General features: G+C 38.8%; 7 protein-coding genes across 11 annotated transcripts; 4 read left to right on the forward strand and 3 right to left on the reverse strand.

Moving 5' to 3' along the window:
* Window positions 1-2841: 2841 nt before the first annotated feature.
* Window positions 2842-19310, forward strand: LOC117303046 (guanylate-binding protein 5-like). The gene is made up of 21 exons (XM_033787098.1): window positions 2842-3034; window positions 5026-5180; window positions 5809-5976; window positions 6193-6253; window positions 6604-6752; window positions 7232-7318; window positions 7603-7797; window positions 8049-8142; window positions 8775-8854; window positions 9727-9864; window positions 11493-11551; window positions 11787-11916; window positions 12143-12307; window positions 12810-12900; window positions 13507-13673; window positions 14130-14204; window positions 14816-14901; window positions 15885-15933; window positions 17015-17128; window positions 17663-17746; window positions 18260-19310. The coding sequence occupies exons 1-21, from the start codon at window positions 2875-2877 to the stop codon at window positions 18446-18448; spliced, it is 2496 nt and encodes an 831-aa protein (XP_033642989.1). The 5' UTR covers window positions 2842-2874; the 3' UTR covers window positions 18449-19310.
* Window positions 19311-20933: 1623 nt separating this feature from the next.
* LOC117303349 (ral guanine nucleotide dissociation stimulator-like) lies at window positions 20934-62038 on the forward strand. 2 transcript variants are annotated; one of them, XM_033787517.1, is made up of 17 exons: window positions 20934-21109; window positions 32592-32699; window positions 35660-35856; window positions 37422-37472; window positions 41056-41234; window positions 44945-45078; window positions 45713-45931; window positions 50334-50437; window positions 51786-51870; window positions 53604-53717; window positions 55454-55573; window positions 56533-56654; window positions 57346-57435; window positions 57990-58245; window positions 58508-58654; window positions 59948-60062; window positions 60525-62038. In XM_033787517.1, the coding sequence occupies exons 1-17, from the start codon at window positions 21083-21085 to the stop codon at window positions 60689-60691; spliced, it is 2235 nt and encodes a 744-aa protein (XP_033643408.1). In that variant the 5' UTR covers window positions 20934-21082; the 3' UTR covers window positions 60692-62038. The 2 variants fall into 2 exon arrangements, with proteins under 2 accessions (XP_033643408.1, XP_033643406.1); XM_033787515.1 differs by lacking the exon at window positions 20934-21109 and adding an exon at window positions 27754-28276.
* A 4274-nt stretch (window positions 62039-66312) lies between these two features.
* Window positions 66313-70225, reverse strand: LOC117302969 (inosine triphosphate pyrophosphatase-like). The gene is made up of 8 exons (XM_033786972.1): window positions 70053-70225; window positions 69587-69638; window positions 69405-69469; window positions 69177-69250; window positions 68657-68688; window positions 67914-68029; window positions 67469-67545; window positions 66313-66973 (listed from the first exon to the last, which is right to left on the reverse strand). Exons 1-8 carry the CDS (start codon window positions 70200-70202, stop codon window positions 66883-66885), a joined length of 657 nt encoding a protein of 218 aa, XP_033642863.1. The 5' UTR covers window positions 70203-70225; the 3' UTR covers window positions 66313-66882.
* A 352-nt stretch (window positions 70226-70577) lies between these two features.
* Window positions 70578-81610, forward strand: LOC117302970 (eEF1A lysine and N-terminal methyltransferase-like). 3 transcript variants are annotated; one of them, XM_033786973.1, is made up of 13 exons: window positions 70578-70657; window positions 72157-72306; window positions 73076-73304; window positions 73956-74164; window positions 74826-74958; window positions 75342-75463; window positions 76225-76368; window positions 77366-77552; window positions 78078-78255; window positions 78901-79121; window positions 80035-80164; window positions 80438-80575; window positions 81210-81610. In XM_033786973.1, exons 2-13 carry the CDS (start codon window positions 72212-72214, stop codon window positions 81596-81598), a joined length of 2175 nt encoding a protein of 724 aa, XP_033642864.1. In that variant the 5' UTR covers window positions 70578-70657; window positions 72157-72211; the 3' UTR covers window positions 81599-81610. The 3 variants fall into 3 exon arrangements, with proteins under 3 accessions (XP_033642864.1, XP_033642866.1, XP_033642865.1); XM_033786975.1 differs by having other exon boundaries at window positions 70602-70657; window positions 72161-72306; XM_033786974.1 differs by lacking the exon at window positions 70578-70657 and adding an exon at window positions 70666-70765.
* Window positions 81611-82514: 904 nt separating this feature from the next.
* On the reverse strand, window positions 82515-85150 carry LOC117302971. Its single transcript, XM_033786977.1, has 5 exons — window positions 84592-85150; window positions 84272-84341; window positions 83829-83891; window positions 83415-83570; window positions 82515-82579 (listed from the first exon to the last, which is right to left on the reverse strand). The coding sequence occupies exons 1-5, from the start codon at window positions 84769-84771 to the stop codon at window positions 82515-82517; spliced, it is 534 nt and encodes a 177-aa protein (XP_033642868.1). The 5' UTR covers window positions 84772-85150.
* A 6595-nt stretch (window positions 85151-91745) lies between these two features.
* Window positions 91746-105354, reverse strand: LOC117303182 (surfeit locus protein 1-like). Of its 2 annotated transcripts, XM_033787312.1 has the most exons (9): window positions 105272-105354; window positions 99713-99801; window positions 98073-98359; window positions 96774-96959; window positions 95563-95635; window positions 95221-95268; window positions 94991-95105; window positions 94289-94370; window positions 91746-92552 (listed from the first exon to the last, which is right to left on the reverse strand). In XM_033787312.1, the coding sequence occupies exons 2-9, from the start codon at window positions 99794-99796 to the stop codon at window positions 92468-92470; spliced, it is 960 nt and encodes a 319-aa protein (XP_033643203.1). In that variant the 5' UTR covers window positions 99797-99801; window positions 105272-105354; the 3' UTR covers window positions 91746-92467. The 2 variants fall into 2 exon arrangements, with proteins under 2 accessions (XP_033643203.1, XP_033643202.1); XM_033787311.1 differs by lacking the exon at window positions 105272-105354 and having other exon boundaries at window positions 99713-99877.
* LOC117303181 (protein FAM221A-like) lies at window positions 99979-107408 on the forward strand. Its single transcript, XM_033787310.1, has 6 exons — window positions 99979-100153; window positions 104300-104482; window positions 105233-105423; window positions 105841-106050; window positions 106655-106851; window positions 107236-107408. Exons 1-6 carry the CDS (start codon window positions 100077-100079, stop codon window positions 107383-107385), a joined length of 1008 nt encoding a protein of 335 aa, XP_033643201.1. The 5' UTR covers window positions 99979-100076; the 3' UTR covers window positions 107386-107408.
* The last annotated feature ends 2640 nt before the right edge of the window (window positions 107409-110048 follow it).

A 110048-nucleotide genomic window follows, 5' to 3' on the forward strand; every position in this document is an offset into this window, starting at 1 on the left:
TTATCGTGTACGTACACGACGTAAGTTTCGTGTACGTACACGATGTAAGTTATCGTGTATGTATATGATACTCCAAACATATCTTGTACGTACACAATAAGTTTGAGTTTATTATGTACGTGATGTAGTTTTTATCGTGAAGGATGAAACTTATTGTATACGTACATGATATTTTGTCGTGTATGTACGGAAAACTTATCGTGTACGTACACGATAGGCTATCTTGTACGGTAAGTTATTTAACACCAGTGTTTATGTTTAGTCTAAAAGGTTGGACTGTCTTTAGTTGGTGAATCAGGTGTGATTATCTATGCTTGTGGTGTGTGTCATAAACATCAAATGAAATCGTCTTCTATCACAATTCACACTGCTCGATACATTTCTGTAGATAATACAATAAGGTCAGATTTATGAGCTAAATCAAACTTTGGCATTATCTCTCTTATGGACAAACTGTTTATACGTACCGTAAGGCACTCATCAGCAGAAGGACGAGTGTCTTCATCATCATTTCTGCTGATGAGTGCCGCATGGTACGAAACAGTCTGCCCAGAGCCAAATTTCATAGAGCTGCTAAGCACAACAATTTGCTTAGCATGAAATTTCTGCCTCGATAAAAACAGGATAAGGGCCTACCAACCAAGTTTCCACATGATTTTCAGGATGAGCAAACAACAGCTGAATACCAGTAACAAGAAGTATGCAACATCAAATGGAAATTTGATTGGTAATCCTGTTTTTATCAAGGAAGAAATTTCATGCTGAGCAAATTGTTGTGCTTAGCAGCTCTATGAAATTGGGCCCCTCAGGATGAGCAAACAACAGCTGAATACCAGTAACAAGAAGTATGCAACATCAAATGGAAATTTGATTGGTAATCCTGTTTTTATCAAGGAAGAAATTTCATGCTGAGCAAATTGTTGTGCTTAGCAGCTCTATGAAATTGGGCCCCTTGAGAGAGATATGCCAAAGTTTGATTAGCTCTTATTCTGAATTTAATTTTATTGTATAAACGCCTAAATTATAATGATGTATTTTTAATCCTCTTGTGGTGTGGCTTCTTTGTTGTTTTTGTCTATTGCATTTGCGGAAACAATAGACAGTAATTTGTAATCCTTAAGGTGTGCCATCCACTGGACACCATTAGTAATTACTCAAAATAATTATTGACATCAAACCTTACTTGGTACCGAGTAATGGGGAGCTGTTGATGGTATAAAACATTGTGAGAAACAGCTCTCTCTGAAGTAACATAGTTTTCGAGAAAGAAGTAATTTTCCACGAATTTAATTTTGTATAATTATGGGATACTGTGCCTTTTAGGGGACAATATCAGGACAATAATGAACAATATCAACAATGATTTATTTCTTGACGAGGCCAAGGACATGCAAACCACTTGAATCGTTATGCCATTGTTAGTTGTTTAATTTCTTGGAACAATAAGATATTGTGGTTTTTTTCGGGACAAATTTAAGGACAGTCAGGACAAGAATACATACCAACCAATGATAGTTTTCTTGAAGAAGCCTCGTACGTGTAAACTGTCCGTTTCTACAGATAGTTTGTGTGGTAAAATGTTGACACCAGTGTGTCCGACCTACTCCCTTCTTTCAGATTGTTTGAGCGTGAAGCCAGTGTTCTCGCTCACACTCTCTCGATTTGCTGAGATGTAGAACAAGGAGCAATTTCATCAGCTTTATTCCACGTCTGCATATCTTGAACTCCTTGACTGTCCTAGACAATCTGGACTGTTTTAGAGGAATGTAAATTCATACCTTCAGCTCCCCTATGTCATTTTTCACGTTAAGTAGTTTGTCTTCTTGTAGCCCCCTTACCAAAAGTGGCCTCTAGCTTTGTTTTGAGGCGAACTTCCAAAACATTTTATTTTTAATAGAAAAAAAGTCAATACCGAGTTCTTGACGTTTGTTGACCGGTTGACTCCGATAAGTCTTGTGGGAAAAAAAACTTTAAATCTGGCTCAATGAGGTAAACTCAATGGTTCTAGTTGCCTTTCCTCCAAAATACTCCATGCGAGAGTTTTGACTGGAGGTGGCGGAGGGTGCATGGATCCTGGACTATAAGAATTCCTTCTTCCATGGACTAAGGAAGTACGAAATTTGCACTGTAAATGTTGTTGAACAGCATTGAGTAATGGTTGACAGCTAGAGGTTGTTCCAAGACTTAAAGGCACTTAACACGTTTGGTAATTGTCAAAGACCAGTATTCTCACTTGGTGTATCCCAACATATGCATAAAATTGGACTCAATTGGTAATTGAAGTTGCAAGAAAATGGTGAAAGAAAAACACCCTTGTTGTACAAAATAGTGTGCTTTCAGATATGAATAAAAGGAGGGAGTCGTTTCTCACAATGTTTTATACTAATTACTATCAACAGCTCTCCGTTGCTCGTTACCAAGTAAGGTTTTATGCTAATATATATTTTTGAGTAATTACCAAACGTGTACTGTGCCTTTAAGGGGGGGGGGGTTGCCATAAACTTGTAAGTTGGTGGCAGGAATTTCAAATTGGTTTGTTGAGACTTGCAAGGTTCTACTACATGGGGAGTGTCAAGGTGAACAGAATGATGACCTTTATAATTGTTGGGGAACTCTTTCTGGGTATCAGGTCATGATAAAATACCACATAGATACAAGTCCAGCACGCATAGATATAAGTCCAAAACTATTGGTCTTATTATTGTCTCACCGTCCTTGCTCCATTGTCTCCTCGAAGACTAATGAGCCACGCCCATTGCGGGGAGGGGAATCCCCGAAACCCGTAGCCCAACAATGGTGGCGCCCCGTTTTGTAGGATCGAAAGTGTGTCACATAAAAAGCCGGTGCCCTATGTGTGTGCGATGAAGGTAAAAGATGAAGTCAACTTTGCAGTCGTCCGGTTTGATGCCACTGTTTGTTCATATGTCTATAATCTTAGCTGGGAGTGTCATGGTGGCTTCAACAGTTGTATCAAGCCAGACTGATCAGCAATGTCACAAAAAGGTGGATAGTCCACCACAAGCCGATCCCAAAGGTTGGAACTTTTTTGGATTTCATTTTTGAGTAGGCCGACACTGGTGAGTCGTGTGCAGGCATGGAATAACGCGCAGGCCACGGAGGGCCGTGACCTCCGTTGTCCCTGGTGTTTGCCTTGGTGCCCTTCAAAAGTTTCCCATTGACTTTAAGATTTTCTAATGGAAGTGCCCTTTGCAAAATGAAAATGGTCTTGCCCTAACATGGTCAAAGATGCAATTCTAGGCCTGCTCTTGCATTGCTTGCATGCTTTTGTTGGTAAACATGGTGATAGGCCCTAAAAGCTTAAAAACTTATTATTACTAATAGACCTTATGCATTGACGTCATCCAGCCGCCATCTTTGAGGTCAAACGGTGAAGAAACAATCGAAACGCACATAGATTGGCCAATGAACAACCTCCTTTTGACCTCAATGCGGGGGCGCCGTACTGAAATGACGTCGTGTGCATAAGGTCTATCAGATTATAAAACGAAATAAAATAATAACTAAACAAAACTTTCAAAAAGAAGGTATATTTCTTATTCTTGAATTATTAAATGTATTTAGGTTTGTATACCGTTGGCATGGTTGGTATTGTATTAGTACCGATCATGCGTTGTCGGTTTTAAGGACTTCTCTTGTGTACATTTTACCTTGTATTATAAATATTGCTGCGCATAATTTTTAATCCATGCTAGATACATATTTTTCTACCTGATATTCTTAATTAATTAGTATTTGTATCTATCTGTTTGGTGTTAAATAATTTTAAGCGTTTTTGTCTGTACTGTTTGAATCAAGGCCAGTTTTAATTTCCCCAGTGTGGGATAATAAAGTTCTTATCTTATCTTATCTTATCTTATGCTGTAGAGTGTTGGTTGTACGTATTGTGTCAATGTGTCGCGTCACATTCACATGTCAGACAGAGTGTCAGTGTCAGTGACACTGTCACCATGGTCAGTGCATTATCAAGCTTTCTGTCATCTGTCTGTCACGTCACTCAGTGTCACAAGTGACCAAGACTGCCTCCAATATTTTTCTTGACAGCCACCCTCCAGTCAGCCCAGAAAAGTTTCCATATCCTGCCACCACTTTCTTATAAATTTCTTACGAAATAAAAAAGTATTTACTCAAATGAAATATTCCTTTTTGTAAAAATGAGTGAAAAGTGGTGGCAGGAAAGTTTTCCATCAGCTCTTTCAGTCGGTAAAACTGAATGACCATGACTTGTGTCGATTTCCCCGCTGCGTTTGTCTTCTCTTGATTGTGTCTTAGTAGCGGAGTCATGGTTGGCCTCATCTTCTCAACTCTTCAAGAGGTTGTTGGTTCATATCCCGCTCTAGTCAATTTTTCTTTGTTCAACTTCAAATCATTTTAAAAAATACCCAGTCAAATTCCCTTGTGGTTCATTATTTGACACAAGTATTGTTTGTACAGTGTCAATAGTTCAATGAAGAAATTCTAAAATGTTAAAGGAGAAGCCATTCCCCCAAAATTTGGTATGTTGCCCAAAATTCTAAAGAAAAAAATCAAAACAATTTATTTTAGCATACAGGTAAGAAGAGATCATAATGAAGAAAAACTGGGTAGTTGTGGCTAAAAGGGAAGGTTTGCGTTTCGTAATCACTTTTAAAATTAATGGCAATACAAACTATTGGTTAGAAGTCATACCAGCTTTCGATATTATTTTTGAGAAACACTTCACATCAAAGTAATGTGGTTCGTGTAAAAAAATATCTGTTTTTTTATGCCCCAAAATTTGAGTTTGAGGAGCGTTACTGCAGTAATGCTTCTCAGTTTGTGTTCCTATTAGGGATTATTCTTTCTGTATGGTCAAATTCGCTCCTCATTTTCTTCTATCTCAAAAAGCGACCACCATTTGAAATAAAAATATAAAATGTTACACTACATAAAATCTACATTTATATATTTATATAGGATGAAAACAATCAAGTGGTTCTAAAAACCAAGGTATACTTTGTCTTTAAAATAATTCTCCTTAAATTCCAGCACCCTGTGACTCAACATCTGCTCCCATCCATCGACAGGAAACGAGGAGTTCCGACCCTCCAAGATCAATGCCTTCTCTGACAGATGAACCTCTACAGTTGGTTAGACCAGATCCTTCTCACAAGAAGATACAACTTGTGGAAGAGAGTGTCAAGGTAGGAAATATAAACTTAGGAATATGTGTAATATTTTGATTTAAAAAAATTGTTCTTTGAGTATGAAGACCAATTTAGGAAAAATATATGAAAGCTCATTTAAAAAATTTGGTCACCAAAACTCAGAAACTATACGTTCTTTTTAATGAATGGGTGTGTAGGCCTATACATTAAATTACTTGTGTCATTAAACTTTATGGATGAGCAATAAATCTGTCCAGGGAACTCAGCAGCCCTACTGGTTTGTTCATGATTCAACTAAAGATTTCGTCCACTGTTTAGAAAAGGAATTACATGGGGATAACAGGTGTGAGTTGGTAAAGACAAAACGGATATATTATTCTGGTCTCTTTCTTTAATGTGCTTTTTTGCCTCAAGTGTACTACTAAAAAGATTTTTGGGCCTATTTTATGTCCATGGCTCACTGCTTTTGATCAAACTTTGCACTTTGTAAAGCTGTTTAGTTCAGTATTTAAGCAGCAACTTGTAAGTGGCCCAGATTTTTCAGATTTTTCAGTACAAGCAGAACGAGTGGGATTCGAACCCACACTCTTAACAATAAAACCAGATATTGAAGATTTGCCGTTTTTACCAATTTCTCAATGTTTTTTGTTATTACTTACTGAAGACATTGCTGAGGTTGACCAACCCAGTAGCAGTGGTTGCGGTAGTTGGAAAGTATCACTCGGGAAAATCTTTTCTTCTGAATCAACTCATGGGCAAAGAGGGCAGCTACGGATTCACCGTCGGGCCGAGCTTACGGCCCCAGACTATGGGAATCTGGATGTGGGGTAGGGTGAGTTATTATTTTATTATTAAGTGTCCACTGCCTTTAAAGGGAATGTAAACATTAATTAATCACTCTTGAAATGAATGACAATTTAAACTATTGGTTAGAAGCATGCAGAAGCTTTGGCTAGTATAAGGCACTTTAAAAATCATTTCACTTAAAAAAAAACAAGAAATAAGATTTTGTTTTGTTTATTCCTTGTGACGTTTATCTTTTCTTCAGCCAACAACAATGATGCTAGCATCGGGTCAAGAGGTCTCAGTTATTTTTCTTGATACAGAAGGTTAGTTAATGCAAGGTTCTCACCTAATTTGTCTTTAAAAGATCTGTGAACATTTGGGATTAATGGGTCTAAGCAAGAAAATAGGGGACTACAATGAAAGGAAAAAAACTTGTTGAACAAACTTTTGTGCTTTCAGATGGCAATTAAAAGTATACAGTCTTTTAATATTTGAGTGAGAAATTACCTTTTTCTCATAAACTACGTTACTTCAGAGGGAGCAGTTGCTCACAATGTTCTATAACATCAACAGCTCTCCATTGCTCCATAGCCCTTGGGTTATACTAGTCTGAACTCTTTGTGAAAACCCCCTGGTCTTTTTTTACAGTATTTTCCCTCTTTTGACTTGTCAGGCTTTGCAGCCAACAATGTGTCGGAAATTTACGACGCTAAGGTCTTCGCAGTGGCTTCCCTTCTGAGCTCCTTTCTCATCTATAACTCGGTCAAAGTGATCGATCAAGCTGACTTGGACTACCTTGAGCTGCTCTCAAGAAGAACACAGGTTTGCAAAACATTCTCACAGGCCTGGGTCAAATTTTATAAAGCTGTTAAGCAGAAAATACTGCTTAACATATTTCTTTGCTATAAAGTAAAAAAAGACGGGGGCACCAGTTTCAACTTTGTAAACTTGAGGACCTGTGGCTGGTAAACAGTTTCTGTCAAGCAAGATTTTATTGTGCTTAGCAAGTTTGAAAGTATAAAAAATGAACGTGTAAGCTGATGTAATACGATTGGGCTTTAACAAAAAATATCATATTTTTTGTGGAAATTTAAAAGCGGTACAGTTTATGAAGAATATTTTTCTCATACAAGAATCATGTATAAAACTCGTTCTTAATAAATCACCCACCTTGTCTAAGTAATCTATCCTGCTCTCAATAAATAAAGCCTTAAATGAGTCTGACATTAAATAAATATTGAAAGTTTAATTTGTTTTGTTCAAATACATTGTTCTTACGCTTGATGATGGTTATTTTTCAGCTGTTTGCTCTGAAATCGCAACTTTCCAGAGCTAAATGGGCACAAGATTTCAATCATGACCTGCTGAGCTTTCCGCCACTGTTATGGGTAAGTTTAAAAGTTCAGTTTTAGGGCAAAATTTGGCATGTTAGTCTCAAAAAGTTTCTGTATTTAAAAACAATGCGCAGTAAGTTCGTTAATCATTTAAAAAACGCAAGACATCCAGACTTGTTTGGTCTTGAGTTTACTTGGTCCAACACAAAAATTACTGGCCTCGGAGAGCCTTGGTATCAGACATTGATCTTTTCATGAGCCAAACCTGATGTAAAGTTCACCGAAAATTCGCAGTTGAAAGCGCCCTCACGGGAATAAAAATACGTTTATTGTCGTAGGTAGTTCAGGATTTTGTTCAGATCACCGGAAACGACGAGCCGACGCCATCAGAATGGCTCCATGAGATGATGAAATCATCGGCCTGGGAGAACGAGAATCACCGTATCAGCTTGATGGATATCTTCCCAGAGGTGGAGTGCCACACCCTCTTCTTCCCAGCCACAAAGAAAGAAATCTTACAGGATTTATCGCTGGTAGGTGGTTATTAACTTGTTTATTTATCTATGTTGTATTTTAAAAAAAATAGTTTACGAAGACCAAAGGTACACCTTACCTTTATTAATGGTAATGTTTTTAGAGATGTTAATTCTAACCGAATTACCTTCAATGTTTACTTTAATGATGGGTATTTTATTTTGCTGTTTTCTAACACATTTTTCCTCTCTCAGCAAAAAGTTTGTATGTCTTCAAAAAAAACACTGTTTTTGTCTTCATTATTTTCTAGGCACGTGAAGAGGACCTCACAGCAGAATACAAAGTAGAGAGAAATCGTCTTATACACACCCTCCGGCAAGGAATTATCCCTAAAGAAAAAAATGGTACATGCATTTTTTTAAATTGTTCTGAATGATACTCATGCTTACCTCCTTTCGGACTGTGAAAGGGTTAACCCTGTTTCAGCCCTATGAGTAGGTGGCAACTTATCCTTAGTGGCAGTTTGATTTGGGTCGATAGCTTAAAATCAGATAAGTGTAGCCTTCACCTTGAAGTGGTGGTCTGGCCGTCTGTGGGCGATCTCTCATCTAATTTTCTTTTCTAAGCATGTTGGAATGGAGTCTTGAGACCCATTTTAAGAAAGTCCTTTTTAATTGTTTTATTGTGCAATTGAAACAGTGCTTGTGATTTTTGTTATGATCCAACTTTTCATACCGATAAAATTGTAACTTTATCGTCAGCCTAATATTCAAGGTGAGGTCTGCGATGTGTAAACCTTTTTTGAGTAGTTGTTGTCAACTCAATGTTTTAATAAGTATGCTCTGATCATCTTCTCCTCCTGAAGACGTTCAGAGCATACTGATCGAAACGTTAAATTGTCAACGTTCTTTTCAGAACCAACACCACTCAAAAAAGATTACACAAAGTGCTACTGCAAATCTCACCTGATTATATTCCCACCATGTAAATTTTCAAGTCCTGCCGAACTAATATTCGTATCATTATTGTCATCTAGGACGACCAATCACAGGTGCCGAGTTGGTCGCGCTTATTGATGTTTTAGTAACAGCAGCCAATGAGGGGTCTCTGTCCCAGGTAAGTTAAAGTAATCATTGATAGCAGTGTGTGAAATCTTCTAATTGTCTGCTTTGTATATAAGGCAGTGGACACTATTGGTAATTACGTAAAATAATTATTAGCATAAAACCTTACTTGGTAACGAGTAATGGGGAGAGGTTGATAGTATAAAACATTGTGAGAAACGGCTCCCTCTGAAGTAACGTAGTTTTCAAGAATAAAGTAATTTTCCACGAATTTGATTTCGAGACCTCAGATTTAGAATTTGAGGTCTCGAAATCAAGCATCTGAAAGCACACAACTTCCTGTGACAAGGGCGTTTTTTCTTTCATAATTATCTCACAACCTCGACGACCAATTGAGCTTAAATTTTCACAGGTTGGTTATTTTATGCATATTGTTGAGATACACTAAGTGAGAAGACTGGTCATTGACAAACACCAAAAGTGTCCAGTGTCTTTAACCCAAATATCTATACAAATATTTTAGTGAGAATGAACATTGCAGGCAAAGTTTTGGGAATTGTTCAATTGGTTTTATCCTATGTAAATGTAGCTAATATACAATAAAGGTAGTGCATTCTACTCTACCAGCCAGGCTCCTAGTGGATGATACCCATGGCTACATCCTTACGGACTGTGAAGGGAGTAACCCTGTTTCAGCCCCCGGAGTAGGTGGCAATACGCCCCTGGTGGCACTTGATTGGGGCCAATAGCCCACTCGGTTAAGTGTAGCCCTCACCTTAAAGTGGTCGTTCGACCTTGCAGTGTACGAAGTGGTGTAAGGCGATCTCTCAACAAAACAAAAATATTTTCACATATTTGTATCTGTGTACTCTATATCACTATCATCTCTCAACTGCCTGTTCCCCCCCCCCCCCCCAATTGTAGATTCCAAGTCGCTGGTCGGCCTTCATCCAAAGTATGGAGCAGTCTGCCGTTGGAGATTGTCTAAGATTTTATGAGACGGAGATGATGGTCTTGCACCAGCAGTATGACATGGGCCCTGTGGATGAACAAGAATTTGAGGTGCTTGATCTTTAGTACTTTTAACTATTCGATAGTCTTATTTTAGCAAGGAGATGGGTCATGTTGGGTGAACCAGAATTTGGGGTTCTTGATCTTTAGTACTTTTACATTTAGATATTAGTTGGTCTTGTTTTAGCAATTGGATGGGCCCTGTAGGGTGAACTGGAATTTGAGGTGCTTGATTTTTAGTACTTTTGCATTCGGGTATCAAATGGAGATATAAGAATGAGATGGGCCCTGTGGATGAACAATAATTTGAGGTGCCTTATCTTTAGTACTTTTACATTGGGGGAATCAGATGGTCTGCATCAGATTGAGATGGGCCCTGTGTATGAACAAGAGTTTGAGGTGCTTGATCTCTAGTACTTTTACATCTGGGGAATCAGATGGTCTGCATCAGATTGAGATGGGCCCTGTGTATGAACAAGAGTTTGAGGTGCTTGATCTTTAGTACATTTACATTCGGGTATCAGATGGTCTGCATCAGATTGAGATGGGGCCCTGTGTATGAACAAGAGTTTGAGGTGCTTGATCTCTAGTACTTTTACATCTGGGGAATCAGATGGTCTGCATCAGATTGAGATGGGCCCTGTGTATGAACAAGAGTTTGAGGTGCTTGATCTTTAGTGCGTTTACATTGGGGGAATCAAATGGTCTGCATCAGATTGAGATGGGCCCTGTGTATGAACAAGAGTTTGAGGTGCTTGATCTTTAGTACTTTTACATTGGGGGAATCAAATGGTCTGCATCAGATTGAGATGGGCCCTGTGTATGAACAAGAGTTTGAGGTGCTTGATCTTTAGTACTTTTACATTGGGGGAATCAAATGGTCTGCATCAGATTGAGATGGGCCCTGTGTATGAACAAGAGTTTGAGGTGCTTGATCTTTAGTACTTTTACATTGGGGGAATCAAATGGTCTGCATCAGATTGAGATGGGCCCTGTGTATGAACAAGAGTATGAGGTGCTTGATCTCTAGTACTTTTACATTGGGGGAATCAAATGGTCTGCATCAGATTGAGATGGGCCCTGTGTATGAACAAGAGTTTGAGGTGCTTGATCTTTAGTACTTTTACATTGGGGGAATCAAATGGTCTGCATCAGATTGAGATGGGCCCTGTGTATGAACGAGAGTTTGAGGTGCTTGATCTCTAGTACTTTTACATCTGGGGAATCAGATGGTCTGCATCAGATTGAGATGGGCCCTGTGTATGAACAAGAGTTTGAGGTGCTTGATCTTTAGTACTTTTACATCTGGGGAATCAGATGGTCTGCATCAGATTGAGATGGGCCCTGTGTATGAACAAGAGTTTGAGGTGCTTGATCTATAGTACTTTTACATCTGGGGAATCAGATGGTCTGCATCAGATTGAGATGGGCCCTGTGTATGAACAAGAGTTTGAGGTGCTTGATCTTTAGTACTTTTACATTTTGATAGAGCAAAGAGATGTCAGATGGGCTCTGTTGGGTGAACCAGAAATTTTAGGTACTTTATGACCTAAGTTTCAGATGGTCTTTAAAGCAGAATGGGATTGGCCTTGCGGAGGATGAACAGGAAGTTTGAGGTGCTTGATCTTTGGTCCTTTAACATTCGGGTACATGTTATCCACTTATTTATTGAAATGCAGAACTGGCACAACACTTCTATCAGCAAAAGTGACAAACTCCTCCAGCAGGTGTTGTTTGGGTGAGTTATAAGTAATTTTTTTTCATCATGGTGTCAGAGAGTTTTATATCATTTATCAGTTAAGTAATTTTTGAGTGAACTTAAGTTTTTGGAGTAGGCTGCTACGTGCCCCTAGTGGCAGTTGGCTTGGGTTGTTAGCCCGAATCAGTTAAGTGTAGCCCTTACCTTGAAGTGGCCATCCGGCCTTATGATAAAGCAATCTCATTTTTAAAGAAATTCTAAAATCTGTTTTTAGATTGGGGGACGTTGTTGACAAGGCATCTCAAGACTTGAAGAGCCAGATTCAGGAGAAACATCTTCGAGCCGTTGAGATGAACGAGAAGAAAATCAAGCTCCGATGCAGCGAGATCCAACACAGAGTTGAGGTGATCACAATTGTCATGAAAAATTATCACACATATCAAAACTTGTCAAAACTTGCACTTCCTACACCGATGTTTTTAAGCACTCAGTACTTAGAACATAAACTTTCTTCCATGTATATTTAGTGGAGTTTTAGATCATTTAAGCCTTTGATTTTATAAGAAGATGTTGTACTGTAGATGGACTATTTGACATCAAAGCCAAATGTTGCTTTTTATCTTGTATCAGCTTGAAGGAGAGAGTCGTCTGGGTGAGCTATCGTTGCCGATAAGAACATCTGAGCTACGAGACAACTACAAACGAGTCAAGTCTGCCTGCATTGACAGCTATTCACAAACACTCAACAGACTGAGGAGAAGTCTACCTTTTGTGAAGTTCCTGGACCAGTTGAAGGTGAGTAAAGACGTCATTGACGGTTTATCTTTCAAAAAAAGAAGTCGTGTTACAGCAATACGTGTGTGATATTTGCTTTATACTGTGGAGTGAACGCTCTAAGAAAAGAGTGCTGGATTTGAAACTGTGGGTTGAATTACAGGTGCTCTACCACCGAGCTATCTAGCAACTGGGGCCCAATTTCGTAGTGCAGCTTTAGCTGAAGATATTGCTTAATAACTTTCTACTTAGCAGAAATGAGCAGGAGACCATGTGACATGGTATGTTGGCTGGTAACCCTGTTCTTGTAAGCATAATTTGGTTGTGCTTAGCTACTTAAAAAATGGGCCCTGGTGTGTTGTGGCCGAGCCGTTTAGTGCATCAGACTCGAGTTCTAGTTGCTAAGTCGTCAGGTCATCAGGTTAGAATCCCAGTCAAGTGTCCTTGAACAAATCACTTAACTGGTAACCTCAGAAGAAGCCAGTATTTTTATTTTGTTATATTTTTTTCTCTGTATCTGCAGACATCTCTGGACAATATTTGTGACTCCTTCTTGCTAAGAAACTCCCAGCTTCTTGACACGGTCCTGGAACAAGCAATTCAAAAAGCTCTTGGTAAGCTTATTATGGTTTGAGCTGACAGTCATGACAGTTTCTTGGGTTTACTTGGCCATATGAATATCAAAATTGCAGATTGTATATCATATTCTGTTGTGCTTATAGCTCCTTTTTGCTGTTGAAGGCATGGACACTCCTGGTAATTGTCAAAGACTAGCCTTCACAGTTGGTGTATCTCAACATATGCATAAAACAACAAACCTGTGAAAATTTTAGCTCAATTAGTTGTCAAAGTTGCGAGATAATAATGAAAGAAAAAACACCCTTGTCACACGAAGTTGTGTGCTTTCAAATGCTTGATTTTGAGACCTCAAATTCTAAACCTGACGTCTCGAAACCAAATTCGTGGAAAACTACTTCTTTCTCGAAAACTACATCACTTCAGAGGGAGCCATTTCTCACAGTGTTTTCTACTATCAACCTCTCCCTATTACTCGTTACCAAGTAAGGTTTTATGCTAATAATTATTTTGAGTAATTACCAATAGTGTCCACTGCCTTTAAGCAGCTCTGTGAAATAGGGCCCAGATATATGGTTCATGTTGTTGTGTAAAGAATCACTGTGGATGATAATGAATTCACAGGTTATGGTATTTTTCTGCAGAGGAGTTCACAAGCGTAATGCATAACAACCATCAAGAGGCCCGGACCCCTAAGACTATGACACGGTTAACCCTTGATGCAAATGAGAGGGCAGTTGGCGTGTTCACCAAAGAAGCAAGGGTTGCTGCAGAGGAGCCGCCGTACAAAGCCCAGATGGCTTTAATGAAGGTACAGATTTTAAGATCATTCATGAAGGCAGCAAGGTTTGCTTAACTTTTAAAGTGACTAGCTAGTGGGATCAGGGCCCATTTTCTTTGCTTAGTTTGAGGAAAATCCAAAGTTGTTTCGGTCGTTAAAAACATCTGCCATGAGTCATTCAGGAACAATTTTGCGGTAAAAAATAATCATCACCTGATATGAAGTGGTTAAAGCCCTATTCATACTTCATGCGGATGCAATACAAATTTTGATGTCACCATTTTGCAAAGACCATTTCGGAATGACTATTCTCGGAAGAGTAGAGATGTGCTCAATTTCCTACCAAACATTCACAGCGAAAACAGCCCTTTGACGTCAAAATTCGCTTCGCATTCGCAGGAAGTATGAACCGGGCTTTAGTGTTTGTTGCTCTAACTTGCATTTCCGTTTAGAACCTCAGCAACATCTCTTTGGTATCATTTCTAGGCAGGTTTAGCTGAAGCTGAGCAGGACTTGAGGAAGAAAAACAACCAGCTGTTGAAAGTGAAATGTCAAAAAGAGGTAAACACATTATAGACCTTACGTCATTTGACGGACTGTGACTGTGGGGAACCACAAACAATGGAGCACTTGTGTGCTGCCCAGGGCCCATTGTCATAGAGCTGCTAAGCACACAAATTTGCTTAGCATGAAATCGATAAAACAGGAGCCTTCCTCGATAAAACAGGATTACCAACCATATTTCAACAAGATTTTCAGGATAAGCAAACAACAGCTGAATACCAGTAACAAGCAATATGCAACAAATGGAAATTTTGTTGGTAATCCTGTTTTTATCAAGGACAATATTTTAAGCTAAGCAAATTTGTGTGCTTAGCAGCTCTATGAAATTGGGCCCAGGTCGGCAATCACAAGACCTGTGCCCAATTCCATAAAGCTGTTTAGCAGAAAACATTCTGCTTGGCAAAATCATTTACCAAGATTCTCTGATGAAGATTCTGTGAGTGCATTCCAGGTATGAGGAGCAAAATGAGAAAAGGTGTAACTTAATGCAGACTTGAGAAGGGCACCAACCACAAGAGGGTGCAATTACAAAAACATTTAGAGGGATTTTTTTTTAACAAGATTGTCTTTATTTTATTATTATTATTTTTCTTCCCCCGCTTCTCCAGGTGAATGGGCTAGCGCAAACTATGAGGGATAACACTGACGGCACTCACCTACCCCTACCAGTAAATGATACAGATCTTGATCACAGGTATTGTCAAAAAGTAATAGATTTGAAAGCGTCTTTGGCAAAACTTTTCTGTGATGTTCGAAGCATTGCATCGATAAAGTTGGAAGTAACTATTTCTAGCAAAATTGTGAGTACAACCGTGTGTGAATATCATTTTGGAGGAATGTTTGCACTGAATGTTTGATGTTATCAAAAAAAGTAAGTGAAGTAAAATCTGTCCCAAGCCAATATTGCTCATCAGACCGGTGTTTACATCCGGTTTCCTCGGCTGAGAATATTTCTATTCCCCTGGACATGCCAGTTCATCGCAGCTCTCGCTGTTACCAATTTATACTCCTTGGTGGAGAGAAGCAATTATGATAAAGTGCCTTGCTTAAGGACACAGGTGTCACGACTGACCAGGCCAGGATTTGAACCCACATTTAGAACTTGAGTCCACTGCCCTTGACTGCTCGGCCATGGCTCCCAATTGTAAACAAAAGACAAGTATAATAATACCATCAAACATTTAAAGGCAGTGGACACTGTTGGTAACTACTCAAAATAATTATTATCATAAAACCTTTCTTGGTGACGAGTAATGTGGAGAGGTTGATGGTATAAAACAATGTGAGAAACGGCTCCCTCTGAAGTGGCGTAGTTTTTGAGAAAGAAGTAATTTTCCACGAACTTGATTTCAAGACCTCAAGTTTAGAATTTGAGATCTCGAAATCGAGCATCTGAAATCACACAACGTCGTGTGACAATGGAGTTTTTCTTTCATTATTATCTCGCAACTCTGAAGACGATCGATTGAGCTCAAATTTTCACACGTTGGGTATTTTTTACGTATATGTTGAGATACACCAAGTGAGAAGACTGGTTATTGACAATTACCAATAGTGTCCACTGTCTTTAAGTAGAGAGATCACTTTCTCTGTCAAGGAAAGATTATTTGACTCACCAGGCACACCAATTTAACTTTTATAAAATCTGAAAGTCTTTCGGTTGTCTTTTCTCCACAGACTTGCCCAGGAAGCTACAAGAGCGAAGTCATTGTTCAAAGAACTACTTGTAAGTCTTTGTTTTTCATTTATCAATACTACCACTAAATAATTTTTATAGTGCCTTATCAATCACAAATTCTAGAGAGCAGGCTCCTGAGACCGGACCTGGTGTTTCTGATCAGCCAGAGTGTGATGGGTTGGTAGTGGCAATGGGAGACTTTCTGGGACGATAGAGGGCAGCAGACTTACCGGGTAAATCCATTGTTCTCAGAATTAATGCGCATGTTCAGAACTACGGAAACAATGGAAATTTACCCGGTATGTCTGCTGCCACCTAGCGTTGGAAAGTCTCCTATTGTGTCCTTAAGCCATGTACTTTACCATCGTTCACTTTGTCCATCAGATGGGATATAAGTCGTAGGTACCATGTACTATGAGTGGTAAAAGATCTCTGAACACCTATCGTTAAAGAGTAGGGTTTAACCCTGTTGTTTCTGGCTCACATAGTAAGCACCCTTGTTTAAATATAAGGCATCGTTAGTTTGATTACCATAAATATATATTCAGTTTCGCTATTCCTATTGGTGGAGAGTGCGTCATGTGGGTGTGTATAAACCTTTGTTTATGACCAGTAAAAAGTGTTGAAACATTGGCGTGACACGCGAGCTTGCACCTGTGCTTATAAGACAGTTTCTTCATTCCTATTGGTCGAGAGCAGTGGCCAGGGCAGTTGTGCCACATCACATGATACTCGCGAGGCGCACATCGTTCCCTTATAAAGAATTGTTTACCCGATCGGGCCGAGGGCCTTACCTTTTCATAGCTGGAGGGGTGTTGTGTTGAAAGAAATCATTGAACAATTTTAAATTTTGCATTTATTTTACATTTTGACCAAAAGTGTTGATGTTTTTTTACCGAAAAGGTATATATGAATTGGAATCAAAGTGTGTTGAATCGGTTTTCAACTAGTGGTTTAAACCCGCCGAGGCCTGGTTCTTTATAATTTACCTCGACTTTGTCTCGGTAAAATTATCAAGAACCAGGCCTCGTTGGGATTAAACCACTAGTTGAAAACCTCTTCACCACACATTGATTCCCTTAATAATACTAATTTTACACCTGGCTGCAATAATGGATTATATTTCTAGGAGGACTATTCATCCATGCCATCTTATGAGGACTGTCTGAAAGATCTTCATCGGCTGATTCATTCAGTTTCTGGTCAGAGAAGGCAAGAGAATATGGAAGCATACTCCAGAGAGGTGAGTAAATATGGCTAGTTTACTATTATGATCGAGGGGAAACTGTCGACAAATATGGGTAGAGGAAAGTGCCTTCCCCCCCCCTCCTGCTCATCTGTTAGCCAGTGACTTAATATTCCCTCAATCTATCAATCATTTTGCTCGCAGGCGGGATCCCTGGCAGTGTCTCCAATCTTCCCTGTTCTTTATGCAGGCAGTTAACTCTGTTGTGGACTCAGCCTCAGCATAATTTAATTTCTTCAAGTTTTTAAGCCAACACTCAGAAAAGCTAACTTACTCACTGTACTAGCCAATAACCGTTGAGAGAAGACAAGGAAGGAAGTTGCAGTTTTAGATGTGAAAGACCAACCCCCGATAAATATTCCAGGAAAAACCCACGCAAGCAGGTAGTGACGATGAAAACCCAGTCCACATAGTGCCCTCTGCCTTATTCGAGCCAGGGTCATAGAGTTTGAAGGCGAGGAAAAATACCACTACGCCAACCCGACCTCCAATTATCAAAAGTTACTCCCTCTGTTTTACTCTCTGTTTTAGGTTGAGATACCTCTTCAGTCAGCCAAGAAAATCGCCCTCCTGTCAGCGGACAAGTACAACACAGAGTTTAGCCTTACAAATTTTGTAAGTGTTACACATGACCTCATTGTTTATTGTGTGCTCTAATTAACAGCTCTATTGTGTCTTTTTTGCCGTCGGAACCATCATCTTGAATCCAAGTCCCGGTCGTGACACTTGTGTCCCTGAGCAAGACACTTAACTATAGTTGCTTCTCTCCACCCAGGGGTAAATGGGTACCTGTGAGGGCAGAGATGGTTCTTGTGATTGGTTTAGCCGAGTAGCGCATATATTGCGCAAAGGCTGACATACTCCCCAGGGAGGTGAGATGGTTTAAGGAATGATTTAAGGCTCAGTGACCAGGGGTAATAATGTTGGAAGCGCTTTGAGACATCCCTCGGGCGTAAAAAGCGCTATATAAAATGGGTTATTATTACTGTTATTATTACTATTGATCAGATAAAGGTTGCTGTATTTTTTTTATTTATTATTTGATTCCAAAGTTCTCTGGACTGTATAAAATATATTAAAAAGTAGATTTCCTAGTTTTACGCTCATGTAATTTTGCTCTTCTTTCAGATTCGTGAAGTTTGCATGTTGAACCTCGACGAGGGGAAACCAAAACATTGGCCGATTGACCTCAAAGCCAACATCGTTGACCTTTTCATGAACTCTGACCCTGATATACGTCGGGTCATCAAAGATCGGCAGGGTCTCTGGTCGACACTCCTAGGTTTCTTACAATGGATTTGCTGGTTGTTTAGCTGAAACTAAAACTTTCCGAAAGCTACCTATGAAAACTTACACCGGGATGCAGTGACGTTGCCTGAAATCTTAGAAACACCCATGTTGAAAAAATTGTTGCTCGACAAGAAAGCCTGAGTTTATGTTACAGGAAAAGTGTTACATTGAAATAAATAATGTCAACAACATTGAAATAAACCTGCTTTAAGAAGTGCTGATAGTTTTGCTATAATCCTTTCATGAACCATTAGTTTCAGGGATAGATCGATCATATATGGACAAATTGTTTATTCAGGGTTTTTTTTTTACAGTTAATATAACTTTAATTTGATTGGCTTAAAATGTGGACTAATGGTCAATCAATATCTCAGCTTGCAAAACTAACATGGATATTATCCCCTTGCACCTTTGCCCCCCCCCCTCCACATTACACTCAGTTACTTGTTGATGCATGTGCCTGCCATTTTGGTAGTCAAATTTTTGCTGTAAAGTATTTGAAACCTGTTTATGCAGCATCGCGGGTGAATTGGCTGATCAGTGTAGGCCTACATTTTGTTATGCAAATGGCACCACTTTATTTTTCTACTTATTTTATGCTAAATTTCTGTAATTTTATTTTTTGCAGTTGTTAACATACCCGGTGTCCCTGGGAATTCCGTCCGCTGGAGATTTGTTCCCCCATATGGGAAATAAACATGGGCCGTAGGAGGATGATTAACAAGCAGGGTGCTCTCAGAGGTAGTTTGTACACAGTTTGCAATATGGGGGGGACACAGAATCTCCGGGGGACAGAATCTTCTGCCACAGCGGTACATGATTAATGTTTTGTAATATTAAGCCTTATTTTGTTATAAAAAAAAGAGCAATAGTTTTGCGATATAGAGAAGTACCTTGATTTTAATGTTGAGTTATTGTCTTTGTGTAACACAATTATTTTAGATACCTGCGATTTTCGTGGTGACCCCAAACTTGTTTAAAGCCATTGGACCCTTTCGGTTCAGAAAAAAAAAAAAAAGTTCACAGATTTACAAATAACTTACAGGGTTTACAGAAGGCAACGGTGAAAGACTTCTCTTGAAATATTATTCCATGAAATGCTTTACTTTTTGAGAAAACAGCAAAACAATATAAATTCTCGTTAACGAGAATTACGGATTTATTTTAAACACATGTCATGACACGGCTAAACGCGCGGAAACAAGGGTGGGATTTTCCGTTGTTTTCTCCTGACTCCGATGACCGATTGAGCCTAAATTTTCACAGGTTTGTTATTTGATATAGAAGTTGTGGTACACAAAGTGTGGGCCTTGGACAACACTGTTTACCGAAAGGGTCCAATGGCTTTAAAAACTGGACACATTGGTAATTTTCAAAGACCAGTCTTCTCAGTTGTGTGCTTTTTAAGATGGTTGATTTTGAGACCTCAAAATCTAATTCTGAGGTCTCTTAATCAAGTTCGTGGAAAATTACTTCTTTCTTGAAAACTATACATTTACTTCAGAGGGAGCCATTTCTCACAATATTTTATACTATCAACAGCTCTCCATTACTCGTGACCAAGTAAGTTTTTATGCCAATAATTATTTTGAGTAATTACCATGTGTCCACTGCCTTTAAAATGGAAAAAAAAAGTGGTAAAACAATAACAAACAAAAGTCCGTTCAACTAAAACGAATGCCGTTTCTTCCAGGAATGTTTAGGGTCGTGGTCAGCATCATCATATTATTGAATAGTTTCTGACTTAGAAATAACATAAAATTTCATAATAAAGTGTTTTATGTAATAAGAGAGTCTACTTGAAATTTCTGAACTTATTTAACTTTAAATAGCGCCCTCACGTGGTAAAAACAAAATCCGCGGGTGACACCCCCATTATTAGTTAGAACACCTTTATTCTCATAGTATAATTCAGAGCTGCAGACGTCAAGATGTTCGACGAAAGTGGTTGTTTATTGTGTAAAACTTTTCTAATTTTTTAACTTGTAGATCGCGCTACAGTGATCTACAACCTACGAACTGCATGTACAAACAAGCAGTAGCATTTGATTTGTTTTCCAGTATAGAAGTCAAGTATGTCAGAGGGGACGTGTAGAAATAATAGGTACTATGATATAGTATTGTTGGATATAAAAAAAAATCAAAAACTTTAAATGAACATGACACGTCACGGTCACTCTCATGCATGGCCGGTCACTCTAGTCTATGCTCTGGTGAAAGCGAAAATGGTGGTTGAAATTGCAGTTTGTGTAAAAACGATAGCTCCATGACATCTATTACTAGGCCAACAAACAAAACAGTGATGATATATCCCCTCTCGATCTAAAAATGGAATGCAACCAAATTCAAAGAATGTAATAGCAACCAAAAATCTAGCATGATCAGAACATGATCATGGAAAAATTCATCACATCACGAAGCGAGTGACCTATAACACGAACTACACGTTACAATGTAATCATCAGCAGAGTAAACATGCGGCAAGAGAAGAGCACGACGTACGACGCGAATATTCTGATAATGTTTGCTCTACACTTTTAGCTGTCCAACAACAACTGGTCGTCGTACTTGGACAGTATTTTGTTGCTTTCTGCATGCATGAATAAAAGCAAACTTTGTATGGACAACCAGCATGCTGGTGGCTGAAGTGAAAGGACCAAGATGACGAGTGTATTCGACTTTGAGCAGGTAATGAATTTATTCTATTGCGTTTTTTTGTATCAATATATAATTCAGAATGTGCATTTGACGCCCTCTCGATCTTCTGCCAATTAGAATAACTATTTTTCTTATCTAGTTTTAGTTATCTGAACCCTGCGATGGTCGGGGGAGGGGGGGGGGGGGGTATCGCAACTATCTTATACAATAAAAGACTAGAGCCACTGCTACTTATAGTTTCTAGAAGTAAGCCACTGCCTACTGACATGACTGAACTGAGCTGAGTGCCATTTTATTTAGCCGAAGTTGGACTTCTCTTGAAACTCGAAAGCATGTCGAGTCGAACCAGGTATAAAATAGGACCTACCCCTACTAAAGATAATTTTAGTAAAATTTTTGTTTGCATTTACTGTATTTTGTGTATTGATATTGTATTATTGGTAATATTTAGTAAACAAAAATAAGCTTTGTAACACTTGCGACGTGTGCAGTGTCAAAGTGTGGCACTGACGACGATAGTTGCGATAACGTAACCCTCCTCCCGACGGCCGCCGGGAGGAGGGTTACGTTATCGCAACTATGACGACGACGTCCTACCGTACCAGGGCTAGGTCTAGGTGTTTTTTTACTACGAAATTCTGTACTGGCAAGTGACAGCACATAAACGTTTCAAGAACGCTCGTCCTGCTTCAGAGCTGCAAAGAGAGACTACCACGGCTAGACATGAGGACGTATGCAATGCGTTGAGCCACATTTTTAATTCGAAGCTGGAAAAAAGTTTAACAGCATCAGCCCAAACAAATCTGATTACCTGTGAGATTATTGATATTATTAATTATTAAATATTATTATTATTTATTCAGCCAAGATTTCAACAAACAGTACAAGAAACAATATTACCGCAAAAATATAACATTATGAAACAACAAATGTAACCTAAGAAATCCTTGGAAAAATACGCGAAGACGGTTTTACAATAACGTATTTTGGAAGATATCGTCTGTGAAAAAAAAATATTTTTTTAACGATATTTCGATAATTTCAAAAACAACTATTACCGCAACTATGGCATGCCCTGGTATGGTTCTAATTTATATACAGCGGAACATCTCTTCCTTGCTCTATGGTATTATGTTATTAGTAAACACTTCTTGACTAGTTTTGTAAAGTTTAGCTAGTTTTGTGATGATTTAAGTAAAATTGTCTTTTCACCAGCACTCCAACTCAGTCAGACTCACACAAGTGACTTGTGAGTGTGACTCCAACTCGACCATAGTGACTCAGATACAACTCTGGAAATAGCTATGGGCAAAACCTGCACAAACGTACAGGATGTAAAGGGAGGAATAGGAACAGTTCATTTTGTAGACTAACTAGGTTGCGTCACAATACTCAAGGACATGTGTTGGACCCAGAGGTTTCAGTCTGCAGACATTGCAAAGCACTGTGGAATACGCATGAAGCAAGTTCTGGGGATTGTCCTTTCGTCCATTTGCGATAATCTGCATCATGGTATGTTTTTCACTCAAATCATAGAGTATGCTCAAATGCATCTAGTTGATCGACTAGTCAAAATAGTCTTATATATTTTGTGGAGCGGACGATATTTGTTACTTCTATATAATACCATCAAGATGTTTTACTTTATTTTCATTTTCTGTCACGTATGATTGCGTTTTGTTATTCTTCTACTTTAGTACCAAAATTAACTCGGATAACATAATAGTACTATTGTCTTAATGAACAAAACCCTCCGTTATCAATGAAAAACAACTCATTGATTGTGATGTACATGTAACTTAATACAAAATTGACTTCAGAGAACATTTGCTCTGCTGAGGCTATTTTGATCCAGTTGGACAAACAACGCAGGGTTCAGGGTTCGGCTGATGTGGGATCGACTTCCAATGACTATGGTCTTTCTTCTACCTCTATGGGTTAAGTCTAGTCTGAATCTGGTGACCCACCCATACTTGCTTCCTTGGGTGTGCTTGTTTTGGAGAATGTTTCTGTAGTCCAGTGGAAATATTTAGCCTAGATAAAAATTGTACTTTTTGATTTGGGTAAGTCTGTCTCTGTACATTGTCAATGTTCCACACAAACCAAACATAGTGTTCAACAATTGCCAATTCTCATAAAGGGTCGTTGGTTTTCTGATAATCTTTCCAATTGTTAACGACGCACATTGAAGGCCCTTTTTTGTCTTCGGAATTTTTTGACAAATGTTATATAGATCAATTTCAACAACAGAGGGCATCACAGACAGTTGACAGCGCAATAAATGCAAAACGAGGGGTACCCCCTCTTTCTTGTTATTACTTTAAGAGTAAGTAGTATTTTTGTCTTCTGTGCATGCGCAGCAAGTTTCTCCCACTTGTCTTGTTTCGAGTCATTCTAAATAGTGATAATATTCAATCAAACAAACTCATTGAGGATATTTTTAAATCATTTTGCTCAGAATTTCAGAATTTCCTTATATTTTGAGGATTTCCTCAAAATTTTCCATCAATTTGTTCATTTCCTTGAAAATTCCTTTTGAAAGTTAAAATTTCCTTTTAAAAATAACAGAGTGAGATTTGCGGTAACACCATGTGTTAATCTGCTATAGTGTTATAAATACATATAATCTCTGGTTTTGTAATTTTGAGGAAATTTCTTAGAAGTAGAAGCACCGACTCTCACCATATAGCTATAAAAAGGAACCATTCTAAGAAAGTATTTACTAAGAAAGTACAGTGTCCTTTCTCTGTGATAACACTATGATCTCAAAGGTGAACCCATGTCTTGCCTGTGGGTGGAAGCTGTGTACGACAGTACAACTGCAGTGCCAATAGTGCAGTACACAGGGGGATTGCAATGCCTGTTAATTGTGTTTTCCAAGATTTTACATGGGAATGAAAAACCCAGCTGTGACCTGGTGGTGTGCAGCGATGTATGGGGTGATTAAATTGAATCTTGAATACCCTGAAGTTTGGAAAGTAGGTCAGCCATTTGGGTTGTTTACAAACATTGTACCAATGTGTACCAGTGTACTTACAAACCACATGCAGTGTGGTTTTCTGAACAGTTTATGAAATGGCATGCCAGTAGGACCTCTCTGGTTGTGTTGACTTTAAAAAAACAACACTTGCTAAATAGCTGGTAAGTTCTTGTACTCAAAAATCTTGACTGGGTTGTAAAATAAAATTCAGAACATAAATTTTGAAGTGTGGAAATAAGTGGACCATGTAAACATGGACGAAGGAAAAATTTAAGACTGAACTTGGTTTCAAGTGAACATTGCAATGGGCCTAAGGAGAGTTGCTTAAAGGCAGTGGACACTATTGGTGATTACTCAAAATAATGATTAGCGTAAAACCTTTCTTGGTGACGAGTAATGGGGAGAGGTTGATGGTATAAAACATTGTGAGAAATGGCTCCCTCTGAAGTGCCATAGTTTTCGAGAAAGAAGTAATTTTCCACGAATTTGATTTCGAGACCTCAAGTTTAGAACTTGAGGTCTCGAAATCAACTATCTAAACGCACACATCTTCGGGTGACAAGGGTGTTTTTTCTTTCATTATTATCTCGCAAGTTCGATGACCGATTGAGCTCAAATGTTCACAGGTTTGTTATTTTATGCATATGTTGAGAGACACCAACTGTGAAGGCTAGTCTTTGACAATTACCAATAGTGTCCACTGCCTTTAATGAAGCAAATCTTTCCAATACTGAGTTGTGGTGTAGGTTTTGAGGCTTTGCATGGTGCAAATGTATATTGTTAGGTTTACAGTTAACACCATGTGTACATCTACTTTCCAGATTTTTGTCTTTGAGAACTTGTCTTGCTAATAGTTATATATTCGTATTTCGGATTTCGGGAGAATGTAATTAGTTCAACTCCCCATAGTTTAAAAGTGTTTTTTGTGCCTCAATCCTGACCCAAATTCAGACTTGTGTTTTCATTTTATGGGTCACTGAAGGTCCAAGGATTTTATGAACGTCTTAATTCCCAATCCCATATAAGAGTGGCTCAAGGTTCTTAGTTTAAAGACAGAACATCAAGACATCATAATCTGCCTTTTTCAGCCTCATTCTTCTTGTAAACTAATAATAATAGACTTACAGAGTAGTACGTAGTGCAGTGGTTTTTTGTATGGAGTCCACTTATTGATCTACTCTAAAGCATGCATTCTCTAGAAACATGACAATAGTTTGAAGGTCAGTCTATAACTAACGTGTGTTGAAATAGGCCTATAACAAACAATGACGACACAGTTCAATGGTGCATTGATAACATAAGTTCACGGATCCTCACATACTGTGATTATTGGTTGTCAATTATTTAGAACGCCAGGCGGACATAGCCATTTCTATGTTAGGGAGCACACAGGTAGTCTAATTTTGAAAGGATTCTGTTGAAGGAGAGAACCTTCAACATTTTGTTTTAAGGTAAGTCCTCCGTTTTGAAAGTTAGGCAAACTTTGGTAAATGACAAAGACTAGTATGCGCACTTTTTGCAACCCATAAAAATAACGAAGCTGTGAAAGCGAAAGTCAATCAGAGTTGGCAGAAAACATTTTTAAAAACTTGAATATTTTTAACCCTCATGCACAAACATTAACATAAAAAAAGTTAAAAACCCTATAACTGACATCTAACTGACATCAACAATATTTGGATGTTTTTTTTTTTCACCACGACCATTTTGGGTGATGTGTAAATCTTTGAACATTACAATTTTATGTACAAACTCCTTAGAAGTGGAAGTTAATTTTACAATTATGTTTGAAAGATTATAAAGTTGTTTTATATTTGTGGGGTTAGTATAGTTTACACTAGAGTTTAAAGAGCTCCCCCCCCCCCCCCCCGAATTGAAAAAGAAATAAAAACAAATATGGTTGTTTTCTTTGATCAAGGAAGAAAAACTTTCCATTTAGACACTGAACAAAAATCATCAATATTGTAAGTTAAAAGTTGGTTTGGTGTTGAACAAAGAAAATATTGTTATTAAAGCAGGTTTTGAACCAAAGATCTCCGGGCTAACGTGCCGATGCTCTACTGACAAAGTATCAAGCACTTTCAACCCCAAATGGTTTTTCATTGCAGATCATCATTCTTTCAACATTTGTTAGGAGAAGAAGTATTTGCTTGGTCTTTTGGGGCAAAAATCTGGCCGCGCAACTTTAATGATACAACTCGCAGCTCTTCTCAATGCAAGGGGCATGCACGTAGTTGTCATGGCTGCTGTGGGTTTATGGGAGGCATGTCTGTGCAGGGGAGGGGATCATGTTCTTGCAAGCACTATGGCAACCACTGAATGACTCCCCAGAGAGATTGAGAAAGCAGAATAATTATTTGTCACTGTTGCCGTGTTTTTGCCAACTCAAACTGAGCACATGAAGCCTGGGGAATTTCATGGCAGATGTAATAATTATTGTATCCGTGACGGAAGTAGGTCCAGAATCATTGTTTCTATATGAAATATGATGAAATCCAAATTCAGTGTCCAAAAGAATCATGAGGAAATCCAAGTATAAATGGAGACGAAAGAGCACATTCAAGTAACTGTTCAAAATTTGTAAATTCTCTGAATTTTTTGAGAGTTTGAAAAAGTGGAATAAATATTTCTCACTGATTGTATTGTTTCTGCCAACCCAAAAATGAGCAAATGAAGCCTATAGAGAAATTCCATTGCAGTTGTAATAATTATTGTAGCCGTGATGGAAATAGGTCCAGATTTTTTCCTTTTTTTTCACACGAATATGATGAAATCCAAATTTACTATGGGGATCTTACTTCGGCCCAAAAGAGATGAATAAATCCAAGTATCTGTGCAGACAGGGAATAAAAGTTATTGTCAAATTGTCAACTCTGTGAACTTTTTTGAAGAAAATGTTTTAAGCAGATTTTTACAATTCTGTGTACCTCTTTATATTAGTACATTTAGTATGATACCACTGTTTTAACTTTCATTCATTCAATTGCACCAAATGAGGCCAAATTTGGACAAGTTGGTTATTTTAAAATGCATGTTGGGGCACACCAAGAAGGGGCTACTGGACTTCGAAAGTATACCCTGCTTTTTAAGAGAGTACAATATACATAGGGTGAACATTTAATTCATGGCAAGATAGGTAAATGTACAATGTAGCCGGCATACTGCATGGAAATCTACCTGATGATGTACTTTCTTTTTGTAAAAACTTTGAGGATGATGATCTTGATCTTGATCTTGATGGAATAGCCTAATTGAACAGCTCCTTTCTAGGAACAGAACTCAACTTTGGATGACCAGGATTTGCCCATAGCTTTTTAGTGACTGGCCAACAATTAGTGGCGATATTTTGTGGAAGCAAATTTGATAGATGTATCACACATTATTTTTAAATTTCAACACTCTTCATTGTCTACTTGAATCAGGATGTCATTATCAATTGTACAGCGGTACATGGGGGATCTTGTCAAAACACTGGCTGAATTCTGAAGGGATATGGGTTTGGAATTATCTAGAGCTCGACTACAGGATATGGGAAATGAGTATTACACGTGACTCAATTGGAGGTTTCCTCATTGGGCAACGGGTTTCCATTATGCAGAGTGGTTAGTGACTTGAGTATAGGGTTGGGTAGGACTGCAACACTACCCTACATGTTTCATAGACTAGATATTCACAGTCATCGATTTAGGAAAGGTTTGGGCCGATCGGCAAGCGCAAGGTGTCATCGTTATTTTCTTGTGTTCGACCTCATGGATTTCATCACGTAGCTGTCGGTTCTGCTAGCTAATCGCTGAGCTCGTAGTCCCACTTATAGGATTTGGAGCTTGTGCAACCTGCTCAGCAGTCTATGAAAAGAAAACTACTGTGTGGAAACTTTGTTCCTGAATATATTTTGGGAAATTACAAACATGTAAATTGCTTTTCCTGTGAGTATACAGATGTCATTCTGCAGAAAGATTTTTACAATGAGTTGTGAGAATCACGAGCGGTGTTTTTGTTTTGGGTGTTTAGTCGCTCATTCGGATCTGGAAGTGACTATAAAAGGGAGCGGATTGTGGCGTGTCTGTTTTTTGGTGTATTGTGGAGAGTTCTCGGCCGAACTTTTTTCTGTGGAGTGTTGATTAGTGGATATGGGACAAAATCAGTGCAGCTTGGATTTAAATACTAGGGATTCCACATGCAGCACCCATGCGTTTAGGGCATCATGGTTAAACAAAGTAAGTATGGAGCATGGGTTTGATTGCTAATCAGGGGACAAAATTAATAAATGCTTATCTTTTTGATGTCAGTTAACATCATTCATGTGAAAATTTTATCGGATTTGTTAGTCACCTTTTGGTGAAAATGATGGGGAAACGTGTTTTTGTGAGGGATTTAGTGTTCATGATTCTAAAGATTTATTTTCCTCTGGAGATGGGTACCATTATGAACTAAACTAACCAGCAAGATTTTAGATTGAAACCAATTTGCTGTGTTTTTCTATTCAGTCTTACACTGACTGATACACTGTGTGTGATAAACCAATGCTTGTATGAGGGAGATTGGCTGTTGCCAGCTTGGCGCTTATATCCCCATGTAGGAGTTTGCCGAGTTCCCTTGATGGGAAGATCATCTAAACAAACTACACTGTGCACATTTTTACACAACCCTGCTTAATTCAGTTCCAGTCAAATAAAAGTTGTCTTGTGGATTTTTTGCACCAAATTTTTGAATTGAGGGGTTTGTTTTCGAGGGCAGTTGTGTGTGCCCCCCCCCCTCCTCTAAAAAGGGATACCCCCCCCCAAAAAAAAAAACACCCACTGACTCTAGATATCTCTCCTCCTACACTTTTCAGAGCCACTGTAGACCTCCACTGTGATTACCTTTGCACTTTGCAAAGTCTCAAGTTTATTTCGACATGAACTTGGCTACAGTAATCTATCTGAAATGGTAATAGAGTTAAAATAGGTGGCAGGATACTGGATTCATTAATAGCTGTCAGGCTTTATGGTGGATAGCATGAGTTACAAGCACATTTTACATTTTAATATTTTATATGTTGCTGTACAATAGGATTGTAAATTTCATGTATTTTTATATAATTGACGAATAAACCATTCAATTCAATTCAATTCAATTCAATTTTACATTGTACAATTGGAATAGAAACTGCTATTTAGTTTCCATCACTCTCGATCTCAAGTGAATAACCAAGTCTTTAACAACAGCTGAGTCAAGTTGTATATAATTAACTTTCAAAGTAGGATTTGAAACTTTAAAATGTGGAAATACGGTATGGAAAGGTTTGCGGGAACACCATGTCATGATAATCTCTTTTCAGAACACTACTCTTTTAAAGATTATCATTAAATGGTGTTACCGCAAACCTTTCTACATGTATAATTAACTTTGTTGGGGTGCAGTGTTTATAATTTATGTTAATATACTCTGAATCTGAAGTATATAATCGGCAAAGTACATGTATCCTAATGCAAACATCACACTAATTTTTTTGTAGAGAAGACAGAGAAGAAATTTAAGTTTTAGACGTGGGAGGAAAAACTCAACCAGGTACATGCAGGGACTGAAAAACCCGATCCACATGCAAGGCTCCGCTTCTGGCCCAAATTGGCACCACAGAGGTGAAAGGCAGGGACAGAAACCACTCAAAATAAACCCCAGAACCCACATCAATTGCCCTAGTGCCCTGTGCTTTTGCTGTGGCGCCCTTTGCAAAGTTCAAATACAATTTTAAGATTTTCCTTAGTGAGAAGTGCCCCTTACGAGAGGAACATTGCTGTGACCCATCAAGAATGAAATTCAAGGCCTAATAAGGCTACGGCAAGACCACAAACTACTTGTTTGATAACCTTGCGTGTTTGGGTACTCCATTTTATGACCTGAAAAAAAAACAATTGGGGGCAATCGCACTTACAAAAGGTAAATAAAGTAGCCTTATAGATATCAATCGATCATCAAGTTAAATACCAGTAGTAGTTGTGCACTGTACATTAATAGCATGTAGTTGAAGAGGTCATTAGATTAAGTATCTATTATTACACCACCATGGTGTTGACACTGACTTGATAAGCCGGTGTCCTAAGGTCCATTTTGAATTTGCTTTGTACAATAGTCCTCACGGAGTTTGACATTTTGCAGAACTTTTTTTTTAGGTCTGAGTTGTACTTCACTCTGACACAGTTTATTTCAGGGATTAGAAATGTTAGACTTTGTTCTGATTTCAGTAGTTACACACACAATGTGTCTATGGGTGAAACTCAAAGAATGTTTTTTAGCCCTACTTGAGTACAATATTTTATGATGTAATAACTTGTTATATCCATTTAATGTATGCGCACTTTATGTGTACCGGTAAAATGCATTTTACGTATGCAACCTATAGATGTTGTAGTACAAACGGATGCGCTGAGGGTCTGTCCTTAACCTTTTCATAGACTGTGGCCAGCAGGACCAGTCGGCCTTTCATTTCACTAGTCCACCAGCTTTTTCACTGGTCCATATAATATTGCATATTAAATTAAATATGGATGCGTTTCAGACTAAACTAGCCAGCCAAACCACTAGGAGTGCATTCTGATTGGTCCTCCGATATTTTGAATGCCATTTGGCCAGCGGATCACTGAAGAGACTGCTGGCACTTTGCCTTTAAAGACACTGGACACCTTTGGTAATTGTCAAAGACTAGTCTTAACAGTTGGTGTATATCAACATATGCATAACAAACCTATGAAAATTTGAACTCAATCGATCGTCGAAGTTGTGAGATATTAATGCATGAAAAAAACACCCTTGTCGCACCATGGTCACACGAAGTTGTGTGCTTTCAGATGGTTGATTTTGAGACCTCAAATTCTAAATCTGAGGTCTCAAAATCAAATTCGTGGAAAATTACTTCTTTCTCGAAAACTACGTCACTTCAGAGGGAGCTTTTTCTCACAATGTTTTATACTATCAACCTCTCCCCATTAGTCGTAATCAAGAAAGGTTTTATGATAGGCCTAAGTTATTTTGATTAATTACCAATAGTGTCCACTGCCTTTAAGGACACAACATGTAATTATCCATTCCTTTGGGTTTAAAAAGAAACAAGTACAAACAGTGGTAGCTCCTCTTCGATTACTTTCATCATAGGATATCCACCAAGGATACGAAATGAGTAAAATGTCAATCTACAGGCTTTAATCTTTCAACCCAACACCCCTACTCTATCTCATAACTGTTTACTGCCGCATTCAAGCTTGGCTGCTTCCATTGCCAAACAGCTCAGATGTTGAAATACAATCAAGTTTATGGGGTTGTATTCCCTTATCGGTAATTACAAGCTAGATGCAGGGGATATAAAAAAACTCCTCGCTTCTGTTTTGCATGGTGTAACACTACCCTGTTCTGAAATTAAAATTAGTTGGCATGACAGTACACAGCATTTCAAAGTAAGCTTGGGCGATATCACGATATTATCGAATATCGCGATATTAATTTGGAAACGATTTCGATATCGGATGGATTTGGTTTAAATCGAAATATCGATATATCGCGATATATCGCGATGTATTTGCTAGCTGAGACATCTTGCACCCCATAGGTTTGGAGTAAAACCAGAAGAATAGGTCATTAGAACACCTCTCTTAAGCTATGACTGTCTCTTCTACAACTTTCACTAGGAGTTTGAAGACTGACGATGTCAAATTTCATTAATCGCGATTATATCGAATATCGCGATATATTGTCGGCGATATATCGTGAATAAAATAAATCGATATCGCCCAAGCTTATTTCAAAGGTTGTAGCGCTTGTACCTAATTAGTGGAGCAAGAATAGGGAAAATATTTTGGGGAATCGCCTTTGAGTTTAGGTTTTATTTTTTCATTTTGATTCTGGTCTCGAAAAATATTTCTGGTCAGGTAAACATTTTTAGTAGTTACAGATTTGAGGCTTGGAGGCATTTTAAAACTAGCCTTCAAGGCTCAAATTTGTTGGGGGACATTTACGATCTCAATAATTTTCTGGACACTGGACCAGAATTTTTTTTACGAGACCATGGGTGGATTTCACAAAGATTTAGTTAAGACGAGTACTCGTCCTAACTTAGGACTAGCCTTAAGTTTTAAGTATCTCCTAGGACAAGTCCTAACTCTTTTTGAAATCAACTCCAGAATCCAAGTGAGGAAAAGAAATCCCTTCCACAGTTTAACGTACTATACGTGACATTATTAATTTGACACCGCCAATATAGGGCTAGATCTATCTGAGCAGTAGCTCAGTTGGTAGAGCGCCGGCACGTTAAATCCGGAGATCGTTGGTTCGAATCCCACTCTTATCAATTCTTTGTTCAACCCCAAAAATCATTTAAAAATATACCCAGTCAGTTTCCCTTGTGGTTAATATTGATATTATTTATTTAAACGAGCTTTGTGACAATCTATTATAAAGAAGATATACACTCATTTGTCTTTAAATGGGTATACATTCATTTTTTTTTTTCATTCTCAAAATACTAGCTTTGGTGACAGTCAACTTGTTTTGTTTTTCCAGGAGGGTGCCATGAAATTATGGAAGGAGGAGAAGCAGAATGGTGCAATATACAATGTCTACCTGAAGAGGGTTCGTTACAGGCACTCTGTAGCGTCCATCATGGAAGAGGTATGAAGATAAAAATAATAATACAGGGTTCTTATCCCTTATTAACATCCCTAGCGGGTTATAGACACTTAAAGGCAGTGGACACTGTTGGTAATTACTCTACAAAATTATTAGCATAAAACCTCACTTGGAAGCGAGTAATGGGGAGAGGTTAATAGTATAAAACATTCTGAGAAACGGCTCCTCTGAAGTGACGTAGTTTTCAAGAAAGAAGTAGTTTTCCACGAATTTGATTTCGAGACCTCAGATTTAGAAGTTGAGGTCTCGAAATCAATCATCTGAAAACACACAACTTCGTGTGACAAGGGTGTATTTTCTTTCATAGTTATCTCGCAACTCCGACGACCAATCGAGCTCAAATTTTCACAGGTTTGTTATTTTATGCATATATATGTTGAGATACACTAAGTAAGAAGACTGGTCTTTACAATTACCAATCGTGTCCAGTGTCTTTATCCATTATTGATGCATCCGGCAGATGTGACGTAAAGCCTTTGGTCCCGTGTGAATTGAGCAATGCAAGAACCCAGTGCACTTATCGTTATTGTTCCTGGTTTGATTAGCTGCATATTGCACCCCAGCAACTTGTAAACATTACATGGTTTTGTGTACAGGCATTGGTCTCATTGTTCAAAAATGTAGCTCTACATAACCTTGCAGCAAAATACTGAATGTTGAAGCGCCTTGTGTCGCTGAGTGATGTATGAGCTAAAGAAGCTAAAGAAATATTATTTTATTACATTTAAAGAGTGAACTGATTCCCACGAGATACCCATGACTAGAGTCTCAATTTCAGGGGATGATAGGGCCTTTAATTTGGGATTCTTTTTGACAGTTTTGGTAGACCCCCCCCCCCATCCCTCCACTCGGGACATCCTGTCTTGATCTAGATTTGAGGAAGTTTACATAACAGTCTGAACAATCAGTAGAACTTGGCATCGAATGGTACATTGGCTCGGTGCCAACCAAAATCCCATTGTTGATTTCCTTGAAGGTTTTTTTTCCCCAATGGACGCGAAACATTCCAAGTTAAAAAAAACTTCCAGGAGCAATGTTAAATTAGTGATCTTTAAAACAGGTCAATTGGCCCAAATGGCATGAGTGAAAAAACATGAATCAATGGCTCGAGATTAATAGTTCATATTTGTAATGATTTCTCACTCTGTCATGGCCTAGCGGTTAAGAGCAACGGATTCAAACTCTGGTGTTTCTGATCAGCAGAGTGTGGGTCCCAGTTCTGGTCGTGCCACTTGTGTCCTAAAAGTAGGACTTTCAACAACTTTTGCTGCATCCTTCTGATGGAACGTACACGTAAACCTGTTGGGCCTGTGTGTTGTGTAATAATGCACGTAAAAGAACCCAAAACCTACCGAAAAACAGATATAGGGTTTTGCCCCGGTGTTCCTGGTTAGTTTGGCTGCATATTGGGCCAGAGCACCTTGTAAACCACTACATGGTGCTATTTAAAAGGAGTAGGTATCAACTTCGAAACATACATGTAACTCCGCCATACCTTGCATCAAAATACTGAGTTTTGAAGTGCCTTGAGCCCACTGAGTGTTGGATATTGGGCCGTATTCATAAAAAATAGAAATTGCCTTTTCTAGGCTTTTGGTTGTAGCAACTGTTTTTCTAGGCGTTTGCTTACATCCTTATACATTATGTATAAAGATGCAAGCAAAAGCCTATAAAGATGCAAGCAAAAGCCTAGAAAAAGCAATTGCTATTTTTTATGAATATGGCCCAGTGTGCCAAGAAGCCACTGTTATGCTGTTGTTATTATCCATAACAATTCCATTCGGAAGATTACAACCCCGAAAAAATCTTACCCACAACAATGAGGTTACTTAAATGCTCTCATCATTGACGAAAAAAAAGAAGGGGGAGGAAAATGCAATCACATCTTATCCCCTGATAATGTTATTAAAAACAGACTCGCTGCGCGCTAATGAGTCACTAATGCAACAAATTCAAGGCAATTAGATGTGGAATTATGACCCTAGGTTGAATACAATCCCTCCAAGGGAGCCTTTGATGTGTAAATGAGACGCCCTTCCTGGAACATGTGCCGTTAACAAGCCGAATGCCCTCGGTGCAATTCTAAGCTTAGTTGAAAGTGGAAAACAACATTTGGGCTGAGTTTTCCAGAGAGTACATGTACACTGTACAATAAAAACAAGACATTGATGAGATGCAAATTGATTGTTTAAATAAATAAATATGTAGATACATGGTTGATTCTGAAATTAGTGTATGATAATTTGATTTGTATTCCTGTCGACCATGGAACCTTTGTTTAAAAAAACGCGACCTTGTAGAAGTACATTCCAGGGCCTTTTGGGAAGGCAAGATACTACATTTGGTCACTTGGGGGGAAATTTTACATTTTGTGTCAAAGTTTCAACATAAATTACAGAGTCATAAAAAGTAACAGCACCAATTTTGAGATGTGCCCCTCAGTGCAATCTTTATAATAAATTTTAAAAATGTGTCTTGTTACATTAGGCTGTGTACAAGTCATGCCTGGCAAAAAATTGCTTTGTGATTCTTTTGAAAAGGTGTGATGACACAGGTCACATGGTCTATTACAGAAAAATTATATGTGTACTATTTTATTCAGGCACTAGTTAAATTTCATAAAAATTTTGATTTTTTTAAAACTATTTCTTAGGCCTTGGTGACCAGTGTAACTTACTACTCGACTAGTCGTGCCACAAATAGTTGCAACTTTGACACTAGTCGTGACAAATTTTTATTTCCCAAGATGCATTGCGGTATAATGATTACCGCAGGTGCAATTTAGAAGTAGTCGCGGGGGCAGGATGAACTGAGTAGTTGAAAGACAGTAGTTGCGACTCTACTAAGCAATGAGTAGTCGTGACTACTAGTAACCCAAGCTTATATATTTTTATCCTACTCAAATCAATAATTAATCGCCAATTATTGTTATTGTTCTGAAGGGGACCGCAGAGCAGAACTCTGGTCTTGAGTGGGAGACCGTCAAGGTGAAGACGATCAAGGCAGCCCCACTGGAGACCCTTGTGGAGTACCTCCCAGTTGCCCTGGAAGAGATGGACTCTAGCTACATCAACATCTTCTTCACAACGTACCAGACGTTCACTAATAAGATGCAGGTTCTTCAGATCTTATTGGACAGGTAAACAATAATAAACGTAGCTTCTTATATAACACAGGAATGTGATTTCTCCTTTTTTAACTGGAAATCCGTTTTTTTTACTCCCCCCCCCCCCCTTCGGAAATATAAAATACCAATAATTGTCTATTTTTTTATTGAGATAAAAACATATAGAACACCTCAGATTGCAGAGTAAATGTATGTGAGCAGGCTTCACACTCGCAAGCTTTCATGCTTCGCACTCGCAAGCTTGCATGCTTCACACTCGCAAGCTTGCATGCTTCACACTCGCAAGCTTGCATGCTTCACACTCGCAAGCTTGCATGCTTTGCACTCGCAAGCTTGCATGCTTTGCACTCGCAAGCTTTCATGCTTTGCACTCGCAAGCTTTCATGCTTCGCACTCGCAAGCTTGCATGCTTCACACTCGCAAGCTTGCATGCTTCACACTCGCAAGCTTGCATGCTTTGCACTCGCAAGCTTGCATGCTTTGCACTCGCAAGCTTGCATGCTTTGCACTCGCAAGCTTGCATGCTTTGCACTCGCAAGCTTCCACGCTTTGCACTCACAGTTTTTCTGTCAACAGCATCACATCCCTGTATATAGTGTAGTACTCATATCCGTCACTCAGTGATGCTCATCTACAAGGCACTTCAACGTTCAGTATTTTCCTGTATGGTATGTGGGACTACGTTAGAAGTATGAGACCTACTCCTTGGTAGCACCATGGCATGTCATGGCCGAGCAGTTAAGAGCACCGGATTCAAGCTCTGGTGTTTGATCAGCAGAGTGTGGGTTCGAATCCCGGTCGTGACACTTGCTACGTAAAATTGGGGAGGTTGTGCTTTTTGCTCTACCGGCCAGGCTTTGGACTGATGAAACCCTTGAGCTTACATCCGTATGGACTGTAAAAGGGGTAACCCTGTTTCAGCCCTAGGAGTAGGTGGCAACAGCCTGCTTGAAAAAAATAATTGTAGCCCACACCTTGAAGTGGCCTTGTGTGTGTTTACAAGGTGATTAGCACAAATGCCAATCAAATAGGAACACCGGGTCGAGCCCCTTCTCTTTTTAAGTTCACCGGGTTCTTTTACCTGAATTACACAACACACAGGACCTACTGATATTCATGTCCTACCCAAAGGCAAAGCAATGGTTAAGTATCTTGCTTAAGGACACTGTAAGTGTCACGACTGGGACTCGAACCCACACTCTGAACAGAAAACGCCATTGCTCAGTTCGGTGCTCACTATCAGCTGTGTCAAGGCCAAAATAATAAACTACAATAAGAATCAAGACCCAACATACAAAAATAAAAAAACATCAGCTACAGGTGCCAGGAAGAACACCCATCAATTGACTTCAATGATAAGGGGATTGTCTATAGAATGCCATAAACAAAAGATAAATGGATAGAAACCAAACTAGTGGTTGTCAATTTTACAGTTGTTTAAATAGATGTAATACAAATAGAGAAAAACACAATGCTTTATGGATTGTCTATAGGGCTCTCTGGACTGGAAATATAAAATTTAACCGTCGCAAACTCTTTTGATTGTTTTTCTTTTTCCCTTTTTCGACAATATCCAGGTACAAGACGGGCAAAGTCCATGGTAATTTATCAGAGGAGCAAATACAAAAGTAAGTTGACTCAGTTGTTTTATTAAAGTTGTTTTATTAAAGGTAATTCCGATTACAAATTATTCTTCCTGCGTGGACGTGGACGTAATCGCTCTGGATTTTCTGCAACATCTCAAAAATGCAACCACCTTTTGAAATGAAGTTTTCACAGGTTAATTTTATTTTCTATATCTTTATTTATATAATATAAAAACAATCAAACAGTTCCAAAAGTCAAAGGTATACTACTTTCCCTTAAAGGGAAGGTACTTGATAAGTAATTACTCAAAACAAATATTAACTTAAAAACTGACTTGGTAATGGGCATTGGAGAGCTGTTGATAGTATAACACATTGTGGGAAACGACTCCCTCTGAAGTAACATAGTTTTTGAGAAAGAGGTAATTTCTCACTAAATTATTAAAAGACTTCTAGCTAGAAGTCTTTTATTCCTATCTGAAAGCACACAAATTCGTCCAACAAGGGTGTTTTTTTCTTTCATCATTTTCTCGCAACTTCGATGACCAATTGAGCCCAAATTTTCACAGGCTTGTTATTTTATGCTTATGATGGGATACACCAAGTGAGAACACTGGCCTTTGACAATTACCAAAGGTGTACAGTGCCTTTAAAGAGAAGGGAAATAAATGTTGGAAGTTTAACCCAGGGTCACTACGAACATACAAACATGTAGATATCTATATGAATTTGGAGAAATGGCTTCATATCATTTGGTGACGTCCTCACATTACAATAACACAAGATCTTGCTCACATCAGCACCAATATTTACTGTGATATGAATCTGTTTACCAGATGAACCTGACCCCAGAAATCCTGTGATATTATTTTGTAACCTAGAAGGGAAAACAAACCTGGTGTTGTGTAACAAAAATTGTGAAATAATGTTCCCTGTCTCCGGGAAATGGAAGAATAATATGGATGTATAAATTTAAAAAAATAATAAATTGGGGGGCTAATCATCTTTACTCGCAGCTAAGAACTGAATTCCCTGTACTACCGTGGAGACAGTTCTTGAATTGGTCTCCACGTTTTGACTAGCTTGCTCCAGTCATCGTCAAGAGTTGTTTTGTTGAATGTATGAACATCTCCCTGATCATTGTACAAAATCTCCCGAGATTGCAAGATGCAAATGTTGACAGCTCCAATGTGTTTTTACATTTGCACTGGAAATGGTTCCTAGGCAGGCTTATCTCTTAATCTTGTTTTCCAAAACCAACAATACCCCCCCCTCCCAATTTTATAATCTCAATCAGAGTTAAACCCCTTAGTGACTCTTAAGAGATAATTTTCTCCCTGCATTGGATTATAACTGTCAAGCGAAATAAATGCCAGCATGTCCACGGTCCAATTTAATAGAGCTGCTTTAGGTGCTATTCACACGACCGAAATTTAATTGGGGTCCCTTGCTTAATTTTAGCATGGTTGTCAAAAAAAATAGCAATGTTTGACATAATTTTGCAAGAGAACTTGGACAATAGAAACAAATGTTGTTTTTTCACATGAGGAACATTATTTTTAAAATTGTTTACAACCATGCTATAATTTAGCAAGGGACCATTGCTAAAGTGCTCTCGTGTGAAAGGGGCTTTAAGCACAAGAAGTATAGCTAAACACAGCATACCAGATTAGGGTTACCAGCATAAAGTTGCAATGTAACATACAACAAATGTTTAAAAAATTAGGGTTGAACAAAGAAAAGCTTTTACAAGCGGAGGATATGAACCAATGACTCTTGTATCAACGTACAAGCGTTCTACCATTTCAGCTACAGTGTATCTAGCACCAAAAAGAGAGAGAAGTTACCACAGAAAGCATAAAATCGCAGGTACTTTCCTACAAAACAATGATGAAATGCATGTACCACAGGTAAATTTTAAATAAGTTTGCGTTGAACAAAGACAAATTGAAACCTCCGGATTACTGTTCAGGCGCTCTGCCATTTTAGCTATCTAGCAACCAAAAAATGAGAAATAACCACAGAATGCAATGCTGATAGATCATAAAATACTAAATAATAAAGCCTGTACTTTCCTAAATGTAATGATGAATACAGGTACCTCACGTACAGGTGGTACATGTACATATGTAGATTCTAAAATAGGAAACGTTCAAACCGGTAGTCGGTTATCGTGGTCGGAGATATCAGCCGCAGAAATATGTACCAACCATTATGCTTGACCAATAGATTTCCTCACTAATATGACTCATGGGCATAGGAACAATGACATTTCCTTTTTTTTACACTCTGAGGTCTATATAGCTCGTTTCCCACAATGTTTTATACTGGGTGCGTTCGTTCAGCTCCCCTGGGTCGACCCCGGTGTGTGGCATGTTTTTTTTCCCATGACAAACGTGTGCAGATAATTACCCATGTTCGTCCTGAAACAAAAAAACGCCACACACCGGGGTTGACCCAGGGAAGCTAAACGAACGCACCCACTATCAACAGCTCTACAACGCTTGTTACCAAGTCAGTTTCTAAGTTCATGTTTGTTTTGAATTTTGTTGCCTTCAAAGAGAAATTAAGAGTATCACTAAATGTATACCTTCCCTGTTAAAGGCAGTGGACACTGTTGGTAATTACTCAAAATAATTATTAGCATAAAACCTTTCTTGGTGACAAGTAATGGGGAGAGGTTGGTGGTATAAAACATTGTGAGAAACAGCTCCCTCTGAAGTGTCATAGTTTTGGAGAAAGAAGTAATTGTCCACGAATTTGATTTCGAGATCTCAAGTATAGAACTTGAGGTCTCGAAATCAACCATCTAAACGCAGACAACTTCGTGTGACAAGGGTGTTTTCTTCTTTCATTATTATCTCGCAACTTTGATGACCGATTGAGCTCAAATTTTCACAGGTTTATTATTTTATGCATATGTTGAGATACACCAACTGTGAAGGCTAGTCTTTGACAATTACCAATAGTGTCCACTGTCTTTAAGCAGCTCTATGAAATTGGGCCCAGCATATATCCTTCTTCCTGCAAAGTACAATCTTTCAAAGGGTTATCTAGACTAAACACTTCATAAGAGGATATAATTACGTTTTATTTATACACAAGGAAGTTAAATATCCTGAACTTTTATAAATCTACAAGTTTCAATGACATCTCATGTGGCCTTTACCTTTTTAGAATCCGGACCAGAAACTTTATATCCTGACAGAAATACTATCAGCCGTTTGTAAATATAAACTATTTACATGAATGTTACATGCTTGTCAATAAGTGCATTACTGTATTGTATAGACTCTGCAAGACTCGCGCGCCCTCAAGTACCGCAGTGTTTCAAAATGTTTAAAGGTACTAGACACCTTTGGTAGTTCTCACTTGGTGTATCCCAACATTTTATACATAAAAAGATAAACCTGTGAAACTTTGGGCTCAATTGGTCATCAAAAACATAAAGTTAAAGAAAAACACTCTTGTCGCACAAATTTGTGGGCCTGAAGTCTTTCTCAGTTTCAAATATTTTAGTGCGAAATTACTTTCTAAAAAACTATGTTACTTCAGAGGAAGTCTTTTCTTAGAATCACTATCAACCGCTTTCCATTGCTATTAAAATAATTGTTTTTTCTTTCAGGAATATCCGTTCTGTGATCCTGATGTGGTTAGATGAGAATCTGGATGACTTCAAGCAACCTCCCAACTATCCCTGTCTCACTCTGCTGCATGAGTTTGCTAGAGGGATCTTTGATCTTGAGATGGCAGAGAGAGCAAAGAGGAGGATCGAGTTCTTCAAAGAAGAAGCTTCCCAAAGTGGTGAGCGTTAACTCAGATTGTGGTTCTTGGTGTTTTTTAAAGTAGGCCTCCCTAACATTACAGAGTTTGTTTTTGCTAACAAAGCAGTGACAGACAGTGAAAGCACTTTTATGTAATCCACCATAAACATAAACTGTCATAATACTTTTTTTTATTAAAGGTAAAGTATACTTTGGTTTTTAGAACCTTTCAATTGTTTTACTCCTTTGTAAATGTAGATTTTATACATTAAAACTAACCAGTGAAAAGTTAATTTTAAAAGGTAGTAACCTTTTTTGAGACATTTTCACAAATCCGGGGTGGTTTAGTCCACGCAGAAAAAATAATCAGTATTATTGGCATGATATACTACCATCGATTCACCAAATCAGACTGAAAAACAAGACAAAAGTCCACAAATTGCCTGATAAAACATAAAAGGTTTTCTCAAAATGTTTGATCACCTTTTGTTTTGAGGTTTCCACATGCTGGCTGTGAAGTTTGTTTCTAGAATTGAATTTGTTTTTCCAACCCTTTTACTTGAGTGGTTCTAACTGCCTGGGTGCTGGCGAATATGCCCACGGGCAACGTTTTTTTAATAAATGCGTTGATTAAATTATACCCTGTTTAGAATGCAGTTATTAGTTTAGGGCTGAGCATCATTGGGGCTGTATACCCCCTGCATTCTGCACTTTTAACACGTTTGTTCAGTAATTGGGCAGCCTATCACAACAACTAAATTTGCTTGCCTACTAAGCTTGGGCGATATCACGATATTATCGAATATCGCGATATTGATTTGGAAACGATTTCGATATCGGATGGATTTGGTTTTAATCGAAATATCGATATATCGCGATATATCGCGATATATCGCGATATATCGCGATATATCGCAATAATTGCGATAATCGCGATATATCGCAATATCGATTAAATATCGCGATGTATTTGCTAGCTGAGACATCTTGCACCCCATAGGTTTGGAGTAAAAGCAGAAGAATAGGTCATTAGAACACCTCTCTTAAGCTATGACTGTCTCTTCTATAACTTTCACTTGGAATTTGAAGACTGATGATGTCAAGTTTCATTAATCGCGATTATATCGAATATCGCGACATATTGTCGGCGATATATCGTGAATAAAATAAATCGATATCGCCCAAGCTTATTGCCTACTTGTATACTTTCATTTTCTGAGTCTTCTTGATTGTTTGCATTTGTTTCTGTGTAAACATTTTTAATGAGGAGTCCATAAAATTCAGAAGTCTTTTCTTCTTACATGAGCTGCTTCTTAAAAAAAAAATACTTGAAGTAAAATATCCCCACAAAGTAATTTTTATGCCCGGCCGGCGAAGCAAGCTGTAGGGACATACAATGTTTTCCAGCAACTCAAGACGTGCAAGAAGGACTTGGCATATCAATTGCAAACTTGGTTTGTGGATTGGTCTTGGGGTTTCCCTGAAGCCTAGTGGTTTTAGACCATCTACAATGAATGTCAAGGTAATTATGACTATAAAACAAAAGAAATTTTCTCCAAGTTATAACTCAAGAATGAGATTAATCTCAGCAGGGCATTTGCGTTTGTCAAGTCAACATGCCTTTCTTGTTGTGAATTCTCCTTGAAAAATTATAACCAAAAAAGTGTGAAATTTTCTGCCCTTGTGAGAGCAAATTCCTCCCCTGTGGTTAGCAACACAGAAAATGAAGGTCCACCTCAGTTCAGGGCCAAATTTCTGAGGGTCATTTTTAAGCATACAAGTTTGCTTAACATACATTGTTGAAAGATCTTGCATAGCAAAAGCAGGATACCGGTTAAAGCCTACTTGATGTATATTGCCTTTGACCAGCCCTTACCACTGTACTTTTGCTTAGCTACTTAAGGTGATGTTCTGTGAATGTGTGTACAATTGCCAGTTCAAGTATTGTTGTACCAGTCAAAATTCATTCCAAGTTGTCCTGCTGGCTAGTTTGATGGACATCATCTCTACAAGTCTTTTTGAGATATGGCGGACACAATGCTACAACACTATGCGGTTTGAGCAAGTTTGTGTGACCCAAACCAAACAGTAGGCCTACCCTTCTTTCACGTCCAACATACCTCAAAACAGCTTATTAAATATAAATTGTGGAAAAGCTGGAAAAAGCTGGACTTGTGAAAAAGCTGGGGGAACACTGAAATGACAAGCTAACTGGTCCCTAAGTATTGTTTGAAGCTTTGCGTGGTGTGGAGAGATGAGAAGAAACTATGAATGATTAGTAAACTTGCAGGTACAACCATGTGTAAATCTCTTAGGGCGAGTGTTGGCTCTGAAAAGAGCCGGTTGGGTCTTCCTAACTGGTCCCATTGGCTTGTCACTGAACATTTTTAAGCCATCCCTGGTTTAGTTTTTAAAACTTGAGTACAACCAATAAAGATATAATTAAAAAAACAGAAGAAGAGGGAAAACCCAAACAAACAAAAAATGCACCATGGATAAGTTTCCGACCTTGATTGTCATTGCACTCCTTCCTGTCACAAGAAGGAAGTAACGATTGGAGGGGGAGGGGCTGTTAAATTGCATAGAGAGGAAGTTGGCAATACTCCAAAGTAACATCAGGCACCCCGGCTGGAAAATAAATGCAATTCCAAGGGGAGTTTAACCTTGATGTCCAAGCAGGGTGTTAACAAAATCCGATTCAAGATCAAAGACTGTGGATACAGATGCGCATAAAGTCATTACCAAGCGTACAGAGACTTGCATTTCGTAAACATTGCAGTGTTTAGCAAACCTTGTACGTCTTACCTACAGGTTTGTACCGGTTTATATAGGGTCACTGTTAAACTGGTGAAATATTCTATGACGTGTTGTACATTTATGTCAAACACCTCCATGCAAACACCAAACCTGAACATTTAATGTTCTGTAAAAGAGGAAATGTATGTAAAAGTAATATCCTATGCGACACGCCTAACATCACATATGTACTCACTCAAAATAAAGGTTATGTTTGGTAATTACTCTAAAAATGAAGGCAATAAAAACTTGCTTGGTTTGAGTGACAGCAGCTTTCGAAAGTATAAAGCATTTTGAGAATCATGTCACTTTGAAGTAATGTGGTTATATGTAAAAAAAAAAAAAATAAAAAAATAAAAAAAAAATATATAGGCCTATTATTTTATCCCCCTAAATTTGCATCTGGAAAAAATGGTACTGTCTGAACAATCTCTCCGTTTGTGTGTTATTTTTACGGATTATTCTTTCTGCGTGGACATTAACCACTCTAGATTTTGGGTGATATCTCAAGAATCCTATACCAACCTTTGCAATAAAATTTTCACAGAATTGTATCCCTACTATGTGTGTGTCTACAGTATTAAAACAATTGAGCAGGGCCCAATTTCATAGAGCTGCTAAGCACAAAAATTTGCTAAGCATGAAATTTCTTCCTTGCTAAAAACAGGATAGCCAGCCAAATTTCCACGTGATTTTCAGGATAAGCAAACAACAGCTGAATACCAGTAACAAGCAAAAAAATGCAACAAATGGAAATTTAGTCGATAATCCTGTTTTTATGAAGGAATAAAATTTCATGCTTAGCAAATTTGGTGCTTAGCAGCTCTATGAAATTGGGCCCAGTTCCAAAAACCAAAGTTATACAATAAGCAGGATAGGCCTACTGTTTAGATAGGAAAAATTATAACCTGGGAAACCCTTTCTAAATCAGTGTACCCATTCTTATCATTGCAGAGATGAGCAATCAGCTGGCATACCAGGCTAGCATGTGCGATGAAGTGGAGGGAGTCATGATGGATAATATGTACATGGACATCAAGAATGTTGACAGTAGGCAGCTGGCCCAGCAGCTCACATGTATGGATGCTGTAAGTGCAAATAGATATCCTCATTGTGATCGCACCATACGACGGGATATGGCTGATTTTGTAAAGATTATTTTTTGTAATGAAGAATTCCCAATAGACAATGAAACTTGGATTCCACCGGGATCCTAACATGATTCCGGTGGGATTGCGGCGGGATAGAGAAATCAAGTATTTGTAGTAGTTTCTTGAAAAAGAGGTAATTTCTCACTATTTTAGTCCTGAAGCCTTTCTCAGGCATCTGAAAGCTCGCCATTTTTTTCTGTCATTATTTTCTTGCAACTTGATGACCAAATGAGCTTTTAAAATATTCCCCGATTTGTTATTTTGTGCATATATTTTGGGATACCCTAAATGGGAATACTGGTCTTAGACAATTACCAAACGTGTCCAGGGCTCGATTTCACAAAGCAATCAAATTCATGATGAGACGAATTGTCAGTTTTACCATATGGTGATTTGTATTGTGACACCACACTTTACTTAGCAACAACGATTGATTTGCAGATAAGATCAATCCAAGCTCTTTGTGAAATCAGCCCCATTGCCTTTAAATGCTAGTTGTACACTGATTAAATACACAGATAACACCTTTCAAACAAACTTGGTTTAAATTGTACTACATGTATATTTCCAGGATCTCTTCAGGAAGGTGAACCTGCAGCACTGTCTAGGCGGCCTGTGGTCTCGAAGGAGCAAGAAGATCGGCGGTTACCACGACGTCCTGTCCGTCAAAGCTACCGTGACACAGTTCAACGATGTCACTGATCGTGTCATGACGACTGTCATGGAGAACAAGACATTGAAGTCGCATGAGAGGGCAGCAATTATCAAGAAATGGATTGAAGTAGCTCAGGTAAAGTACTTTTCTTTCTTTTCTTTTTTTTTTGGGGGGGGGGGGAGTTGGAGGGTAAAAATAGTTTCCTCTGTCTCGGGACATTTCTGAAAGCATGGCTTGGGTTTTGGCTTTCAGACTAAGGACCCAATTTCATAAACCCTGTCAAACAGACAAGTAACTGGTTACCCAGCCAAAATTCCGAAAGGTTTACATTTTTGCAACTGGTGCCCTACTCATTTAGTAACCTGTTTTCTGTTTTTAAAAGCAAAACTGGTATAATGCTTTATAGCAAGTTTCTGTGCTTACAGGCTTGGGCCCAATTACGTGGGCCCAATTTCATAAAGCCTGTAAGCACAAAACTTTGCTTAGCATGAAATTTCTTCCTAGGTAAAAACAGGATTACCAACCAAATTTCCACGTGATTTTCAGGATTTAGCACCAAAAAAACCAGCTGAATACCAGTATCAAGCAATATGCAACAAATGGAGATTTGGTTGGTAATCCTGTTTTTACTAAGGAAGAAATTTCATGCTAAGCAAATTTTTGTGCTTACAGGCTTTGTGAAATTGGGCCCAGGTGCTTTAACAGGTAAAGTCACCGTAATCTGAGCTCAATGGTCTAGGTCGTGAGCAACTTGCAGTTGTTGGACTTGACGTTTAGAATTATAGGTCCACTATGGACTGCATTCCATGCCTGTGGTTTATAGGTAAAAGGCAAGATGATTTTCTGTGACGATGCTCAGTACCCAAGAGAGTTAGTTTCGTCTGGCACATGAAAACATGCTACTTGACGCACTTGGTAAAGTGGGTTTGTTTTTTTACTGTGTGGTGACCACATGGGGCATTGTGAGTCACACAGTATCAATGTAAGTGAGAGTCTTTCAGATATTGACGTGACAGCAGGGGTGGAAATGCTGTCTGGTCTAATAGAATGATTCATACAACACATGTGCGTTTCTCTGTACATCTTGAAGATTTCCAAGTGTTATATGGAAGGACATACAAGATTAGCCCTTAAAGGCACTGGACACTATTACTTGAAAAAAAAAAATTAGCATAAAAATGTCTTTGGAAGTCTACGGGAATGCAATTTTGCATTCGAATGCCGTTTTGAATGCTTGTTTTGGCACATAGAAATTAGCATTCGATTTAAGCATTTCACGTTTTTAGAGTGCTTACAGAATGCTTTTGGAATACATTATTTTGGGGGTAAGGGTGGTGACGAGCAATGATGAGCTGTTGATAGTGTAAAACATTGTGAGAAACGGCTCCCTTGAAGTAACGTAGTTCTTGAGGATGAGATAATGTCTCACTCAGGTATTAACAGACTTCATGCCTGAAGCCTTTTATTAGGCATCTGAAAGCACACCGATTTGTCTTTGACAATTACCAAAGTTCAGTGCCTTTAAATCTACAGTATTTATAGATCTAAAAAGTGGTTACATGCAGGCTGGGACTGTCGTCATTGACATAGCAGGCCTGATGTGGCTGTATGTGGAATTATGAACCCCCCAGTTACTGCAGGTGGGCGTAAACTGCTGTCACATCACGAAAGGCACTGTCATTGTATTTGTGATGTGACGGCTAAAATGCACACACACTGTAAACTAGGTTAGAGTTCATAAATCTATATACAGGCACATAGTCCTCCTTTTGCTGTAGGCCTGTGGGGCATGTATAGCCGTGCCATGCCTGTGGGCATTTACTTATAGACCTGTGGGACATTATAGAGACCTGTTGGGCATCTATATAAACATGCCATGCCTTTCGGGCATTTATTTTATAGACATTATACATGTATGTAGGGTAATTATAGAACTGGGGCAATTATAGTCCTATGTGGCATTTATAAACATGTGGGGCATTTACGTGTATCGAGACCTAGGGGATATTATTGCGCCATGAGCATCACTTGTGATGGATATAGGCCTATACCGGTGCATTATAAACTTGTGTTCTTCTTATTATTAGAGGCCTATGGGGTATTTATAGTCCTATGGGGTATTTATAGATCTTTTGGGCATTTATAGACCTGTGGGGCACTTGTAGACCTGTGGAACACTTGTAGACCTGTGGAACACTAAATATATAGGTCTATTAATAGACATGTGGGGGCATTAGTATAGTCTTGCGGGTATTTACAGACCTGTAGGGTATTTATAGACCTGCACCCAACTTCAGAGAGTATCAGAAAGCATTGCTTTATGTCTGCTTGGCACGGAGTTACAATAACCAGACATAAAAAAAATACATTACATGGCATTTTGACTGGTACCCGATTTCTGTTTAGCAAAGTTTTCTGCTCTTTCCAAAGTAGCTTTTTCAAAACGATCACTACAGTTTATTGAAATCAGGGGTGAGATTTGTCAGACTTTAAGTCAGCCTGGTGTAGAAAATCAGCCAAAAAAAAATTACTTTTTCCGTATAACAAAACCCTGCTCTTTGATCTACTTCTCTAGTGCTGAGAACACTGTTCCTAAAAGCTAAGTGGAATCTATAACTCCAGGGGTCGATTTCACAGAGAGTTAGGACTCGTCTTATCTCTGCCTTGCCCTTAAAGGCAGTGGACACTATTGGTAGTTGTCAAAGACTAGCCTTCACAGTTGGTGTATCTCAACATATGCATAAAATAACAAACCTGTGAAAATTTGAGCTCAATCGGTCATCGAACTTGCGAGATAATAATGAAAGAAAAAAAAACACCCTTGTCACACAAAGTTGTGTGCGTTTAGATGGTTGACTTCAAGACCTCAAGTTCTAAATCTGAGGTCTCAAAATCAACTTCGTGGAAAATTACTTCTTTCTCGAAAACTATGGTATTTCAGAGGGTGTCGTTTCTCACAATGTTTTATACCATCAACCTCTCCCCATTACTCGTCACCAAGAAAGGTTTTATGCTAATAATTATTTTGAGTAATTACCAATAGTGTCCACTGCATTTAAAAGAGTAAAATATCCAGCCTCTACGTATAAGCAATAGTTGTGAGGTTCATTTTCTATTTACTGCCCGCCAATAAAAACGTTCCTGTAGACTTTTATCAACAATAAGTCCTTCACTATTGGAGAGGTTTGCCATGCCATTACAAAGTTCAAGGTTTGCGCATAAAACAAATGACGAAATACGGTGAACACTATTTGCATACAACAGATGTACATATTGCACAAATCAGTTTGTACTTGATCCTAATCTACTACGTGTGTTGCAATATACCCAGGGTCTTTCTGTCTTCCCTGGTTACCATAAACCCATATTAAGGCGGTAACCAGGAAGTCCGTCTTAGGCTGTGATATCGCTCATGGACTGATAGGGGACCGTTGACTCAGGGTCAGTGCCGTGCGGCTGGTTTTTTTATAGTACGTGCTAGCCGCAGATTGTTCTCAGCTGCATGTGCTTGTTACTGTTTTAAGCAGAGCTGCAGATAAACCACAAAGATCAAGGCCCATGTAGAGCTGCTTGAGCAGAAATGATTCTTAAGAATTTCTGCTAGGCAGAAATGATCTGGATACCAGTCAGATTGTGTACAATATGACATGCTAGTTTGGCTGGTAACCTTTTTGCAACTTTGACTTTATCAGTGCTGCCTAACCACAAAGATCAAGGCTCAATTTTGTAGAACTGCTTTAAAGCAGAAAATATTCCTTAATGATTTCTGCTAAGAATAAATGAGCTTGATACCATTCACAAATTGTACATGTGACATGGTAGTTTGGTTGGTCACCTTACTCTGGTTAAGCCCTGTAGATACAATTAACCATTTGGCATAATGGCGCCATCAGGCACAGACTGTCAATTGTCACTTTTCTGGCAGATTGTAGAAGGGTCAGACAAGCCCAGTGGACTTTAAATCCTGACACTTCCAAATACAGATGAGTCCATACTTGTGGATTAAGGTCATCCGATGTGTGCAGTTTGATTATGTAGGCTTTGATTTCATTCAAACCACCAACCACCCTTAAAGGCACTATACACCTTTGGTAATTGTCAAAGACCAGTATTCTCACTTGGTGTATCCCAACATGCATAAAATAACAAATCTGTGACAATTTTGAATGTATTGGTCATCGAAGTTGCAAGAGAAAAATGAAAGAAAAAACACCCTTGTTGCACAAATTTGTGGGCTTTCAGATGCCTAATACAAGGCTTCGGGCCTGAAGTCTTTTAATATTTGAGTGAGAAATGGCCTTTTCTAAAAAACTACAATACTTCATAGGGAGCCGTTTCTCAACAGCTCTCCATTGCTCATTCAATTATTTTTTTATGCTGGTAATTATTTTGAGTAATTACCAATAGTGTCCAGTGCCTTTAAGGAATGGTTCTCATTGAAGAACCTTATTAAAGTGCTCATCCGAATCTACGAGAAATGCTTGATAATTATGAATAGCTAATTAGACGGTGTATTTCTTGATGGTTTGATCACTAGGTTTGTCGTGAAATGAAGAATTTCTCCTCGTCCAAAGCCATCATATCTGGACTCCAGACTCATCCTGTGTACAGACTCAAGAAAGTGTGGAATGCAGTACCAAGGTATCAGACTAGACTCAGATTTAAAGGAACATTACAAAATTGGTTTTGCTAGCAAACAAGTTGCTGCCAGTGTAAGCACTTTATGTAATCCACCATATACATAAACTGACAAACCTATAGAAGTTCGAGATCGATCGGTCATCTGGGTCACGAGAGAATAGTCAGTGAAAAACCGATTACAAATTTTGCATTGCATCGATGCCAAAACAAAAATGAATAAAACGCTCACTGAGCGATAAACTCCAAACGCGAAATTAGATTATTTATTTCTCATAAAATATGAAATTTCAGACAGAAATATTTTAAGGGATGTTTTCTACTATCATTATCATTAGACTGTGTAAGTTTTATGTAAATCTGTGATCTTCACGATTTTTGTTTCTTACCAATTCTGTAACGTTCCTTTAATAAACAATAAACTTCTTTTAAATATCAGTTGACAACCACTTCACATTGGATGATGTGTATGAATGCCAATGTAGTTTGTTAACCAGAGTATCCCAATTTCTAAACACAAAACTAAACTTTCTGTTTCAAGGAAAACTATAGAATTGGGTTTTTGCTAACAAAACTATTGCCATCTGGGTCACATGAAAACAGTGAAAAACCTATTACACATTTTGTATGACATCGATTAAACTTTTTTTTTTTTTTTGCACTCACTGAGCGATTACGGTTATTTATTTCTCATCAAATATGACATTTCAGAAAGAAATATTTCAAGGGATGTTTTCTACTACATATATCATCATCATTAGACCGTGTAAATTTGATGTAAATCTGTGATCTTAGACAAGTTTTTTTCTTACCAATTCTGTAGTATTCCAATTTCTAAACATAAAGCTTTCTGTTTAACATTAATTCTGTCAACACAGTTTTACGGCTACATTTGAACAAACAAACAAACAAACAAACAATATCAACAATGTCTGGGCGTTTTGTGATGATTATACAGAAATGAATGGTATCTAAAGGGTTAACCCGGAGAACGCTGAGTGTCTCATTGTGCATGCAGTTTTGTTGTGAGATCATTTTTATGGACGCGCATACGCCATTTTACACGCGTGTATGCCAAAATATTTTGCCATACAATTTTGCCATACAATGACATCATCATTGACCAATGAAAACACTAGAGACGGTCTATGTGCGCTGACATCTTGCCATTTTGCCATACACGCATCTCACGCGATGATAATTTTGCCAGACGCGCGTATCACGCGGAATCAATATGCCGCGTCCACAGACGACACAGAGGGAGGCTGAGCTCAGCGTTCTTCGGGTTCTATTTCTATAGGTTAAGCAATAAACAATATTCTCAATTTCTGTGTTTTCTCCCCACCCGCAGGGCTCATGTACTTTTATTCGAGGACCTGGCAAGCATATTCATGGATGATAATAACTTTGGAGTGAGTCGAGACCTGCTTATTAAGGTATGTGACTTGTACTTTGTAATCAAAAATGTAAAAAGACTTCGGTCATGTAGGAAGTGACTCAACAGAAGATAAAAAAAGTGTTACAAGGTCTTGAATGGAAACTGGCAGGGTCGTGGCCATGTGATAAAGGACCAATCCAACACACGACCACGACCCTGCAAGGCTTAAAATTAATGTTAAAGGCTGACTGACTAATAATAATAATAATAGTAATAATGAAAATTTATAAGGCGCCGGTATCCGCCATGACTGACGCTCATGGCGCACTAACAAAAAGAAAAGAAATGCCCATTCATATTATGTCCACAGGCTCTACTGTGCGTACCTGCGCATGCGCACATTAAATACCAATATGTTATGCATAAATTTGCCTCTGGGGAAAGGTTGCGACCAATCAGAATGGATAAACTTCCCTGGTATCTACGAATCCTGAATCAAATTCCAATCCTGTAAAGATCTTGAATACAATTTGTCAACTCGAAGCAAATATTCAAAATGTCATCAGTTAATAAATATTAAAAAACTGGTAAATCTACTTGTTGGGTAGATTATGTTCTTATGAGAACTTGTCTTGCTTAATGTTAAATATATACATGTATTAAAAAACTGGTAAATCTACTTGTTGGGTAGATTATGTTCATATGAGAACTTGTCTTGCTTAATGTTAAATAATATTAAAAAACTGGTAAATCTACTTGTTGGGTAGATTATGTTCTTATGAGAACTTGTCTTCCTTAATGTTAAATAATATTAAAAAACTGGTAAATCTACTTGTTGGGTAGATTATGTTCTTATGAGAACTTGTCTTGCTTAATGTTAAATATATATTAAAAAACTGGTAAATCTACTTGTTGGGTAGATTATGTTCTTATGAGAACTTGTCTTGCTTAATGTTAAATAATATTAAAAAACTGGTAAATCTACTTGTTGGGTAGATTATGTTCTTATGAGAACTTGTCTTGCTTAATGTTAAATAATATTAAAAAACTGGTAAATCTACTTGTTGGGTAGATTATGTTCTTATGAGAACTTGTCTTGCTTAATGTTAAATAATATTAAAAAACTGGTAAATCTACTTGTTGGGTAGATTATGTTCTTATGAGAACTTGTCTTGCTTAATGTTAAATAATATTAAAAAACTGGTAAATCTACTTGTTGGGTAGATTATGTTCTTATGAGAACTTGTCTTGCTTAATGTTAAATAATATTAAAAAACTGGTAAATCTACTTGTTGGGTAGATTATGTTCTTATGAGAACTTGTCTTGCTTAATGTTAAATAATATTAAAAAACTGGTAAATCTACTTGTTGGGTAGATTATGTTCTTATGAGAACTTGTCTTGCTTAATGTTAAATAATATTAAAAAACTGGTAAATCTACTTGTTGGGTAGATTATGTTCTTATGAGAACTTGTCTTGCTTAATGTTCTAGATTTTTTGAATTTTGGAGACTTCTCAATTCTGAAAAGAACTGTTTTGCTTTTTAACTACTAACAGAGTGGAAGGTAGGAAATCAGCCGTGCCTACTGCTTTCGCTTAGTGGATCGAGGGAACTTCTCATTATTTACTTCACAAATATTTTTTGATACGTCACCTTGCAATTCCTCAAATTCCATAAAACTTGTAAAGAAAAAAAAGTGTTTTACTTTTTTTTTTGCTCAGCCACCACTTTATTCACCTCGCAAGTCTGCCGTGTAATTAATTACTTCCTGTTTGTCACTTTTTATGTAGGAGGGAACGGCCAAGTTTGCCTATGTAGACTCGCCTCGGATATCAAGGAAACCCGTTCTGAACCTGGTACGGAGACTAAGCGGGGATAAGAGCACCTCACCGCGAAGAGAAACTGTGAGTTGGAAATCCCACCCCTGTCATTGAGGAAATTGGTTCCTTCTGCTCGAAGGCTTAAGACAGGGCAGGTCACGGCTCATAGGGAGGATAATGACCTTTGGTTCTTTGACCAGGGCCCAATTGCATAGAGCTGCTTAAAGCAGACACAATTTCTTTGCAATTTTCTGCTTAGCAGAAATGAGCACGATACCAGTCACAAATTGAACACGTGACATTTTATTTTTGCTGGTTGCCTTATTCTGTTAAGCAGTATTTTATTGTGCTTAGCTACTTTCAAAGCTACTTTCAAACAAAGTTAACTCCTAGATGACATTTCTGTAAACCTTCAAACAACTTAGCACAGTGTAGTAAATATTTGAAGAACTGTTCTTGCTTTGCCAACATGAATACAAAACCTTCTTTCAACATCTTTTCAAACCTGTACATTTTGAAAAAAAATCAGCTGAAAAAGGTTGTTTTTTTACGATTAAAAAAAAAATATTAAAAAAAAATAAACAAATGGGGTTTTGAACGGTCGGGCGGGGACACTCAAAAATGTTTTTTTTTTATGTGGCCTTATGACACTCGACTCATTTAATTTCATTTGAAAATTAATATTCCCTTGATTCAGCATTTATCAGTCAAACGGAGTGATTCAATTTTACAAGTTTAGCATTCACTGGTCAAATAAGTTCATTCAATTTCATTGGGCCATAAGAATAATTCATTTTAGCAAAAGCCAGCAGCAAGAGCTGGTCAACCATTCAATTTCATCAAGTGTAAACACGGAGTAGAAATTCAACTTAAAGGCAGTGGACACTATTGGTAATTACTCAAATTAATTATTAGCATAAAACCTTACTTGGTAACGAGTAATAGGGAGAGGTTAATTGTATAGAACATTGTGAGAAATGGCTCCCTCTGAAGTGATGAAGTTTTCGAGAGAGAAAATAGTAATTGTCCACGAATTTGATTTCGAGACCTCATATTTAGAATTTGAGGTCTCGAAATCAAGCATCAGAAAGCACACAACTCCGTATGACAAGGGTGTTTTTTCTTTCATTATTATCTCGCAATTTCGATGACCGATTGAGGCTAAAATTTTCACAGGTTTGATATTTTGTGCATATGATGAGATACAACAAGTGAGAAGACTGGTCTTTGGCAATTACCAATAGTGTCCACTGTCTTTAAGAATAGTCAAAGTGTATTCTTGAATGCCTGTAAATAAAATAGAATGACTGAAACAAATCTGATTGAGAAGAGCAAAATCATGTGTGCAGAAAAACGTAAAATGAATGCATTAAAGGGAAGGTACATGTTTGGGAATTGTCACAGACCAGTCTTCTCACTTGGTGTATCCCATCATAAGCATGAAATAACAAGCCTGTGAAAATTTGGGCTCAACTGGTCATCGAGGTTGCGAGAAAATGATGAAAGAAAAAACACCCTTGTTGGACGAATTTGTGTGCTTTCAGATAGGAATAAAAGACTTCTAGCTAGAAGTCTTTTATTATTTTAGTGAGAAATTACCTCTTTCTCAAAATCTACGTTACTTCAGAGGGAGTTGTTTCCCACAATGTTGTATACTATCAGCAGCTCTCCAATGCTCGTTACCAAGTCAGTTTTTAAGTTAATATTTGTTTTGTGTAATACTACCAAACGTGTACCTTTCCTTTAATAGCTAAAACAAAGAATTTTTGTTATCCCTGACGGAAAACTTACATATTAAATCTACAAATTTGTCTATGCAGGCTCGAATGCATGGAACCGTTCCGTATCTAGGCACCTTCCTGACGGATCTGATCAAGATAGACGCCGCTAACCAAGACCTTATTGAGGATCATCTTATCAACTTTGAGAAGAAAAGAAAGGTCAGTATATAAACTTGATTTGAGGTTGAACCATTTTGGGTGTCGTGGCTTATCAGCACCTAACTCAAGCTCTGATGTTTTTGTTCAGCAGAGTGTGGGTTCCAGTCCCGGTAGTGAAAGTTGTGTCCTTGAGCAAGACACTTTTACTATAATTGCGTCTCTCCACCCAGGGGTAAATGGGAACCTGTGAAGGCAGAGGTGGTTCTTGTGACTGATTAGCTTAGTGCGCTACATATTTGGCAGCACCGGCTGTATACTCCTCAGGGAGCTTAGATGGTTTAAGGAATGAATTAAATAGACCCTTCCCATGAAATATGTAAATTGCACATAGCGCGTGCGCACTAACGTCTTGGTTGGCAAAATGAGGGACTATCGCGCTGTTTTGTACACGGCTTGTGGGTGCGTGACGCAGACGCGATTGCGCGTCTGCTTAGTGCACAACTCTATGGCGTTTGCCAACCAACAGGGTCTGTACGCATGCGTGAATGTGATTAGCATATTTCATGGGAAGGGTCCATTAGCTAGTGACCAGGGGCAAACATTTTAGAAGTGCTTTGAGACACCCTCCTGGTGTGTAAAGCATGTTAAGTTGACTCTGGCTTAACTTGCCGGAGCTCTGCCAGCGTTTCCACCTTGTGCTTAGTTCTTCAAAAAGTGAAATCTCAGAGAGGAGACAGATCATTTTCAGTTGACGCACCACATCTCTAGAATCAGCTACCTCTTCACACTAAAACCTCAAATACTAATCACTCATTCAAAAAGTCTCTCATAACATCCCTCCTGTCAAAAGCCTTTAGTTCTTCTTAAATGATTTGGGTACTTCCCCTTTTGGTTTTTTTTCTTTTTTGTTACAGCGCCCTTGAGCACCTTTGGTAGATTTGTACGCTTTTAAGACATACTATTGTCATTATTATTATTGTGCAATATTTGTATACTATTATTTTTTTTTCTCCTGGCAGGAATTTGAGGTGATCGCTCAGATCAGGCTGTTGCAGAATGCTGCTAAGAATTACCAGATTGAGTTAACGTCAGACTTCAGGAATTGGTTCAGCAACATGATTGTGCTGACCTATGAGGAATGGTGAGGAGACATGATTATTTGGAATAGGAATAGAATCTGCTTGAACAAGTGTTTGGCTTTAGAATGTGCTTAGCTGATAAGAACACAGAGCTCAAGCTCTGGTGTTTCTGATCAGCAGAGTGTGGGTTCGAATCCCCAGCCGTGACACTTGTGTCCTTAAGCAAGACACTAAAGCATTATCGATGCGTCCTTAGGATGGGACATAAAGCATTAGGTCCCGTGTGTTGTGTATGCACATAAAAGAACCCAGTGCACTTATCGTAAAGAGAAAGGGTTCGCCCCGATGTTCCTGGTTTGGTTGGTTGCATGTTGCGCCATTGGAATAAGTCTCATACTTCAATACGTGAAGCTCAACAAACCTTGCAGGAAATATTACTGAGCGCTTTGGTACGCCCCTAGGGGTGTGATAAAGCGCTTTGTAAGAGCCAAGTTTTATTATTGTCATTAACAAATTGTTTGGCTTCATGAAATTTGCCCGAGGGTCCTCTAACGTCCTCAACTACTAAGTGCTCACAAAACCTTGCTTAGCACTGAACAGTTGCCCCATGCAAGCCAAATTTCATAAAGCCTGTAAGTACAAAAACTTGCTCAACACAAAAAGTTTGAAACAGCACAAATAACATATGAATTGCTTTGTTGCTTTTAGTAACTGTTTTTGAAAGTCAAACCAATTTTAACATTTTATTTTCAGCTGTGAGTTATCAGAAGAGATTGAAACAAGTTCCTCATCACCGTCTCCGTTCACATCACAAGCAGATATTAGGAAGTCATTATCATTCAGGTAAGAAACAAAGACTCAAATACCTGCACAAAATAAACCAATGTTGCATAATAAACCAAGCTTACTCCATGCATAAGCTAGTGTATTGGGCTGATATGGGCAAATTGTGATGTTTTAAGGCACTTGGCACATTTGGTAATTTGTCAAAGACCAGTATTCTCACTTGGTGTATCCGAACATATGCATAGAATAACAAATCTGTGAAAACTTTGGCTCAATTGGTTATCGAAGTTGCAAGAGAATAATGGAAGAAAAGCCACCCATGTTGCACAAATTTGTGTGCTTTCAGATGCCTAATAAAAGGCTTTAGGCCTGGAGTCTTTATATATTTGAGTGAGAAATTACCTCTTTCTCAAAAACTACGTCAATGTTTTATACTATCAACAGCTCTCCATCGTCGTAACCAAGTAAGTTTTTATGATTACAATTATTTTAAAGCGTGGTTGGGGTTATAATGGGATCAAAGCCTGCATGAGTAAATACCAATAGTGTCCAAAGCAGAGATACATGTAATGTCAGCCGAACGATTTCATTTAAAAAAATGTTTTTCACAGGAGATTCTTCAGTTACACAGCAGAAGACACAAGCAGCAGAACAAACAGCACAAAGAGTCACCGAAGCAGCAGTAGTATAAGTAGTACCAGCTCCACAGGCTCCGGTGAAACCCCCTCCTTGGAAGATGGTATGAGCTTCTCCAGTAGTGAGTCGCATGCCACGTCCATCAACGGCGGGGAGAATCTACCGCTGAGGAGGGGGGAGCAGAGACGGACGACAATGGGGGTGAAGGAAAAGGAAAAGCCGATGAGGAAGGTGGGTTTAGTAGTGGAATAATTTTGTTTGGAAAATTTATTTGTAGACTTTACTTTTTAGCCTCAATTAAAAATAAGTTATGTTAAAAGGAAAAATGCTTTTACGTTTTTTCTGCACTGGTCTTACCATGAGAAATGTATATTAAGACATTCTGTATGGCATCTTAAACATTTTCTCTTCTTGTTTGGCTCCAATTAGAGCATCCAGAATATTTAACCAGATCCAGATAATAAGTTCTGTTCATATGCTTATTTATTTGTAGATTTCTGCATCCTACTCTTTGACCGACCTGACGCAGCTGATTATTCCTGAGAAACACAAGAGCCCCCCTCCGTTTCCAACGGATGCCTGTCGAATCGTTAGAGTGTCGCTGGAGGGGAGCGAGTGCAATGTCTACAAGAGTATTGTGGTACGTTGCAATTATTTTAAGGTCCATACTTCACTTGGCTGAGAATAATCTTTCTAAAAGCAAAATAAAGTCATAATTAAGTGGTATAGAGCATCAAATTCCAATTACTGGTCATGACAGTTGTGTCCTTGAGCAAGATACTTTACTGTCATAGCTTTTCTTCACCCAGAGGTATAATAATAATAATACTTATTCGGGCAAACACATTTACAAGCACATGTACTAATTAAAAATATTTAAAGGAACGTTACAGAATTGGTAAGAAACAAAAATCGTGAAGACCACAGATTTACATAAAACTTACACAGTCTAATGATGATGATAGTAGAAAACATCCCTTGAAATATTTCTGTCTGAAATGTCATATTTGATGAGAAATAAGTAATCTAATTTCACGTTTTGAGTTTATCGCTCAGTGAGCACTTTATTAATTTTTGTTTGGGCATTGATGCAATGCAAAATTTGTAAACGTTTTTTTACTGGTTTCTCGTGACCCAGATGGCCGATTGATCTCAAACTTCTAAAGGGTTGTCGGTTTATGTATATGATGGATTACATAAATTGCTTACACTGCCAGCAACTGTTTTGTTAGCAACAACCAATTCTGTGTAATGTTCCTTTAAGAAAACCAAGAAAAACAACAGTGGGGTGCCCGGGAGAGCATAAAAGTAATAAACAAAATAACTATCGCCAAAAGGCGTAAGTCTCCTAAATCCCCAAAAATACATTAAGGCAGGAGAGGGCATAAAAAAAAAGCACAGAAGATAATACAAATCACTGAACAACTATAAAAGGCAAATGAGCAAAGATATACACATAAATGATATATACAATTTAAAAGCAAGTCTAGACATCAAAATGGTACTTGAGCTTTAACATAAACATACAGTAAGGGGACACGGTAGGCAAGTTACCCCAGCAATGAGAAAAACGGCAGGGGATGGAAAATTAAAACAATTAAAACAATTAATAAAAAAAATAAATGGGTACCTGCGAGGGTAAAGGTTGATATTGTGTATGAAAAAGCCACTATCGCCGTACAGCAGCTCGGGGCTGTATACTCCCCTGGAAGCTGAGAAAGAATTTTAAAAATGTTGTTGGCCCAATGACCGGGGTACTATGTAAAGTGCATTGATTTGTTATTGTATGCTCTATATAAGAACTAGTTATTCACTCAGAATGTCGACAATGACTACAGGGTATATTGTTAGGCGAGTTTTACAACATTCCCTAAACATGCCTAAAGAATAAACAAGTATCTGACCAGTATGTCTATTTTAATCATCCCTCTAGATCACACAACAGGAACACACACCATCAGTCATTAAGAAGGCAGCTGAGAAGCATAACCTACCTCCCGAGGAGAATTTATCACAGTTCATACTGGTACAACTACTACCCCTGGGAGGTAAGTCTGACTTTACAAAGTGGTTCCCCGTATACACCATGATCAGACTTTTAATATTCTCATTTGGTAAAGAGGGACCCAACTACCGAAATAGCTGCACAATTATAAAATGTCTCTTGCATTTAAACCAATTGACAGCCGAAATTCCCTCTTCTGGGCAGAGCTGAGTTGAGGTCTTAATGTGTCAAACTTAATCTCAACCCTGGCTCTTCTCCGAAGAGATTTAATTAACATTGTTGTTTCCTGTAAATCTACTCAGTTCTCACTTCCAATTCCCCCCTGCCGAGCTCCATATCTCACCACGTTTTGTACGAAATGAAATAATGCTCTTTGATTTAAACATCCAGAGCTTCCAGTTTTCTGTAAACCTACTCACTTCGTACTTTCAGAAGCCATGAAGAGCTCCAATTCTTACTTCTTTGTGTATGAAATGAAATTTTGCCTTTTGATTTGAATTTCCAGAGCTCCCAATACCTGACAACGGTAACGTGTATTATGCAATGAACACAACAGCAGAACCCGACTTTATGCTTAAACGACGGCCGCCACCAGGCACAGTGATCAAACGAAATACCACCAAGTTAAGACGGAGTCGGAAATCCTGGGTTCGAGAGAGTCTGGACACGTGACATGGGCTGACTTGAGGGGTACACCTCAGTATTGTAAATTTTTAAAGATTGTTTTCTAATGAAGTGAGTTTTAGTTCAAGAAAACTTGATTAACGAGCAGCTGAATCTCATTGTGATTGTTTACATGTCAAGTTGTCATGGTGATTGTCTGCAGCTCAACACTTGTAGGACTTGTCTTGCCACTCAAAAAGTCAAAGCCATCATTGCTGATCATCTGCTACTCGAAACTCGTCGATCATCTGCTGCTCAACACTTGGCCATTATTGGCAACTCAAAAGCCGAGTCTCACAGAGTGTTTGCATCTCAAATTGTCTTGGTGATTTGTCAGCAATTCGACACTCGTCGAAATTGTCCTGCCACTCAAAAGTCAGTCCTCAATGCTGATTATCTGCTACTCAAAACTCAGCGGTTGTCTGCAACTCAAAAAGCTGAATCGCATTGTGATTGTTAGCGTCTCAAAATGTCTCGGTGATTGTCTCTATAAAACTTGCCACGAGTAGGAATCGTCCTGCCGCTCAAAAGTCACAGCCATCGATGCTGATCATCTGCTACTCAAAACTTGACGATTGTCTGCAACTCATGAAGCTGAATCTTATCTAGAGTGTTTACATCTCAAAATGTCTCAGTGATTGTCTACAACTCGACACTCATAGGAATTGTCCTTCCACCTTAAAATTCACAGCCATCAATGCTGATCATCTGCTACTCAAAATATCGGCAATTGTCTGCAACTCAAACAGCTGAACCCCCTTGAGAGTGTTTACAACTCAAACTGCTCGGTGGTTGTCTACAACTCGACACTCGTAGGAATCATCCTGCCACTCAAAAGTCACAGCCATCGATGCTGATAATCTGCTACTCAAAACTCGGCGAGTGTCTGCAAATCAAAACTCACAGCCGTTTGTATAGTGATCTTCGACAAGTCAAACCTCATACAGGTCGTCTGCACAGATCCTGGTGTAAACTTGGACCACATCAAACTGGCAATTTGTCTACAATTTTTCTACATTCCTTACCCAGACTGCAATTTTTGGTTCAGCTGGGGCCCAACTTTTTTCCCTTGCAGCCATATTCTGGTAGTAGTTATAAGGAAAACGAAATGGCTCCTCGACACGATAAATATAAAATACTTTGATTGAAAGAAACTTGCAAAATGTATTTTTATGTACATGTATTGGACACAGCGTTTTAGCTAGCGAGCCGTGCACCCGTGTTTTGCACGGCCAGTTTTGTGAAATCACGGCCTATTTTTTCAAGCACGGCCTGGCGGTGTAAATCTAGCCGTGCACTATTTAATTATACGTTTGTGTAATCTAGATATCAGGCATGAGAATCTTCCGGTTTAAACCGGAATTCCTTTTTTCTTTCTTTCAAAATTGTGGTCTCCGAGTGCGATGTGAATTTGCTATAAAATTCGGGGGGTAGGTTTTTGGGGGTATACATTTGGATTTCTCTAATCCCTCTTCTCTACAGGCCATACTGACTTGATGTTTATATATTTTTTATTTTACAAAACAGTTGCACTATAAATTATGAATTCTTCATTATGACGTCAATAATTGAACAGCTCAACCGTAGGAATGTTTTCACAAATCCCTGATTCCACGGTGAGGCCAGAATTGACATGCCCCCAGACTCCCTCGCATTTGTAAAGAAATACCTACAGAACTGTCCAAGCTGTGAAAGCACCAGACTATTTGTAGACAAAAGCAGTCTAGGGTTGGCCGTGGAAAATGACAGGATTTTGTGATGTTGTGAAGTTGACAGGCTCGTTCTCTCGGCTTGACTTGCCCCAACCCTGACATTTATAAATACAAAAATCATGTACCTTCATAATTAATTTGGAAGCTGTAAAAGCACCAGACTAATGAAGACAAAAACCTACCTGCGATAGAGGGAACATGGCAATCTAGGGTTCAACCGTGGAAAATGACAGGATTTTTTGTGATGTTAAGAGAAAAAAAACTATTGGAAATTGACAAGCTAGTTCTTGAGTCAATATCAACTGTCAATGCCTTGGTAGCTTCATTTAATATCAACTTTCTAGTCTCAAACCATATTTTTTGTATTGATGTACCCTTCTGATCAACACAAGATTCTGATCAACACAAGATTCTGAGCACAAGAGTATTATTACTAAAGGAACATGTTGCCTTGGTTCGGACGAGTCGGTCTTTGAAAAGCGTTTGTAACAACCGTTTCTTATAAAATGCATATGATTAGAAAGATATTTTAAAAGTAGAATACAATGATCCACACAAGTATCACTTGAAATTGTGTGGGTTTCCTTTTACCTCGTCGACAAACACGGTCGGCAAATTAATGGGAGTCAAATTTTTGACACCCATAAATGGCCGACCGTGTTAGTTCGCAAAGTAAAAGGAAAACCACGCAATTTTGAGGCAAATTTGTGTGGATCATTGTATTCTACTTTTAAATCATCTTTCTAACCATATGCATTTTTTAACAAACGGTTACAAACGCTTTTCAAAGACCAACTCGACCGATCCAAGGCAACGTGTTCCTTTAACTCTCACATACCCTGCTGAAGAATTGCAGTGTCAAATTTTGTACATATTATAAATATATATATTTGTACCACATGATATTTATACATAAATTTGCAAAAATTATTCGAGATTGAAATTAGTAAAGAAAACACAGTTATTGATGGTGTTATTTTTATTCTAAAGCTATGGTTATCAGCGCCCAATTTCATAAAGCTGTTGAGCTCAGTCTGAAAATGTCTTGTCTGAGCAAGCAATGGGTAGGGAACCAGCCACAGCAATGTAAACTGTATGGTATTTTAGCTGGTAACCTATTTTTGCCAAGCAATAATTTTTTTTTGCTTAGAGACTTTATGAAAATGGGCCCACATTATTGAAAAGGCGGTACAGTTGCAATTAGCAGAAGTCGACCTCTCTTGTATTTTTTACTGAAACAACAGAAAAGGCTAGGAGCCTTGCTGGTAGAGCAGAATGCACTCTGCCCAATTTCTTTTACGAAGCAATTATGGTTAAGTGCGTTGCTCAAGGCACAAGTGTTTTGACCGGGATTCGAACCCAAACTCTGCTGCTGGCCAATAGCAGAGCTTGGATCGGGTGAACTAGACCGCTCGGCCACGACACGCCAAAACGTCACTTACCATGTGACACAGTACTACTGAATTTAGTTTCGAGAATGCTGATCAAGTTTTCACTTGTGACTGAGCAGGGCATTTTACCAGTCATCATTCAATTCTTACTCGGAAGTAGCTCAGTAAAATAATTTTATACTTTCCATGAAAATTTTGTGGTAAGACGGATGTACATTATATTACACATGTATAAATATTCTTTTTCAAAAAAGAAAAATATTTATACCATTCCTTTAATTTTACCTAAGCAAACTATAAATTGGTTTTAAAGAATTGTCAAAGTATTTGTGTCGATCCGAGTTTGCTCGTTTATCTACCCAGAAAGCAGCTTACTGGAGTACACAAATACAAACCTGCTAATTAATGCTGCCAGTATGTTAATTAATTAACTAAGTTGAAGTTTGTTGTTGTCATTCTAAAATGAGTGAATGTATTGTGTGCTTTTTTGTCTCAGGGGTAGAAATGGGATAAATTGAAATGGTTTTAATGACTTGGCTTTTAAAGGGGAACTGCTTTAATCAAGAGGGGGACCTGCCATTTTTGGAAGCACTGGCTGAGTTAGTAGACACTGCCCAAGTTGGGAGGTACTGCCTCCAACTAAAATACACTGCCCAAGTTGGGAAACATTGCCCAAGTTGAGAGTGCTGCCTCATTCAGATGGCACTGCTACAGTGAAGGCACTGCCCAAGTCACTAGGCATTGCCCAAGTTGGGAAAGCTCTGCTTGAATCAGATGGCACTGCCGGAATCAGTTGGTGTTGTTCCAACTAGAAAGCTCTTCCCAAGTTGGGAAGCACTGCCCAAGTTGGGAAAGCTCTGCTGTATTCCGGACACTGCTGGACTATAGTGGTAGCAGTCCAAGCGCCGCCCAAGTTTGGAGGCCATTCCCGAGACAACAGGTAACCACATTTTAATCAATTGGGGAATGATGGGGGATTGCGCTATTCAAACTTGCCATATAATATAATGTTTTTATCATCTATGCAGAAACCTACAAATGAATTTGATGAACGTGTTAATCAGTTTAAAAGTTTCATTAAGGTTCTTCAGCAAGAGGGAATGTTGATACAATGTACTGTCTCTTTCCAACCCGTGCTCTGTTGTCAGTTTATGCTTGGGTTTCAAATTCTGCTGGATTGTTATAATTGTTGTAATTATTCATATCAGAGAATGAGGATACTGTAGGAATGATTGTCTACAGTGCACATCATTCCTATATTTATCAGTTAATCTTGAAATTTATTAAGAAAAGTACATTATGCTATATCACAGGGCTCTCACCACTCTGACCTTTGACCCATGGTTAATCAAGACCACAAAGTTTGTGAGTCTGCTTCCCTTTTTGAGGTATGGTGGCCATGATAGGAGTGTAGGCCTAGTGTTTGGTTTGAATGTATACAGACAGACTTACCCTAACTTTATAATGTAATTGTAGTATTGTGTCCGCCATATCTCAAAATGGCTTATGGAATTCTGCGCTTATGAGGCCCTGTAAGCATGGACGTCAATATAGACAGAATACCACTATAAGCAATGTCCAAAACTTTGACCTACATGTAAGTAAACTTTGGCCTTTTCTGCAAAACTTCAGTCGGGGCTTCGTCATCAACATTTTCAGAACGATTCCCTTCAAAGGAATGTGGTTTTCTAGAGAGGGATTCAAAAACATTTCAATCTGAGAAATGTTTTGTCATGAAACGTTTCTCAGATTGTGTATTCCAACTACGTATAATTCTTCCTGCGTGTTCTCAAAAAAAGCTACCACCTTTTGAAAGAAAATTGTCTCGGGTTTCGTTCGGTTGTATACTATCTACATTTGTGTAGGGTTAAAACAATGGAACGTTTCAAAAAACCAAAGGGAGTGTTTTAATGTGCAAATGGTAGTTTCAAAGGAAAACAATTACTCTTGAAACTCTAAAAAGTTCCACCAAAATAATACCGTGGGTGGGCACAGAAAATCTTTCTGAATTCTGACCTAAAGTGGTTGGGGGTGAAACACAAAAGACAACATCTCAATTAAATATTTTTATCAAGTGTATAAATGGAGACAGAGAAATTTATTCAAATGATTTTATGTAAACCAAATATATTTTCCTAAGTGAGGTGTAAATACAAATAAATGTACATAATTTAAGTAAAGGTTAAGATTAATAAAAATGTATGGGAAGAACATAAGCAAAATGTTGAAGGGACTTGGTTATGTCTAGCCTGGTTTCATTTATATTTTGTATGGTTAATACCTGTATTGAATGTATTGTAAACTGAACACTTTTTAAATATTATTCAATCATGCCATTCTAATGTGTATGTCAAACAAGTATGTCAAACTAAGGGTGCCTACGATTAGCTTCCCCGTGTCGACCTCGGTATGCCCCTGGTGCGTTCGAATAGTCATTCCAAGGGCTCACCCGAGTCAGCCCCCAGTGCCCTGCTTGTGGAGTGGGTCACTCGGGGCTGGCCTGAGGTGCATGATGTCACCACGAGAGGGTGAGTGATCGTTCCATTAGCTCTTGTCAGGGGCTCACCTGAGTGAGCACCGCGGGGTCGACACGGGGAAGCTAATCTAACGCACCCTAATTATGCATCAAACTGAAGAGTGCGTGAAAAAGGTCAAAACTTGAAGAATTTACACAGTGCAGTAATACTTCTGTCAAGTTACACACAGTGCGGTATGTTGGGTCCGCGTAGTGGTATATTGCCTCGCCTTCCATTTCTAGGATCCCAGTTCGAATCCCACCTGGGACACTGTATGGATTAGGTTTGCAGTCCCTACCTAACTGCTACATGTAGGTCTCTCCTGGAATAAATCTCTGGGGTTTTCCTCCCATGTCTAAAACTGAAACTTCCTGCCTTGTGTCTTCTCTCAATGTGGTTCTTGACTAGAACAGCGATTCAGTTTGCTTGTCTGAGAGTCCTTGGCTTCACAACAAGAATTAATAAATGTAATGAAACTAGACAAATGTAAATGCTCTTTAGAAATTTGTGAACCGTGTAAATGTTGAAATTGTAATAAAAAAAACTTGTGAAATTGTAAAACAAAAAAGTGAAATTTGACATTACGTCTTGATGAAGTGTTCAGCGAGTGCCTGTAATGCTTTGCCTCGATGTGAAATACTGTTCTTGGTCGAAGATTCCATCTCGGCATATCTTATGGAAAGAAAAGAAGATATATATCTTGATTATAAAATCACAGCATTTTGTATAAATTTTACGTTCATTCTCCAAATCTTGAAAGATTCGGGTGGTAAGTTTTGTTCCTATTCATGTTTGATAAAGTAATGTAAGCTACGGCCACGGCTAGATTTCGGCGTCATCATGCGTTGAAGTATAGGCGTTCTCAGCAACACACTTTGCAACAGTCGTAGCCGTAGCTTTACCGCCAATTCGGATACAGCCTAAGGCTGCAATAAAACCAAAGGTTAAGGTTAAAGCTGATGCATCACATTTTAACAAGGACTTACAAACTTGTTGCAGTTGTTATTTTTTGCAGTGCAACAGTATTACTTCAAATGTGAAATTTGTTGTAGCGCATCAATACCAAATCTTTGTCACAAGCTCCCTGATCAGAGCTTACAGGAAATGGATTGAGACGACTTTGATAATGGGATAACGGCTAAATATACAATAAGTTTTGACTCTTACGTTTGTGTGAATCCGTCGGGTTGGAAGCAAGGATCCCATCCAAAACTTGTTGGTCCTCTCGGGGAAACGATCAAACCCTGCAAAAACAATCAACACTAGCTATTGTAAATACCAAAACATCTGTTTTTTCCCGTCATATGATCTGTTTCGAAAAATTGTTTTTGGCTCATTTAATTTAATTTTTTTTTTTTTTTTTTTCTGGTTGTGAAACCAAGGTTTTTCAGAAAAGTGAACTCAATAGCTGTACTAGCCAAGAACCCAATGGAGAGAAGACAAGGAAGGAATTTTCAGTTTTAGATGCAGGAGGAAAACCCCAGAGAACTATTCCCGGGGAAACCCACACTAAAAACACATTCCATTATTGCTGCGTCCTTCTGATGGGACATAAGGTCGTTGGTCGCGTAAGGCACTTGAAGAACCAAGTGCACTTATCAAAATAACTTACCGGTGTTTTCCCTCTAAACAGCTGCACTGGATCCTCGAGGTTTCCGCTGGAGTATGCAAACGTGCAGAGTGCATAAGCTGACTTGTCGGTCCAGTCCGTCAGCAAGCGGTGAAGCCCTGAAAGATGAAGATTTATGCCTAAGAGTTTATCCCGTGAATAAATAGTTATAATAATACTTGGGTTATCTACTGGCTTCTCAAAGCACTTCTTATTTCAATGGTAGGTATGTTAAGTTTAAAAACCATGAGACCCATATCGCAACATGTAAGGATTTCAGAGGTGATGTGGCTCAATCTGCTACAAATTGCGCCAGAACCACTAGGGCAAACTCTTTGCATTTGCCTGAGAAGAGCAAAAGTGCCACATCTGGGATTCAAACCCACACTGCTGATCAGAAACACCAGAGCTTGAGTCCTGAACTCCGAATGGGAGACTTTTTGGGACGATAGAGGGCAGCAGACTTACCGGGTAAATCCATTGTTCTCAGAATTATGCGCATGTTCAGAACTACGTAAACAATGGAAATTTACCCGGTATGTCTGCTGCCACCTAGCGTTGGAAAGTCTCCTATTGCTCGGCCATGACATTGACACACCAGTGCCACAACTCACTCCATTTCTTCACTAAAATTCATTATCCTCATTTTAAAACTCACACTAACACAAACCCCACACACTTAGTTGAATCAGGTTAGAGCAATACTTTTTTCAAAAGACAAGAAAGGGATTCAAAAGGCGACATACCTGACGGGCCAAGTTTGGACAAGAACCACTTTCTGTATGGAACAAAAAGAGAATGATCGATTGTGAACATTAACAGGGCATATTTGGTATTGATCATCCAAAATAATTGTTAAAGATCATGTCAATGTGTAGCTGCATTAATCTCCGCTCTTTTTCATTCCCCTTGGCAAGTCCCTGTTGTAGTTGATTGAACGACAGATTGAAAAGATAGGTCTTGATGATGCGTTTGAATGTGTCCCTCAACTCGTCTGGAAAGGAATTCCAGAGACGCGGTGCACAGCTGAAAAAGGCAAGGTCTCCGTAGTTATTAACATTTTAAACAAATCAAACTTATATAGAAAGGTTTGCGGTAACACCATGTAACGACTATCTCTATAGAGTTGGGGTGGTTCTGAAAAGAGCTGTTGGTTTCAACTTGACATTTCGATCAGTATGCTCTGATCGTCTTCTGAAGAACCGCAAACCTTTCTATATCGTACTTCCACCTTGCAAAGTTTCAAATCCTACAAATCAAACTTACATATACGGACCGGGCATTCCTCCCAATGCATTGAAACACAGGCAAGTATCTTCAACAATAACTGGACCTTTTACCTTGTGGGAAAGACGGACAAAAAGACAATCAGAACGGCAATGACTAAAAACATTTGAGAGATCGTGGCCAAATAAATAGTACCAATAGGCCCTATGCCATTTATGGGATTCATAAGAAAAAAATGTTGTGTAACAAAACACGTTGCATACTCACATGTTTGACAGCTTCTTTGCATTTTGCTACAGATATGTCGTCAGGTTCACCCTGAAATTCAGGAACTGCAAGAAGAATTAAATAAACATTTGATGAGGATGAAGTGTGAGTTGGTGACTACTCAATCAAAGAAAATTTTACTTTAATAAAGATGAAATCTGGACATGAAAAGGAAAACTTACGATCTATACTCCTTGAAGTCACATTGAACTTGTCACCAAGAATGGCGATGACCTGGAAATGTCACCATAAAAAAAAAGGTATTTATAATCGCAGAACATTGACATGACAAAGATTGAAATCAGTGGATTTAAATGCATAATTTTTTGTGTTACATTGCTAGAAGCTATGCTCTACACCCATGATTTTAGTCTGCTCCATTATTTGCGGAATTAACTATTTTGACTAATTAGTAATTAATAACATGGAGGCATAAATTAATAGTAAACAACTTCCCAACTTCGCAACTACAACCATTTTATTGGCAAAGTCCGAAGCATAATATTAATAATTTAGAGCAAGGAACTGTACCTTCATTTACAATTTCTGAACAATGAGACTGGAAGTGAAGGACTGAAGACGGAAGTAAACATTAAACAAACTTAACATTTGTAAGTAACAATTCACTTTATTTCATTCTCCACTTACCTCTTCGAGTTTCTTTGCGTTTCCTGTCACAAATACGAGATCTAAAACTGCCTTAGCTTTCTTAGGTGACGATACAGCCATTTTTAGACAACTTGTGTACAGCATGCAGACCACGAGCACAACAACTTGTTGGTACATAAATTGAAGCATACGACGCTCTATTCCCGCAACTCAATTTGACCTTTCAACTCTGGGACAAGGCCGAAAATTAATAAACTTCCTCTAGTCCGCTTGACTAGAAAGTTCCCCCCCCCCCCCCCCCCGTGGTAAAATAAAACCATTTGGCTCAAAAAAATTACATTTTTTCTTGATGTTGTAGATTCTTTTTTTTTTTTATAGTTTATGGACAAATGCTGTAATTTGTTTATCTTTTTATTTATACATTCATAATTATTAACAATAATTTGCCACAAATGAAGGGTGCAATGGTCACGTGGACTAGTACAAGTTTGTTAGACAGGGGCCTCAAAACTTGTCTAAATTCTAGACTTATTACAACACGTGTGAATACTGTACACACAGATACAAAAATGTACACAAATCATTGACCTGGATGACTGTTGGTTATGTCCAATCGTCTCCAGAGTGAAAGTTGCTCAATTAAGGTAAATTTCTGGTTCATTTCATTCTTTCTTTACATTAAAATAGCATCAAATGCGCCTAGGCCCAGTTAGTCTTAAGGAATCCAGTCTTAATTTTAGACCCAGTAAGTGGTAAGTAAGTACATAGAGGAAGGACAGTATATTAATTACTCATTATTAATATTAGTAACTGGGCCCTCCCCCCCCCCCCCCCCCCCGGCCATGCGGCCAGGGCAGGGGCAACAACAAGCGCTGTGAGTGAGTGATAGTTGCGATAACGTTTTTTACCTTTTGAACGATTGGTGCGTATACGCGATGTCAACATGGCGGCGCACTAAAATGAAGATGGCGCGCACCATACGTAGTTTTTTAAAAACTTTGTTTTTGCTGCAATAGTCCTCTTTTTGACATCATCACATCAACTAATTAACTTTGTTATTCCAAATCTGCATTATCATCCACCGAAAATACAATGTAATTATGTTTGTGACAAAGAAATAATACCGTATGCTGGTCCGCCATTTTAAATACCATCGCCAACACCTCCGAAGTATGTTCGCCTAAAGTTGCCAACGTTCGCCAACGGTGGCAGCGAACAACTCGTTCCACTTGAAATTGTTGGCGAACGTGCGCCACTGTTGGCAACGTTTGCGCGAGTGGAACGCACCCCTGGGCAGGGGCAACAAGTGCTGTGAGTGAGTGATAGTTGCGATAACGTAACCCTCCTGCCGACGGCGTAGCCGGAGGTTGGCAGGAGGGTTACGTTATCGCAACTACGTTCTTACTTACCTCTCCATCCATCCATGGTTCTTCCATTCTTCGAAATGTTGACCGGGGTGTGGGGGGGGGGGCGTAGCCAAGGTTTGGACTTGCATACTGACCATCTATCTGAAGGGGGGGGGGGGGCAGGACAGGTGTCAAATTTTCGAGGGGGGAAACGGGAGTAACACTACAACACCCCGGTTGCTGGATCATATTTAATTAAATATCACTCGGATGACATTGAAATTTTGACATGTTACATTATAGAATGTATTGAAAATGTAATTGTTTAGATAATATGTTAAAATGTTGATCACAGTATGGTATGTATGTGTTCAATTGTTTACATTTGTAGCTTCACACCACTCACTAGTCACATTATGGTTTTTGAAGCGGATTGGTTAAAAGACTTTAAAAAGTTTAAATTAAAAGAAGCAGACATTCTTCCATACTCTGCCACCACTTGTTCATTTACAAATTGAAATTAGACCTGATTGTCCTCCTTTTTTTTCGAAAATTGTCAATATCGGTCGTACTAACCTAGATTTAGAAGTAAGAGTAAGACTAATAATGACCAATTTTAACAAAAAACGAGTGCAGCGCCCCAGTATACTATACTGGGTCTTAATTGAAATCAATTATTTACTCAAATGAAATTTCCTTTTTGGTAATCAGTACCATGAACCAGTGTCAGTGGTGTCAAAGCCTGATCCATTTAAATTGTGAGTGAATTTGTAATTTTGTGTGGTTTTTTTCCCCAGACAGAATGATCTTTTGTTCAGACAGTAGTCGAGGTTAAAGCTTTGAAGGGGTGAAATGGACTTGTACACAAGAAGTCAGCATGGATCCACCGGTGCCACAGAGTATTGGGACAGAGTTATCAAGAAGCAGGGAACCAGTTCAAATGAATGGTAAATATATATCAAAGATGCTTCAGACATTTCAATCAATTAAATGTTTACCATTGACTTTCACCCAGATTCAAACTAACCAAATGACGACTGGAAAGAAATCTAGTCTAGTTTGGCGTGTCGTGGCTGAGCAGATAAGATAACTGAACTCAAACTCTTTTGTTTCTTACCAACAGAGTGTGGGTTCGAGTCCCGGTTTTGACAGGTGTGTCCTCAAGCAAGACACTACCATTATTGTTTCATCCTTCGGATGGGACGTAAAGCCATAGGTTCCATGTGCTGTGTAATGCATATAAAAGAACCCAGTGCACTCATCCAAAAGAGAAGGGGTTCGCCCCGGTGTTCCTGGTTTGATTAGCAGTATATTGCATCACAATACCATGTAAAACCATTTCGTAGTGATATAAAGGAACAGGTCTCATAATTCAAAACATAGCTCCACATACCTTGCAGGGAAAACAAAAACTGACCGCTTTGAAACGCCCCTTATAGGGGTGTGAAAAACGCTATATAATTCTCACCCCCCACCTCTGGGACCCACAGGTTCGAATCACGTTGGGGGCACTACATGCACTACCAGACTGCGTTGGTTTTTTCCCTGGAATAATTCTCTGGGGGTGTTCCTCCCATATAACTGAAACTTCTTTTTTTGTCTTCCCTCCATTTGGGTTCTTGGCTAGTAGTTCAGTGATTTAAGTCCTTGGGTTCACAACCAGAATAAATGAAATAAAATTAAATCAATTTTTTTTCCTTTCTTTTTTCGTCCTAGGTATGGAGGTTACCATGACTTAACAGGCGTTCTTCATAAGTACGTCCGACCATCAGACAAGACGCTTTTTGTGGGAGACGTTAACTGTTGTCTGAGTGAGAGTCTTTATGATGTAGGTTATCGCTCCCTCGTCAATATTGACGAGAACGATGCCGACGTGAGACAGATGAGCACCAGGTCTGGCAAGACAAGGCCAGAGATGAAGTTCCTTCAGATGGATGCGGGAGAGGTAAATATAAATTAAAGTAAATATTTGTCAATAAACAACTTGCGTAACTTCTGTTGAGTTATTTATACTTAAAGGCACTGGACACATTTGGTCATTGCCATGTATGGAGGTGAGATAAAAAGTGCTTGTTTTTTTCTTTCATTGTTTTCTTTCAACTTCGATGAGCAATTGATTACAAATTTTCACAGGTTTGTTATTTTATGCATGTTAGGATATACCAGGTGAGGATACTGGTCTTTGACAATGTACCAACAGTACAACCTCCCTTTAATAGATCAAGTTTTTGGCCATGACATGAATCCCTACTTACGGCAAATAAGATGTATGTAATTTAATTTACCGGTAGAAGATCCAGGTTCCAGCTTTATATAGTCGTCAAGTTTGGGGAAAAAGTTAAAAACACAGAGCAATGTTTTTAGGAGAGTCGTGTAAATACATTGTGCATGCTGAGAGGAAAAATTTTTTTATGACATTGTTTTACTCATTTCCCAAAAATACAGCACCTCAGTCCCTTATAATATTTTAAGAGAAGCATTCTACCATCATTATCTTTAAAACTTGTAAGTTAAATGCACATCTGTGGACACTGTGTTTTGTGTCGTTCAAAAAGTACCTAAACCCTTTAATGAAAATAATTTTTTACCACCATAGATGAAACTTGAAGATACGTCATTCAACGCTGTTCTAGACAGAGGTACAGTAGACTTCCTCCTTGAAGAGGACAATGAGGAGGCCAGACTGAAAGGGAGTCGAGTATTAGCCGAGGTTTGCCGAATCTTGAAGATGGGTGGACGGTTTGTGTGTCTTACCATTGCTGCAGATCATGCAACGAGACACCTACTCAAGCACTTTACTGAGAGGTAACTTTTGAAATAGTGGCTTCTTATATACAGTTGAATCCATCACTCTGTGATAATCATGGTACTGCAATAATATTACCCCTGGTCACTGGCCCATTTATTTCATTTCTAAAACCATCTCAGCTCCTGGGGAGTTTACAGCCTGTGCTGCCAAACATAGCCCTCCAAGCTAAATCAATCACAAGAACCATCTCCGCTCTCACATACCCCGAGTGAATAGAAGCAAATACAAGTGTCTTGCTCAGTGACACAAACGTCACAACCAGGACAATACCCGTCACTTGATGGCTTAACCACCAGGGCCCAATGTCATGAATCTGTTAAGCAGAAAATACTGCTTAGCAAATGTCTTTGCTGGGCAAGAAATGAGTGGGGCACCAATTGCAACAATGTAAACTTTTGATGACATTTTGGCTAACGCAGTTCCTGCTAAGCAAGATTGCTCTGTGTTTAGCACATTTTTGTGCTAACAGGCTGTTTTGAAATTGAAACCCATGAGGTACACTGCTCAGCTGCGACACTCCAAATAGAAGCACCATGCTAAAAAGACTTGCAGCCTGTGTATGTCATGCTCCCAAAAGTGTTATAAAATATACAAATATTGTTTTTCACAGTATAAAAACTGGAGTTCAGACTATGATATTTCTTAATTTTTTTCCAGTGGGTGGTTGGTGCGTCTGCACAAGATATCAATAGAGGGCCGTGAGAAAAATGATGCAACAAAACCGACTTGCAAAGTTCCAGTTTTTGCATTTGTCTTCACCAAGTTCAAGTCAATGCCAGGCATTAACATGGTATGTATAGTTATTTTCTGAGATTCATTTTATAGATTTGAATTACCAAATCATGATTCAACAAACAAACGAGCGTGAAAATCGATTGCCCATGTTTTACAGGGCCCTATTTCATGGCTTTGCTCACCGTAAGCAAAGAATCGGAAGCAGAATATTCCGCTCTTACATCAAGTGAGTTCACAAGTAAGCAGGGAAATTTTGCTGATACGGGTGCAGAGTCCACGTTACCAGACATTCTTCGCTTTAACACAGCTAGCGCAGAAATTCTTCAAGCGAAAAATGTGGATCGTAAGTGCAAAATTCGATGTACTCAAGTTGGGGCAGGCCCAACTATGATTTAAGTCTACTATAACTCAAATTGTGATTTCAAACTTTCTTTGCAGCCTCTGGAGCTGTGTATGACGGACAGTGCCACCCCGGACAGAGTTAACTCAATAGAGATTATCATGACTGTTATTGAAGAGTGCAAACACTACGCCATGGTCAGACAGATTCTAAACACAACGTGAGTGGAGAGAGAGATAACCTTATTTTTTACTCTTTCAGTGCCCGCTTTTGTTTGCTTTTTGAACCTTAAAATGCCAAGCTTTTAAAAAAAAAATCCAAATTCTGTATATAAAATTAATAATTCTTTCTTACCAATCAAAATGTATCTTGCCGATTTGTGTTGTCTTGGTACATGTACATCCCAAGGTCAATAGTATTTCTTGCGTGTTAATGCCCGCTCTTGGTAACATGAATATTATGTATCAGACATGTACGATAATGGCACTTTCAGAACACATAAAATAACATGTACAACATTGGCACTGAAAGAGTTCAAGCCATTGGACACTTTCGGTAAACAGTGTTGTCCAAGGCCCACACTTCGTGTACCACAACTTATATATAAAATAACAAACCTGTGAAAATTTAGGCTCAATTGGTCATCGGAGTCGGGAGAAAATATCGGGAAAACCCACCCTTGTTTCCCCACGTTTCGCCGTGTCATGACATGTGTACATCCGTAATTCTCGCTATCGAGAATTGATATTGTTTTAAGGTTTTCTCAAAAAGTAAAGCATTCCATGGAATAATATTTCAAGACAAGTCTGTCACCATGACCTTTCAGTAAACCCTGTAAATTGTTTGTAAATCTGTGATCTTTTAAAAAAAAATTCTGTACCGAAAGTGTATAATGGCTTTAAAGGGGCACATTTTCTTCGGATTGGGTGCTTTAAGGCTATAAAAACCCAAATTATTTGATTGTTTATTTCTGATGAACAGGTCTGTAACGAAAGATGACATATCAGTTCGGCTGTACAGTAAGACCAATCCAGATGGCCCGAGGTATACCATACATGTTGTAGACAGTGACAGAAACTACAGCGCCTCAAAGAAGTTTGGGATCTTCATAACGCCACAAGGAAGGTGAGGAGAATTGATGAGTCTAAGAAGTGTTGTGGGGTACAACAAAGACAAATTCACTAGAGCGGGATTTGAACCCATGACCTCCAGATTAACGTGCCAGCGCTTTACTTACAGAGCTACAGCACTATGTTGGCAGTCTCCCTATTTTGTAAATATTTCAATTTACCAGTCAGTTTCCTTTGTGGTTTATTATTTGAAATCTTTGAAATGTTGCTTAAGGAAAGAAGGGATGCTAAATAATAGGGAAGTTAGAAAGGTGCTGAAAATTATGACCAATAAAAACAAATAATTGTTGTTTATTTTTAAATAATATTAACTTGAAAAAAAGGAAGACTGCATCCAAAAAGGAAGTGGGCGTGGACGCATAATTTTGGTTTTATGGCCATAAATTTGGCTCAAATTGATCAACCTATTTTGAAAATGTTAATTTTGCACCATTGTCCACTTCTTTTGATTGCCTTGCCCCTGCAAATGAGCAAGGTGTGTCATGGTCGGGCGGTTAAGAGCACCGAACTCGAGCTCTGGTGTTTCTGTTCAGCAGAGTGTGGGTTCGAATCCCGGTCGTGACACTTGTGTCCTTGAGCAAGACACTTTACTATAATTGCTTCTCTCCACCCAGGGGTAAATGGGTACCGGTGAGGGTAGAGTTGGTTTTTGTGATTGATAAGCTTATTGTTCTACATATTTAGCGGCACAGGCTGTATACGTATACTCCCCAGGGAGCTGAGATGGTTTAAGGAATGATTTAAGGTCCAGTGACCAGGGGTAATAATGTAGTTTCACTGTGTGATGGACCTGAGCGCTATATGAGAAGCCACTATTATTGTTATTACTATTATACCCCGTGCAAGAGCCACCCCTGCTCCTGAGTAACACCCTGGGGTATTCTTGAAATGTGCAACTAGTACCCCGTGGAATGAAGACACACTGTAAGTGCTGCGGGGTAATTGTGTGTAAAGGATTTTAGTGATCCTCATTTTTTTTTGTTCATCTTTAGAGAGACGGAGTGGATGTTTTGTACAGACCGGGGTCGGGAGACGCTGGCGGTGTCAGCGGGTTTCCAACGACTTCTAGTCGTCTCTCTTCACCGTGATCACTCCTACACTAACATGGATGCTATAAAGGCAGAGCTGTCGAGTAAAGTCATGGAGTTAGCTCCTCCGGGAATGCAGGACAATGTTCAGGTAGCAATCTTTGTATTAATTTGTTTTTACCCTTACGCTCATGTGTATTAATCGCGGTGTACTCGTACTTTCCCGAGTTCTGTGAAGACAAAAAACACAGGCATAAAGGCCAAATAAAAATAAATACATGTTTAGCGTCCCCGCCCACTTCCTTTTAAGCAGTGGCCTCGTTTTTTCCTCTTTTTTTTTTTTCCTTTTTTTTTTTTTTTTCAAATATAAATTGTAACGCTCTCAGCAAAAAACATCATTTAAAAAAAATAACTTGGCCGCTTGTATAAAAAAAATATGTCGGGTGGCAATTTAAAAATTAAAGAAAAACTTCCGCTTTCCATTTTTGGTTTGCCCATACTTTGGTGGGATTCGAACCTATGACCTTTGCGTTGTATATTTGTAACTGACACTTCTCCAACATCTTCTCTACACAGGTATCGTCAGCAAGGTCAAAATTGAGTTATCGTTGAATTGCTCTCAATTTTACATGCTCTTAATTAAACACAAACAATTGTTTCTTGTATTCCCAACTAGGTGCCATTTCTGTCGATCGGTGACGACATAGGACATCGAGAGGTACGCTATAGAGGCAACAGTCCCCTGACTGGGGACTTTGTTGTTGAAGATGTGACGGATGGTGAGGATGTCTACAGGAGGCTTGTGTTCCTGAGCGGGGTGGTGTTAGTACAGTCACAGAGTCGTCTTATAAAAGGTGATCATGAGGTACCTCTTCATAACTTTAATCTTAGGAGTTATGACGAGTTAAGTTCCGTAACCATACAACCCAAAGGACGAGTAACTCATCCTAACTCGAGATAGGATTAATCGTAGCATTTTGTGAAATCATCTGCTGGACACTTTCAGTAATTACTCAAAATATATATTAGCATAAAAAACTAATGCGGAAAGAGCAATGTGGAGCTGTTGATAGTATAAACATTGTGAGACAACTCCCTCTAATGTAGTACTTTTCTCACTAAAATATTTGAACCTTGCATCTTAAAGCACACAAGTTTGTGCAACAAGGGTGTGTTTTCTTTAGTATCTTTGTTCTAGGTGCCAGTCAGAAGCCATACAACCATTAGCTGATGTGAAGGGATCACAGCAGCGTTATAACAATACAACCTGGAAAGCGGCAGCCAGAGGATCACCTTAAGGGGATGCAAAATTTTTATTTCAATGATCAAGTTATAAACCACAAGAGAAATTGACTGGAAGCTGGCATCATAGGGCTAGATAGCTCAGTCTGTACATGGCTGGCACATAAACTGGGGGTTTTTGGTTCAAATCCCACTCGAGTAAGATTGCTTTTGTTCAACCCCAAATTATTTGTTTACTTGTGTTTTTGTTTTTATAGAACGACCACGAAAAGGGAGACATAAACAAAAAGCCAAAGCATCGTCAAACCAGATGGTCATCGACCACGCCTTCCTTGAGTTTGACTTTCATAAGCAGATGGTGGCAGGTCTAGCCCTTGTCCCGCAATTCCTACAGCTCCTTGCTAATGAGATGCGCATATTGATCATTGGTCTGGGTGCTGGCAATCTACCCATGTTCCTGTACCACCATTTCCCAAAGGTATGTACGTAGCCAGAGGAGTGTGTTCAGGTAATTTTGCTCATGCCACTTAAACTGTACGAACAACTGTGAAGGAATCCAATGTCTCGTACATGGTCATAGTAATAAAAAATGACAGACGTTTTGCCTTTTGTTAGTTCAAGGTGAGGGCTGCAGTTTTTGTTCTTCTTTTATTTAGGGTGGCACGGTTGGCTTGTGCGTAAAGCGCTCGCCTCTCACCAAGGTGACCCCGGTTCGATTCCCGGTCGGGGCCATATGTGAGTTGAGTTGTGCGTTGGTTCTCTGCTGTGCCACGAGGGTTTTCCAGACTATCCGGTTTTCCTCCCTCAGGAAAAAATCAAACACTTTCGATCTTGGCTGTGCTCCGTGGTCATAATGGGTTGATGTGGCTGGCAGCTGAATGCGCCCTTGCATGCCTGCTTTTCGAACACGTTGTAGCCGCGTCCTTCGCAATTCAGCTCTATACATGTAGCTGCGAGTAAGGACGATTAGCCCCCCCAAATTATTATTATTATTATTATATTTATGCAAGTTTGCCCCAAGCAAGGCTAAAAGCCACTCTCGGTGAGGGGCTACAAGAACCAAAGTTATTAAAATGTGAAAAATAACTTAGTTGTAGGTAGGAATTGATATTCCTCTTTATAACAGTCTAGATTGTTTCATAGAATGGATAGAAACATCCACCAGGCAAGGAGTTTCAAATAGATGCAGTACATGGAATAAAGCTGTTGGAATAGCTCTTTGTTCTACAAATCACCAAATAAAGAGTGAACGGGTGAGAAGATGAAGAAAGTCCGGGTTTACGCTCAAATACTTGTGATGGTGGAACTAGGTCAGACACACTGGTGGCACATTTAACATGAAAATATCTCTAGAAATGCTACTAATGATTGATTGTGTGGTCTGCCATCAGCTCCAGATCGAGGTAGTTGAGCTGGACGGTGCGGTTGCCGACGTTGCTAAGTCTTGGTTTGGTTTCATCGAGGACCAACGCATGAAGGTTTTCGTCGAAGATGGCTTGAAATTCATCCACAACGCTGAAGGTGAATTCTTTTTAAAGGCATATAGCATCGGAAGTTTGTGTTTAGGATTTGTTTTAACGTCAAGTCTTACATTTATAAGGTTGTCGAGATTCTAACCATAGTACCTTAAAATGAACATAGGACAATTGAAGCCTATTTTTAACTTTAGGAGTAATTACCAAATGTATCCCTTCCTTTAAATGTATGAACCTGCATTTCAGGTTTTTGCACCATTCATGCAATTTTTGATAAACCAGTAGTAATAATAATACTTTGTGTATGAATTTTCAACAGAAAAATCAAGTCCGATGTACCATGCCATAGTGTTTGATGTAGACGCTAAAGATTTAACAACAGGACTAAACTCGCCGCCAAAAGCCTTCATAGAGAAAGACTTCCTGCAGAAAGTTGCCTCTGTCATTATCCCTGAAGGTATATTGATGTTAATATTCATATTGACCCCACAACCCTTGCACATTGCGCCATATGTGTGGCTGTGCGCCTAAGGCACCCTTGCATGTCTGCAGCTTGACTATGTTGTAGCCGCGTCCTTCGCAATTCAGCTTCTTAAGCTGCGAGTAAGGATGATTAGCCTCCCAATTTATATCTTATACAAATTATCAAAAATGCATTTCAGGAAAGATCCGTTGAAGAAAGAGGCTTGATTAAAAACATCCTTCACGTCTGACAACTCACACCTGTTATCTCTATGTAATTCCTTTTCCGAATGGTGGACTTAATTGAATCATGCACAACAAAGTAGGGCTGCTGACTGCCCCAGGCAGATTAACTGCTCATCCATAGAGTTTAATGACCCCAAGTATTAATTCAATGTAACTTTGAGAATAGGATGTGTACTTTCCAAGTTTTTGTGGCGAAACTCAGAAATGTTTCAGTGAACCTTTCTTGCAATGTCCGCTGCATGTAAGGATGATTTGCCTCCCACTTTAAACTAACGAATTATAAAGAATGGAATGTTACTGTGATAACAGGACCTTGAAGGTTTGAATCGACGAATGAACAATTACAAAATAACTATCTTTCCGTGCGTTTTTTTTTTCCCCAGGAGTGTTCATGATCAATCTGGTCAGTAGGGATGACGCGATCAAACAAGACGTCATCGACGACGTCAAGACGGTCTTCCCTGTCGTGCTCACCAAGAGCGGTGACGATGATGTGAACGAAACACTCTACGCAATCTCAAGGTGTAAGGATGCGGGTATTGCAACCGAGGCCCCCTCAGTGACGTCGTTATCGAAGTCTTCTCCATCGTCAAAATTATCCCAAGGACAATCAGCGTCTACCCTTCAGGATGTCTCCTCGGCAACAGAACTGCTTAAGAGATTGCCGAGGTTCGGTAAGGACCTTCAGAAGGCAGCACAGTCAGCGCATAAGGGAGTCTGGGATCCTGACACGGACTTCAGCGCACTGATGGGAAAACTGCAGATCAGGTAGCAGGGTACGGGGCGCGATGATCCGGAAGGACCGGAATAGTTTCCCCGACTCTGTTTTTCGTTTTCTTGCCATGCGAGTAACTCTGTTCATAGGCAGACAACTGACTGAATGCTTCTTGTTGGGATCTTCCATTTTTGCTCAAAGAAAACCTTAAAATGTGAGTCAATGGCCCAATCAAGTAACCACACGTAAGAAAACCATGGCTGGTAAACTTGTTATCGTAAATGCGCCAGTTGCTGTCGTTGGGCAAGGATATGCCTCCTGAAGTCAGTGAGGGCACTGTTTTAACAAAAATGTGACATCACAGGCCTGGATTGGTTTTTATTTTTGAACCTATTGAAAGGGCAAGGCCTTTGTCGTTTTGCAAAGGGCACTTTCACTTGAAAATTTTAAAGTCAATGAGAAACTTTTGAAGGGCAGCAAGGCCAACACCAGGGGCAAGGGAGGACATGTACCCCGTGGCCTGGGTGTAATTCCAGGCCAGACATCATCTAACATTATCTTCTACAGCGTGCCGTGAAATCTTTCACTGCCTACATCTTTTATGAAGAAGAGAATTTAGTACAGCTTGCTCAGAAGTCACTTAAATTATCAAAGTATGCAAATCACTAGTTATGAAAACACAAAGACATTTGTGACAGCTGCTTTTTAAAGTTTTTAGTGTGGGATTTAATGAGAGTTACTTTCCATAGATTTTCTGTGATTTTTTCTTTTAAAACTAAGTGTCCCTGTCAGCTGAAAAACTTGCGGGTAAAATGTACGTGGAATGTTATGGAGAGGGCACTAATGTAAAGCGCATTGATATGGTTTTTGTAATATGCGCTATATAAGAAGTAGTTAAATGAATATCTCTTGCATGTGCAGTTATTGCAGGAAATATAACAGAGGGTTAGAAAGTATTCCCCAAGTTGCTGGGCTAGTTGTTCTTGCCATTCTCTGTGTTCTCATCTGGGGTTGCAATGGGTGGTAGGACATTCGGCACTAGAACGAAGAAGAACAATTAAATATGAGGTTATTTAAAATCCAAATTGTCGGGAGTCAAGTCGTGCCAACTTTCATAGCGCTTTGTAACAGTAGGAACAGTTTTTGCAGAATAGATACCAAAATATTGAAAGTTTTGTGAATTGTTTGATTGGAGAGAGAAGTACATTTCCTTTTGCCACCCCCCCCCCCCCCATTAAGTTTTAAAGATATTGCGATTAATACAGTATCAACTTTTAAGTTGATACTAAAGGCACTGGACACTATTGGTTATTACTCGAAATGATTGTTAGCCTAAAAACTTACTTGGTGATGAGCGACGTAGAGCTGTTGATAGTATAAAACATTGTCAGAAACGGCTCCCTCGGACGTAGTTTTGAGAAAGAGGTAATTTCTAACTCAAAAGACTCCAGGCCTAAAGCCTTTTATTTCTCAGTCATATAACAAAAGCTTCAGCAAAGCCTTATATTCTGCATCTGAAAGCACACAATCCAACAAGGTTTTTTTCTTCTTTCATTATTCTCTTGCAACTTCTACGACCAATTGAAGCCAAATTTCCACAGGTTTGTTATTTTATGCAAATGTTCGGATAGACCAAGTGAGAATACTGGTCTTTGACAATTACCAAAGGTGTCCAGTGTCTTTAATTGCATGATTAACATTCTGTTGGTGCTGGGTTAATTAATACATAAACAAATATGTACGTGACAAATGAAGGGGAGGTATTATATGTAAAATAAAAAATTGTGATAAAAAAGGAAGGAATGACACAAGAATGTTAGTTTACTCAAATTGACCTAGCATTTTCAGTTTGCCAGAAATGCCTTGACTTTACCTATTCCCCTGGCAGGCACTGTGCATGTATAAGGCGTGTTGCCGAAGCGGGTAGTCTTCTGCTTAGCGTCTATAAGCTGTGGGAATGCCCGGGCTGGCTCCTCATAGCTACGGCGTGATGTAGAGTCCAGAGTGTAGCGAATCTCGGGAGGTTTTCCTTCAAGCCAAAAACATAGGTTTTAAAATTGGGGATCAGGGCCCAATTTCATGGCTCTGCTTACCGTTAGCACAGAATCGGCGCTTACTGAAGCAGGGAATTAGTTGCCATGCAGCAAAACATTTCACAGATTTCTTATTTCATCCTTAGCACAGGGACTATTTTGTCAGCTATACGAATCCTGTATAAAACCTTATTTAAAGTTCATTCATCGATGAGGGGAAAAAACACAGTTTTGGGGATAAATAGTAAACAAACCACTTGGTGCTCTTGGTAGTGTCACCTTCCTGCTGTCACGGCAACATGTCCAATTCGTCGTTCCTGAAAAATACATGAAGAAATAAAAGCTTTAATCTTGGCTTCGTATCAAGATAGAATCACAAAAACTCTGGCTTCTGCTTGAACTGTTCTGCCATCTTTTTGCTATATTATTTTGAATTCATTTCATCCTGATCTTTCTTGTGTCAGAAGCTGTATGTCTTATGTTCGTCTGTCCTTTGTTTGCATGTCTGTCCGTCTAGTTACGGTATTTTTACAAGTTTTTGCTTATCAAAACAGCCCCATCCTACTCTAGTTATTTTATTTATCCAAACTGCTAGTTGTTGCTTTTACTTTACTCCAAACTTGCTTGTACTTGTCCATGTTTCATAGAAGTATGGAATTAAATATGTAGAAAATTATTTGAATTGAAAAATACTTACCTATGTGGTTGCTCATTTCTGGAAACCGTGACCGGAAGAGATTGAAATCTGGACTCCATATACCAAAGGTCTGTTTGGATTTGAAAACAATTATAACATCTGTAAATGCTAAGTTCAAATAATGGTATGTTAATTTCTGTTTTTCCTGCCAGTTTCAGCAATAAATTCGTTCATGGTTATTGTGAAATTTAATTTTCCTTTTGACTATTGAAAGCTGAATCAACGGAACATTTATTTCATGTGAAATCAGCGGTTGCTTGGATTCAAACCCACAACCCTTGTAACTGCAAGTAGTCCACAAATTTACTAATGATTCTTACGTGATTATCCTTGTTGTACGGGCTCTGATACACCAGACCTATCGAATGTGGATTTTGCCGCCGTGTTGGCGAGAAAATCCTCGGTATGGATCGCTGCTTCGTCTGGTCATTTGTACAGGAGAAGTCGGTCAGCGTTGTAGTCCGCGGACGTCTATAACGTCGGGTGAACACGTTAGCCATGCTAACAAATTGATCGGCTTCTGTTAATAATCATTCAGATTACAGTTATTTGTTTTTCGCCAAATGTTTTGTGTAAAATTAATAATTGCTCTCATGAAGTACACTTCCCAAACGAAGTATGTTTAACACCAAAATCATGCAATGTAGTTGACAACGTGCGCAGCTAACCAGTGTAGTTACGCGCGTTTTTCTTTTGTGACGTCATCAAATCAACGCAGCTAATGAGTGAAACAGTGGAAAACGCAAAACAGGTTTGTACGCGCAGCGAACAGGTCTGACCGATGAGCAACCTTCTTTGACACGCACACTTTTTGGTAGCACAAAAAACCTACTTGGTAACGAGCAATGGAGAGCTTTTGATAGTAGAAAAAAATCGTGAGAAACGGCTCCCTCTGAAGTACTTTTTTGAGATCGAGGTAATTTCTCACTCAAATATATAAAGACTTTAGCCCTAAAGCCTCATTAGGCTCACAAATTTGTTCAACAAGGGTGGTTTATCCTCCTTTATTCTCTCGCAACTTCGATGACCAATATTGAGTCAAAAAACGACAAGGGGTACCTCCAGCCATTTTTATCAAAAATAGGCAAAATATTGAAAAAAAACGACAAGGATAAAGTCCAGCCGTTTTATCAAATTTAGGCCAGAAATTGGAAAAAAAAAACATGGGGTAAGTCGAGCATTTTTATCCAATTTGGCCAAAACAAATTAAAAAATAACAAGGGGTAAGTCCAGCATTTTTATCCAATATGAGCCCCAAAATGAAAACATTACAAGGGGGATGTTTATCAAATGTTAGCCCAAAACTGAAAAATCACAAAGGGGTAATAGTCCAGCTCTTATTAGCTGCGTTATAACTATCAGCAAAGAAAGAAGTTATAGGATTCATCCTGGAACCAACTTCGCCAAGACCAATGATCACAAACTACAAGCCTACTGCTGCTGTTAATAACCGAAATAATATAGGGCAGAGAGACAGTCTTCCGTTTCTTATAATCTTATTCGTTTTCTCAAGATACATTTGCTTAATTTTTATGATAAATCATTGCCCTTACGCAAACACTGTCTTCAAATACTTAAATAAAAACAAAAACAAACCTGTAACATTCCGTCTATGATGCCGTGTGTTTAAAATTGTTTGCTTAATTGTCCTTGATTTATTATTCTTCTCAAGTACCATGTGGCACCGTAGCTAAACAAAGTACGTGTTGGTCTGAGATCTACGAGACCCGGGTTCAATTCCCGTGTCCATCTCTTTTCTTTTTGCTTGAACGAAGTGAATGAATTATATAAGTAGTATAAAAATCATCTCCAAACACCAACGGGCACTGTGGCGACACAGTGCACTGGATAGTTCAATTGCGTGCTATCCAGAGCTGGTACACCGGTTCGAATCCCGCCCGTACCAAGAGGGACATGACTTTTACTGCTTGCACCAGTAATGGATTGGGGTCCGTCATGTCTATCCCCAAATTAGGTGTGGATGAAGATATTCCGTGTGGGAGAGTAAAGGAGGGACCGGGACTGCAAGTCCCTTAAGGGTTCTAATGGGTGATCACCACGCTGGTTTCGATCAGACTTTGAGTCCCCTGAACGCCTGGTCGTCACTCTGACTAACTCTTTGCATAAATTTGCTCTAAAAGTTCCCAAGGCTATATATAGCCTTGTGATTTTTTCGGCAAAATTTTAAAAGTTGCCTTATGACTTTTTCGGCAAAATTTGAAAAATTCACAAGGCTATACCTTGTGACTTTTTCGGCAAAATTTGAAAAGTTCACAAGGCTATATAGCCTTATGACTTTTTAGGCAAAATTTGAAAAGTTCACAAGGCTATAGCCTTATGACTTTTTTGGCAAAATTTGAAAAGTTCACATGACTTTTTAGGCAAAATTTGAAAAGTTCACAAGGCTTGTGACTTTTTCGGCAAATTTGAAATGATTTTTTAGGCAAAATTTGAAAAGTTCACAAGGCTATATAGCCTTATGACTTTTTTGGCAAAATTTGAAAAGTTCACATGACTTTTTAGGCAAAATTTGAAAAGTTCACAAGCCTTGTGACTTTTTCGGCAAATTTGAAATGATTTTTTAGGCAAAATTTGAAAAGTTCACAAGGCTATAGCCTTGTGACTTTTTCGGCAAATTTGAAATGATTTTTTAGGCAAAATTTGAAAAGTTCACAAGGCTATAGCCTTATGACTTTTTCGGCAAAATTTGAAAAGTTCACAAGGCTATTATAGCCTTGTGACTTTTTCGGCAAATTTGAAAAGTTCACAAGGCTATAGCCTTGTGACTTTTTAGGCAAAATTTGAAAAGTTCACAAGGCTATAGCCTTATGACTTTTTTGGCAAAATTTGAAAAGTTCACAAGGCTATAGCCTTGTGACTTTTTCGGCAAAATTTGAAAATTTCACATGACTTTTTCGGCAAAATTTGAAAAGTTCACAAGGCTATAGCCTTATGACTTTTTCGGCAAAATTTGAAAAGTTCACAAGGCTATCCTTATGATTTTTTAGGCAAAATTTTAAAAGTTCACAAGGCTTATAGCCTTATGACTTTTTCGGCAAAATTTGAAAAGTTCACAAGGCTATAGCCTTGTGACTTTTTAGGCAAAATTTGAAAAGTTCACAAGGCTATAGCCTTATGACTTTTTTGGCAAAATTTGAAAAGTTCACAAGGCTATAGCCTTGTGACTTTTTCGGCAAAATTTGAAAAGTTCACATGACTTTTTCGGCAAAATTTGAAAAGTTCACAAGGCTATAGCCTTATGACTTTTTCGGCAAATTTGAAATGATTTTTTAGGCAAAATTTGAAAAGTTCACAAGGCTATATAGCCTTGTGACTTTTTCGGCAAAATTTGAAAAGTTCACATGACTTTTTAGGCAAAATTTGAAAAGTTCACAAGGCTATAGCCTTATGATTTTTTAGGCAAAATTTGAAAAGTTCACAAGGCTATAGCCTTGTGACTTTTTCGGCAAAATTTGAAAAGTTCACAAGGCTATAGCCTTGTGACTTTTTCGGCAAATTTGAAAAGTTCACAAGGCTATATAGCCTTATGACTTTTTTGGCAAAATTTGAAAAGTTCACAAGGCTATAGCCTTGTGACTTTTTCGGCAAATTTGAAAAGTTCACAAGGCTATATAGCCTTATGACTTTTAAGGCAAAATTTGAAAAGTTCACAAGGCTATAGCCTTATGACTTTTTTGGCAAAATTTGAAAAGTTCACATGACTTTTTAGGCAAAATTTGAAAAGTTCACAAGGCTATAGCCTTGTGACTTTTTCGGCAAATTTGAAAAGTTCACAAGGCTATATAGCCTTATGACTTTTTAGGCAAAATTTGAAAAGTTCACAAGGCTATAGCCTTGTGACTTTTTCGGCAAATTTGAAAAGTTCACAAGGCTATAGCCTTGTGACTTTTTCGGCAAACTTTGAAAAGTTCACAAGGCTATAGCCTTGTGACTTTTTCGGCAAATTTGAAAAGTTCACAAGGCTATAGCCTTGTGACTTTTTAGGCAAAATTTGAAAAGTTCACAAGGCTATAGCCTTATGACTTTTTTGGCAAAATTTGAAAAGTTCACATGACTTTTTCGGCAAAATTTGAAAAGTTCACAAGGCTATAGCCTTGTGACTTTTTCGGCAAAATTTGAAAAGTTCACATGACTTTTTAGGCAAAATTTGAAAAGTTCACAAGGCTATAGCCTTATGATTTTTTAGGCAAAATTTGAAAAGTTCACAAGGCTATATTATAGCCTTATGACTTTTTAGGCAAAATTTGAAAAGTTCACAAGGCTATAAGCCTTATGACTTTTTTGGCAAAATTTGAAAAGTTCACAAGGCTATAGCCTTGTGACTTTTTCGGCAAATTTGAAAAGTTCACAAGGCTATATAGCCTTATGACTTTTTAGGCAAAATTTGAAAAGTTCACAAGGCTATAGCCTTATGACTTTTTTGGCAAAATTTGAAAAGTTCACATGACTTTTTAGGCAAAATTTGAAAAGTTCACAAGGCTATAGCCTTGTGACTTTTTCGGCAAATTTGAAATGATTTTTTAAGCAAAATTTGAAAAGTTCACAAGGCCTTGTGACTTTTTCGGCAAATTTGAAATGATTTTTTAGGCAAAATTTGAAAAGTTCACAAGGCTATAGCCTTATGACTTTTTCGGCAAAATTTGAAAAGTTCACAAGGCTATATAGCCTTGTGACTTTTTCGGCAAATTTGAAAAGTTCACAAGGCTATATAGCCTTGTGACTTTTTAGGCAAAATTTGAAAAGTTCACAAGGCTATAGCCTTATGACTTTTTTGGCAAAATTTGAAAAGTTCACAAGGCTATAGCCTTGTGACTTTTTCGGCAAAATTTGAAAAGTTCACATGACTTTTTCGGCAAAATTTGAAAAGTTCACAAGGCTATAGCCTTATGACTTTTTCGGCAAAATTTGAAAAGTTCACAAGGCTATAGCCTTGTGACTTTTTCGGCAAATTTGAAAAGTTCACAAGGCTATAGCCTTGTGACTTTTTCGGCAAACTTTGAAAAGTTCACAAGGCTATATAGCCTTATGACTTTTTAGGCAAAATTTGAAAAGTTCACAAGGCTATAGCCTTATGACTTTTTTGGCAAAATTTGAAAAGTTCACAAGGCTATAGCCTTGTGACTTTTTCGGCAAAATTTGAAAAGTTCACAAGGCTATAGCCTTGTGACTTTTTCGGCAAATTTGAAAAGTTCACAAGGCTATAGCCTTGTGACTTTTTCGGCAAACTTTGAAAAGTTCACAAGGCTATAGCCTTATGACTTTTTCGGCAAAATTTGAAAAGTTCACAAGGCCTTGTGACTTTTTAGGCAAAATTTGAAAAGTTCACAAGGCTATAGCCTTATGACTTTTTTGGCAAAATTTGAAAAGTTCACATGACTTTTTCGGCAAAATTTGAAAAGTTCACAAGGCTATAGCCTTGTGACTTTTTCGGCAAAATTTGAAAAGTTCACATGACTTTTTAGGCAAAATTTGAAAAGTTCACAAGGCTATAGCCTTATGATTTTTTAGGCAAAATTTAAAAAGGTCACAAGGCTATATAGCCTTGTGACTTTTTCGGCAAAATTTGAAAAGTTCACAAGGCTATAGCCTTGTGACTTTTTCGGCAAATTTGAAAAGTTCACAAGGCTATATAGCCTTATGACTTTTTAGGCAAAATTTGAAAAGTTCACAAGGCTATAGCCTTATGACTTTTTTGGCAAAATTTGAAAAGTTCACAAGGCTATAGCCTTGTGACTTTTTCGGCAAATTTGAAAAGTTCACAAGGCTATATAGCCTTATGACTTTTTAGGCAAAATTTGAAAAGTTCACAAGGCTATAGCCTTATGACTTTTTTGGCAAAATTTGAAAAGTTCACATGACTTTTTAGGCAAAATTTGAAAAGTTCACAAGGCTATAGCCTTGTGACTTTTTCGGCAAATTTGAAATGATTTTTTAGGCAAAATTTGAAAAGTTCACAAGGCTATAGCCTTGTGACTTTTTCGGCAAATTTGAAATGATTTTTTAGGCAAAATTTGAAAAGTTCACAAGGCTATAGCCTTATGACTTTTTCGGCAAAATTTGAAAAGTTCACAAGGCTATAGCCTTATGACTTTTTAGGCAAAATTTGAAAAGTTCACAAGGCTATAGCCTTATGACTTTTTTGGCAAAATTTGAAAAGTTCACAAGGCTATAGCCTTGTGACTTTTTCGGCAAAATTTGAAAAGTTCACATGACTTTTTCGGCAAAATTTGAAAAGTTCACAAGGCTATAGCCTTATGACTTTTTCGGCAAAATTTGAAAAGTTCACAAGGCTATAGCCTTGTGACTTTTTCGGCAAAATTTGAAAAGTTCACATGACTTTTTAGGCAAAATTTGAAAAGTTCACAAGGCTATAGCCTTGTGACTTTTTCGGCAAATTTGAAAAGTTCACAAGGCTATAGCCTTGTGACTTTTTCGGCAAACTTTGAAAAGTTCACAAGGCTATATAGCCTTATGACTTTTTAGGCAAAATTTGAAAAGTTCACAAGGCTATAGCCTTATGACTTTTTTGGCAAAATTTGAAAAGTTCACAAGGCTATAGCCTTGTGACTTTTTCGGCAAATTTGAAAAGTTCACAAGGCTATAGCCTTGTGACTTTTTAGGCAAAATTTGAAAAGTTCACAAGGCTATAGCCTTATGACTTTTTTGGCAAAATTTGAAAAGTTCACAAGGCTATAGCCTTGTGACTTTTTCGGCAAAATTTGAAAAGTTCACATGACTTTTTCGGCAAAATTTGAAAAGTTCACAAGGCTATAGCCTTATGACTTTTTCGGCAAAATTTGAAAAGTTCACAAGGCTATAGCCTTGTGACTTTTTCGGCAAAATTTGAAAAGTTCACAAGGCTATAGCCTTGTGACTTTTTCGGCAAATTTGAAAAGTTCACAAGGCTATAGCCTTGTGAATTTTTCGGCAAACTTTGAAAAGTTCACAAGGCTATATAGCCTTATGACCTTTTAGGCAAAATTTGAAAAGTTCACAAGGCTATAGCCTTGTGACTTTTTCGGCAAAATTTGAAAAGTTCACAAGGCTATAGCCTTATGACTTTTTCGGCAAAATTTGAAAAGTTCACATGACTTTTTCGGCAAAATTTGAAAAGTTCACAAGCCTTGTGACTTTTTCGGCAAATTTGAAAAGTTCACAAGGCTATAGCCTTGTGACTTTTTTGGCAAATTTGAAAAGTTCACAAGGCTATATAATAGCCTTGTGACTTTTTTGGCAAAATTTGAAAAGTTCACAAGCCTTATGATTTTCTAGGCAAAATTTGAAAAGCCTTGTGACTTTTTCGGCAAATTTGAAAAGTTCACAAGGCTATAGCCTTATGATTTTTTAGGCAAAATTTGAAAAAGTTATGGTGCACATCCAGAAGCTGTGCCACCAGGTGATGTTAAAGGAATACCTCAAAATTTACAGAATAAATTAAAGGGATACGACAAACTCATTTGAAGTTTAGTTTATTAATATCAAAGCGTATTAAGTCCCGAAAATACAACTTGCTTCAAACGAAAGGCAAAAAAAAAAAAAGGTTTCTTGCTTAATTTGTCACATAATTTGTCACTGATAAAAATGTTGTCATGGTGCCCCGTAATTTTGCTGTGGTGTCCTTTGGGAAAGTTCATTTACAAATTTACATTTTCCTCATCGAAGTGCCCTTGCCAGAAAAGGAATAGCTGCGCCCCTTCAATATCGAAATACAAGGCCGTCAACCTCCAAGATTTGCCAAAACACGGTCTCAAAAACAGGTAAGCTTGAAATAACACATCATGACTGCTCTCTTTTCTCAGATTAAAATCCCTGACCAAAACTGCAATTAGATTCTCAAGCATGAGGATGGGTGTAGATTTAACACTAGAGAATGAGGGCCATAGTTTTACAGTCCAATTAGTCACTAGAAGAACGTCACCATATAATCCAAAATGCAAAATCAGCTCACAGTAAAGCTCTGCAGAATGAAGTACTGCAGACCTTGGGTGTTACAGAATGTCCTCCGCAAATACATAATCGTTTCAAAACGATACTGAGTACCATAAAGCCAAATGCAACTTGGTCCTTTGCTACAGAATCTCTACAGACCTTATGTAGGTCCTACATCAGCAACTATCCAATACTGCAGAATGACTGGAGATGCTGGGCTTGTGGACTTTTCATTCTACAGACTGTCTACAGAGCCGGTTTGCTGAGCATCCGTCTTTTCTTGTAGATTCCAAAGAACCACATCAGACCAGTTAGGAAGGAGAGACTGTACCTGGTATTTATAATGCAAGAAGATAATGAAAGTAACCTTTAAATAAAACTGATATGATAGTTTGAGCAGCCATCTAAGTGAAGGCCAAGAGTCGGCTAAGAGGTGGCTAGTAGTTGGCTTTCTAAACTGCTAGGGCTAGCTACAATCCCGGCCATATCTCGTTGGGCCCCCCTGCCCCCTTTCAATGTTGGTTCCATTTGCCGACTGTGTTCCAAATTACAGTCAACATTGAGCGGGGGGCAGGGGGGCAAATGTTTTGAATGTGAATGTGAATGGGAAGTGCACAGGGAACTGTTGTATCAGGAAAGGGTGGCCCAAGCATTTTGGCCGGGATTGTAGGATCTAAGAGCAAGCTTGAGCCAGCTTGAGCCCGAAAGAAGCCAGCTAGGGCCAGCTCGGCCCAGCTAGGGTCAGCCAAGAGCCAGCTAGGGCCAGCTAAGAGCCAGCTGGGGCCAGCGACAACCCAACTATGGCCAGCTACGAACCAGCTAGGGCCAGCTAAGAGCCAGCTAAGGCCAGATAAGAGCCAGCTAGGGCCAGCTAATTAGAGCCAGCTAGGGCCAGCTATAAGAAAGCTAATTAGAGCCAGCTAAGAGTCCGTGAAGAGCCAGCAAAGAGACAGATAGGGCCAGCTAGGCTAGGGGCTAGCTAAGAGCCAGCTAGGGGCCACCTGAGAGCCAGGTTAGAGTCAGCTAAGAGCCTTTTAAGAGCCTGCTAAGAGCCAGCTAAGAGCCAACAAGCAGCTAACAGCCAACTATGAGCCATCTAAAGGTAAGCTAGAGCCATTTAAGAACCTGCTAAGAGCCAGCTAGAGGCCACCTGAGAGCCAGGTTAGAGTCAGCTAAGAGCCTTTTAAGAGCCTGCTAAGAGCCAGCTAAGAGCCAACAAGCAGCTAACAGCCAACTATGAGCCATCTAAAGGTAAGCTAGAGCCATTTAAGAACCTGCTAAGAGCCACCTAGGGGCCACCTGAGAGCCAGGTTAGAGTCAGCTAAGAGCCTTTTAAGAGCCTGCTAAGAGCCAACAAGCAGCTAACAGCCAACTATGAGCCATCTAAAGGTAAGCTAGAGCCATTTAAGAACCTGCTAAGAGCCAGCTAGAGGATACCTGAGAGCCAGCTTAGAGTCAGCTAAGAGCCTTTTAAGAGCCTGCTAAGAGCCAGCTGAGAGCCAACAAGCAGCTAACAGCCAACTATGAGCCATCTAAAGGTAAGCTAGAGCCATTTAAGAACCTGCTAAGAGCCAGCTAGGGGCCACCTGAGAGCCAGGTTAGAGTCAGCTAAGAGCCTTTTAAGAGCCTGCTAAGAGCCAGCTAAGAGCCAACAAGCAGCTAACAGCCAACTATGAGCCATCTAAAGGTAAGCTAGAGCCATTTAAGAACCTGCTAAGAGCCAGCTAGAGGATACCTTAGAGCCAGCTAGAAGCCAACTAAACGCCAGCTAGCGCCAGTTAGGTTCTAAGAGCCAGTTTGAGCATGCTTAAAGAAAGCTTGGAGCTAAGAGCCAGCTTAGAGCTGAGAGCAAATCACAGCTGGAGCCAGCGATGATTTTTGAGTTGGCTTTGTGCCAGCTGAATGCCAGCCATGAGCCAGCAAATAGTCAGCAAGGAGCCAACTAAAAGCCAGTTAAGAGCAAGCTAGAGCTAATCGCGGAATATGTACTATCTAAGAGCCAGCAAAGACAGGGCCAATGGTGTTACTTTTAAGCCAGGGTAGAAGGAATTACTTAAATGTACTGACCATGTTATCATGTACTGAAGATGCTCATTCCGTAGTGTGACCCTTGACTGACCTCCAATAGGACCACCTGGGATATCACACGCTGAAATAAACAACAAAACATCAAATGTATCAGATGACAAATAGAATTATAATCTCAGTAGTTGTGAATAAGATAAACTTCTAGAGAGAGCGAAAACACCCAAGAGTGAAAACACCCAATGTTAATTGTGAGAAAAACCACAGGACTTAATCACAGACAGACAAAATGAAACATGTTATTTTATTGAAGTCTGAGCAGACTCAGCTGGGAAGTACATAGTATAGAGAGAGAATTACACAGTAAGAACTGTACTAAAACAAAATAACCTTAGACCTAAATTATCCAGATAATAAATATTGACGACATTGAGACAAAAATAAACAAGAAAAGAACTATCAGGGAAAACTAAATGCATCTTTTTCTTTTGATAACTTAGGACTGAACAAAGACACAATTGCTAGAGGGGAATGTGAACCAACAACCAACAACATCTGGTTAACCTGCTGGCACTCCACTATCTCGCCCTATGTTGGCAGTTTCCTTATTGTATCAACATGTTTTGTCTGGGTGACAGTCAAAACTGTTAGCTGTCGTGTAGCAAGAGATCACACTTCAAGGCAGTGGACACTGCAGTGGTTCCTGTCACTGCAGGTAAAAACCTGAGGCAAAGTTTAACTTACAGCTGTCTGCATCAATCATAACAGGTTCAGCTCCGGTGACCTTTGACATCTCTTCAAGGTCAAGGTAATGCCAACGACCTCGCTGTGTATCATTCTTGGGCATAAATGCTGCCCTCTGTCAAAAATAACAAGTAAACATGTAGGTTAGTTATAGTCGCCTAGTTTTCCCTACAACTTTGAGATTATTGTAGTCGAAATAGTGAATAAATTAAAGGAAATTAAAATCATACCTTTTCTGTTTTGCGCACAAGACCAACTAGCTCGATCTCCCCTGAAATCTGCAAGAAAAAAATTAAATCAACCTATTAACTAAACTATAATGGGACAAAATCTTGACTGCTTGAGTTTTACCCTGGAATAACTCTCTTGTATTGAGCTCCCACATCTAAAACTGAAATGTCCCTCTTTATCTTCTCTCCACTGGGCTCTTAGCTAGTAGGAGAGATTAAATTCAGTTTTCTGAGAGTCCTTGGCTTCACAAATAAAATAAATTAAATTAAATGAAATTTATGTCAACATCCGAATTAAGTTTTTTTTTTAAATTGGGAAAAAATCACAAACATGCTTCTTACCTGGCCCCTTTGTCTTTTAGCTGGATCAGTCAAAGATTTGGAAACAAACCCTCTGTTTACCAAAATGCTCACTCTGTAATAAAACAAAATAAACAGAGTAAAATGTTAAAGACAGTGGACACTATTGGTAATTGTCAAAGACCAGTCTTCTCACTTGGTGTATATATGCATACAATAACAAACCTGTGAAAATTTGAGCTCAATTGGTCGTCGATGTTGCGAGATAATAACGAAAGAAAGCTCTTGTTATCATGAAATTGTGGTTGATTTTGAGACCTCAATTTCTAAATCTGAGGTCTCGAAATCAATTTTGTGGAAAATTACTCCTTTCTCGAAAAGTATGTCACTTCATGTTTTATACTATCAACCTCTCCCAATTACTAGTCACCAGGTAAGGTGTTATGCTTATAATTATTTTGGTTAATTACTAATATAGTGTCCACTGTCTTTAAAGGCAGTGGACACTATTGGTAATTGTCAAAGACTAGCCCTCACAGTTGGTGTATCTCAACATATGCATAAAATAACAAACCTGTGAAAATTTGAGCTCAATCGGTCATTGAAGTTGCGAGATAACAATGAAAGAAAAATAACCCTTGTCACACGAAGTTGTGTGCGTTTAGATGGTTGACTTCGAGGCCTAAAGTTCTGAATCTGAGGTCTCGAAATCAAAATCGTGGAAAATTACTTCTTTCTCAAAAACTATGGCACTTCAGAGGGAGCCGTTTCACACAATGTTTTATACCATCAACCTCTCCCCATTACTTGTCACCAAGAAAGGTTTTATGCCAACAACTATTTTGAGTAATTACCAATAGTGTCCACTGCCTGTAAGTAACAAACCACAAGGGAAACTTACTGCATACACTTCAAACAGTTTGGGTTTGCACAAAAACAAATTGACTTGAGATAATTTTGATAATTTTCAATTTTTGTACTGAGGTCCTCCATGGAGAGCACCGCTTGGCGCTGATCGAAGCTTATCGTCAATAAAGTTGAACCCACAACCTTGTGATTGCAAGTCCAGCAGTCTAACCACTGGACCCCGATGCTTCTTCATCAAATGCAATCCACACTTGACCTAAGTCTGGACAGTAAAATGGCCTGACAACATTATGAAATCAGCGGTTAGTTTGGTAGGATTCACACCCACAACCTTGTGATTGCAAGTCCAGCAGTCTAACCACTGGACCCAGTGTCATCACACTTACCCCAAGTCTGGACAGTAGAACGGCGTGACAACATGAGCGCCTGGTTCTCCCCTTGATATTAAACTACCAGCGTCTCCTTGCGGTGGTTTGTTCAAGGTGCGTGGTAGAATTAAGACCTCTTTGGAGTGGTCGAACTCTCCTCGGACCTTAACACGCTGGTACTCGAGAGCTGCAAGATCGTCTGTGCTGCAAATGAAATAACATTTTCAGACAAAATATTTAGCATCATTGTTTCAGCATGATACTGAAGTAGAATGGTTCTTTGCTACAGAATGTCTACAGACCTACATCAGCAACTATCCAATACTGTAGAATGACTGGAGATGCTGGACTTGTTGACTTACATTCTACAGACTGTCTACAGAGCTAGTTTGCTTAGCATACTTCATGTCTTGTCGCCTTTCAACTTTGCTGGGAACATTTCTTTGTTTGTTGAGCAAATTTAGTTTTCCAAAAAAATTAACAAGGCTTCGTTCGTTTGTTCAGATGATCTTCCAAACAAGGGAACCATGATCTTCCAAACAAGGGAACCATGATCTTCTAAAACAAGGGAACCATGATCTTCTAAAACAAGGGAACCATGATCTTCCAAACAAGGGAACCATGATCTTCCAAACAAGGGAACCATGATCTTCTAAAACAAGGGAACCATGATCTTCCAAACAAGGGAACCATGATCTTCTAAAACAAGGGAACCATGATCTTCTAAAACAAGGGAACCATGATCTTCTAAAACAAGGGAACCATGATCTTCCAAACAAGGGAACCATGATCTTCTAAAACAAGGGAACCATGATCTTCCAAACAAGGGAACTCGGGAAACTCCCACAAGGAGGGGAAACGGCAAGCTGGAAACAGCTGGGGCCAATTTCATAGTGCTGCTAAGCACACAAATTTGCTTAGCATGACATTTCTCCCTTGATAAAAACAGGAATGCCAACCAAATTTCCAAGTGATTTTCAGGACTAGCAAACAACGCAACATGCAACAAATGGAAATTTGGTTGGTAATCCTGTTTTTATCAAGGAAGAAATTTCATGCTAAGGCAATTTTTGTGCTTTATGAAATTGGGCCCTGATCTCTCTCATACAAACATTGGTTTAATTATGATTTTGCACAAATCAAGAAAGTGCGATTTGGTAACTAGACTACAATACTTATTCTAGTCATTCAGCAAAGAGCAATTAGCTTGGGGGATTTGAACCCATAACCTTGTAATTGCAAGTCATGCAGTAAAAACACTGGACTGCAGTGACAACAGAAAAAAAAAGGTTCAGGGTTTGTAGTTTATGCACTTACTCAATTGATTTGAGTGCAACTGGTGGAGCAGTTGTCCTCATCTCCATATCGCGAATTAAATTCAGCTTCCACTTCCGACGCTTTACTTGCCACGTTCCAAGACAAAATGCCGCTGCCGGAATAATCAATAATAAATGACCAAACGCAGATGGTATGTCGGAGGTATCGGATGAAGCGCCCTCTTGAGTCCTACTTTGATTAGCTGGAGCTAAGTTTGGCTTGATCGTTGACAGGTGACGACAAAGTTGATGTCTTTCCAAAACGTCAACAAGCAACGACAACCTTTGCTGTAATGAAATTGAAAGCAAAATATAAAGTTGGGTTTAGCCCAAGTTCTTTCTATAAAAGTCTAGCACAGTACAAAAGCCGCACATTGTTTGACTTGAGTGATATTTGGAAAGCATAGCTGCCCGAACTAAGGCGTAAACAGTGAGGGCCAAACAGATTGTACACCTGTAATGAATGCACAGTCAAATACCTACACTAACTAGACTAGGCCTACTGCTACTAGCCCACCTTGTTGAGGTGTCAATGGCTCTCTTTTAGATAACATCAGTCTCATCACATAGTCGCCATTACTTACAGCCCACCTTTGATACATGTCCAAAGTGGGAGAAATTTGCAATCAAAGTACCACGCACTTTGCAACCTTTGAAAACTTCGCGTTTTAAACATGTATCAAAGGTGGTCCGTTTTATGGCGACTCTGATGTTAAAAGACCAATGTGAAAAGGGAGCCATTTACAGCTCAACAAGGTACACTACAATGTTGTTATTTCCTTTCTCTCTAGTGTAAGACAAACTTCAAAATGCTCTTTTCAAATACCAAAACCAAGTACTGTTTTTTCTGCAATGTTCTGTGTTGTGGTCAATATTACCTTTATTAAATCAAGAATAAAGACCGTTCTAAGACTAAGTAAGAGTAAGACTCCTAGTGTGAGTAGTGGGTTTTTAAGTAAGACTTGAGTAAAAAACTTAGTTGATTCATTCAATTTTTTTTGCATAAATCTTTTTAAATAAACTTCTTTTAGTTTTGCATTTGAAAAGACCTGATGTAGGGTTCAGGCCAATCAGGGTTCATCGATCATTAACTTTTGTATGCACTTAAATTTAAAATAACAATAAAAATTTAAACTGCATTTTTTTTTTTTTACAAATTCAATTCAAGACTCGACGTCCAGACCGTGCCGCGGCATCACCAGTACCAGCAGCCTAGCCCTGGTAGGACGTCAGTCAGTGCCACCGCAATGACGTTGCCTGCAAAGGAGGAGTCCAACCTGGGCTACCAGCAGCCTAATCAGGGCCCAATTTCATAGAGCTGCTAAGCACGAAAATTTGCTTAGCATGAAATTTCTTCCTTGTTAAAAAAAAAGGTTTACCAACCAAATTTCCATTTGTTGCATGTTGCTTGTTACTGGTATTCAGCTGTTGCTTGCCTTTTTTTAAATTCACATGGAAATTTGGTTGGTAATCCCGTTTTTATCAAGAAAGAAATTTCATGCTAAGCAAATTTTTTGCGCTTAGCAGCTCTATGAAATTGGGCCCAGAACTCTTGGTCGTCTGCTAAAAAAGTAAAAGTAATACTAGTAAAAAAATTCTCACTCTTAATAAAAAAGTCTTAGTGTTTGTATTTCAACTAACCTGTTTACCACGAAATGATGCTACAGCCCCCAATGAGCAACATGGTAAGCGTAGAAATGCTTTCGTTAATCTTGGCAGAGACATTGTCACTGTCAATATTAATCAAAAGAATAAAGGAAAGGAAGTGTCAGCAAGATTTCGTCAATCAAAATACTGGTTATGCAAGATGAGTACAGCGCCCTCTCGAGTTAAAAAGGAAATAGTAAACACTGGACGAATTCTCACCACTTGGTGGCGCTATAACTATAACAACGGAGACGCTGGTTTCGCACTGGATGTCCCGAATGGTTTTACTTTACAGATTAGTGTTTTTTCCTTCATGTTTCTCCCATAGTTTGGTTTTCATTGGTTTCAGACAATTGAGATGGCTAGTCCCAGTTACCATCTCAAGTTTGGCAAAGGTGCTGCGGAGTCAGTAGATCAATATTTGGAATATAGACGGTAAGGATGGAGTTGTTTACATTTGTAGGATTTGAAACTTTGCATGGTGGAAATACGATATAGAAAGGTTTGTGGTAACACCATGTAATGACTATCTCTAATGGGAAAAATTTTACGTCGTCGCCACCAACTTCCGGCACTTTTTTTTTTTTTTTTTTTTTTTTTTTTTGTGCACCTGAGGAGGTTTTCAATCGATTGGGCTAGGATGAAAAAGTGGTTTTTATAGGGGATCGGTTAAAAAAAAAAAAAAAAAAAAAAAAAAAAAAAAAACTAAAAACCTATAAAATTTATGTAAAAAAACACCCCGTGAATTGTCTACAGGTCCCGTTTCTCCCTTCTCTCCTCGATCCTGCCTTCTCTCTCATCCAGTCTCCATGTATCTCTATCTGGTGTCTATGCTGGAAGAAATGGATAGTTAGTAATCATTGAAATAATGTAATGCAGTACCGGGAGTCGAACCTGTAAAGCAGAGTTAACAAGTTACTATACATTCAATAGTCCATAGCCTAACCCACCGGGCTACGAGGCGTTGATACCAAATTTAGTTGTCTGTCCTAGATGTGTTTGCCATTACCTGGGTCAATAAAGGTCATAATGAATATGTAATTTAAATGAATATTAAAATAAGCTGTGATTGTCCAGTGCTTTGCATAAGTTGAATATTCATACCGTCCTGAATGACGAACTCCTTCACGCATCAGTCACGTGAAAGGTTATTTGGATTGTTCCACTAGTATGAGTCCCGAGGGGAGTTCCACCGAGGACGCACGTAATCACCAAGAGTAATTATTTAGAAAGTCTCCCAATTGTTCTGTTGGGCTATATAAGGAAGCTCTTGAAGTCTTGAAGTCATGTTGTCATGCTTTCTAAGTTGAAACATGAATACCTTTTGGAATGCTGAGAGATTGTTTGAGACTGTTGCCACGCCGGATGCTGCAATTGCGTTCTGCAAAGAACGTGGACTAATTGCCGACGCCCCCGATTGCCGGTACTGCCGCCACCCGTTGACATGGTCCGTGAAGACGGACCATGCCGACGGGTTCTCGTGGCGGTGCACACATCGGGGGTGCCGGAAGCGGTCTCGCAATTGCAGCATCCGTCATGGCAGCTGGTTTAGCGACAGCAAGATGTCACTGAAAAAAATCCTCAAGCTCACCTACTACTGGGCGGCACGAGCGACAACCTCTGCGGCAATTAGAGAAACATCAGTCCACGAAGGTGAACAAACCAGTAGTAAAACTGTCGTGGACTGGTTCACTTTTTGCCGCGAGGTTTGTCTTCGTGCCGTCGAGGAACGGTGCAGCAAGGGGATTGGTGGGCCGGGCATGACGGTCGAAATCGACGAGTCAAAATTCGGTCGCCGGAAATACAACCGAGGTCGTTTGGTTGAGGGTAAGTGGGTGTTAGGCGGCATTTGCCGTGAGACAAAGGAAATTTTCCTGATTGAGGTGCCAAAGCGGGATTCAGCGACCCTTATTCCTTTAATTAAGGAATATGTGGCCGCTGGATCCACAATCATATCGGACTGTTGGAAAGCATATGATTGCCTCAGTCAGGAAAATTTTACTCATCTCACGGTAAATCACTCCTTAAATTTCGTTGATCCTACCACTGGCGCTCATACTCAAAATATTGAGTGCCAGTGGTGGCAGATCAAGAGGAGTCTGCCGAGCACCCACGCTACCAGCTCTACCGACGGCTTCGGTTTCCGGTTGGCCGAATACATGTGGCGCCGTCAGAATGCCCTGGTCGACCACTTCGACCAAATCCTCAGTGACATCTTGCTGTTGTATAAACCACCGAAACGTTTTTGAATTGGCCCGTCCCCGACAACTCTCACGACTACCCTACTTTAAGGCACTGCTCCGCAGAAACGCCAGACAAATAAATCCAAAGATAGAATCATAGTTAACCAACCAACACATTACCGTTTATTAATTTAAATAACTTCCAAGAAAATTGTCCCTTACAAATATTCGATTAATAATGCAACATGATCCCTTACCTAAAACATACTCAAAAGCAACTGGTGACCCCAAGTTCAAATAAGGCAAAATGTCCATATCATCCAACTGCAATTTAAAGGGATTATTATACATTACATGGATGTTGGACTTCATTTCCCCTTATTTTTGCTGGGTGGCTAAAATAAGATATACCCCCGCCGTACAGGCCCGTAGACTAGGTCAACCTGCTTATTATGCAATGACGGTCATTGTATTGAAACCATAACAGCCTATTCTTATAACATAACATTACCTTCATAAACGCACGTGGTTATTTTGTGGTTTGTTCGAATTTCCCTCCGTCCTCCCTCCCTCCCCTCCTCCCTTCCCAAAATAATTTCAGTGTACCCATTTCGGAAATGAATCAGTCCTAGCGATTTTTTCCATTGCGCATGGACGCTGACCGACTGATTGGAGTGTTGAACAACAACACTCACACACACAAACAACATAAACATGGCGGAGTTCGATGTCACTGGGAGTCGAAAACGGCCCAATTTTGACCTTTGTTTACAAACTGTTACGTTTTTTTTCTCTCTTTTTTTTCTGGATGTATATATGCGTTAACCCTTCTTCTCAGGTAAGAAAAAAATTCAGTGGTTTTGGAGTTAATTAACGGCGGATAAATTGGTGGCGACGACCGGAAGATTACCCCTCTAATGAGTTGGGGTGGTACTTAAGCAGCCTGCAGAGTCCAGCTTTCTCCAGAAGCGATCAGAGCGTACTGATCAAAACGTCGAGTTGAAACCAACGGTTCTTTTCAGAACCACCCCAACTCATTAGAGATAGTCATTACAATTAGTTACTACTTACATGGTGTTTTACCGCAAACCTTTCTATTTATTATGTTATGGTTTACATTTCTCAAGTATTTTTTTTTTTTAATAATTAAAGATATCATACTATCACTATCAATATCAGAATCTTGATTTGCAACCACAAGGTTGTGTGTAACAACCCCACCTGTGACCTAACCGCTTATTTCACAATGACTAGAGTCCGGTCCTACTACTTGCCGTCAACTCACCGACTTGCCGTCAACTCGCCGTCAACTCATTTTCGTGCCGTCAACTCATTAAATTTACATGAAAAATTTATAAATGGGACACGGAAGTGTTAAGTCTGGGCTAAACTACATATTTCTCATGGTTTTCGGTAAAAATTCATTCACAAAATCGACTTTGTGTTGATAAAAAAAAGTACCAATCATTGACATCTTGGGCCAAGACTGTGAAAAAGCAAGATGGCAGCCGACGGTTTTGCTGTTTCGAGATAATTTTTTCACGAGAAAAAAACTCAATTTTTATTCCGAAATATGACCTAAAACTTTCGCGAATTCTCTTTGAGCTGATACTTTACAGTTCTATGTTTCTTTTGTGGATTTTAAATGTATAATGGAGGAGTTGACGGCGAGTTGACGGCGCAAGTGAGTTGACAGCGAGTTGACGGCAAGTAGTAGGACCCCTAGAGTCAGTCTAGCCCCACTTTAGCCCCACTTGCTTGGCTACACAAGTGGGGCTAGAGTCAGCCGATCATTATTATTGTTTGGAATATAGATGGTAAGAATGGGGTTGCTTACCTTTTGTGCGAGTCAAATGATTTTGAAGAAAACAATGCACCGTGGTCAAACTGCAATTCAAAGGCAGGGCTTGTGTTCGCGCACAAAGTTCGGTTATGGGTTTGAATCCAACCAAGCTAACCCGCTGATTTCAGAATGACTGACTAGAATAATTATTGTTGTCTAGTTACTGAATCACAATCTTTTTGATTCGTGCAATTCATAATGATAGACTCTATCTAAAGTTAACAAATGTTTGTATTTGTTTTTTGTTATTGAGGTTGAGAGAGGGTTTGTTAATGGCGTTATACGGTTTGTAATATATCCCCATGTGTGGTAGTGTAAGTTTGTCAAGTCCCAATCCTGACAAGAAGATTGTCTAATTTCTAAACAAACAAATAACAAACTGCTTTTTATTTTCAGTTCCCATACCGCCACAAATAAACCCTGCAACACATCCAAACTACATTTATGTCTAAATGTATTTTTTAATTTGGTGAATGATGTAAACATAAAATAAAATAGATTTATACTTTAGATGGTTTTAACATAATATTATTTTTGAGAAACATTTTATTACAGAATTGTTGGTGAGGACGATGGCGGTCATAGTGGTGAGTTATTATCACCAGAGCAGTATGAAGCCTACAAGAAAGAGGTCATTCCAGCCAGAATGAAGAATCGACTATTTGTGAGTTGGACCTCTCCTAGAGGCTGGGACTGCAAGCTTGTTGGACCAGAAACTCCATGCTTTTGTCAACATAGGTAGGTAATACAGGTACACAGGTCACTGTGGTCCAGTGGTTAGACTGCAGGACTTGCAATCAAAAGGTTGTGGGTTCAAATTTTCTCAAGCTAACTGCTGATTTCACAATGACTAGAATAAGTATTGTTGTCTAGTTACTGAATCGTAACCATAGACGTTAAACCAATATATTTATGTGAGAGATTGATGGCTGTTGCCAGTTTGGTGTTTATATCCCCTTGTGGCATAGAGGATGCCAAGTTCCCTTAAAAATTATCTACTTTTTAGATTGATAGTATGAACTTCAAAGTATAATGTGGTTTGGATAACTTTTTCCAAAACAAATTTGATCTGAGAAATTATTATTGGTGTCTGTCCTCAAATGCTGTGATCTGAGATGCAGTTTGTACCCGCTGTCACCTCGCTGAATGAAAATGAATTCAAAGTTCATGGGAAAATACAGTGACAAGTTTTTAGCTATTTTCTCAGCAAGTATTAAGGCCGAGTCACACTGCAGCGATAACGATAACGATCACGACGCAAAGAGAACGCATTCTATTGGTTGAATTGCTCCACGCAGCATATGCACACGCTCATTCAACCAATGGAATGCGTTCTCTTTGCGTCGTTATCGTTCTCGTTATCGCTGCAGTGGGACCGAGCCTTTACACTGTATACAGCTGAAACTTTGTATCTTTCTTTAAAACTGTGTCTATAAATCAGCATTACGATGGCAATCATTAAAACAATCTATAACACTGTTTTTCAAGGTACAAGCAGCACAAAACAGACTTCAAGGAGCTACCTACAGAGCGGCCGATCCTACTACCATGTCGGGTCAAAGGTTGCAAATGTAGATCCTACAATTACGTCCCCCTGAATGGAAGTCGTCCACTTCGCTGCCGTTGTAAACACTTCACTGATGAACACTCCGAAGACCCAAGTCATGCCTGTATGAAATGTGAGTATACCGTTTGATGCATTTAAAACAAAAAAATCCCTCTTTATTTGTGGCCTCAAAAATAACAATAGTGACTCTTACATAGCGCACTTCCAAAGAATAATCAATGAGCTTCAAACATAATTACCCCTGGTCACTGAGCCATTTAAATGTTTTCATTCCTTTAACAATCTCAGCTCCCTCGGGAGTATCCTACAGCCTGTGCTGCCAAGTTTTAAAAGTTTCAATCAATCACAAGAACTATCTCTGCCCTCACAAGTATCCATTTACCACTGGGCGATGAGAAGTAATTATTAGAGTCAAATGTCTTGTCCAAGGACAAAAGTATCATGACCGGAAAAGAAAGTCCTTTTTATGTTTAATATATTAGTAAATACTCACAAGAGTATCACTAATCCTTTTTTGTTCACCATCTAGCCAGCTGCAACTGCGTCTCTTTCAAGAGTTCCTTCACTTGTTCCTGTGAGCAGCCGACGTACCTCCATGAGATGATAATTGAGACCAAGGAAGAGAGACTGGCCAGGGGTCATCCTGTGGGCCACGACACACCGTACGCAGCTATGGGCGGCCTGACGGGGTTCAGCTCGCTCGCTGAGGCATACATGAGGCTAGATGACAGCGGAATAGGTAAGAAGGACCTCAAAAGGTTACTTGTGAAGTTAGAGGGATGAATAGAAAAATAGAGACAGCAAATTCCAACCAAAGATCTAATTTTAAAGTCTAATAAACCTTAGCTTCCATGCACTCTCACCCAAAAAAAATAGCAATCTTTATATAAAAAAAACTCCAGCCTAATCCTATCCCAAAACTTGAGTTGTCTGTACCTTAATCCTAACTCTAATCCTTGAACAAAAAAAGAACATTTTAAGAAAGTTTTTGAAAAACCCTAAACTTAATAAATACAGTTCAAAAGAGAAATATCTATTAATTCATTGCGGTACCCCTTGCAAACACATAAGATTGGAATTGCCTCTAGCCAATGGACTAGCTGGTTGGTAAGACATCTGCTCTAGCAATGGAAAGGCCATTGGTTTTAAATCCCATGTGAGTGATTTGCCTTTAGATTTTTTCACAGATATGTGGAAAGTACTGAGTATATACATGTAGTGCTAAATACACATCGGTGTAAGATCCCCGATGCAAAACTATCATCTAATAAAAAGTGAAACTCATGAGTGAGTTGTTTTAGTCTGCATAATGTCTAACTGTTTTGGTTCGGCTCACCTGATAGGTCCAGCCAGTGAGGAGTTCCTTAACCAGCCAATCACCTCATCCGATAATCCTTTCCTTCGGATGCATGCAAACACCTTCAAGGAGCTTGAGGGCCCTGATAAGAAAGTAGACGCTCTGACCGAGAAGATGGCAAACTTTAAGATGACCGGAACCGATGCAGATATGGACTATTATGAGATGAGGTACCAACAGAGGGTAAGAAAAATATCTCAAATTTTAATGATAGAAGGAAGGCAAATCAAGCTCAATAAACTGTTCAACTTTAAACCCCTTTTCCTCAGTTTTATTCTCTTGTATTTCTTGTTGTTCCTACTTTCACAACATTTGAACCAAATGTGGTATCAAAATTGAACAGATTATAGATTTTGCTTTTTCAAATTACCTGGGTCGACAACCAACTCATTTTGATTGACCCCATCACATATGCTGAAAAGAAAGCTAAAAACATTAATATATCACATTGTGTTTTTTTGGACGATTGTTTTGTCTCTTTCATTTCAACAAACTATAACCTAAATCGTATTCCATGAACCTATCAGCAAATGAGATGTCTGTTTAATGCATTTTATTATTTGACAGCTAAAAGAAGACAGAATGAAGAAAAGAAGTGTGCAGCCTAGACCTGTCTCAAAACCAGCACAAGGGGGCGCTGTTTCAGGCAGTGCAAAAGCTAAGCCTGTTAGCGCAAAGACCAGTAGAGGACCAACAAGAAGTGCTGTCAAGAAATAAGCTGAGATGTCGGTTGGAAAAACCATGTTGAATAGGCTTGACTGTTTTTTTTTCTGATAAAATATAACAAGCTTTTGCAAACTGCTTAGTGCTTACCAACCAAAATGACCTTTGGTATTGCAAAAAAAAATAGTTAATGGCCTGACGTTTCAACCATAGCAGGGTCTTTCTCGATGGCTAAAGAAAGGTGTGTTTTTTTCTTCTCTGTGTTGTATTTCAAATACTTTCACTTTTGCAAAGTGTCATCCCTGCACCAATTTCTTTCACAGAGGTCCAAAAAAGAAAAAACTGTGTAAAGGATGGGAAATTATTTTGTGTGTAATTAATAATGAAAAAAATAAAACACCCGAAAATGGCTGACGGGAATTTTTCATTTAAGAAAAGGGCCATTAAAATTTTACTTGAAGAAACATTATTGTTTATCAAGGAAAGGCTGTGTCCTAATTTGTGGCTAAGGCAATTTCTGCAGCTGTGTCTAAGTGTGTTGCCAAGGGCCGCCTATACATCAAGACCTAATGATGTGGTCACCAAGCAAGCCTCTTGTTTCGGAACAGCCAAATATTTAAGTGTTGATGGGGTGGGTTTTGACGTCAACTCACTGAAACCAAATACTTTACATGTTGGTGTGACAGAGTGAAGATGTCCTCTTGGAACATTTTAATTTAGCCAGAGCAATTAGATAACTAAGAAAATGTATTGTTTTTACTTGATAAACAAACGTGTGACAGTGAGTTTGTATATAAGGAACAGTGTGTATATTTTATGCCGAAAGATGTAGTGTTTTAAACTAAATAAAAAATAAGATTATTTTGTACAACCAATAAATGCATATATTGTGCGATGTTAAAATGAAGACAATTTGTTTTGTATCCATTGCTTGTGTTTTTAAAGTAACTGTTTTAAAGCTGTATTTTAATTAATTTAGCTAGGGAGTAGGGAATACCACCGAAATGTTATTCTGTCACGATTTTTTATTTAACCCAAACCATTTTAAATTTCCATCTCGACTCAAGGTTGCTTTAAAAAAAATTGGTGGGAAATACGTAAATGTTCAAAATGTACTAACAACCAATGAAACTTTCATTATAAGCCTGTGTACTGGCTTATGGGGGGCAAGTTAGTATCAAGCGCATTCCTTTAAAAGAAATTGAGGCAGGTCTATTATAAAGAATTTTCAATAAACAAAATCAATGAAATTCTCATAACAAGCCCTTGACCATTGGACCATCTAGGTCAGAAGTTGGTTTTTCGCATCAACTTGAGAGATGTACCATTTCCTTCTCAGGAAAAACTGTTCACCGTTTACTCGGAGTTGTTTTGTTCGATACATTTGTTTTGAAACCCGAGAATTGTTTGAGCTGTGTGGTCATGTTGTTTACTTGTACCACGTGGACAAGAACAAAAGATCAAGTCGTGACAGATTTGTAAACTTGCCCGGGTGGGAAAATTCTGAGGTCAAGTTGCGGTGAAACTTAAACCTAGTGTGAAAGTTAATCTTGTCACTGGACAACTCTGGCGTGGAATTGGTCATTTTCCAGTCAATCGTCCGGCCTATGAAGGACGTGTTTACTGAAGTTACACTAACCATGGAGGTAGACTCATTGTGTGTGCCTTCATGTATATTGGGGCAATTCATTTGTAAATTTCGACATTGTGAGCAAGTCAAAAGAAATAACTGAAAATCCAAATTCAGTTAGGGGATGTGGGAGGAAAAATACTCAAACGAGGGAAAACCAGCTCCAATGGGCAATTAACAACATTTAAAAAAGAAGACAAAATACCCAGCTGGCCAAGATCGTAAATTTCATACATGATTCTACGACAAAGTAAAAGTTATTAATTGTTTAAGCCAGGAAGCTGTTGAAAACTACTCATGTTGGAGACCTTTCATCTAAAATATCTGGCCGTTTACTTTGTTCATCAGTGTTTAGATTAGTATTATTTATAGAGCCAACTTTTCTGAGTGGCACACATTACTTTCCCAGCATTTTCCCTTTTGCTTCAAATCGTCTAACCATGGATTGGAGGTAGGACGAAAGATAAAATTGATTTGTGGTGAACGATCATTCAGTATGTGACGAATAATAAATCAACGATCAGGGACTGGTTTGAATGAAACTGATCTTCACAACAATACACGTCTTGCAATTCTGTCTATATAAACGAAGAGGTCACGAACAAACTTTTAAACAATCGGACACAAGTAGTTACAAGGTGGGTGTTATGAGAACTCCGAAGATCAAATTTCGTGTGCGCCTTTTGTTTAGGCTAAAACAACACGTCACCCAATCGACCTTACAACAAGATATTCTATTTCACGACATACGAAATAAAACCTTTATTTGTTTATGTTAATGAGAAGTTGTGTCTTTAGCGGAGCTTAAAGCACCTGCTAGCGTTTCCGCTTAGGGAATCGAAGGCTGCTTTGCGCGGACAGATGACAAGAATCCTTCCGCTGTTTAATTCCTTATTTTTGTAACAGCTCCCGTCCTGATAGTTTAAAGGCACTGGCCAAGTTTGGTAATTGTCAAAGACAAGTAGACCTATTCTCATTTGGTATATCCCAACATAGGCATATGCATAAAATAACAAACCTGTGAAAAATTGAGCTCAATTGCTTGTCGAAGTTGCAAGAGAAAGTGAAAGAAAAACCACCCTTGTGT

The sequence above is a fragment of the Asterias rubens genome, chromosome 19, assembly GCF_902459465.1.
Source record: "Asterias rubens chromosome 19, eAstRub1.3, whole genome shotgun sequence".
NCBI lineage: Eukaryota > Metazoa > Echinodermata > Asteroidea > Forcipulatida > Asteriidae > Asterias > Asterias rubens.

What these genes read in the sequence shown, in the direction of transcription:
- LOC117303046 (XM_033787098.1), top strand. Translation starts at nt 2,875, where the DNA reads ATGAAGTCAACTTTGCAGTCGTCCGGTTTGATGCCACTGTTTGTTCAT. An exon ending in CCCAGATGGCTTTAATGAAG is followed by an intron (nt 13,674 to 14,129) that starts GTACAGATTTTA and finishes TATCATTTCTAG; the next exon opens with GCAGGTTTAGCTGAAGCTGA. An exon ending in AAGTGAAATGTCAAAAAGAG is followed by an intron (nt 14,205 to 14,815) that starts GTAAACACATTA and finishes CCGCTTCTCCAG; the next exon opens with GTGAATGGGCTAGCGCAAAC.
- LOC117303349 (XM_033787515.1), top strand. Translation starts at nt 28,190, where the DNA reads ATGGGACAAAATCAGTGCAGCTTGGATTTAAATACTAGGGATTCCACA. An exon ending in CTTCAGATCTTATTGGACAG is followed by an intron (nt 35,857 to 37,421) that starts GTAAACAATAAT and finishes GACAATATCCAG; the next exon opens with GTACAAGACGGGCAAAGTCC. An exon ending in AGAAGAAGCTTCCCAAAGTG is followed by an intron (nt 41,235 to 44,944) that starts GTGAGCGTTAAC and finishes TTATCATTGCAG; the next exon opens with AGATGAGCAATCAGCTGGCA.
- LOC117302969 (XM_033786972.1), bottom strand. Translation starts at nt 70,202, where the DNA reads ATGCTTCAATTTATGTACCAACAAGTTGTTGTGCTCGTGGTCTGCATG. An exon ending in ACGCAAAGAAACTCGAAGAG is followed by an intron (nt 69,639 to 70,052) that starts GTAAGTGGAGAA and finishes TGACATTTCCAG; the next exon opens with GTCATCGCCATTCTTGGTGA. An exon ending in TGTTTAGAGGGAAAACACCG is followed by an intron (nt 67,546 to 67,913) that starts GTAAGTTATTTT and finishes TTGTTTTTGCAG; the next exon opens with GGTTTGATCGTTTCCCCGAG.
- LOC117302970 (XM_033786973.1), top strand. Translation starts at nt 72,212, where the DNA reads ATGGACTTGTACACAAGAAGTCAGCATGGATCCACCGGTGCCACAGAG. An exon ending in CTCAAGCACTTTACTGAGAG is followed by an intron (nt 74,165 to 74,825) that starts GTAACTTTTGAA and finishes ATTTTTTTCCAG; the next exon opens with TGGGTGGTTGGTGCGTCTGC. An exon ending in TTCATAACGCCACAAGGAAG is followed by an intron (nt 76,369 to 77,365) that starts GTGAGGAGAATT and finishes GTTCATCTTTAG; the next exon opens with AGAGACGGAGTGGATGTTTT.
- LOC117302971 (XM_033786977.1), bottom strand. Translation starts at nt 84,771, where the DNA reads ATGGCTAACGTGTTCACCCGACGTTATAGACGTCCGCGGACTACAACG. An exon ending in CGTACAACAAGGATAATCAC is followed by an intron (nt 84,342 to 84,591) that starts GTAAGAATCATT and finishes AAATCCAAACAG; the next exon opens with ACCTTTGGTATATGGAGTCC. An exon ending in AGAAATGAGCAACCACATAG is followed by an intron (nt 83,892 to 84,271) that starts GTAAGTATTTTT and finishes TGTATTTTTCAG; the next exon opens with GAACGACGAATTGGACATGT.
- LOC117303182 (XM_033787312.1), bottom strand. Translation starts at nt 99,796, where the DNA reads ATGTCTCTGCCAAGATTAACGAAAGCATTTCTACGCTTACCATGTTGC. An exon ending in TTCTACTGTCCAGACTTGGG is followed by an intron (nt 95,636 to 96,773) that starts GTAAGTGTGATG and finishes GTTTTATTACAG; the next exon opens with AGTGAGCATTTTGGTAAACA. An exon ending in CTTCAGTACATGATAACATG is followed by an intron (nt 92,553 to 94,288) that starts GTCAGTACATTT and finishes TATAAATACCAG; the next exon opens with GTACAGTCTCTCCTTCCTAA.
- LOC117303181 (XM_033787310.1), top strand. Translation starts at nt 100,077, where the DNA reads ATGGCTAGTCCCAGTTACCATCTCAAGTTTGGCAAAGGTGCTGCGGAG. An exon ending in CAATATTTGGAATATAGACG is followed by an intron (nt 100,154 to 104,299) that starts GTAAGGATGGAG and finishes ATTTTATTACAG; the next exon opens with AATTGTTGGTGAGGACGATG. An exon ending in CCATGCTTTTGTCAACATAG is followed by an intron (nt 104,483 to 105,232) that starts GTAGGTAATACA and finishes CTGTTTTTCAAG; the next exon opens with GTACAAGCAGCACAAAACAG.